General features: G+C 40.7%; 1 protein-coding gene and 1 long non-coding RNA gene across 2 annotated transcripts; one reads left to right on the top strand and one right to left on the bottom strand.

The window, feature by feature from the left end:
- The first annotated feature begins 12,435 nt into the window (after positions 1–12,435).
- TRPC7 (transient receptor potential cation channel subfamily C member 7) lies at positions 12,436–74,989 on the top strand. Its single transcript, XM_042881800.1, has 13 exons — positions 12,436–12,521; positions 18,702–19,479; positions 37,204–37,386; positions 48,345–48,509; positions 52,119–52,335; positions 57,683–57,916; positions 59,735–59,999; positions 65,123–65,318; positions 68,626–68,847; positions 70,273–70,353; positions 72,240–72,293; positions 73,842–73,917; positions 74,631–74,989. The coding sequence occupies exons 1-13, from the start codon at positions 12,436–12,438 to the stop codon at positions 74,771–74,773; spliced, it is 2,700 nt and encodes an 899-aa protein (XP_042737734.1). The 3' UTR covers positions 74,774–74,989.
- A 4,975-nt stretch (positions 74,990–79,964) lies between these two features.
- On the bottom strand, positions 79,965–81,618 carry LOC122185540. Its single transcript, XR_006180911.1, has 3 exons — positions 81,586–81,618; positions 80,314–80,385; positions 79,965–80,186 (listed from the first exon to the last, which is right to left on the bottom strand). It is a non-coding gene; the product is annotated as an uncharacterized LOC122185540 (long non-coding RNA).
- Between the last annotated feature and the right edge of the window lie 26,012 nt (positions 81,619–107,630).

Genomic DNA, 107,630 nt, shown 5'->3' with positions numbered 1-107,630 from the left:
AGCTGCCATTTCTGGAAATGGAATCCCTTTAATAATCCGCCTAAACATAGACAGCCCCAGGGACTCCTCTTTTTACCTACTGTAGTGGAGGAGCTGGTTCTATATCTGCCACAGCAGGTATGCTGATTTTGGCCTCAGGATGTAGCGAGTCTGTAGTAGTTTTGGACTTCCCTTGCTGGGTAACAAGATGAAGTAGGCAGAGAAGCTGCTAGAGAGGATGCAGGTTTTTTCAGAATTTCTGCTTAAAGGAAAGGAACTGTCTTTGCAGCTATTCTCATGCTGAAATTGACTGCAGCAAGGGTTTTGTCAGTACTGCCAAAAGCCCTCGAGCCAGTGAAATTCATTTGTTTTCAGATTTGGGGTACTAAAACAATCACGTAGTACTACTTTTTAAATGAAAAATTACTCTTCTGTTGTTTCTTTCTGCCGGTTAAACAGATTAGAATCATGGAATTGTTAGAGTTGGAAGGAACCATGTCCCAGGCCTTATTGAAGTTCAAACAGGTTTCATCACTGGCTCTTCTCTTCTGCATTGATGCAGTTATATCATCACAGAAGGCCACGAGGTTAATGAAGCAGGATTTGTCCTCGGTGAAGCCATGCTGGTGGTCTCGTATCACCTTCAGGTCTTCTATGGATGGTAGCACAGCTTCCAGGAGGATCTGTTCTATGATGTTCCCTGGCGTAGATCTTTCCCTGGGTCATTTCTATCCTTAAAAATGATGCAATACTGCCTTTTCTCCAGTCAGTACCGACTTCATTTGACTGCCATGATTTTTCCTATATTATTGAGAGTGGCAAGTTTACTGATGCTCAGGGACTTTGTTGCAAACCTATTTGTTCCAGTAAAAAATAAAAAATAAAAAACTTTGTCAAGATTGTGAAAATATGACCTGCCTGTTTGTTTAAGTGATCACTGGAAAGAGGATTTCCATTTAATACTCTTTATTCCAGTCACCGCTGTGAGAGTGTAATATTAGATAAAACAGCAGCCACCATGTATTATTTATTAAGCAATGTGAACAATCTACTGCTAACTAAAAGTGCAGAATCTACAGTAATTAGATTTAGATAATTTTTTCAGGAAATAATTTTGCACAGCAGAGATTTCACTGGGCAGCTGCTTCACAAAATACTGGCTTGTCACTGGTTGGGATGAAAAGAGTCAGAATAACAAGGTTTCCTGCTCATACAGCTAAATGGGTCTCACTTTCCTAGAACAGAAGCAGCAGGGTTTCTGACCTAGCTTCAAATAAGATCTTAAGAATGTACCCTAAAAATGAGGGGTCACTAACTTCTGATATTAACAAGAAAGACTGAATCAGCTTGAAGTTTACATTTCATTGTGAGACAGAGAAAGGGCGAGATTGGAAGAGTTTGCTGAAGTTCTTGAATAAAAGCAAAGGCAAAAAGTAATTGTCAGACTTAATTTGGATCAAGAAGGTAATACGAAGGGTGGAGTGTGAATTATTTTGTGCATGTGTTAAAAGAAATGTGGAAATAATGTCAATGTTCTCTTCTGGAGTTATGGAAGATGATGAGCCTGTCTTTATGCAGTGAATGAATTTGTTTCAGGCTGACATTAGGCAATAGCTAACTCTTCAGATTTAAGAACATCTTTTTGCAGGGAGGGAGGGAAGACAAACATCGTGTGGCAAGTGTTCACTCTGAGCAACACCTTTAGATAATTTATAAACAACGGCTTGTGTCTGTAGAAGTGGGATATATCCTTTCAATCTCAAGTGTCTGTAAATATACCTGAACTCACAGTCTGCTCAGGAGAATAGGTAGACTGAGAGCAAATTTAAGTAATCTAAGCAAAATAGTCTTTTTAACCTCTCTGTGTACTTCTGGCATGATGGAAATGATGTACCTGATCGCTAAGTCAAAGTCCAATGGCATAAAGGAGGAAAATGATGGACGCAGAACCTTCATTGCACCACAGGTTCACAATGATCACTTTTTTCCCCACTGCATATGCATATAGTTTAAAGAAAAGAAAAAAGAAAATGTTCTGATAGCCGTGTCCTTTGGCTGATGCTATCCCTCAGTCAAGGACAGGGAAGGCTCTATAAAATAGAGATATTAAAAAACCACACGTGTTCTGGAATGAATTACTGTTCTGAGCTCAGTGAGCAGTATTTTATTTTGACTTATACTCAGCACATGGAAGCATTTTTTCTACAACAAAATTGTTGTTTTTTTAAAAGCATGATAGTCTATCATTTGCCCACAATATTTGCATATTTTTCACCAATCAACCATTGAGACATAGTTTCTGAAAGCTCAATCATCTCATGCAGCATTCTTAAATGTCAGAGTTGATCACTACGTAGATTAAAAATGACAGTATAAACATGATGTGTTTATCATACCAGTTAAGTTCACAAGAGATACGGTATAAAATCTGGAACGTGGAAGAACAGAGGGACTTCCAAATCCTTTGGCACTATTTGAATTGCATTTGGATTCTGACATCTTCTTGTGATGACATATTATGAATGATCTATCTCTACTGTTTGTAAATCTAATTTTCTTGTATCCTTTTTTACAAAATAGGAGCATGCCAAGTATAACTATATCTGACTTACAAGTGTACCTGGCATGGTGAAATGAAAGACCTATTTTCCCTGACTCTCAAAGGTGACAGAATTGACAATTTGTTTTTATCATGAAACAAAATGTGCAGTTTCAAGGTTACTCATATTCTACTGCCTTCAGAACAAAGTGCACTGCTGGTTTCAGATGCTTTGAAGGGATCATTCACCAAGCTCATTTTCCAGAATAATAAGAAAACAAGAAATGTATTTTCTAGGCACACACACAAAAAAAAAGAAAATACTTTGGGGTAGTAAATGCAGTGAAATAGAAACTTTGTTTGAAGTCAGTTGGCATACACACTGATTTGTTGCAATGTGTGGCCCACCTAGCAATACTTTGATTATGTTGTTCCCACTGAACTGAGATGAAGGAATTTGCAGGGGATTTAACCCCTTTTTCCCCAGGTTGATAAATTGATGCAAAATAGCTGTCCTGTCTTTGATTTACTCAAGAACTAAATAAGAACCTTAGTGATACCAATGTGGCTTATTACTGATGATTATGACATTTCAGAGGTGCAAAATTTCATACCTAGCATGCCTGAGTAGTTGTGTGCAGGATAGCATCTGAACCACTGTATCAGCGTAACTAAATCCTCATGCTCAATCTGACAGTTGTCATCTCCAAGTGCATCTTGTGGCATATGTAATTCAGGTTTGTTCTGTGCGCTGCCCATAGTGAATCTGTGATAAAACTGTGGGTGATAAGAGAGAAATAGAGATGTTAATATCAGTACTGCAGTGCATGGCACTGTTGAGCGCAGCCCTGGTTTGCAGTAGGTAGGAGAAAGAAGATGCAACTTTAATCACATCATCTTAATTCAAATACAAAAACTCATTGTGAGCTTTAAACACCTATTTCTGAGCTCTCTTCATTTCAGTGGGGATGGAATTGACAGTGATAAGAAAGCTCATATAATTGAAGCACTGGATTAGAGTACAAAAGATGAGGCAAAGGAAGAGGACTAGCTCTATTCCTTTCTTGAGTTTCTCTTGTTCACAACTGTGCAGCAAAGGCAGGTGCCAAGTTAGAATTAGATGTTTAAGAGAGACAAGTAATTGATTGCTGGCCTTCAGAAAGAGATCTGATGTGAATTTATCTTTAATATTACTTCACTTGCAGCATGTAATAGAACACAGTGTTGGAAGCCAGGTATCATGTATCTAACACTGATAACCATTTAGTTTAGTCTTTAGATTAAGGTTTGTGTAATATCTTCCTTGTGAGGGTGTTTTCCAGATTGATATGAGAATATTCTACTGGTCAAATAAACTTATCCTTAGAATAGAGCATCTCAGGCTGCTTTTTTTGTTATTCATTTTCTTATTATCACTGAACATAAGGGCGTACTTTGGCAAAGGGAAGCTCACAATCTACCTATCAGGACATGGAAACTCTTCATCACAGTATTTCAGAATTCTCAGCCTTTGTCAATCTAAACGCATTTCAACCTTGATATTATCTTGAGTGAAGGTTTTAAGAAGGAAAACACTGTTTGTTTGCTCCTTAATGACACAGATTAATCCGGATCTTCTCAAGCTGTGGAAAATGCTGCATTTGCTCAGTTTGTCCTGAGGTTTGCTTCAGCTTCTGTCTTCACTTTCACATAGATTACTAATTCCTTTTAAGCATTAATCTATAAGCAGCTAGTAGTGCTGGTGACAAAGTGAGCTGCTCTCTTTGTAGTGAGGATGCCTGGAGAATCTTTGTGAACACGGCAAAGCCAACATGGAGGGACAGCGTCACTCTCACCTGCAGAGCTGTGTGGTTTCATATTTTCTTTCCTTATGTTTTCTTTGGCATTGAGAATGCAGAGTAAGACAAAAGGTCCAGAAATCCAAACTGTGTGCTAAACACAGTAGGATGTTATATGGAACAGCTTTTCTTTTATGGATATTATTAAGGTCAGGAAAACAATTTGAGATGAAAATGCTTGGGATGAAAGAACAAAACAGAAGGAATGAACTGGATAAATACAGTGCCTTGAGCATGTTGACTTCATTCAACGTAGTGTCGACAAGGAATTTGCTAGTGGTTTTATTAACTGAGTTGGCATCTTCGCTAGCTCTCTTCTGTTCTATCAGTGAGTAGATAAATCATATGAACACTTTGTAAAAGCATGGCATATCTCCAGGCTAAATTTGGTGCACTTACTAAACCTTTCTGATCAAATCAATCTGATCAAATCAGATTGTAGTGTTGGACCTGTCTACCCAAAACCTTAATCTTTTTGCCTCTAGAGAGAGCAAACAGGGACTCTTGTCTCCCATGTGAAATTATTAGGAATTCTGGGATTTATATTTTTCAGATAGAGAGAGACTGATCTGTGTGTGAGCTGATCCTTTATCACTGACATTGTCTTAAAGCCAAAAGAGGCCATTACATGATCTCTCTATCTCAAATACTGCTGATCACACCACACTATTTCCTTGTGTAACTAGTTACTGACAGTCCTGGAAAACACTTTCTGATGACTTTCTTTTTTCTGAGAGATTTATTTTATTAAGATTATAATTTTTGAAGTGCTACTGGAAAGCTCACTTTCAGATACCTTGCATTAGCTGATAACTCTGAGAGTACTGGCATCACACCAGTATCCATAAGCTGGTGTGCTTTAGGCAAGCTTGGTCTAGTGATAACACTGTTGACAGTAATGCTCCAGAGAAGAAAGGCCAAAACAAAGTTCGGCTCAGAAATGTATTTCCAAATGTCTTTTAGGCCCAGGACGTGGAGTAGGATGCTCTAGGACTGCAAACTACTGAAGCTGACAACATTTGTACTATCTCAAAGGGTTCAGACTGCATTGGTGACAGATGTGTTTGCAAGTATTAAAGGGAAAACATAATAGAAACCCTGATTTGAAAGGCTAAGCTTTTCCATTTGGTAGTTTGGGTTATTACTCAGGGCTCTTTCAAATTAGAGTAAAACTGAATTAAGTAGATCATCTGTCATATATTGTGTATCGTTTCCAGAACACAAAAGTTTAGATGGAAAAAATTATTCTAGAAAAACACAGTTAATCTTGGTTCTGTTTCTTGGTCTCTAATTGAAAGAATCAGAAAGCTATCCCAAAGTGTTATCTAATGTCCCATGAGAAGGAGAGAAATCGTGAAGAACAGCAGTCTTTAGGCTCTCAGGTGATTGTCTCTGCACATGAGTCTCATCAGAACCACACTGGCCATAGGGAGGACTTGTGTCCTCTTGCTTTTCAGCCTCAGTGACAGTCCCTGTGGGACTTTAGAGCTACTCTGAATTAGCCTACAGCACTGAGCTGCTCTAAATTACCCCTGATGAAAAGCAGGGGTACAAAAAAGCAGCTTTGATATCATGTCTCTACCTTCTGATTGTTTCATTGCTACAGGATAAGCACAGCACACCTGAGAGCTTGCACTTACATTGGTTGAACTTGTATTTACATCCTAAGAGACAAGAAGAATATAGTATTTTAGAAGGGCTAGAAATAGTGCATGTTTCTGGGGGCTGAAAAGTCAAAGAACATTTTGTGCTCAGAATCTGAAGCAGAGCTGAAAGCTTAGCAGAGAGAGTGGACATTTCTTCAAGACATGTTTAAACATTTATTTAAAAATACATTATAACATTGAGATTTACTTTTCCACTTTGAAAATGGCCACATATTTACAGATTACATTCTAGAATCAGACTGAAAATATGTATAAAGTCATTTACTATCATAGAAGTAGAAATATCTCCCTTGAAGTATAACTAATTATTTTTTTACCATCAGTATTTTTTCAATTATCTGTTTTTTTTAGAATTCCTAAAATTTCCCATTGTGTTTTGGTTCTTACACAGAACATTCAGTTTTATTTTGGGGGTTGGTCTCGATGATCTTTAGAGGTCCCTTCCAACCCCTACAATTCTGTGATTCTGTGATTTTGGGTTTTTTTCCCCTTTCAAATATTGAGTATTTAAGTGACAGCTTATTCTCCTTTTCCAAGGCTCCTATTTCTGCTGTTCATTCTGTCCATATATTCTCATGACAGTGAATTAAAAATCAGTCATATGTTGTTGGTGGTTTTTTATGTACAGTGTTTTAGGGCACAATCTTATCAATGCTCTCATCCATAGGGATGCTTATAAGGAAATAAATATGAGAAAATAGCTTGATTACTATGAATACTCTTAACAATAAACACACAACTGTATGCAATTTCATATACCATGAAGTTCTTTTCTCATAGGTAGTTATTTCATTTTCTAGAGTACAGGGAAATTTCTGCACTAACAGTTGTAAAAGTTTTTGACCGTGTAATTGGAATAAAATCCTGTTTCCTTGAAATTATACCAATTTACAATATGGCAAAGAGAGCAACAAGAGGATGAACAGAATGTTGTGAAAAACTGGAATGTCTGAATAGAAAATAGACTAATAGAAAAAATAACCCTATCTGGACACAGAATAAAGAAATTGTCATTTGGGGACAAATATTATCTTGTTGATTCTCAGTTTCTATATGTTCTATGCCGAAGAAAAAAAACTTCTCTTGACTAAACGCTTCAAGATTTGTCTCAAATCATATTTCTGGAGGGAAAAAAGTTTAACTGAAGTAGAAGTAATTCGGGAGACATCAGTGAAAATGTTGAGAAGGGACATCACTGTGAGTGTAAGGCATGTATTTTGGCTTTTAAATGCAATTAGAGTGGGATCCAGAATGAGAAGGTATTATGGGGAAAAAATGTCCATAGGGGTTGTCACCAAACACATTTTGGAATCACGCGGGAAGCATTGCATGAAATCTGATTAGAAAAGACAGTGGAGGGAAAGAATTCAGGAGGGAAATGGGAAGTGTTCAGGGCTAATTAATACATGCTCAAATGAAAGAGTGGCCATCTGGCAACTCGCCCTTAACCCATACCGTGAGGAGAAAGGAAACAATGGAAAGGAAGAAAACTTGATCAGAAAAAAATCAACCATTTAAAAATACAAATACTGCGAGTTCAGAAGGCTGTAGAAGCTTTGGTAAAGCTTGGGAAGAAACAGTGAAAGAGTAGATGATCTGAAAGGCAAGGTGTGGGTTGTGCAGGGTGAGGGTTAACGAGGTGTTTGTAAGCACATAGCTTTTCACAGACCTCCCTCCAGAAATCTGTAACACAGCTTCAGTTGCTGTTGTAAGAAAGGAAAATGAATGGAAAGCTGTTGTACTGCAGTGTTTCCAGACCCCTGACGTGATCCTGACCTACAGAATTGACAGGAATTCAGACTGAAAGGGATTGGTGCCAGTAGCAAGGACAGCTCTGCTGATATTTGTGAGAGCCACATGTGGCGTGTATCTGCATGGCTTTGAAAATGTGCTCAAAGTGGTACAGCAAACGTGGGTTTGAGCAGGTGCTTAACATTAAACACACATCTAGTATTGTGTTAAATGAGAGCAAACAGATTGAAATTTAATTTGTTTTTAACGTGTCTGAAGTTTGTGGAGTTTCAGCATCACTGTTTGGTATGAAACAGCAGCAGTAAACTCAATTATGTGCTCATGAACTTCTACAAGCAACAGTAAGTAAATAGCAGGTAACATCTCACATAGAGAGCAGTCACTGCTGTTAAAATAATCATCAGAAAATACAGGTACAGTGCTTTCTACAGCCATAACTACAAGATGCATGTAGAAGTATCAGTTTCTATGTTCTGACCTTGACAAAACCTGGTCATAACTTTTAAAACAAAATAAGTCTCTAATACAAAGAAGAGCACAGGTTATATTTATTGATAGCTTTTGAACTTGTGATTTTTTTTTCTGTATTTTTTACTTCATTATGAGAATGAAGTTCTCTAAGAAATTCAATAATTTATTTGTATTCCAGGGATTCTTCTGATTCAAATGCTAACTCTCCCATTTTTTAACACATAATTACTTTTTTTGACATGTAAGGCTCATATACTTTTAATGGGGAAAAAATGCACCAGATCTGATTATCATACAAACTGTTCTTGAAATAAAATGAGTTAAAAGAAAGGCATTGCCAGATCATCCTGTTGTTGGTAGTATCTTAACCCATCTTCCATTCCCTGGCTACACCTCTTAATACTGTTTATGATCATATTTATTTTAGGTAGTAGTAAAATGCTGCTAGTCTTAGTGAAGTTATCCTGGAGTAGTTAGATCAGCAATAGAAGTTTTTAGAAGATCACAATATGCCAGAGAGAGGAATATAACTATCTTGATCAGTTCACAGCTAGACAGAATGAGTAATCATAATGCATCCCAATTATGTTGTCTAATATGAGGGCCCATTTGGCACTTCTTTTTTTCTTCATATGCAAGGATATTATCATATTAGATGAGACCATATAGCCAATGGGGTTACTATTCATAGATATCCTTGTGAGCTGCCAGTGTCACAACCAACAGCTCTGGAAAATGGAAAATTTGTGATCTTATAAAAGCAACAATAAGGTGCAAAGCAGTGTTTGCCTTCTGTACCTAAGTCAAAGCTAGTTCAGCTGGGTACTGTTCCTGAAATAATTAGAAATACGTGATAAACATATATGCATTAACTTGAATTACACAAGACAGGCCTGTATGCTATTATCCAGTTAGTCTTGTACTTCTGCTTGCCCATGTCTCTCACAGGATATAAGTGCTGGCTGGATTCAGCCCTTTCCTCCTTTCCCACTTTTCGTGTTTTGGTTTCTCCAAAGCATAGTAGAATTCTACTTCATTTCTTCTGACTTTTTGGTTATTGCTTCAGTCCTGGGGAACAGCATCCATGGAATAAGAGGAACAACATTGGAACTCTACCAAAATCTGCTTATTCTGTTAACCCTTTTGCTGTGTTGCTTATATTTTAGTTGTTTCACTGAGCTGGTTAGTGTGAAATGTTGATGCTTAATGTATGCATGTCTTTGAAACAATGATCGAATCAAGATTTTTAGTAGTCTGTGGATAAAGGGACTTCATAATGAAAAGTGTTTATCAGTGGGAGCAGGAACACTTCTGACAAATCACTGCTGAACTTCATCTGCGTCCTTGTTTTTTTTACTGGTTGATAAAGCAGTGAAAGTATTGAAGAGTGGCAATGATTAACAGAAAGCAGAGACTATTGTGATGAATAATGGGAGAAAGAGCAACTCTGAAAATGAATCTGAAGTTTAACATCATCATTTTTAAATCATGAATTTTAACTCTCTTAGTTCCATTTCAATTAAGCTTTTTCCCCAAAATAATCTTTCTTCAGGTTTCTTTGCTGGTGTAGGGCAGCTGTCTAAAACATCAGGCTTAAACAAAGAAAAGCTTCACCTTCATTTTAGGGCTTTCTCATGCAATTCTCTCTCTGCAATGTATCTGTGAACAAATTAATATTTGAGAACAAAGAATACCGAGGATAAGATTCAACAAGTTTTCAAAATTGTACACCTTGAGAAGACATTGCAGTTGTCATAGTTCAGAAGCTGTTGAATTGTATCACAACTGATATAACTACATAATTCCACATCTCACAGAATTGCACAATTGTTTCCAGATTTTTGTTCCTGTAGAGAAGCGTGTGTTTAATTGGCTGTGCAAAGACGCAACCTTTACTGTGTATTTTCTTCAGTGTTAAAGACTGAGATGAAGAAAAGAGTTTCTCAATTCTTTCTAACAAGTCTCTCATTCTTAGCTCCAATGAGGTAAGTGCATTTTCTGATACAAGTATGACAATGCAAAGTATTGATGGCGTGTAGGATAAAACCTTGTTTCATGTAATTCTTCTGTCACTAAGTCACTTATCAGAAAGGTTCTCTGTGACGTTGTAAGCTGATTTCCCAGCACACTTCTCATGTGAAATTGTTTCAATAGCAAAATACAAAGCTAACCGTGCTTGTAGAAGTTTTGAACCATGCAATAGGTTTCTTTTAAGATTTCTTAGTTTTGGTGGCTGTTTTTACTAATTCTGATATGCATTACCTTACACCTGCAACCACAGTTAAAATGTTCATCTTCTACTGAAAACAACAAACCATAGACTTTCTCAATCCCTTTTGTCTTTCACAAATAATTTTCACTCCCACTTTTTCCTTTCTCATGTGGTGATTTGACATAATTAACTGCAATTGGGTGTATTGTCAGTAGTTCATCAGCTCCATTTTTTTTGGGAGTGGGTAAGTTCTTGATTACTACGATTACTAAAAGGTCTTCCTGATATCTTTGAGTGCTAGATGCCTTTGAGGCTTAAGTATTTTATTTAGAAAAATGATATGCATGAAAATATACGTAGTGAGCATTTTTTGTTGCTGTTGGAGCTAAAAAGATTCAGGAGACATAATTGCTGCTCTGCAGACACCTGAAGCAACATGCTGATTTCATACCTGATTTCTTGTTTGTTCCTGGATATGGACGGGAGAAAGTTTACCTGTGTTTAGTAAGATTAATCACATATTCAATCCTGAAACAAATGTTTTTAGATAACTTGATGGTATTGTCTATGAACAGTATGAATGAATAATACTTTTTTTTCTCTGATCACAGCTTCTTATTTACCCAATTAAAAAACAAAATAAAACAAAAAATAATAATGAATAACATGACCTTTTGCAAGTATTCCCAATCCTTGGAAAGACAATTTTAATAAAAGAACATGTCATTTCAGGTTGATTTCAACAGTGTAAGGGTATATCAGTGAATTCTCTCTCTTCCTTCCCCTCCCCCAACCCCAGATGTCTTTTCCAAAAGAATGCCATTCTCCTGTGAGCCCGGTAACATCCATGTTCTTCTCATATGTTTCCCCATATGGACTTTTCTGACTTTCTCAGTGCAGTCCAAGAAGACATGTGGTGGGGATATTTGTGTTTAAATAAATAGGATCAGATGGGCAAGGGGACTGCATTGTATGGGGAAGGACGGAGAAGGTCATGGCCTTGGAGAGATCTGTGTGGCTGGAGTTACATGGGAGGTGGTGAGAGTAACTTGGTGGGTTGTCATGCAGAACACGTGCTCTTAGCACTCAGAGTGCAGAAGGGTACACTGGGGATCTTGTGTGAAGTCTGAAGTGGTTGTTCTGCTGACTCCCCTCTGACAGCTAAGGGAGTCTATTGATTTTTATATATATACATATATGTATTTTTTTTTTCCCCTGTTAATTTCATTTCCCTCTCCTCCTTCCCTTTCCCACCATCATAAACACCCACACCCCTCTTCGGGCCACCCCCCGCGAGACGAGCCTTCCTAGGAAAAGCAGAAAACGATCTCAATCTGGACACGGCAGGCAGACAAGCAAAGGGGACAGCACAGTCGGATGAGGCAGACGTGAATCCTGTGAAAGCCCCCCGCCCCGCTGGGCGGCCCGCAGGCAGCTCTGCCCTCCCCAGGAGGGCTCTTTGGCCACGCCTCCTTTGGGGCAGCCCTTGGTAGAGCTCGAGGGCACTTGCACAGCCCCGGACGAGAAAGGGGCGTGCTGAAAAACATCAAATCCACACCTACAGGAGGAGGACGGCGTGGAAAGGGAGGGAAGGAAGACGTGGAGGACAACGTAACTTACATGCCAAGGCTTTTCCTTAGGAAGCAAACCTCCTGCGATCCCGGGGAGCTCAGCCCCACTTGGAGATAAGGATGAGGAGCCGCCTCGACCGCGCAGCGCTCAGCTCCCGCCCCGTCCGGCACGGCTGAGCGCCGCTTCAGCACCACGGACAGCGCCAGCAGCGCCGCCATGGGGGGCCGCGCCCGCGCAGCACCGCGCAGCGCCCCGCGCCTCTGAGTGGAGCCGAGTCGGGCCGACGCGCACATGTAAGCTGCTGCGGAGCGGCGAGCAGCGGGTTCTGCTTCTTCCGGAGCCGATTCTCTTTTAGTCTGGCTCCAATACCAGTCCGTAGTTGTGCCCTAGGAAGTTTTGTTGGGAATGGAGATGTCTCAGTGTAGCACAGTCTTCCACGAACCTGGGTCTGGGCTGGCATTGAGATGGGTGGGTGGCTATGAGTGCAAGCGGTTTGGCTTTCTACCCTTGGAATTTGTGAAAACTGCTGGGTTTTGGTGTACCTGTAAGGGTTTGCTGTTTGTTGCTGGATATATGGTTTGGAGCTATGTTGTTGTCTTCTCTTACAGTTGGGTGAATTTTTTTTCAAGGGTTTGCTTGTCTTGGAGACAGTTTGACCAAAACAGAAAGAGGGAAAATGACAGGGCTTAAAATTCAACATGGTATCATGTCTGTTTCAGCTTGCTGGGTCTGAGTGTCAGGAGTCTTTTCGTGTTTTTTCTTATCTTGTGACAAATACCGAGTGAGCAAGTTGAAAAGGGTGCAGCAACTGGGAAAAACAAAATACACTCAGAACTGAGATTTTCAGTTCTTTTCAGATGTTTTTCTTTTTTCTTTTTTCTTTTTTTTTTCTTTTTTTTTTTTTTTTTGAATAGAACTGTTTGATCAAATCCAGCATTACACTGCCCCCTGCTTGCACAATTAGAAAAAAAATTTCATTATTGTCATCAGTAGTAAAAATTTATGAATGAGAAGGTATTCCTCTGTTGTGTTCTGGGTGTGATCTCAGCTTCACTTTTGAAGTGCTTCAACAGAGAGGATGAACTAGTCCTAATTCAACAAGCTAGGTATATTTCTTTATTTACAGTAACAGATTCCTTTCATGGCAGTTCATCTGGTGGCCAAACGTGTTAATGAATGAACAGTTGGAGACAACGTCAGAGTAGAGCTGATTTTGATATATCTCACAAGCATTCTGTAACAGCTTTGCAATAATCAGACGTTTTCAATACTATCCATGAAGGAGCAATAAAGAATGGGGAAAATAACCCTGAAAATATGTTATAAAGCAAGAGTAAATTGAATATAAGAACAAGATGATTATTTCACAGCCTCTTCTAGCATTAAAGACTTGTGTTGATGAGTTTTCTATGGAATGGGAAAGAGCATGCTGATCCTTAAATTATGGGAAGGGGAAACAGCTAAGAAGCAGTGAATTTTTATCTATTTATTTTCTTTGTGTTGTGTGTGTGTGGGAAAGATATCTGGTAAAAGTCATATTCCATTTCCTTTTTCTCAAACCCCAGAGCAGAGCTACCTGCCTTAAACCAGGGAGGAGTTCAGGGAGGATATCAGAGTTTAGGTGCCAATAAAGATTCAGTGCTCTCTCAGTGTTTTTGGGATACTGGCCTGAGACCTTATGCTTTATGATAACAAGATTATGGAAGTTGGTGTGTATAATTCATCCTTAATGACATGTATGACATGTAAGACCTGGTTTGTATGACCGAATGTATCTTACCATGCCATTTCTTACAGAGATTTCAGAAAGTGTGGATTTGCTATTTGCACCTGTATTTCCTCAAGGCCTCTTTTCAGAGATTGACCTTGAAATATCATTTTCCTTTATCTACGAGCAGTGGGAATGGTGGAGGAGGGGACATTTACTTCTGCAACTGCTTTGAAGGACTATTCTGCAAATGAATGAATTGCTCCAATATTTATTGGGCATGTACCACCTTCCTCCCCCACCCCCCCACCACCACTGCATGAATAGAGTTAAAATATTCCATTAATTACTCCTGGATATTTCATATAGGACAGGAACCACATTGCTAACAGTATTGTCATAGTCTAGCTATCTCAAGACTAAATAAAAAAAAAGGGCTTTTTTTGCATTTCAAAGGGTAGAAAGCTTAAGCATTATCTGCTGTTAATCAAAACCAGCCATACCAAATGATATTCAATATGCACAGTAAATCAGCAGTATATGAAAAATGGCATCTAAAACTTTTGATCTAAAGGATAATGTTCCAATTTAAGGTTAGATTTAGAGAGTTATTTAAGATATTGGAAAAAAAAGAGGATCTGAGAGAGATCTGGTAATAAACACCTATGCAGCATTTGAAACTCCAATGTAGCCTGTTGCATATATTAAAACATTTGAAGTTTGAGTTCAGTCTGTGGTTGTCCTCTGAAGTTGGAGTCCGCTTCAAAACATGCTATCATTTTTTTATCATGAAGGTATAACACTTATTTTTGCTCAGAGCAATTTAATATACTCTTTAAAATTGATTAATTTCTGTTTAACTATTTGTTTCTTGTCATAATCCTTAATAACCTTAATTTTTGTTCATGTTCCTAGCACGTCTCTAAACAATTTGGTTTTGTATGTGTGTGTGGAAGGAGTGTTCAGTACACAAAAATGGTCCATTTGATGCCTAAAATCCGTGACCATTTCAAAGAGGCCTCAGGGATTCTGCAGCCTTTTTGTGCCCTGATTATTTTTTAAAAACATTGGTGTAAGTAGAAATTAAAATAAGAAGTAAATAAGAAATAAGAAGTAAACTGGCAGTTTCTGAGTCTCCTCAGGAACTAAAAAGTTATGTTTTTAAAATGGTTTTCAGAAACTTAAAGTTCCTTTTCACCCTGGTGACGTCAATGTCTTATCAATGCCTACCCTCCTGGTTGTTTTACTCAGTGTGGTTCATAGTAATGGTTACTTATCCTAGATTTCAGTTGAAGTTTCAGGACAAAGAGAGCAGCTGAAAAAGTACAAGGGAGACTCCTGCAGCTTCTCTCCACCAAAAGGAAATCCAAAGAATAGCCAGTCATTAAGTTCCTAAAGCTGCTTTTCTAAATGCCCTGCTCAACATTTAGGGTTTTAGTCAGGTAAAAGCTGACATCACCTGAGATTTCCAGTCTTACCTCAAACACAAATACCCATTGATTTCAACACCTATTCAAGCTTCAAGTGTATCTACTCAAGAAGATACCATTCAACCTGTCCCATGTGCTTTCAAAGTACCTTTGAAAATTTTCTCCAACCCTGAGCTCCAGGTGGTAGTCTGGCTGTTTCACAGTTGCTTTCACTATACAGGAACATGCTGTATGGGACCAAAGGGTTGGCAGAAGACCCTGCATGGTGTAAATGGTAGCATTGTGAAAGGGAGGGTCAAAGAGACAACCCCTTTGCTAGGATATGCTCAAAATGAAGCAGCCCAGTTTCTTCTCTCTTTCCCTTGTCCCACACATCTGGCACTTAACCAGGTATGGAAATTTGGTTGTGAAAGAAAGATCTTCATCTTCAACAGTGTTTTCAGTGACACCTCACTAAGAACAAGCTATGTTATACCATGTTCCCATGTGAGGCACTGAGTGTCTCAGCTCCTAGTAACTTCACTGCAAGCTGCAAGGACCTACACTAAGCCACTTCAATTAGGAGCTGGGATATTCCCAGAAGATGATTTGTTAAAAGCTACATCACTACAGAAATGTTTTTTCTTCTCCTCTCACCACAGGAGTCCAGATATCTTATGGCTCCCTCAGCTGTATAAAGCTGGATGTACATTGCTGCAAGCTGTACATGGGCCCATTTCTTTTTCCCAGAACACTTTATATCCAAAACACTGCATACACTGGCATTCTTTCCTAGAAAAAGACAATATTTAATTGCAGTGCTTGATGAGCTTGATCACTAACTGTCTCAGTAAAATTGACATACAGAGACATTTCAATACGAACCCCCTTTATACAAAAATGGGAAGATAAATGCAATCAATTTACAATTGCTTTTTGGTTGTTTTTTTTTTTTTTTATTAGGAAGACATTACACACACAGTAAATATGATTAATCCTGAAACTGCCTGCACATGACTGAAAAGCAGAATAGAAAAATGTGCTGAGTACAGTCATGACTTCATAGAAGGGTTGGGTTTCCAAGATTCTTTGATGATGCATAAATTACTCTTCACACTGTCACTTCTCTATCACGATTCAGTGATTGTGTCAAACATAATTACAACTTTCTTTTCAGAACAGGAGTTGATAGCTGAGCGATCCTCATGAAATCGTTCAAAGTTAAAAGTATAATTTTTTATTCATCTCCTGCTCTCCATAAAGTGCAGTGGCAGAGATATTGATCTTCCGTGCTCATGCCCTATGACTAGAGGTCATAATTCATCTGAGGTGAAGCCCTCTGAATTATGGTGCCTTTTCCCCTTCCTCTAGGCAGTGGAGATTAAATCTGTGCTGCAGGGACAACCCTGTTGAACATGTATTATAAGCACAAGGTTATATATTATTATTATTATTTTTGAGCTTGTATTCTTTTCTGTTTCCTCTTTTTCTATATAATTTCTGTTGCTAGACACTGTATGAAACCAGTATAGTCTCTGAATTGAAGGAAATGAAATGAAGGTCCTTTTTTTGGCATGTTATTACAACAGACTGGTGTGAATTAGCTCTAGGCTAAACTCTAACCTCCTTTTTCAGGCCAAACTTCCAGTTGTCCAGTGATAATATTATTGTGGTTTTGTGGGTTTTTTTCTGCCTCACCTGTCAGGAGAAAAAAAGCTATATAAACATTTATATGTGTGTGTAGGTATATGTATATATCAGGAATGTAGTTGGACACTGAGCAGAATATCTAATACGTTCCTCACTGCTGGAATTGCTCCAAATTTCTGGGATGCTTCCAGTACTAACCATTAAAAATAACAACAAATGTATGTTTGCCAGTAATTTATTTGCCATACAACATTTTTAGAACATAAACGCTTTTTGATGATCAGAAGAAGCCAGTGGAATTCCTCTTGCATGAAGCAGCTATTACAATTTTATTCTCCACTCTTCTATTTTTTGTCTTACTTCCCCTATTCTTTTCTCCTCCTGAAGAACATAATACTGAAGGCAACGTGTCTCCTGGCTCCTTTCCCTCTTGTCACTCATGACAGTACTTTCAAACTCCATTAGTAATTTTTCAGAGCAACACATGAACTTTTCATTGAGTGAAGGTCAAAACTGACTTGGAGAACAGATGGGGTGTGGAAAGATGAACCTTTGCCACCCACTGAGCATTAACACCTGCTTATTTCTTACATCTGCCTGCTTCAGCTTACATGCTCCTGAAAATTTTACCCAAGTGAATTAGGACTTGCAATTGGATGGAGTGCAAATGGCATTTGTGAAAGTGGTTTTGTTTTTACCTTCTTAGTCATGCTTTGCATTCTTTGAAGGTGGAAATTAACTTCATGTGCTTGGAACCTAACAGAGGGACCGTGATTTTGTTGAAATGCTATTGCAGCAAAACGTAAAAAGGGCTACAGTAAGATGGTACTGAATGCAAATTGTGAATGCTTCAAAAGCATGGGGAGATTTAGGATTTCTGCTGGTTTTATACAAGGATGTGCTACTTCCTCTCTGAGCCCAGTTATACACAGCATAATTTTCTTTGGAGTTTCCAGAGAAGATGGCATAGAATAGTTTGGCTTCATGCAACCATCTCCAAGCGAAGGCATTTCAGCCACGTAATCAGTGGGGAAACTAATGACCCCTTCTCATCTGTTCCTTCCTTCATCTTCTGTTGGTGGTCAAATATCTGAATCGTTGTTTTTCAACAGTAGCTCTCAGTAAGCTTCTTTCTCAGGAGTGATCCTGAAATGAGGGATTATACCTGTGTTTTACAATACTGGTCTCTGGATTTGAGTACTTGTATTTAGAGTAGCTGCCAACTGTATTTCAACATGAAAATTAGACAGTCATTCATTAAACTACTCTAGATCAGGAAAGAGAAAAATGGTATTATGTAGCATGGAAACAAGCAGTGAATGAAAAGGTGGTTTGTTTGTGCCAGCTGAAACTTAGCAGAATGCAATATATTTATTATATATATATATATAATATATATATATATTATATTAATATTTATTCCTGTTATTATATGTTATGATGTGTTCAAAACTAGATGCATATTTTTTAAGTTTATAGAGTATAGCTTATTGGTCTGGTACAAGAGCTATTGATGTGCTGATCTTCTTTAGTTTACCCCATTAAGAGTAATTAAGAGAAATACTTTGTTATGGATACAGTTCCTAAACAAACAAGAAAAAATAATGTACTTGCACTGTTTTTTAAATGAAGTTCTCAAACTAAGAATGTTCTTGGCATTATTGTTGAAATCCAGTGTGTTGTAGATCAGGAAAAAACTTGCCTGTTATCCAGAAGAAAATATTCTTTATTCCATAGGTATCCTAAATTATTTTAAATGCCTGGCTCAGAGCATACAGAGCCAGCAAGATCAGATCATAACAACGCATTTCCAACTTTACTTCAAGTTACGTGGAGTTATGAATCTTCAAAAGCATGACTTATGTTCCTTTGCGCTGTTTTGTTTTTCTTTTTTTTTTCCCCAGGTTGAGAAACAGCAATTATAAAAACATGCATCGAAGGCACACAACCCTTCGGGAGAAGGGCCGCAGGCAGGCCATCCGGGGCCCAGCCTACATGTTCAATGAGAAGGGCACCAGCCTGACTGCAGAGGAGGAACGCTTTCTTGATTCTGCAGAATATGGCAACATTCCAGTCGTGCGAAAAATGCTGGAGGAGTCCAAAACCTTGAACTTTAATTGCGTTGATTACATGGGACAGAATGCCCTACAGTTAGCTGTAGGGAATGAGCATTTGGAAGTGACGGAGCTCCTCCTCAAAAAGGAGAATCTAGCTCGAGTTGGGGATGCGCTGTTGTTAGCCATCAGCAAAGGATACGTGCGCATAGTGGAAGCAATATTGAACCATCCCGCCTTTGCACAAGGGCAGCGTCTCACACTCAGTCCCCTTGAGCAGGAACTGAGAGATGACGATTTTTACGCCTACGATGAAGATGGAACTAGGTTTTCCCATGACATTACCCCTATCATACTTGCAGCCCACTGCCAGGAATACGAAATTGTTCACATCTTACTTCTAAAAGGTGCACGGATTGAAAGGCCACATGACTATTTTTGCAAGTGCAATGAATGTATTGAGAAGCAGAGGAAAGACTCCTTCAGTCACTCTCGATCGAGAATGAATGCCTACAAAGGATTAGCCAGTGCTGCTTACTTGTCTCTTTCCAGCGAAGACCCCGTCCTTACTGCTTTAGAATTAAGCAATGAATTGGCCAGACTAGCCAACATTGAAACTGAATTTAAGGTAACTTACTTCCATGGCATTTTTTCGTGGGTCAGATGTGTTCAGTGTTCTTTCAGTGTGTATTTCACACATGTGATCAAGTAGTGGCTTTCACTCTTGGGGGGAGGAAACAGAAAGTATAGAATCTGTCTATATGTGTTCACAACACACAGATCCAGATCAGTACGCATTCTGCAGCTAATAAGCTTTTGGAACTGAGTACTGCATATTGCATCAGTGCTGTCCTTACTGGGAATTTTTATATTGTACTCTATGATTGCTTAGAATCTTTAGTTTGAAGCAGGAATAAAACTTAAATTATTTTATTCCAAAAATGAAGACTCAGCTCCTGTAAGAAAGGTAAGTCTTTTTAACTGCTCAGTGTATTTTTAGAAGCAGAGCTCTAGAATCTGGTGTAATTGATTGAGAATCCAGAACATCTAGTTCTGTTCCAATGATAAAAGGTATAAATTAAGCACTTTTGGTTTTCTGCAAAGTAATTAAAATTGCATTTCAACTTAATGGTTGAGTACTCCATCTCTGTATGATGAATTTCATTAAAAAGGAGGGGAGAAATAATAAAGAAATTGTTATGAAGTCAATTACCATGCCAAACAACGGTGGAACTTGCAGAACTCTCTGACAAGTTATTCAACATTTGCATTATCATAATGAGTTTGTAAATGTCCAATGTCATTTGCATTATTTCTCTAAGTCATTTACATCTCATAAATAGCATTGTCTCCCTTTATAAAATAAATTAGTCATGAGAAAACTCATTTTCAGTGGTTCAGTCATCAACTTTAAGCTGTTTTCTGACTTACAACTATTGTGCAGCTACAATCACGATCAATGACACTGGGGTAATAAAGCATACATTGTGAGTAAACTGGTGTAGAATGCCAGCCAGAAATCCATTATTTTTAATTTAGAAAACTATTCAAGTGTTAAAGCATCCATTTCATGACTTAAAGCTACATGATTGCTAATCTAAGTCTGACAAGAAGCATGATCTCAAGCTGTTACCTTTGAAACAGCGTAGTAAGTATAACAAGTGGAAAAATACCCAAACCATGGACCTTTGAGGCAATAAAATTAGGGCAAAATCTTACAGTGTCCTTTTTTTTCCCCTTATGAATCAGAATTGGAAGAACACAACAGTTGAAAAGAGAGTTGTTTTTTTTTTCTCTCTGTCCTAGAAGAAGTCTCACTGAGTTTTCTGAGACAGCTGCTGAAGTGAGGGTTACTTTGGTGTGAAACCACGTGGGTTCACCCAAATTGTTAACAACATTAATATCTCATTAACGTTCCTTCTTCTCAGTAGAGGACTGTCTCCTTGCGCGGAGCATGAGCAGTCTCAGTATTGCATGCCTGTCAGCTCTGATAAGAGTCTTGCTGAAGAAATGCAAATCTACCAGAATCCCTCCTTTTGTTCATAGAGCTGCCAGCGTAGTCTAGACTGGCATTGGCAGGTACATGAATCCTCCAGGAGCAAACGAGATGGAATGCTGAATAGTCTCGTGATGGTTGGCCTCCATCTCCCCAGGCTGACAAACGGATGTGAATAAATCAAGAAAGGAAAATCACTAGAAAACATTCGCCAGTTTATTGTATTTTCAGGAATGTTTTCCAATTTTGCTGCCCAGTGAGAAGCTTCTGTGCAAAACACACGTATGTATATTAATCAGGTACCTCTGATAAGCTGATCCAGTAGTTTACTTTCACATTCTTTTAATATATTGCCATTTCTAGAAATAACAAATATCTCAAGATTATGATGTACTTTGCTGTAGATGAAAATCAAATTATGTATGTATTCAAAAATATTTATTCTTATTAACATAATCAATGTGGCCCAGAATACAGCAGGAGCTTTTTTCACAGAACATGACATTTTGAGAATTTATTTCTAGAAAAGAATGCATTCATTGGAGATGTATTTAAGAAGTCCATAAATTAGGAAAAATGTATGAAATCAAACAAGCTCCAGAGGTCTTCTTTTGTGTGCATCTGAAAATAATATTTTCCACAACTTCATAGTTTGTATTGCTGAGGTTCTGTAGTTACCATCAGTGCTCCACAACTATATGGAATTATCCCTTGGAATTATTTTGAATCAGGTAATTACGCACAGTCTTAACAATGCAGTTTTCAAGAGGAACAAAAAGTCCTTGAAACTGAAGGACACAAGTAAGATTTTAATAATGTAGGTGAAGAAATAGTAATTAAGGGCTAGATCACCTACCTCTGAAGAAACTCTTAGCATGAGATAATTAAAATATAAATGCAGAGCCTCTCACCTGCTGCTTGCTGCCCACAATCACTAATGCACCACTCATAGCAGTATTATTGAGGTTAAAATGGAAGCCTGGACATGTGATAGAATCTCACTGCTGACCTTTGGCAGCACTTCTGCTGACTGATCAATAGGTCTTTAATATTGGGAGATGTTCTGGGTTACCAATCTGGGTGGATATGCTGCCCTATTGAACTCCTTTCTTGATGTTCCGAAGGAAGATCAAGGCAGTCATTTACAATGTAAATTCCCCCATGTAGAAAGGAGCAGTGGAGACTCAGAACTGGAAGAAAGGTGGAAACTGACAGAGCCGATGGATGCCAGTGGTTTTATTGGAGCAGATCGACTATTGGGTTAAATCAGTGCTTTTTCAGTCAAGCTGAGATGAAACTGCAGAAGATGAGGATCTGTTCCGCTACCTACAATAAATGCATACTCTCGAATAAGCCATTATTTCAAGCAAATCTGATTTTTGCAAGGCTTATTTATAAGGGGGGAAAAAAAAGAAAACGTGAAATATGGTTACATTTATACAGAAATTATTTAATTTCTTAACTTTCAATTCTCTAATGTCAAAGTCCTCCCAAAAAGAATCAAACGAAAAAACTAAAAAGCTTTTTAATAAGCACTAGAAAACGAATTGCTTTCAGAGACGTATTCTGTGAGTCTAGAAATATGTAATTCAATCAGAATATCGTCCTCTCCCAAAAATTATTGTACTGGTTGTTTCAGCTGAGAATTGTCGCAATTTGAGTGCATTAAATGACCTGGCAGTTAGCCTAAAAATGAAGCAGGCAGGAAAGTCATCCAATGTGTATTCTTGAAATTTCGGAATACCTCCCAGTATTTGTACATGTTGCATGCATCTCATATTGTGCTTCTAAGTAGAGCTGAGTGTTAAACACAGCTGGCTATAAAAGGAGGTGTTAAGCATCTGAAGCTCCAGGGGGAGGCTGTGCTTTTACTCAAACTGAAAGATCTATGTACACTCCCATTTCTTTCAAAGTTGGCAGACCTTGAGCATGAGTCATAAAGCAAATAATCCTTCTGTCTTCGATCAGTGAATCCTGTTTGTTTTGCTCGTGCAAGTAAGCTTCCAGTGTGAATAACATAGGCAGGATTTGTCCACACAAATAAGACATTGCCTGTGAATCCAACTGGTAAAGGCTGCTCTTCTCTCCAGTCCAGGGAGATCAATCTTCCTCATGTCACCTTGGCATGAAGCTGGATGCAGATTTCTTCACAGATATTGGCTCTTCACAGCCAGGTGACTCTTCTAAGGCTGAGATATTAATAGCAGAGTCAATAGAATCATTTCTGTGTGTCCACTGATCTCCTTTTGGAGATAATCTTTCTAGCAGTCTGCAGAAATGTTTGCACCTTGCAACTTAAAGGCAGCATCAGGCCTTATTACAACACTTCACATCCTGCAAACGGAGAACAAGAGCAGTAGCTCTGCTCTTTTTTTTTTAAGCTGTGATGGAGCACTCCTCTTTCTGGTGGGATCCCAACCCACACCCAGGTTTGTTTTGCAGCCTGGCATGCTCCAAAATACACGACATGCTTTGAGTGGTGAAGACAATCAGTCAATTCATTCTATTTAGCAATCCAGACAAATTCAATTACAGAATCACAAAGGAAGCTGTGAAAAATCTCATGAATTGTATGTGGTAAATAAGTTCTCAGCTCCTGTTGACTAAAATATATATGAAGGTGTGATCAAAACCACCACCTGGAAAACATATGGTGTGTGCTCTTTGTTTATCAATCCTACCAACACTTTCTGTTCATTTACTATAGCACATGTTTTGTTTCTAACTGCCATATCTCTTGCTGATGCTCTCTGATTGACTGTAGTGCTTTCTCTAAACGATTTCAAGATCCAAAAGTGACCTTATCCTGTCTGTGTGTGTATGTGGCACATCCAGGCTCAGCTGGTTGATGGGCTGTGCCTGGCTGCTGCCCTATTTACGGGGAGCATTGGCTTGTGTGGCAGCAAGTCAAGTGTGTAGCTGCCTACAGAGATATGCCTGCTAGGAACTGCTTGTCATTTCAGTGGGGCTGCAGTAATGTGAGACAGCTGAGACTCAAAGCCATGAACCCTCAGGGAACGAAAAAGAATGGCAAAACATCCCAGGAGACTTAATGGCATGTATCAGTTAGGGATGATCTGGCATTCCTGCAATGAAACTTTTGCTCCTGTAACTCAGTACTACTTTTTTCCACCTAGGTCATTAACAGAATGTGCTTGACCAAAACACTGTAAGAAAAATAACCTTGTAAAATTCCTATGCATTCCTTGCTTTATCTCTGCAAACGTGGAATTTGCACCAGACCGACCGCACGCTGAGTGATAGTAGTGACACTGATACATAGTACTGCTGCTGCAAGACAATATGCACTGCTGTATCTGATTGTATCTTGCTGAAAAGCTGCAGTTCTGTCCAAACAGAAGAATCTCTTTGGCATTTTTCCTCTCAGGACTGCCTGGAGGCATTCCCTAAGTTTATTTTCATTCCCATGAAAATAAAGACACTGCTGTGGGAATCTTTCTAATTAACTTCATGAACACTCTTGTAAATCAATAACTTTTTTTCTACTCTGACCAATTCTTCCACAAGTGATCCTTTTATCCCTCCATAATCCCTTGCTTCAATATTCTCTCTGGCATGCATCTTCCCTCTGACACCTTTTATTAGTGATATTTATTATTTCTGCAAGATGCTTACTGATGCCTCAGTGTTTTTATCTGGTCTTCCAGTTTTTTGTTTAATTTTCCAGCTATTTTGTTCTTCTTCTTTCATCCAGAGAGGATTTGTTCTTTTACAAAAGACAAATTTTCACACATGCAGCCTTGTTAGCTTTGCTGTTTCACTTTGCTGAGTTTTAGGAAGAGAAGACAGAGGGAACTTCTAAAGTCTCCATTGCAGGGAATATACTCACTCCTTTTTACTGCTGCTTTTACTTTCTCCTTCACAAATACCACTGGTCTTACCCAGCACCTATTTTGAAAATCAAGCACCGCCATCATAAAATCTTTTGAAAATATTAATTTCCAAAAATTATTTTCAACTATTTCCAACTGATGTCTTTTTTTGCACCACGTCTGCGCACAGCTGCAAAGGATCTGCTATTTCTCCTCCTGTGAGTTCTCTGATAACTGCTCCAAAAAGCGCTGCTCGGTAGTGAAAACCACCTCTCACTGCATCCCTTTCCTCTGCTGTCTCTTGTGTCTCATTGCTAAATTCCCAATTGAGAGAGCAGGCCAGCAGTTTATTCAGCTTTATCTCAAATTAATGCTTGATGACTCTGCCCTTTGATGTTGGGCCAGAACATCCCTTTCTGATGCTTCTTACTCTGTAATCTGGGTTCTAATTAGATCATTTTCTGTTTCTCCTATTGGCTTTATGCTACATCAATATCTTTGGCTCCTCAAAGGGAAATCCTTGCTGCCTTTCAGGCCATCTTGGTACTCAGTGTCAAAAGGATGAACTCAAGTTGTGAATCTTCTACCCAAATAAGTATAACCTCTGCAAACGAAGATAAAAACCATCCAATGCTAAATGTACCTTCAGTGCACAAGGCAAAAGAGTTATTTTTGTGATGAAAGCTGCTATTTCTAAAGGTACATGTATGGGAACTACTGAGTCACGGCCTGAACCTCTGATTGATCACCTGAGGCGAGCCATGAGCCAGCCAGAGGAGCACAGGTGAAGGCAATTCACCACCAGCCAGGCTCCACCCCTCCTAGACCTATTTAAGAGCTGGCTACCAGAGGGGAAGGATCTCTTCTGGAGATCACCTCTATTGGTGTTTTGTGGTGAGCCCGGCCGAAGGGTAAGCTATCCGTTTTATTCTCTTTTGTTATCGCTGTCTACTTTGCCTAACTCTCTTGATTGTATTGTGATTATAACATCTTGATCTCTATTGATTATACAGTACAATAGTAACTTGTAACGTTTTGTTTTGAGCTGGGGGATGGATATGAACATTTCCAGGTTAGTCTTTAATGAGAACATTATTTGTTCTTAGAGATGGGGTCAAGGATGCGATTTGGTATTTTTTAGCTTAAGAAAAGAATTGTCTTCCTTCTTCTTTTCGCTCTCACCTAAAAACCATTTATCCAGACTGCCTTGAAAATGTGCACTTAAAACATATGCTGCTGCTTCTTTAAAAATTCTCTCCAGTTCTCAAACACATAAGCAGGTACAACCAATTACCCAGCTCACAGTACACGAAGGAATCAAGCTGGAAAACAAGCTCCTATTATTAAAATTTTAATTTATCGGATGAGATTAAATATTAAAATAAGAGAGCAAATAAGGAGTGATGGTGGAAGTAGCCTGGGAGAAGGAAAATACATTTAAGCCTCACAGTGAAATGTCTGTTTTGCTCACAGAGTGGGGCTCTGCACGTGAGGAACTCATTTGCTGTGATGTTCTTTTTCAACCACAAATCCATAAATATTAAATTGTAAATTGGATTTTTCTTGAGAGCTAAACTGATCAGCCACATTTTGCATTGGTTTGTAGCAGGAACTATTGAAATATATTAATGTATAGAAAGAATCCTTCTGCTTTTTTTTTTAAAGAAAATTCTCTTCTGTGGTTCCATTCATATTTGTATAAATTAAGAAGTATGCTCTCTATCTGGGGAACTGTACCTGTGAGTGCTTTCTCTATGCCTGATCTGTGATTAAATCATTTTCTTCCTGCCACGTTGCCCAAGCAAAATGGTTTTACAACTCTGCATGAGAAAGAAATCTCCAAAGCTTTTCAGAATGGGTTTGGTCAATGCCAAAGCTATGGTGCCCGGAGCCGTCTTCAAAAATATGTCTGTATGTGTGAACATGAAGGTATGTTAGCATCTGTCTGTATCTATTCACTGTAAAGCAGAGTAGTGGATGCTATGATTCACAGTGAAGGGTATAACTCAGCCACCTACACCCCACATCTGCACCTGGAACAAGTAAGACCATTATTCATGAAAGCTGTAACTCTAGTGACAGCACAACTTGCTGTGCAACTGCAGAAAATTGGATCCTGGTCACTGCTTACAAGGCCATTTAGCCTACTTTTTGGGTGATTGAGTGACATTATTGCTAAATCTGCCGGCTGATGTTTGAGAAAAAGAAAGAGAAATCTTTTAAAAGTCAATGGAATGCTTTCTGCAGGGAAATGTTCTGATCTCCGTCCCAGAGGAACAAGCCCTTGAGAATACTGAAAGAATGGATGGGAAAAAAGATTCAACAGGTCTAACCAGAGATGTGTCAGTGTAAGAAACCTGAATATTTTTGTTTTGTCCCCTTCAAAAAAACCTGTTTGGAGGAAATATGTAGTCCTGTGCTAATTTTACTGAGCCATTATTGAAATATATTTGAATGCAAAATACCTTATATAGTGTAATTTTAATATATTAATGTATTAATATATTTAATATATAGTGTGTTTTAATATATTCAGGAGATGAATAATCTCCTTTTCATTCTTTATAAAACTAAAATTTTTGGTAATGAATACAAGAGTCTCAAATTCAGACCATGTCTGAATTTTTTGTAGTCAGCCTGAAGCGTAATATATCTTGTAATGGGTTGATGAGGAATGTGAGGTGTTTTGACAGCAGGCAACAAATAATTCAGAAATAATTTCAAAAATTAAATTATGTATAAAGATTTCCACAACATGATTAATTTTGTATTTTGTAATAGCTTTATTGTGGAAGCAAAACTCCAGTATTTGGTAAAATCATGGCTCCTTTGACCGTCATATCCTCTTGGGATTTGCTGAAACCATGATTTCATCCTCACTCCTAAAAGAACTATGTAAAGTGAAACCAGTGGGTCTGGTTACTGGGCACTGCTTATAGGTTCCTCACTTTGTATAAATGAGAAATAATCTGTTGCATCTCGGATGAAGAGATCCATCAGCTGTTGTTTTGGTCAGTAGGATTCGTGCTCTGCCACAAACTTTACCAATGGCCTGGACTGTCCCACAGCAGTGTATCTTTGTCTCTCCAGTCCTGGCTGCTGAGGGATTCTCATTTGTGCCTCAGCTGTGTCCCTGCTGTCTCTGTAGAGGAGCAGCTCGTGTTGTCTGCTGGCATTGCTGCCAGCTGCTAGTAGCACTGTGATAAATAGGGGGAATAATTTGGCCAGTTGCCTGAGTTTAGTTAACAAAGACAAAGTGTTTTCCTTTCTTACCCACTGAGCGTGCAAGGCAAAATGAGTCTTGGTGTTCCGACTCGGTGCATCTATCGGTGGAAACTCTGACAGGGCTCCTGCCACCTGTATCTGGCTGCTGCTACAGGAGAGGAGAGATGTGTTGGTCCTTCCCATGCCAGCCACCAGATCTTCCTGCAACAAGTGCAAAGTCTCTGTGACTTTGAGTGCGCCCTTACTCGCAATCGTTTTAGAGAGTGGTGTTTTTTTCTCTTCTTTTCAGAATGGTTATAGGTCTAAAATCACACAGTAATACAATTACCCTCCCTCCTCCCCTCAGCACTAAATGCTACCAAGAGGGAACACTCTAGAGCGCCAAAGATGAAGACATTTTTCAGAAAGATGAAATCAAATTATTAGTGAGGCAAACAGATGGAAAACGATGCTATCACGATTGCACTATCAGAGTAACACAATATTGGTAAGCTTTGTGTTTAATTAGAAACATCAAATGCCCAAGCTTTCAGCTAATACCAGCATCAGTTTTTAGGGAATAGTTAACAGCCAAGCAATTTGTTATGAGCAAGATAACTGGTTTCCAAAGACTGCTGCTTATTATTCACGTTGGGCAAGGATATCTACTGCAACTACAAATGAGCATAATTAGGACCATAGCTCTGAATGGAATAATAATATTAGATCAGCAGATGGGAGAATAAAGTCAGGTACATTTATCCAAGGCACTGTAGGGAATTCATATAATATTAATGAATGTAAACGAAGTAATGCATTCGGAGGTTTTCAAGTCCAATATCAAAGTGGATGCAGATGGGAAGTGATTTAGTTTAGCACTCATTGTGTTTGTAATTGTTGTTATTGTAGATAATTATAATGAACCCGGCCCCACTGCATCTAAGCAGACTATCCACGAGATTGTGGATAAACAGGAATGATATACAAATAATTTTACATTAGCACAAACTGGTGGTAGGTACTTTAGTGTCTATTGTTTTTGGCATTTACGTGATCAAAAATGCCAATTCCTGGAATGTAATTTGTTGCAGAGAATTTTACACCAGTGTAGTGTGAAAATTACTCATTGCCAAGCGTGTCATTTCATGAGAATTAGCAGAGCATTATCTTGAAATGTGTACTTTGTCCTTTATGAAGAGAAGCTGTTGATGACAGGACACAGGGAAACAGACTCTCTTCTTTGCTAAGCAAGTATTACCTGCACTTTGAATGCCAGAACATTTGCTTAATACCTCTGAACAGCCTGTCCTGTTTATGTGACATCCAGGGACTCTACAGTTTATCTTCTGGAAACAGGTGTTTCAGCATAGGCATTCAAATGAGCCTGAGAAAATCTGCAGGAAGGTAAAAAAAAAAAAAACACCTTTTAATTTGTTGAACAATTAAAAGCGTGTGGCTTACTTGTGATGTGTGTTCGAAAACCAGCTGAGGTTATGTGAAAGAGAAAGATGCCAAGCATTAAAATGCCATATTATGCTGAAAAGCTTCTATGCCAGCCTTGAGATTTTAAATACTCTGATTTTTAAAAAAATGTTGTCAACGAACATCATTTCTGCTCTAAGTGCGTTTGAATGTCTTCAGAGAGATGGAAGAAGACTTTTGTTCTCCACTGAATAACACTGATTTTTTTTCTGTGCTCACATGCACTGTAGAGGTGCCCAGTGACAGTGCTTGTGAGGAAGAGGTGACACTGGGAAAGGAGTGCAGGAGCTGGAGGTGTCCTTCAAGCAACTTCTTTGACACTCATCCAAAATGGTAATGCCCCTTTTGGGGTGAAAACTTCCAGTAAGTCAAGAGAGACATTAATTTCAGTGTTCATACGCACATGAAACTTATTTTAAATTGGAACTAGAAAAAAATTCTGTCAAAGTGCTTTAAAAAACTGTGGAGGGGACTGATTTTAAAATCTTTTAATCTAGGAAACCTGAAGTTTTGGCTAATGACTTGGGAATGGCCTTCAGTCTCAAAACACAGCTTCTTCCTAAGATTATGTGGTCAGATTCTTGTAGTTACTTCCCTGTATAAGACATTTTACCATGATAAATGGTAAAAAAAACAAAGTTTTAAAAACTGCATAGGAAGAGGCTTTAAAGAAAATATAAAAATGTTTTGCACGTTCCAATGTTTTATTGGCAGAAAGAACATGTAGAACTGACCTGTTGGCTTTTATCCTACAGAAGCTGTGTTTATCACTTAATCAGTTTCCCAAAATTAATTGCTGGTGGAGACATAACAGAGAGGAAAACAGTAGAAATAAGATGGGGACATTTCTTATGCTTTTTATTTTACCCACTCAAAAATTCTTGGAATTTTCAGTAATAAACCAATTTATTGGATCTTTTTCTTGTGTTTATCACTTTAAATAAGCTTTACTCTGCATTCAGTATTATGAACCAATAATGGATATAAATTATAGTGCACAATGAGGTTTTTACTGAGGAAAATAAAAGAAAAAAGAAACAGCCTTCTGCTCGACATAATAAATGTTAGATTACATCTGCTCCACCATTAATGATAAATGTCTGCAGAAGGTTACTCCAACCACCACCAGACCTGTGAAAATACAAGAAATTTTAAAGAGATTTCCTGATTCCATGGTGGAAAATCCTTAACAGCACCTCAGTAAGTTGTTGAACACGTTGGTGTATCTGCTGGGGAACAACCCCAAGGTGAACTGCGGAGTCGGTGGGTTGGTTTCATACAGCTCCACCCCCTCGTTGAAGAGATGTTGTCTCAGAGATCAGCCTCTGCAGTGCATATGAAGAGATGAATTGCAGCCAGAAAGCCTGACCTAGAGAGGAGAAAAGAGGTACAAAAAAAGCCACTCCAACAATAAATCATTCAGTGCAGCTGCCATTGAAATTCCTGCAGCAATGCATGGGATGATATTTTCATGGCTTCTTGGAAGCCACACAATTTTTGGTCCTCACTCAAAGCATACTGTTTTTTTTCTGGAGTTCTTTGGCCAAAACTAAAGTGAGCACAGCTCTGTCTGATTTGCCCTTGGCCTCTTTTGTAGCACACATCTCTTGCTGTCTCCTAACACTGCCTTACAGGATATAACAGCACCCTTAGCATGGTGCAGAGGAGGCATGGCTCCTCTGCAGCCCAGCGCTGCAGGAAGCAGGCAGGTGCCCTCCTTATCTCTGCTGCATTTAGAAAGGACCAAACTGTTTGGAAAACAACACAGAAACATTTTGAAATGTCAAACTTACATTTGAACAGCTTGTTTATTAAATTATGCTCTTTGGGGGTGAAGAAGTCAAGGTCTAGTTCATTGCAAAATGAACAAGTGGCATCTGTTGCTACCTCCAGACATGCTTAACAAGAAGTACCTGAGGAGTAAAATGCTTTAAATGAGCACTTAGCTTCATTTTCAGAGATATGCGCACTGGATATGACAGAAAGCTCCTAAAAAATTGCTAATGTGCTCCCATTTAGAAAGCACGAGAGCACAAACCAACTAGATGTTGCGCTGTCTGGAAAACTAACTGTAGAGGCTTGGCATCATCTATGCATACAGGCATTTAGCCTGGGAAGAATAGAAACGCACTCAGCTGCAATCAAAGATACCAGCACTTAAATGCACAGTCGGTGGAGCCCTGGGGAATGGACTCAGTGCCCCTGAGATGTGACCGTGGTGACAGAAACAGTGTTAGAGCCCTTCTTAGCATCTCCTCCTGTTTCCTTCCCTCCTACAGACCTTGTGCTTTTTCCTTTGGAAGCATATGGCTGGTCACAGGCTGTGTAAATACCCAAAAGGAAATTGGTCCAACAGCTTCTTAGCTGGCTTTTGCATTTTTCATGTGAAATCTAATTAGTAAATATTTCTAAGCACTTTGACTACTTGTCATGATTGTTATTTAAAAAGCATGATTCAAATGTAGCATGTAATATTATTGGCTTGCCTCCTCCTTTCTCTTGCCTTTGTTTTCTTTCTACATGCATTGTTATCTGGGGGCATTTTCTGCTGGTTTTCACAGATTTCCTCTGCATTTTATTCTCTTTCTGCTGCTCCTCAAAATGATAATCCAATGCATTGCAATATTTCTCTCCACGATATATGTGTACGTGTGACATAAACTAAACAGAGAGCCAAGATCTTCAAGGAGACACTGAGAACACAGCACATTTTAAGCTAGGCAGAAGTGCCAGATTTACTGCCAAATACACAGCTCCTGCATTGCTCACAAAAGAGAGATTGGATATAGAAAGTATGCACCATGCAGTCAATCTGCAGTTGCACTGGAAACACACAGATGTTTTCTGGTGCTATGATAGATCCAGTCATGGGTGGGGAATGTGCGTGGCCACGTAATCTAGAAGTCTTGGACTTGTGTGGAAACCCTTGCAATGGAGTGTGACAGATTCACAGGACAGGCAATATTTAAAAGACAGATTTTTAATATAATAATATAATAATATGATACCATAGCAGCAAGTCATGGCTTGAAGCAGTGATGGAGCACCTGGTGGGAAGGTGGGACCAACCCAGGGGAGCTCAGGTGCATGCAATGCAGTTGAGTGCCCAGAAGGGGTGGAGCCAGGATTCACCCCTTCCCAGACCTCATTTAAGGGTTGGCAGTAGAGGTGAGGGCTCCTCCTAGGAGATCCCTGTATACCTCAGCCTTTTGGAGGTAAGCAGCTTCTTTATTTCTGTGCATGCTGCTGTTGTATTTGAGCAGATCCTCACTTGCTGCATCCTAGGGCCTTGCTATTATTGCTGTGGTTTCCATTGTATTACAGATAGAAGTCCTAGCTATCCAGTTTACTCCCCCTTTTCCTATTAGATTTTTATTTAGCAGGGAAATGCATATATTGGTAAACAACATTAGGCTGTGTTTTCTTTAATAGAAAAAGGTGGTAGGAAAAATCATTCTGATCAAGATATGTAGTTGTGTATTCAAGGAGTGACACATCTGTGATATTCACTTTTCTGGACGTCTAGACTAGGTTCAGTAGGTGCTAAAAGAACAAGATAGTAGTAAAAACTAGGAATCTGGGAGTTATCGCTGCCTGGAAAATCTAGTGATGGCTTGTGCTCCCTGCTTTGCTCTTTGTGCATGTTATTTGGAAGCAATTATCAGAGTGAATTTAATTAAATGTCCTAAATGGTGACAGAGTGGTTTTCGTGACTGGTGCACTTATACAGGTTGTTTCGTATTCCTGTGTTGTTTGCCACTGTGTGGGTCTGTGGCCCACTGTGCTGTGAGTTATCTACAACAACTAGGAGAAAAAAGAAAAGTGAAATGTGAGCTTCAGCACATTGCTTGGAAGTATTCCATCAGCATTAGTAGGACTAAAACCTACAACATTCTCTTAAGCCTGGGACTGAAAAGGCAGAGGGCTCAGCAGTGATTTTGAGGGTGGTTGAGGATGTATGCAAAATGGCTTCATCCTCTTTCTCCTGAGCCATTGATGCTACTTCCTACTTCAGTTAGGAGGGACCCATAAGGATCACTGATTCTAGCTTCTGGAAATGCATCTGCAGAGCTGACATTTAGAGGTCAGCACCTCTGGATGAGGTAGTTCCTCTCTGATCCTTGACATGACTGACATTTGGAACAGATTGTCTGGAGATGGGGTGGATGGCCCATCTTTGGAGACATCCACAGCCAAGCTGGATGAAGTTGTGAGCAACCTGATCTGGCTGTGGGTGTCTCCGTTCAGGAGGATTGGACTATGTGGCCTTTAAATGTCCCTTGCAACTCTAAGGACTCTATGGAAGAGCAGTTGGATTGTTTTGTTCATTTTGGTTTGTGTTTGTTAGCTAATCGAGAGAGATGGCTGCTTTTACTTTGTTTCACATCGTTTCTCAACTTTTACTCAGGCCGTATCGCTCTGACCTGAAAAAGCCCTCTTCTGGAGAAATCTGGGTTGTTTGGAACAGATGCAGAGATATGACAGAGTTCACTTAGAACATAATCAACAGATAATAATAGGGTACTCAGAGAAATTGCAGTGAATGACAAGTATCATCAGCCTTTTCAAAACAGCAGAATCAGACATTTTTAACTCCACATGCACAACGGTGTCAGGAGAAGCAGGAAATAGCTAATCTTTAATTCTTATGTTCTAGCTTTAAAAAAATGATATTGTAAAATTGCAAAGGGAGATGCATTATCGTAGGAGAATCACTGAGCACTGTGTGTTCTCATTAGCAAACAGCAGGATTTTCTGTGCTGACCATGAACATCATGGAAACCAGCACAAAATGATGAATGATTTTGTAAGAGGAATCTAGGTTGAAGGCACTGCACTATGAGTGATCCCTGAGGTTTGCCTTAACATGTGAGAAATGCCTCCTGAGAGCAGCGAGCTGCTTTCCAGCCCAGTTACATATCGATTGGGAAGTATTTTATTATTTCATTTTTACACATCCTGTATCTTGGTTAGACCCTTCTGTTTCTCATGTGCATTTATAATTGGAGTAAATAATTTTGAACAGAAAAATCATCCATTATGTCTGCAAGTGTACAAAATCAGAAGCAGCACTGGGCTTGCAGGGGATGTGAATAAAGCTGGGTTGTGATGGAGTGTTCCAGCTGGGAGCCTGCCATTTACAGTTGCCTCAGAAGCACTTTTCTAGTTGCTAAGTAAACTGCTTTCCTTAAAGGAAGCAGAAGAAGAAAAATAATGAGAGCTAATACATACTGGTTGTTCAGATGGTGTGGAAATGGTGGTGAGAATTACCTGAAACATGCTGGCTAGGAGATAAGCTTGTGAACTTTGTAAACAGTGTACAAATAGGGAATGTTATTACAGTTTAGCAAAGTTCTCACTCTCGTTTCTTTCAAACCTGCTGGGCTAATTAAGTGTCTCCATTACCTGGGGCACTTATGGACTTCTCTCCCAGCCTATACCCCTTTTGAGATCTGCATTTGCAGTCCTTCACAGCTCCTGTTACAGGAGCTTTCAGGTTACAGTTACTTTCAGGCTGAGGTTTGATTCTGGGTGTCTGTTCTCCCAATCTGTTTCAGTACAGAGAACATCTTGGCATGGTGGAGATTAAAGCACAGGATTGATTAGAGAGGAGAGCTTTGAATCCTTACAGTACAATCTTTCTCTTACATCTGACACTAGTGCACACTGTTTGGTAACATTCATTCCACAACCCCTATCTCCACAAAATAACATGAGTGGTCAATTTAAATGCAAATGTACAGTCATTTTCTGCCTGACCTCCAAGACATTTTATGTTTGTGTCCTAATTTGGCCTTTTTAAACAAGACTTGGTGTCCCTGTTTCTTCTATGAGCATGCTCCTGCTCTACCAGAGATAAATACCTGCTTGTGGTTATGTTATGTCCCTTTTAATGAAGGTTGGAAGTTCTTGCTGACTTCCATTTTTGAGCACCATAACTGAAACATGATAAATGACTGCAGTGCTCAAGAAGGAAATGGGAAACCCAGTCTTCAACATTTGGCACAAATAGCAGGATGTAACCCTACCAGTTCCTCCTCACAGAAGGTCTTATCTGTAGAATATATCCCTGGCTCTGCTCTCACAAACACCCATCAGAAATGGTATCTTTCACTTTCTGCAAGAATCTCCCATCCTGGCCCTGAAGCACTTTTGGGCTACATGCAACTGATAATTTTGAGAGCAGTCCTGGGGTAGATATCTTGCTTTCCTAAAGACCTCAGGCTGGGAAACCCAAAGCACAGACAGGAATCACACTTTCTACATCACTTCCTTAAGGGGCTAAATATGAATTCCAGTTGTCATGGAAAATCTTCATGCATGAAACTCCAAGCCTTAGGAGGTAAACTGGAGGCTGGTGATTTCCCAGTTTTGTACACCCATAAAGTGGATGCTTTGTCAACAAACAGTTGTGTGTTTTAAAAGGCAGTGCATTAATGTTGTGTTACCTGGACCTGACCTGGGAAACAGCAGACTTCAACCCATGCGACAGTATAATAACCAAGGTGTGTCTGTGAGAGGGCATCAGATGAGCCTCAAAAGCCATAGCAAAATTATTAAACCACCTTATTAAAGAAAATACTCGTTGTCAGGAGCAACTTGGCTCTGAAGGGCAAAACACCCCTACCACTTCCAAAGGAATCTGGCAAGCTCTAAGTGTAACACCATCTTTCAATCAGTGCTGTGCTGTCTAATTAACTAATGTTTGCACTTTTGTTTGAGATCATACCTTTACAAGGAAGGCTAATATGTTGCTATGTTTAAATGGTAGAATTAATAATTTAGAAAATATGAGAGTACAAAGTCAGGTTACTCTTATCATATCATCAAAGTCAGGTTTAACTACCTTCTTTTTTAGCTTCTTGCTTAATTAGTTAAGCTGCTGAATTTAATTAACTCATCAAACTTAATTTGAAAAGATCTCTCAAATCAGTAGGAGCTTATCTTATGCTTATTATTTCTATTTGGTTAATGAAATCTTTAATATCACCATTTTGTTAGGATATTAATGGTAGTATTAATCGTGTTCTAATTTACTTCATTTACTCAGATGGTGGCATTTTCTTCATTTAAAGTGCCAGCATGTGAAAATCAATCACAGTTTAAGGCAGTGAAATTGCTCTTCTAGCCAGCTCTCAAGTCAGCTATGTATTATCTCTTTTTCCATAAATGTAAGTTGGGTTTGCAAGGTGAAGTTATTTCATGGAAGATCATGTTGGGTTTCTGAAGTCCTACATCTTAGAGAAATGTTATGAGGAAATTATCCTCTGGATGCTCTTTTGGAACAGCTTAACCATGTTGCTAGGTAATATATTTGAAACTAAAACTGGTATTACAACTATCTAATTCATTTGAGCACATCTGGGTGTGATGCTGCAGCTTCATGATAGTCTGCCACTCCTTTATATTTATTATAGAGTTTATTGCAAAAGGCACAAATGGTAAAATTTGATGTAAATTCAAACCCATTTGTTTGGGTATCTTTTCATTCCTCTAGAAGATATGCACAGAGGAGAGGCCATGCGATTGCTTAAATCAGGATTTCTATACAAATTATTCACCCATTCCGCAGAGAGCGTTTTATTGTGACTTAGGATATGCTGCTGGTAGAAACTTTGCTAATTAGTTGGGAAAGGATTTCATATAGATTTGTACAAACCTAGTTCTATGCTGGCTGAAACCAAATGCTTCACTGCTGCTATTCCAGCCAGTATGATTTGCAGATGTATCCTTGCTCGCAGTTGCTCCCTCAGGCTGTTTTATTGTTGTAGCTTCAGTCTGAGGCCAGCTCTCAAATACACAGTTAAATAGCTTGTGTCTCTCTGTTTTCCCTTAGAACGACTACAGGAAGCTATCTATGCAATGCAAGGACTTTGTAGTGGGGGTTCTGGACCTGTGCAGAGACACTGAAGAAGTAGAAGCAATTCTGAATGGAGATGTGAACATACATCTGTGCCCTGAGCACCACCGGCCAAGCCTGAGCAGAATTAAACTGGCGATTAAGTATGAGGTCAAAAAGGTAAGCTGCTTGTTTGGGTGGATACATCTTTGCATGTCGACTAGACAATCACCTGGAAACTCAGTGAGAGATTTTGGTGAGACCAAGGCTGTTCTTTGAGTCCTAGCACTTCGTGGAAATGTTCATTGAATGGAACACTTGATTCTGGCAAATTCTGGTCTGGGTGGTCCTGATTAATTTCTCCTACAATATGCATTGATAGAAACTGGGCTCCTGCAATGGGTTTGGAAGAGCATTCCAAATTTTCAAGCTAACATCTGCTCTCTTTCCTCTTGCACACCCATCAGATGCTTCAGTTGTCCTCTTGACTGTGTCACTCTGCTGCCAGAGACGGTCTTTTCCTGTTATGAAAGCCATTAATTGAAGAGAATCTTAGAGCTCTTATTTGAAATGAATTGCTTTTGTGTAGGAGCACATGGTTTGGAGCTGAGTACGGTTTCCTAGTATGTGGTATATAGCATCTGAGCCCAAGGTTAGTAAGGTGCCTTTCCACAAGCTGGGTCAAGTTCAGCTAGCGAAGCTGTTGCTTTGGTAACAAGGGACCAAATTTGTTCTGATGATCTTTTAGAAAATGAACCCAACTGCAAGGTACTCAGCTCATCACCAAGGAGAAGCCCCACTCACCTGCAGACTGAGAGCTATTGCAGAGCTGGTCAGAACCTCGAGTTCTTTCAATGTGTGAAGTTTTCTGTGCTATTTTCCTCCTTTATTCTTCTGAGCACTTGTCATCTTCTAGATACCAAAGCCATTACACAGAGCTGAATTGCTGCTGGTAATTGTGCTGCTTTGAGCGTGTTTATCCTGACTTAGACTGCCTCAAGGGAGTATTTCCTCAGTTTCTTATATTTTTATAACAGTTGGTTATTTTATGATGTCTGACCACTAATTTAAGGCATCTGTGGTCTGCCATATACAGTTAGTTGTTTTGTTTTATAAATAACTTCATATGCTTGAGAAAGCTAAGCATCCTTTGTGGATCACAACCACTCCTTGCCTACAGATAATAGCTGTTAATTGCAGAATATGAACATGAACATTACTCATTGTTGACTCAGTTTAGCACATCTCAGAGCATCCTTTTCATCAGTGTTTGTGTGTAAGGTGAGCATTTAACTGCTAGCTGGAAAGTGAGATAGCTTCATTTGTGGGAGGCAGAGATGTGTTCAGATAAATGGCTTTGGTTATTGGCAGTGGCTTGTGATAATAAGCTGGTATTTATTGCACATGCTGAACAGAGATTGTGTTAGAGCAGTGTAGTAATGATTTCCTTAAGAGAAAATAGGTTTCAGGTACAAATTTTCTATTCAGCTGAGAGACATTTAGGCTCATGTATATGAAACCTGTGCTCCAAAACCTATTCTCATTGTAAAAAAAATTATATAATAGAAAGGGATATGATGAAGAGCGAGTTGCCATAAGTATCTGATAAATTCTTGAACTGATTCTGTAAATTCCAGGTCACATTTGCAAAGTTAATGCAATGAAGAGACTACATCTGTGCCTGCTGCCCCTATTACTAAAATCCACCTACCTCTATCATTAGCATCAGCACTCCAATGGTCAGTTCTGCTTCCAGCTCCACAAGCTCCAAATGAGCCAGAGAAATTAAGATATTTAAACTGGGGGGGACAACTGGAATATTTTATTTGTTCCTTCTTGTGAACAGCAAGAAGAACCTTGGACAAGGCACCCTCTAGAACTTCACAACAGACTGGAGAAGAGCAAACGTTCAATACTGTAGGCTTATTCATTAAGCTAATATCCAAACTAAATATTTGTATCCAAAGTTTCAAGAAATAACTTATTTTTCTTTAAATTTATCTCTACCATTAGCTTCTATATCCACACTTTCTTATTAGGACTCTAAATGTCTGTGGCAAGCTTCAGTTGATGAAGGTTTGCAGGGAACAACTTATACTGAAAATTATTTAATATCAATGGTTTTATTGCACAGCTGCTGATGCAATTCCCATTTAATCCCAATTTGTACCCATATGAGACATTTAGGGATGCAATTAAGGTGAAGTTTGCTGTTTAAGTTATTAGTGCTAATTTTTGTCCTGTCCCAGTATCTTAATTAAACAATGTCCTTAATTTGGTAGTCGTGCCCCTGAATGAGTGACAGTTGCTGGAGGTACGGGCTGCACTTCCTGCACACAGAGCAACAGAGCAGTGAATTCAGTCATCAAACTCACACTTACTTTTAGCCAGATATACACTATTTCTCACACTTCTTTTAAGTTCAAATCTCTGCTTGGAAAATCCCTCATTCCAAGGGCAGCTTGGTCTTGAACTGGATAGGAGGCCAGAGCTGTTCACTCATCACACTGAAGGTACCCTGAAAGAGGGACTGAAGCCTTCTTGCATCATCTACCCAGGAACCTGCAGCTGGTAACTTCAGCAGGTTTTGTTCTGAATGATCTTCCTCTGCACTGATGTATTGATCAGAATCCTTTTCTCTTTCCTTTTCTTCCTCCCCTCTTCTTATTTACAAAACCTCAGATGAAATAGAAACTCATTCAAGGAAACACCAGAGGTTTCAGACTTCAGAGCCTTATCTGTATCTTTGTACTCTTATTTCTATTTTTTTCCTGAAAAAGCTCTTAATATATGTAAGACACTGCCAAGAAAGCAAGCTTAGGTCTCAGTAATACAATTGAGGTATTTTATATACAGGGGTAGTGAAGAATTAAGACATTTTGCTTGCAGGCATTTCACAGCAAGGAAAAAGCTAAAATTGCAGTCATTTATAAAGCATCCTCTAAGAACTGTACTACAACTATACCTGAAAGAACTAAACTATCACTTTGTACCCAGAAATTCTTGGAAAACTACACTCAAATACCCTCTGTTCAAGTTCACTGGGGATATTGCTCCCTTCAAATTAAGTATCTTAATGATTCGTGATTCCTTGAAAAATTATTACAGCAACTGTTACAATAGGAACAGTTTGTCAAGAGCGAAGTAAACGGTTTTCAAGTGTTTAAGCATTTATAAAGCCCTGGGTGCTTGTCAAGAGAAGGACTTCTAGCATATGGCCTGGAATTGCTGCAAGCTTATTTTTGTTGCCTCCTGGTATAACCTAGCTGGGCTCTGCATGTGAACCCCAGTAAAGGTCTGGGTTCTTACTGCTCCATCAAAGGGAGGAGGAAGGCAGGGAGCAGTGGAGCCCTGTTGTGGCACAGCAGAGGGCTGGCAGTCTAAATCAAAGTGCTCTTCCCAGTGAAATAAAATAGCTGATCCCAATGACTGTACCAGTTTCTCTTCTGTGCTCTCTCACACGGGCTCCGTCAGAACCAGGTTACTTATCCCCAGGCTTGGTGTACTCCAGAAGAGCTTTGATATTTTAAAAGTTCATCTGCCCTGAAGCAGTGAGCCATTCTGTATCTCTGTAGCTGATTAGTAGCATGCTTACAAGGTATAAGGGTTAACTTCACTTTCTTGGGTGGGAAACTGCACGAGAGTGTATTTTCTTTAAAAAGTTGAACAATCTCTATCAGAAATATAAATATGGTACAGTTTTTCCCTATGTTTGACTTTATTTCTAGTTCATCCATGGTGTCATTTTCACTTGTGAGGTATAGGAACAGAAGCTGGGGCAGCTCTCCTTTGAATTCTTCCCTCAGACCTCCAGCCCTGAGGAAATGCAGCTTTTCTTGGTGTTCCACAACAAGAGCATTTAGTAGTGTGTATCACCTTTAGAGAACTCTTCCTATTTTCTGTTCTCATTTTTCTCCATGCTGCTCTGCCCTTTTTCATAACCCTTTAATATTGTCAGGAGAGTTGCATTTTGACACTTACCTGTAGATGTAAAGCTGTTGCTTCTCTGTAAGAAGTGACATTCGTTCCCTTCTTTCTCAATGTCAAAAATCATTGCTGCTGTATTCTTTTAATTGCAAACCTTGAATGCCCCTCTCTGTTTTCTCAGTTAGCAGCTCATTTCATAACTTACAAAGCCAGAGCACCCCTCTCTTTCACGAGTTTTAATTAGATTAGCAGTAAGACACACAAACTGAGTTTTAAAAAAAAAATTAATAAGAGTTAAACAGAACACCAGATGGCTGTGTAAATCCTATTTAATGGAGAACTGGAACAGGAACTTTTCTCATAAATGTATTATTAATAATTAACATATGGAGGATGCTCCAAGCAGAATACTCGTGGCTATATTAGATTATAACTTTTTTCCTGCATTGCTCACAGCTCTTGTCAACTGCTGCAGCAACCTCAGTTTCCCATTCATTTGCTATGAGGATGCAGTTTTGCCCTGTGCCGTGTCTTGTATGCCAGCTGCAGTCCAGGGAGCTCCTTGCTATTGCATGGGACCCCAGTGGCTGCATCCATGAAGCAGGCAAAAGAATCAGCCCTTGCTGTCAAAGTCATGGGAAATCTTCCTAATGGCTCTTTCACCCTCTTTGAAACAGAGTGAAGGTTTGGAATTTCCCATGGGATAAATCCTAAACTTCTTTATCCCTGTGCTCATAGTGTGCACAGATAATGGTTTAAGCAGGGCGAGGCTGTGTTTTACCATCCAAACGTGAGGTCCAGGCAGGAGAACTTCTCATGGAAAAGGTTTTCAGGAAGTTGGCTTTTTGCTTTGCTTTTGTTTAACTCCGGTCATTTTTTTTCAACTACTGAATTTCAGGAATAGCTAATTGAAGTCGTTCACTGATGGTTGGGACCATAGCGGGGGGGTGAGAAGTGTCTCTTGTCTCCATCACCAGAGCCAGCTGAAACTGTAAGAAGGAGATTTTGGTTTTATGTGACAGTAGAAATACCCTGGTCATTCTGGACTCTTACTTTTATCCATGTAATTTTCCCTGTACTTTTACTTGCGTTTTACAGATTTTTAAGTGATAGGGAAGGAGTTACTTTCCTTCCTTACGGAAACAATTTTATGTCTCTATTTCATTAGCAAGGTTCCTTCCTCCCACTAAATCTGTGGCTCTGATGATATCCATTTGCCCAGATGTTTTAATTTCTTTTCCAGGATGAATCTCATTTTGTTATTTCCTGCCCATAAATTCATCCTCTCAAGGCTCAAATGAATCATATCTCCATCCTGAGTGGTGTTTGCAATATTCCCAATTTACAGTAATATGCAGACTTAATTATTTTCATTTGCAAAGTGCCGCAGGGTCTTAGATGTCCATGAAGGCATTGATGAGAGAGCAGAGGAACGCATCAAATCTTTTGCATGTGTTTCCATCATAGATAAAAGAATTTTAAAAATTACCTTTATTAATATTAAAATTCTGTTAGAAAAGAACAATTAATATTGTGTGCTATAAACCTGACCTTGTGTGCTCCCAATTCTGGCTTCATTTATCTCCCCACAGGCAGTTCACCTGCTAATGTCTTTGGGACAGAAAGTCAGTTGGGGATCAGTACAAACTCTCAAAATAAGAAGAGGATTCAGTATTTCAAATTGAAGGCAGTTTCTAAATCTTGTTCCAATTTGAGCATTTCCATGAGTAGTGACCCAAGCTGCACCTCTTCTATGCAGTATTCTTGTCACATATGCCTGTGGATATCCAGATTTAATAACTTTTTTGAACTGTCTACTTCATGGTGAGGGGACTTACCCTACAAGAGAGTCTCTCCATCAACTCTGGGAGTGAAACTCGCTGTATTGGAGGTATTAGAATTTGAGCACTGTATCGGCAGTGTATCAATCTTTCCTTGTCATTTGGAAAAGAGTTGACTGGTTCTCTTGAGAGAAGAGGCTATAGAATTTTAAAACTATGCCCACTGTGGTCGTTTTCTATATAGGCACCCAAGGGAATTTGTTTCTTCGATAGCTTTTTGTTCTGGTGTGCTTTCGGATGAATAGGTAAATATGGATTTCCATGTGGTTCTGATTCTGTAGAGATATGAGAAACCTGGAATGCTGGAGGCTAGGACTTTCACTTCATTTGCTTGTCCGATAAATAGACTTATTTATGCATGTGAAACAAGAAACTTAGCATTAGCAACGAGTCTCTTCATAAAACATCCAGCATATTGGAATATGGAACTGGAGATTCCTCAGAAACACCTCTGAACTCGTTACCCTGTAGGGAAAAAAAATGTTTAGCACAAAAAAGAGTCCCTGCTCTTGAATAAAGGAAGCGAAATTGAAAATAAAGTATGGAGAGGTTTAAATTAAAGAATGTCTTTAAACACCACATTTTCTAGTTTTATACCTCAAATATAGCACTTAATTTTAAAAAGCATGGACTGAAAATATAAGTGAGAACAATAACAATGAAATCTTTCTCCATTGCTAAAAGGATTATTAACTTTGTGTTTTTCACTCGGCACTGAAGATTATTTCTGTCAGCAGGAGAATTGCAATTGAAATGGTCCTGGCAGCTTTATTTACACCATTATTTTTGTTTTCTATTAGACTAATTTGTTTTTATTTGGCTTTATTTTGTGTCTGTTTAATGTTTTGTGCCTAGTCAAACCCAGTTTCCATTTGCATTGCTCATTCTAATGGGACTACACTGTCTCCTCTATAGCTGTTCACTGCATAGGTGCTTTGGGCCGTTATGCCAGCACTGGGCTGTCCTTCACTACCTTAGCTCTACTGCTTGTCGATTCTGCAGAGTGCCATCCCAATCCCATTGATGTGCTCACTGATTTAGCAGAGAGCAGAAAATCTATCCTAAATGTCATGCTTGTTTTTGTAGGGCAGACTGAGTTGCATGAAAGATGTGTGGTTGCAAACAGTAGCTGTGTTAAGGCTTAAAGTGCTAAAAATCAGGATTTGGGATTAGGTAACTTGAGTTAATCAGCAAATGGATCCAGATACTGGGTTTCCATAACATTTACAATATGTGAATGTCTTGGGATTTGATGCAAGCGTGTATTTCCCCGCTCTCAAATTGCTCTAATAAGTTTTCTTAGTTAAGAAGGTCCATGTAAGAGGTTTTCCAAAAGGCATATTTTATTACTAACACCATATTGACTACTTTTATTGTATCTCTTTAAAGTAACTATGACTGAAGCAGCACAATTAATTTTTATTTTGTTCTGATAGTTCTAGGTCATTTGGGCTCTGACTGCAAATAAAAACCTTCTCTCTTTAAGGTTTATACCTGTTTGACTTGATACCAGATCTGAATATACACTGAGGCAGTCATTAAAAAAAAAAAAAAAAAAATCATCTGCAAGAAGAGTGAGATCCTCATGAATATTTGTGATACCATTAGGCAGTCAAATCAACCCCAAGGAGAGAGGAAAAGCTGCAGCAATCCTCAGGGCTGAGATGTTGCCTTGCTTCGTGTTCTATCTGCAGCAACTGCAGCGGCCCATGTAGAGTTAGTTGATTTCCTATGGTCAGATCCCTTTGGTGTTATCTGCTGAGTTTTCTTTCACCCGAGTTGAACAGGGACTCATTAAATTATTTTTTGCTCTTAGGTGGAGGAATTGGGACTGGCTGATGTGCTTATCCCTGTAAGGCTATTCTGGTGCAAATGGTTTTAAAAATGTGGCCTGTGGCCATGGGTAGCAGTTACAGGTAACTGAAGTGTGTCTCTCTGGCAAAGAGGATACCATCCCTTAGCATGGATATTTACATTGGAACTTCACTTATTATTTGTAATGAATAAATAAGATGGCAGTGATGAGTCCAAGTAATTTCCAATCTTTCTTAGACTTTCTACAGCTTTACTTACTTCATTAGGCCCAATTAGGCCAGTGAAGATCCCACCACATTTACCCTCTGACAACTTCATTTGTTGTAATTTAACAGCGCAAGTGTTGCAAAAAGCAAATTCTTTTTCCCACTCTGGATCATGAAATTAAGTTGTCCTCTCCTGCTTTAAGGTCTCTCATAACAATTTCTTCAAAACTAAGCTCTGTTTGCTCACTTCAAGGTTCAGAGAACACAGTGTAACATGAAGAGAAGGTTTATGTGTGTCTATATTGGCATTTTCTTCAACTGTGTGTTTCCTAGCAAGCTTCAGTAATTTTGTCTGAGTTACTTCATGCCCTGTCCTGCATTGGTGAAACAGCTCTGTAAGCGGAGGGGTCTTTTTTTGCCAGATCAAAAACCTTTCACATATTTCTCAAAAAGATTTTCCAGGATTTCCAGGGGCAATGTGGAAAATTGTTGTCCAGTGCACTATCTAGAGTGATCTCTGAAGCATCCCCTTCTTTTGGACTCTTTCAGTTCTCACCAGAGGCTTTGAGGATGTTGTTTTCCATATTTTAAGTCAACTTTCACTGAGAGTTTACTCCTCTGCAGCACAGATAGCTTTTGGAGCTGTCAGTACTGTCGTGTCTTTCAGAAGCTCTCAAAAATGCCACTTTATTATTTAAATAGTTTCTTCATGCTGGCAAGTAATTTTTTTTTTAAAGCCTTTTTAACTTAAAAATATACATGTACCCCATAGGTTGGAGAGGAGTGTTGTTTGTATGACTTAATAAGAAAAATATGCATAGTGTAAGATAAAACCATGAACATCTTTTGGTCTGTGTGTGGTATGGGATCAGAAAAGCTGTTGCAGCCATTTCTGAATGTGAAAACATTGCAAAGCATTTTCTGTGTTTATAATGCTAAGGAAAATATTAGTGTAATATCTAATTTGATGTCTGTGGCCATTCTCTGAGAAGAGAGAAAGTTAAATAGCTCTTTCATGTCTTTGAAAATCTAAGATCAGTTACTGATGTTTTGGGTTGAGAGAAGGCTGATGTTGTCCAATGGTTGCTGTGTATTTCATTAACATATGACAAAGTATATGTAATGAAAAACTGTACTGCTTTTTGTAAGCAAATAACAGATCAAAATCTGTTCACACTCTTGTCTTATTCTGATTTTTTTCTTTATTTTTGTAAGAATCAGACTGAGATGATTACCATCAAAGCTTTATGCCACACCGACATTCTTTATTGTCTTGTACAATACACGTTATTCCCATGAATTTGGCTTTATGGCAATCCCTTCTCCATTTCCCTGTATCTGTATTTTCATTCTAGCTGTTCCCAGACAGAGTGAAACAATGAGCATCTTAAAATGTCTCGTGAATTCTCTGAAATGCCAACCAGCAGAAGTCTTTGACTGCCTGATTGCCAAGGGCAACTGGATCTCTTTGAATCAATTCTCCTAATATGTGAATGATGGCGGGTGGGAGGAAGCCAGGAAGCCTGGCTGGTGCTTGGTCCTGTTGTTGCAGAAGTCTGCATGTCTACCACTGCATCTTTCCTTTCTCTGAGCTGTTAAAGCTGATGTTGATTTCATCCCATCTAAAAAAGGAAAAAGGGGAAAAAAAAAAAAAAAAACTTATGAGGGGAATCAGTTCCTTCCATGGTTTTCGGCTGTTTGCCAGAAGGGTAATTAGCCTGAGCAATCTTTCACTGTAGTGCTGTTGTTATTAGTTTAACCTTAAACTCTAAGTGCTTGTATGATTAGGACTGATGATTTATATTATATCTTTTGAAAGAACTTTTTCTGGGAGGGAGAAACAACTTGAAAGCGTAGCAAGTTGTTCATATTTCTAGGAAATATTCCTCAAGATGGAAGAGGCTAAAAGTACCTATCAGATTCCTTCACCCCGAAAGGTTTAGTCACAAAAGATAGTTTTTCTTTCCTTTTCTTTTTCTTTTCGAGAAATGTAGCCTCCCCGCTGCCCCAAAGCCTAATTCATCTGAAGAAGTGTGTTTTCAATGGTTGCTAATGTGCTGTTAAAGATGGAATTGCACTATTCCACAGCCATCCCAATTACCACGCTACCATATTTCACTCTGTGCTAGCAATGAAGTGGGCATTAAAAATCACAGTAACCATTTTGTTATTGTACCATCGTCTAGAGAAAGGTCCATTATATGTTTGATGTGATCATTTTGTCAAAGACAATGAAGATCAAAGCACAGTAGGAACTTGTAGCGTCTGCTTTTCTCCTCTCTCTCTCTCTAGCCTTTCCCCTTCTGTCTACATCCAGAAAATTCTGCTTTTTGAAATAGTGGAGGATTTTGTCTTTCCCTTCTCAGCATATTTAGTCACCCACCAAACCCATAAATGAAACGTTCAGTTATCTGAATGCAATTAGCCACATATCTATTTTTCATCTTTTCTTTCAGTTATTTTGCCTTTTAATTATCTCTCTTTGTTATTAAAAACAGTCACATGCTAAATTCAATCACTTTGATGAACAATATGAAATAAAGAAGTTCAATCTTTTATAATAATGCTCTTCTGTGGGATCCAGTGATGCTGTGATTTTTTTTTTTTTACCATTAAGAAATTGCCCTTTTCAGTTGTCTGTTGTTCACCTTTTCTTTTTCTCCTGAACAATAAACTGAAGAACCTCAGTTGTAAGATACAAAATTTTGTACTTTCTGTTCCAGAGCACTTCCTTCTGCTTCTAAATTTGTTGTTTCTCTGATCGCTAAAGAATGAGCCATCATTTTTGAAAGATAATCTGAGATAAAGCATTTAAAGTTGCTCACTGCAAAATACCAGCCAGACTTCTTACAGTTTACAGGAGGAGAACCATGCAGAATGGTTCACTTTGGGTCAATATGCAACAAATATAAACAATATTACATTGGTGTTGTGTTGAGCTACTCCTTCAATGGCCTCCTATGGCTTTAGCCATTTATCAGAGATTTTTTTCAGCTTCTAGCATCAAAGTACCTCTCTGCTTCTTTTCTGTATCTCAGCTTGGACTGTCTGAGCTACAGACCCTGGCCCCAAAGAAGTGCTTTGTCCTTACTGTTTACTGTAATGCATTGGGTTTTGGCCTGATAAAACCTTTATCTAGAGAGAAGACCAAAACTGAAACTCATTATGCGAGTAGGTGGGGACTTGGGGAGGTTAGTCTGCAGTTCTGTTTTTTGACACCAAAAGCTATGTTGGATGACAAAGACATGTCCTGTGTTTTTCTGTTGGATGCATTCAGCAGATTGCTTGCCAAAAAGCTCATTCTCTTCAGACGATGCTGCTAATATTCCTTTTCCTGTTTCTTTTACAGTTTGTTGCTCACCCTAACTGCCAGCAGCAGCTGCTCACCATGTGGTATGAAAACCTCTCAGGCTTACGACAGCAATCCATAGCTGTGAAGTTCCTGGCTGTCTTTGGGGTTTCCATAGGCCTGCCCTTCCTTGCCATAGCCTACTGGATTGCTCCCTGCAGCAAGGTAAGGACTTCCAATGGTTCACGTTGTTTACTTTGATACTTAGACTCCTATTTTTTTTCTGTAGTTCCTCACTTCTTCTGGACTCCTTTCTTCCCTTTTCTCCTTCTTTTTAATCTTGTATTTTCAGTTATAGTGAAGCATTTACTGTGGCATGTGTACCTGAAACTGTCAAGACACAGAGGACAGCTTAGGGTTGCAGAGAAGGCTATAATTGATCAAACGATCTTTATGGTTTTGAGGGAAAAGATGATGAAATTTGGAAAATTTCCGTATTCCTAAATATGGCTGTGCTCTGTCTCAAAGCATCCAGTGGAGCAGGAGTGTTTTGCCAAGGCTTAGAGATCACAGGACTAGGGCCAACCGCTGGCCTGTGTACAAGCTTGAGCTCTGTAAGCAGACTTCCATCCTGATGGAGACAGCTCAAATGAGTGGAGATAAATAGATGTGTGGCTGACTGATAAATAGCTTTTTTTTCTCACTACTCTTACTGAAGGAAAAAGAGGTGGCAAGGGAGAAATTTATTTCCCGTTCAGCAACATCATCCTTACAAGGTAGACTGTTTAGACTGTTCTCAGCAAGAGGATTATCAAAGGTACTTAAGTCTGATAGAGATGACCCCTGGCACTGGTAATTTACTCTGTCTTGAAAGCAGTTTCTCATGTTTCATTTAAAAATCCAGCAAGGAAATGTCTAAATTTGCCAAACCCAAGAAATTATAGATCTGTGGGTGGATGTTAAGGAAACACTGTAACTTAAAAGATTTATCTGTAAGTAAAACTAGACAAACCTTTTGAAAACAGCCTTCCAGGGCATCCAAGATGATAAAACATTTTTAAGGCTTACAGTCCTGCAAAACAAGTTCTTTCTCTTTGAGTGCTTGAGAATGCAACTTCATTTTGTTTAGATAGCTATCAACATGTGAGCCCATAGATCTTATAAATACTGGCCAGGACTGCAGAGCTCCCCATGGAGAAGTGCGTGTGAAACCAGGGCTGTGCTGTGGTTGGTTTGGGTTAGGTGACAGTGGGAATTCATGTGGAAGTAATGTTGACTCCTTTGTGTCAGAACTCAGTCTAGCAGGGATTTATGAAGCTGTTTAATTTTCTTCACCTCTGTTGAATGTGCTGGGAGCTGGCACACCGGTCAACAGCAATGTTTTTGGTGTATTCCCAGAACTGCAGGCTTTGTGTTTGAACACATAAGTAGGTGGGGGAGAAGGTTAGACTAGAAATAAGCAGAGAATTTAAATGAAAAACATAAAACCAACTGAGCAAAAACTCACTCAAAACCTTGAAATAAATTGCAGGAAAAAGAAGAAATAACTGAGAAAGGTCTTTAATTCCATGAGGTAGGCGTATTAAAATTTAAAGTAATAAAAAAATTGAAATATGGAACAGCACAATTTTCCCTTAAATTTTCTTTTTTGTGTGTGTGATTGTTACACAAAATCTTTTGTGCATTCCCATTTCTCAATGTCCTGTTTTTGTAGTGTTTTTTTTTTTTTTTTTTTTTCTGAAAGAGAGAATCTAGCCTTCTATCCTAAAGTCAAATTGGAAGTTATTTCAAGAATTGTCTTTCAACAAATGGTTTTCCATCAGTCAGAACAATGCAGTCTTGATTTTTGGTTTTTCTGGATGTTTTCCTCTGCAGTTAAGCTATATTTTCTACAATATGTGTCATGCTTCTGCTATGAGCATAGTACTGAGAATAGAGAAGACCTATTCTTTTTTGCAGTTTCTGTCTTTATTAGTTCCTATCTCATGGAATTAAGATTAATTTGCATTTGGAAAACTGTTAACTCTCACCCTTTATATACTTTCTTTTTCACCTGTCTGTAGGCTTTATTATTTCCCTATGATGCAGATAAGATTTCAAGTCATGAAATGAGATATTCTCTTAAGAATGAAGCTTTGTATTGGCACACTGTCAGCATTTCTGTCATCCTAACAGCAGCAGTCAGGCATTTCCCTGCAGTCTGCATGTGATGTAAGAGGGAATTTTGATTTAATAAAGAAGTTGATACATTCAAGAATGACACACCTGGAGTTCAACAGTATCGCGGTGCATGGAAAAGATATCTTAATGTCATAATGCATTATGCTGAGTGGAGGAATTGCTTTATTCTCAAGTCTCTATTTTTCTGAGTTCCTACAGACAAGAGAAAACGTCTAATTTTTCAAAAACAATTCAGGCTTCAGAACAAAGTGCTTCTTTTAGTGAATTGAGAGTGGGAATGGGCCATGCATAGGCTGCAAATGCACTTAAAATCTATATTCACAGCTGTTAAAATTTGCTCTTTAAAAGCTCTTCCAGGCTGATCACATAAAGAAATACTTGAGGTTGTTACTGTATGGGACATCTACACTGGAAACATAAGGTGGTCTGCTACAAGTGTGAAGCTAGTCAACACCTGCCATAAATACCTGCTGAGAGCTAACATGCACCACACAAGGTTTTGAAGCAGATGAGTGAACCGCTGTCATCAGTGTTGGGGTTGTTTTTAATTAATTTCATTTAATCAGAAGACCTCCTACATCTGCCATAGCATTCCTAGCAAAGAGTAAGGAAACTTGGACTTTGAGTCAGGGCAATATTCACTTTCCTAAACACATACTTATGTATCTTGGTAAGAAGTAAACTTGCTAATAAGAGCTCTTGAATAGAATAGGTTGTGTTAGAAAGACTTTCTGATACTTAGAAACATACAAATTTTCCAGTAATTTATGGCATAGACAGAACGGAATATCCTGGTTTTGACACTTTAAAATTTCAAGAAGAGGTCATAAACAGGCTCTATTTATGTTTATGTTAGACCTGAATAGCCCTGCTTTTAAAGAGTCCTTTTGCTGCAATAGCAAGAGACTTGCATTCCATTGAAAAGCTCTTTAACCAAGGCTGTTGATGGAGCTAAATAAGGAAACAAAGAATTTCTCACTTTAGTCCTTTTTCACGTTTCTTAAGAGATGTTATGAGCAAGAAGGTAGATATTAAGAAAATTTTGAGCATGTCCTGTTATCGAGAGAAATTAATCAGTGTGTAATACACTGCAAAAAAAAATCCCATGTGCTTTGAGGTTGTTCTGGAAAGTGCAAGTAGCACTTGCACTGCTGTGTATTGACATCTACCTGGAATAATGGTTACTTAGGCCACAAAAAATGAAAAAAGTGTTATTTAAACTGATTAGGAATAAAGTTTTTTTTAAAGAATAGAAGAAATACTGGTTGTAATGGAGAGGTCTTGGCTCAGATCATGGCTGCGCTTACTCTTGGCTTATTTTATTGGGATAAATCCATATGTTCTAGGGGGTGAATCTACAGATTTTGTGCTAATTTTAAGAGAAGACTTTCATATAAAGGTACATGAAGACTATTACAAAGGAATCTTTAAATGAAATGGCATTTCCTACACATTGCTAATGAACCAAAAATTCAGAATTAATATTACTGCTTAGGATCTTGTAAAGAAGAGAAGTGGGTACGTTGTTAGGTTTAATTTCATTTTCTGCTTACTACACAGGAGGGTTAGATAACATATGTGGGTGAATGGGAGAAACGATACTGACATGCACAGAAGAAGGCAAAAAATCTTATCTTGTGTGTTTCATTTCAGTTGGGACGGACCCTCCGAAGTCCTTTCATGAAGTTTGTGGCACACGCTGTTTCTTTCACAATCTTCCTTGGACTGTTAGTAGTGAACGCTTCGGATCGGTTTGAAGGAGTAAAAAATCTTCCCAACGAAACCATCACAGATCATCCCAAACAAATATTTAGAGTCAAAACAACTCAGTTCTCGTGGACAGAATTGCTGATCATGAAGTGGGTATTGGGTAAGCAAAAACAAACCATTTAAAGTCCTTGAGGGAAATTAAATTTAACTAACATAGCATGGTAGGCAGGGATATCACAAAGGGGGGGAGGGGAAGGAGAAATAATTTTAAAAAAAGATGAAGTTAAATTTCAGGCTGATTAAGGTATTCTGATTGATTAAAACATAATCAGAAAAGACTTTTATTTTGGTTTTGAAAACATTGAGTAGCTCTCAGCAAATTCCAACTTTGCTGTTTTTTCCATTTTTCTGGAGTAATTTCCAGAAGCTGTGTGTTTGCTGGGGTTTCTTTAAGCACTGAATCTTAAAGAATGTAGTATTCTATGCAGTCACAGTAACTTACAGCTTCTCTGAGTAGGGAAAAAAGTGTCCCCTTTAGGACATGAACAACCAGCCTCTTGCTATGGCATCTTATTATAACTCACAGGACCTTGGTTACCTCATCTGTGAATTGGGTGTGTGTTGCTGTTTGCTTCTTGGAAAAGAACTCTGAGATCAGGTGATGAAAGTTGTTGGATAAATAAGAGCTGGATTTCGTCAAGTTCGTAGTATGAAACTGCTACTGGTGGGATAACTTTTTAAAAAAGAAATGAAGTTGCCTAAAATTTATAAAGCACAGATTCATTTGGATGAACCCTTTGAGTGCAAAACTGTGTCACATGCACAAGTTAAACTGCGTGGGGATTTTTTAGCAGATTCAGATGTATTACTTTTGCTGGCACAATTTATTCCTGGCAGGTCAGCTTCTTTGAACCACTAATCTCAACAAACTCAGAAAGATTTATTGGGAAATTGATCTTATCGACTCTGCAGAATCTTTATCTACCCCTCCTGTATTTATTTTTACTTTTCAACAGGATTTTTATTATTTTCTTGCAGTAGGACAAACAACGTCACGCTTCTATAAGTACTGATGGCATTAAATCCCTCTGAAAAATAGAATAGGGCTGCTCTATCTGATGACTTCCGCCATTTCTTTGTTCCCTGTTCCCACAGTAAGTGAAGTCCCATACAGGATATTAGACCAGGAAAAAAGCCTGAATAGATGCCAGACTGGATAGAGTAAGAGATATTTATAAAATGATATTAAAGCAGTTGGACAAGATGATTAGATTTTAGCCTAGGTATTCTTTTCTCATAGGCAGAAGGTATCTGCCTGCCTGGAGAGTTCCTGAGAGATGAAGAAGAAAACGTTTCATTTAAAAGCAAAGGTTTTCACTTTCCTGGGAGAAGGAAAGTGATTCATTGTACAGATTTCTGAATATAATGAGATTTTCTAATGACTGCCTACATCAGCACTGACAGTCTTCTCCAGCCATTTTGTCTGTCTGCCTACAGTAGAGCTTCAAATAACGTTTCAGCCGTACTAATGTGAAATTTCAGTGCATGTAGAATGTGGGCAGCTGGTCTGGGACTTTGTAATTTATTGGGCCACGTATGGACTGCCAACTTTATCAACTGTCAATGTGTAGAGATCATGTTGGATGCTCAGTTGTTGAGTGCAAGAATTTTGTAGAGATTGCAAGTATACATCTAGAGATGTAAATATAATTAAATGTAATGCTATAGCCAAATATCACAGGCAAAGACAGCAAGAAATGCTTTCTAAAGACAGAAATGTAAATAGATAGTAAGTATATGCTGAAGTGTAGTAAATTTCTTATGTACTAAAAATACATGGCTCTATTTAATCTTGCTTGGTAATGTCTGTAGCTGCTCTCTCCAGTCTCAAAAGCATTGATGATTACCTACATTTCAATTCGTAACACAATCAAAAACTGAAATCTTATTTATTCTCGGTTTTAAAGCACATTCATCCTGTTTTTGTACCTTCTATTTTCTTATTCATACTATGGCAGCAGTGATCAATGCTGATGACACCTTACTTGTTTCAACTATAGCAGGCTGTTTTTGAGTAATTAGTTTACAGGTCCCTGATCTTGATTCTCTTGGAGGGGGAGGAAATTGGCTAAGTTACCTGGTTGTCAACAAAAATATTGCAACAGATGTTCAGAATAGCATTATTTGAGAATAATGTGACACTTTAACATGGCATATTGTGGCCAAGAGTGAGTAAAACCTGTGATAACACCGCCTGCAAATAATGTCTCTGGAGGTATGAAAATTGATAAATATATATATATATATAATTTGTTTTTTTACGGAAAAACTACTGGTGCAAGAACGACAGGCTGCTGTTAGACAAAAAGATCCCATTGCCATATCTAGCTCCCAGCTGTTTATAAGGGAGGCAAGTAATGGAGTAAACTAAGTGGAGACAACAACTTTCAGCCAGGCAAGCACTTTATTCCCCTCCAAAATCCATACCAGAGAGGCTCTATTGTCCATTAGCCTGCAGCTCTGAAATGGCTGTAAAGGATTACCAGATCAGTCAGGTAGTGTTAGTAGCCCATTCAACGTCCCTGTGAAGAGCCAGATAAGCAATAACATTTTTAGATGGGAAAATACTGTTTTGTTCTCACTCCTCTTGGCTACAAATGAGCATTCAAGAGCTGCTGATGGCAAACTCAGTGCAGAGAAATACAGTGATGCTCTCATACAAGAACTTGCCACTTGTCCTTAGAGTGCTGGGCACTGCACATTAGATTCATACACCTCAGGTGTTTGCGCCCCTTGCCTACTTTTACCCTGCATCCGGATCTTCCCACCTCTTGCATGAGGAAGGCTGGGATTTTCTATGTGAGAAATGTGCCCCAAGTGCTCACTAAAAGTAGGGAGGTTCTATTTAGAGAGACAATTTCCCCCTTGTGAAAGCAGCAGAGCAAGCAGTGGAACTCTGGGTGGGCACAATCTGAGCACAACCTTCTCTGCTAATCCTGCAGCCTTGAGAAGGCTCAAAGTAGGTTCTCCAACATTAGCTGTTCATGATTTATGTATCAGGACGGTGGATATAAAAATCTGACAAACTGTTCCTTTTCGTGTCCAGCTGGTGAACAGCACGCCTTGTGTATTTCCATTTTTCTCCTAACCAGGCTGTGCATGTAGCTTGGTTCTCCTTCCCCTCCTGGAACCAGGAGTGCCCATCAAGGTGACATTTCCAATTATCCTCACTGTGGGACAGCAGGCACCTCCAGGAACTGGGAAGCAGAAGCTGCTCATAACCACCTCTCCATCATCAAATTCATGAAACTGACCTCTCCCAGCGCCATCAAGGGCCTCAGAAATACTGCAGTGAAATGCTGTTAGACTCAGGGAAATCTACCTTGGCCTCACTGCATGACACATCTCTGTTCTACATCCCATCTTAAGTTCCGTCCCCTCAATTTTATCTACATTTTCTCTCCTCTGTATTTTTATGTTAGAAGATTTGAATACTCTCCCACAATGTACATATAATTAGCCAGCAGTACTGACCACGTAATTACTGTAACTTTTCTACTTGTCCTGAATAGACATTTTTCTGTATGTATGGATAAAAAATGACTGCCACGTAGTTGGCAAAAAAGAACAATGTAAATTATAGGCCAACAGTGTGATACTTTCACAGAGCGATTCTAATTTTAGTCAGTCTACTCAGTTTTAGACGTGTCTTACTACATTAATCTGTGACTTAGGTATATTAAGTGACCGAGATTAGAAATAAATTTGAGTAGGAGAGTTAATATTTAAACCAGGAAAGACATTTTATGGGCATCAGTGAAGAAGTGCTGTGTTTGGCGATGACGTGCACGCAATATTTCCTGAAGTACTTTTTATACGATGTGCGCACATACTGTGTAGCCTAATGTCTCATGTCTATCAGTTTGAGAATTTATTTTTTTGAGCCAGAAATGTGTTCTTTTAATATTTCATCCTTACTCCAGAACAGTTCCCGAGAAACCAATTCTTTCACTTTCTGCCCCAGGCTATTTATTATTAAATCTCACCACGGTAAATGATGGCTTGCAATGAAGTTCCTGCTTTCACTCAGCCAAGAACCTGTGGACACTGTTGCCTCCCCCTGGCTTTGCTGTGCACTCAGCAGACCACAGTCTTTCTTCCGAGATAGATCTATGTGAAACATAACCTGTGTCGTGGTACAGCTCCTGGGTTCTGCCTGGAGGTCCCAGTGCTACAGATGTTGCAAGCTGGTGGTGCCTGAAATAGAGATAGCTTAGCTTTCCTTTGTCTTCCAAACCCTTACGACTGCTCAAAGACAGATGGCATCTGTTCTTCATCTTGTCAGCCTCGCACTGACTAATTTCCTTCCCTATAACTGACTCCTGACTGCTCCTCTTGGGACCATGTGTGCTTCCAGGAGTCTCTGAAGTAGCTGAGCAAATGCATTTAGATGCCACACCACAAGAACTTCCAGCAAAGAAGATGGAGAAGAGTTCATATAAAGGACATGGTTGCAGGAGGCTGCATGGAAATTGGTCGGCCCTGCTTGTGCTTGATTAAATGTGAATTTTGCTGCTGCTATGGAAACAGGATTGCAGGAAATATTTATAATTACCAGTGGGTAAAATATTCCAACATTTTATCTGTTCTGAAACGTTTTGGCCTTGGAGTCCTGCTACAACTGAATATTGAGCAAGCTGGTGAATCTGACCTGAGCTGTCGGCTCCAGTTCACCCAGTGAAATCATCCCCTTTCCCCAGCACCCCCCAGTACAACATGGATGTCAAAATCCTTGAATTCTCTGGCTTTTAGATTTAGGTGTTTCTCTGGTGTTTAGATTTACTGTAAGTCTACTTTTAGAAAGATCCTAAATTCAGCTTCAAGTCAGGATTTGCAAAGTGGTAAAGCAGGCTTTAATGTCTGGAAATACATTATTTGGTATGTAAAACTTAATGAAAAGGGCGATGCAAGGACAAAACTTTTGTTTTTCTTTTTCTCTGATCAGGCTACATTTACTGCTAGGTCAGATTTCCTTTCACAAAGCTATTTCCATTCTTAAAATGCTCCCAAGCTCTGCATTAAAGGAGGAGAAAAACCCCAGCAGAGTAAGTAGTCGGCCAAGCTTAGCAAGAAGATTTTGAAGAAAGGAAATGTGGCCTTTTTTTTTTTTTCCTTTTTTTTTTTTCCACAAGTAGATCAGCTGTAGGATTTTATAACATCCTCAGTATTTGTGAACTGTGCTTTCACAGATGTCAGCAGAAATGTGTTTTATCAGTGATTAATCTGGTGAAATTTTGAGATGTTAGTGTTGTTTGTGCAAAGGAGTATACTAATGCATGTAATCATTTTAAAGGAAAGCTGACAGTAAGTGTTCTCTTGAGAAAGTCAGTTTAACTGAAGAGTTACTTGCTTCAACCTTAGAAGCCACTGGTAGCTGGGGAGTGGGTCTGTCTGAATGCAAAAAGTGCCTTTGTCTGCTGGTTAAATGTGCTGTGGCATCTCTGTAGGCATGATATGGTCAGAGTGTAAGGAGATCTGGGAAGAGGGCCCACGAGAGTACGTGGTACATCTCTGGAACCTTCTGGACTTTGGGATGCTGTCCATCTTTGTGGCGTCGTTCACTGCCAGGTTCATGGCTTTCCTCAAAGCGACCGAAGCACAACAGTACGTCGATCAGTACGTTCAAGATGATGACCTCAATAATGTCACCCTTCCCCCTGAAGTTGCTTACTTTACTTACGGTAAGATGCTTTTTGCTGTCTAATGCTTCTTGTTCTCTCAAGCTGTTGTGTGCTAGTGCTGAAAGTACCTTTTTTTTGGTGATATTTATGAAAGTTATTTTCAAATTAAAATCATTCTTCTGAGATTTACCCATTCCAGCCATTTTCATAAGCAGCCAAAAAGAACTGAGATCTGACCCTCATCGAGTCTCTGATTTTGCTCTGAGGCTTAGCTCAATCACTTCCTGAAAAATAGCTTGAGCAACAAATTATTGGGACCTGGGAGGATATAATTTAAATTATAGATGATGAACCCACTTCATTTTTCAAATGCAAGAGGAGGGACATGTGAACCAGTGTGAGATCTGGAGCTGCATTTTTAACTGGTGGTGTGCTGTGCATCTGTTACATCCACTGCCTATGTAATAGACGTACAGATAGAAATCACACCCATACAATTCTCCATTTCCAAGAGAACACCTTTATTTCTGAGATCCTATGTGACTTATAAATGCTAATGTTTGGAAATGCAAGCAATAGCATAGCTTTGGTTAACATTATTTTTGATGTTTTTGGTATTCACAAACAAACAGAGCTTTACACTCCCATATAGTGGCTGGACTTGTTGTGTGCCTCTGTAAGCTTGAGATATAACCTTAGATAAAATCTATGGGGACTTTGCTTATGGAAGGCTGCAAGGTCTGTGGGTGTGAGCAGAGTGGAGCACCCTTTGCTCACTAGGCTTGCAAGTCAATGTTCTAGCAATGAGCTTGGACCAGAGGGGCAGATCTGGGCTGGCAGTCTTCATTCACAGTAGACTTACACCATGTGGCACCAGGGAAACGTGCCCTGAGACCACAGCCATGGACATGCTCAGCCTCCTGCTTGCCTCTCTGAAGATAAGCTTCCCTCCTGCTGCTCCAACAAGAAAGAGGAGCTCATGCTGTGGTTTTGCTCTCTCTGGTTTGCTGGTGACCCATATAAAGTGAATTCATGATATAGAAGCGTAAAGGGTCCAGAACAGAATGTCACAAGCAGATCCTGTGAATTCTTTCATCTGCTGCTTTCCCTTGGTACAAATTGCTGGAAATAATGCTGAAGTTTACTGCTGTGTCCTTAGAGATGTCACTTGTTTTGGCTCTGAGTCAATACTTGCATCAAGAAGCTCACTGATGCAGTGACACTTACAAGCTACATTAATATAAATGATCAATTTTTAGTAAACAAACAATGCATAACTGATATCAAAAAGACATTTTTTAAAGTAGAAATGTTAGAGTGGCTATGTTGCCAAAGTTGGTTTCAATTTAAAGATAACACAACAATGATACGTTTAGTGACTGTACCTGCTTTATCTGAACAAATTCAAGCTTCCTTGTCTAAAGTTACGAAGAGAGAGATCTCAGCCTCCCTGTTGTTTCTCTTCCATGTATTGACATAGCGCCATGTATCCAGCTGGAGTTATAGCCAGTTATGTCTGCTCTGTTGTGATTTTGGTTTTCAGTCTCAGGGGCATCAGCTGGAAAAAGGACAGCACAGTTGATGCTGCAATAGGAAATCAAAACTCCCAAACTTTTTTTAAGTCTTTTATTTGTTGTGTGACTGGTAAATCTCAGTGACTCGCTCATTTCTCATCATTTCCATGACAAAAATGAAACTATTTCTTGCCCATCCTTGTAAAGAATGCTGAAGACTTCAGTGACCAGTTGTTCCAAGCCCTTTTTTTCCCTTAACTCCTGGTCAGAATCAAGATGAAGCCCTAAAAAGGAATCATTTATCATCATAACATCCACCTGCCACTTTTCATTAATAATGTCTAATGTCCATGTATTGTTTTAGCCAGGAACAAGTGGCTTCCCTCGGATCCTCAGATCATTTCAGAAGGACTGTATGCAATAGCTGTGGTACTCAGCTTCTCCCGCATTGCTTACATTCTTCCAGCCAACGAAAGCTTCGGGCCCCTGCAGATCTCTTTGGGAAGGACTGTGAAGGATATCTTCAAGTTCATGGTCATCTTCATCATGGTGTTCCTGGCCTTCATGATTGGAATGTTCAACCTTTACTCTTACTACCTTGGTGCAAAATACAACCCTGCATTTACAACGTGAGTACTTAAGGAAAAAAGGGCTGCTCTTGTAGGGCTCTGTTCATTCTGGTTTATTGCTGCTGCTAACTCTGTCCAGGTAGCTGGGATGCTGCTGAAAATTCTTCAGCTGTTAGTCGGGTGCTTGGCTAAAAGCAGAGAGGTGTCTGCACAGTGGGTGATTCCATATGCAAACAAAAGTCCATCTCTGCAGCGTACCTTTGTGTTCTCTATTCTTCCTGTGATTCCACCAAACCTAAACCTCCCTTCCTCTTAGCTGCTCCCTCCCTACTTCTTGCTGGGCTTCCCACACTGGGGGCTTTCCATCCCACACACCCACCTGTGAGGGAAGAAGAAAGCTCGGTGTGATGCTTTCCCCCTGCTGTGATCTGACATCAAGGCAGTCTCACCACACTTGTAAAGCCTGAGATGAGGAGCAGACAGCAGCTGGCATTGGATGTGTCATTTCTCTAATGTGTCATACAGCTAGCCTCAGCTCGTAGCTCCCCTAAGAAAAACGACCTTATTGGCATCATTTCTGCTCTGTGAGTGGCTGTGTCCTTCCAAAGACAGGAGCCAGTCTTACTACACTGCTCTCTTGTGCAACACATACTTTGTCCCACAACGTTTAAATTTTCTGATTGAACCAAACGTGCCTTCTGAACCTTTCTGTAACTCAGGACACACATTAATGGAAGGATTTATGAGGGCAGATGCAATTACATTTATCTGTGCTTGGTAGTAAGAGAGAAGAAAATTGAGTGTGGGATGTGACTTGGTTCCTGTTGGAAGAGAAGATGTCCTTGAAGCACAAGAGTTAATGTGAAGTTGAGTCGATGCTGTCCCTGACTGCAGCAGTTGTGGTGTCCTCCAGGCAGTCATCAGAGCACCCGTTACAGATTCCAGTCTCTGATGCAAAAGTGATAACTGTCTAATTAACACACACAGCACAAGTGGATCTCTGGGTCTTTTGATGGAAATAACGAGCAAACATTGCCTGGAATGGTGACTGCTCACCGGAGGAAAGATTGCTTGAGTGCCTGAGGGCTGTCTGAGCTGAGGAGAGTCCTGTCAAAAGGCACTGCTTGTCCTCCTTAATGTCAGCCTTGTGATCACTGATCCTGGTGGGACTTCATGGAGTTACAAAGCAAATTTTCCATGAAAATGAATTTTCCTTCTAATAGTTTGGAAAAGACTTAAAATAAGCCTGATTTCCTCTGATTATATAAACATGCAGAAGCGTTAAAGGATGATGAGTGAAAATGAGCCCTTCATCGCACGAAACAAAGAGTGTAAATTAACATTCATCCTCAAAATCCTTCTCAGATGTCTTATTCAACAAACCAGAAACCTGCAGTCCTACACAGTTTTGGCAAGCTAGGAATGGTACACTGGCAAAGGGGCTAACCCTCACGACATTTCCCTGTTTGCATTTCTTGAGCAGCCTGTGAACCGTCCTGAGCATGGTGCTTTCCTGCTGCCATTCACTTATTTGTGACAAGGGGGGAAGTCTCAATGTGTTGTCAGAATTTGCCGAGGCAAAGAGAAATGCTCACTTTGCTGAACTCGTAAGCATTTTGTGATTTCACTGACTTCTCTGAATGCACCTCATAGCAGACGTCGCAAATTCCAATGCGTGAAATTTTACAGAAATTAAATTTCCTACTCAAAACGATGGCTGTTTTACTATGGAACCTGAGTTGGATATCACTTGGCTAATTGTGACAGAAGAAAAAACCTGCTGGATTTGCACGTTAATCAGACTGGCCGGTTCCAAAGGGCACTGAATTGACAGCTCCCTCTGAACATTGCAGTGGATATCTCTAGTGATACCCTCACAGACAAGGAGCTGCTCACGGAAATAACATTGGATTTCAAACAACCACAGCTCCCCAGGACAGTGCGTAGGAAGAGAAAAAAAATGAATATTTGTCCAGGTATCATTGAGAGGGAATTGAATGCTTACATCTAATAATAATCCATGAATGCTGGTGTAGCTTGCACTTTTGGAATCCCCTTCATTTTGCTTTCTGCAGAGCAGGCACACAGCACCCCAGTGGCCTCTGAACCATGTTATCATGCAGTTTCTGTCAGTTCTTCAATTTTAATGCTCTTGATGCAAAGGAAATGAAAATGCAGCGTGCTTTTCCTCACGCTGTTAAACACTGAGATTATTTAGCTAACTGTGGTATACTTCCAAATTTTTCTTTTTCAGTTCTTCAGTGCTGAAAAGTTGACAGCTTTCAGGACTCTTGCGGCCGACCCCAGCACTGTTTATGTGTTTATTGTATGCTGTGTACAGAACACAGCTCTCCAAACAGCCCGTAATTATGAACATGCTATGCAAACAGAATTGAAATGGAGGCAAGACTGATTGTGTTCGTCTTGCTTTTTGCATCGCAAATCAGGCTGAAGGCTGCAGCATGAGGGTTTCTGTCTGCTTCTCCCCAAGGGGAACTGTGACTCACTGCTCAGTGCCAATGTTACTTAAAGGCTTGGAGGCTTTTTTCTTCTTATTTTGCTCTGTCAAAATATGATATTTTTGTGGATTATATTGACTGCATTGCTTTTCTGGCAATGTTAAAGCTCTACCAATCAATTTAAGGAAATAACTCAGTCTGAAAGGATGCCTTAAGCTTTCTTAAAGGGGAGGATGCAAGACTGACATGAAATCATGTCCTCGCTGTGATCTTTCTTGATGAACAGCACACAGCTGCTTAGAGAAGCAAGGAAAATCTGAAACTAGATGATTGCCTGTGGTCTGTTTTCTTCCTTAATGCAAAATCTTTGTTTAACTTCATCAAGACTGCCTATTGAAGCAAAATTCTTTCTGTTCCTGCTACAATTGCTGGCCCTTCTGCAGTGAGGAGAGCACAGCATACCCATGCCAGCAAGCAGCACCACTCAATTTGTCCCTGCCAGCTCCCCCTGCTCTCCAGAGTGGTTAAGATGGACAGGACTCTTGATCTCTTCCCTCATTTGTTTACCTTTGGGAAGGATAAAGCACTCTGTGTCCTTGCAGGAGGGGGGCAAACAGCATAGTTGATGCTGACGAGACGTATCAACGTCTTGGAAATTTCAAAAAGTTTGCTCCAACTGTCCTCATCTCGTGTTTTAGTGAGACACTTTCAAAAAGAAAAGTATATGTTTCCTGTGACCTGTGCCAAATCTTTTGCGAATTGGTAGTAGTGAGAGGGGAGGAACCATCCAAGTTTGGTACAGGCTGCCCAGAAAAGCTGTGGATTCCCCATTCCCCAGGCTGGAGAGCTGTTGGTTGGCAACCCTGCCCATGGCTGGAGGCTTGGATCTTTAAGGTCTCCGCCAACGTAAGCCATTCTGTGTTTCTCTGATGCATCCTCGTCAGAAGGTGGGGATGATCTAGTACCAGGTCCCTTCAGAATCATTTCCTCCACAAGTGAGAGTGCTGTGTCTGTCTGCAGGCATTGCTGAGCGTTGTGTTGGGATGCCAGTTCTCCTGCCACCCTCCTGCTCCCATACCCATTCTTCTTCCACTTGATGCTAGGATTAAGGACTTTGGACATTTGCAGAGGAGCATGATGGCTGTGCTGGAGCCCTCAGCTTCTCGGGGTGCCCAGGGCCAGCCAGTAATTTACTTTTCAAGGAGAACCTGACACCTCTCCAGAACAAAGGTTAATGCTTAAACTGCAGAAAAGGAGCGGAATTGACATGTTGTGTTAAAAACCACCGGCAGGGTGGAAAACTAAGGGAACCTTTCCAAATTAAAAAAGGGAGGTTAATAGCAGGGTGCAGCTGGGATCCAGGCTGGTGGTTATGGTTTTTATTAGTTTGATAAGTGACTGATGACAGGTTTCAAAGCCAGTGGTTTTTGGTGTTGTACAAGTTCTTTAACTAGAAATACAATGTCTAATAGAATAGGAGCTAAGCAGGTTTCTAACATAAAAGTGAAGGATATCTGACACATTAATGTCAGCTGTCCTTTGCTGCGTGTGATGGGAGGAGACGAGAGCAGAGTGAGGAGAGGAAATACCCACCAAGTAGAAAAGAGGTGGTGCTTTTTTGCAGCAGTCATAGCTCGTCCCACAGGTAAATCTCTGCGTAATATCCCAGCCTCATTGCAAAACAGCGAGGAGGTGCAAGCAATAATTTATCTGAGTAAAATGAAGACTGAATAGAAAGCCACGTTTCAACTGATGTTGTGTGACACCTATTTGGAACACCACTCAGGATCATCTCCTACAAGTCAGTGCGGTTATGCTGGATGAGAATGATCCTGAATATTTACTGCAGTCTTACTATGATGTGCAAATGGAGGAGGGGATGCCAGGAGTTGTGATGGGAGATAAGAGCCAGTTTGCTGTGGCTTCCCTAGGTCATGTTCATAGTTTGTGTCTATAATCTGTTTTCACAAACAGATCTGGCTGGATTAGTCACCCTAATAAAAATAATTAAAAGATCCTGAAAATAATTAATGGCTTTGTTTTCTTAGAGGGCATTTACCTCCTGGGATGCAAGTAAAGGCATTATTTGCTTTCAACTTGAAAACTAAGCAAAGTTCTTACAAAACATACCAACATTCTTCCTCGTCCTCCTCCTTCCTTCATTTCTGTCTGGAAGAAAATCAGACCATGGGATGACTTCATTTGCATGGTGCACTGGTTACACTCATGCCACAAGTCACAACTTCTCACAGATTCCTTTTGTGCAGAAAATGATGCTTTTCTTCTGCCCTGGAAATCCCTTACAAGGCAGTCAAGATAAGTTCCCTCTTCCTTCTCCCAGGTAATCTCTGTTTGTCTTCTCCAGATGAGGAATAGGTGGTGAAGTAAGAACTTCTGAGTCCCTTACGAAAGGTTCCAAACTGCAAGTGGCCCATGGAGGAGTCCTTAATAGGGACAGAAAAGCCAAATGACAAATAACACACCTGAGAAGAGCAGATGGAGCTAATACGGGGTCGCTGCCACTTTATAGTATTCATAGAAGTATTATTTCTTTATTAGATCAGGACATTTAATCTGGCATCTCCCAGGGTGATGGATAACTGCTTGTAATTACTGTGCCAAGGCATCATATTTATATTGGTGGGTTGCCACTTTTATTATTAAGCATTTGTTCTGGCTGATTTGCTAACAACTCTATAAAGTGACCATTTTCTTTCTTTTTAGGGTAGAAGAAAGTTTTAAAACCTTATTCTGGTCAATATTTGGCTTATCTGAAGTGATATCCGTGGTGCTGAAGTACGATCATAAATTCATTGAGAATATTGGATATGTACTCTATGGAGTATACAACGTGACCATGGTGGTGGTGCTGCTTAATATGCTAATAGCCATGATAAACAACTCTTATCAGGAAATTGAGGTAAGATAAGAAACTGGGTTATGAACACAGTATGCGTAATTGTTATCGATAATGAAAATGTTAAAAGAACAAGGAAGTTGTTGTTTATTCCATATGCAAAATTGGAGCACTACTGAAAAACAATTCTTACAGAGAGTCAAGGCCATATCAGTCCCAAATTAGGGCTGAATTAATAATTAACAATGAATCATTTCTATAAAAACTTCAACTTCCTTGTCTTTAATGACCATCTGTGAGCAATCTCGATTTCCTTTGCGTGTATTTAATGAAAGCAGCTTGTAGTAGTTTTTACTGCCTACATTGGTTGCAATAATTTATCCACCTTAGCTATGTTGTTTCCTTACGAGAAATCAAGCAATATTTCACCTGTTTCTTTCCCTATTTTCTATTGGCTAAACATGCAGGCCCATTTAGGGCTGAAGCTCATAGATACACATATAAAAATTCCTTATTTTCCAATTACCGGGTATGAAATCTTGGTATATATTTTTTGTTTTATTTTGAGGCACCCCTGGGCCCACAGATCATAATGGCATGAGAAAAAAAAAAAAAAAAATCAAACAAACAAACAAAAACCCCCACCACCAGCATATAAAGGATATGAATACAACCATCACAGAACATGAACCAGTATCTGCAGAAAGGCATTTACAGGGTTTACCCAACTTTGTTCAGTAGCACTGGTTGAAGCAGGCTGGGTTTGCTGAGTGCTTTGGGCAAAAACAACTCCCTGCTAACAGAAAAGAAGAAAAAGAAAGGATTAATATTTGGACAGTGTTAATGCTGATTCACCTCTTTCTTCCGATTTGCTAAATGTCAAGTTTCTGTGGCTGGATTTGTATTAATTATTCGCTCTAATCTTCCCTCAGAACCTGACACTGCAAAAGGCCACAGCTGAAATTATTTTCTGACTGTAATGTCTGATTCCTCCATGTACTGTAGTGCAAACAGAGCTCTATCTCATGTGTGCTGCAACTGAGTCTAAATGTCAGAGGGACCTTACATGTGCTCTCTGCCCTGGAAGCTTTCTTGTGTGCAGAAGGTATTTTCCCAAAGTTTTCTAATCACTTTGAATCATAGAATGGCTTGGTTTGGAAAGGATCTTAAAGGTCCCTGAGTTCCAACCCCCAAACCTTAAGATGAAGCAGTTTCTACTGAAACGAGATCTGTTTCTGAAGGAGTATCAGATTCTTAATGCATTTCTAGTTTATTGTAGTAAGTAGAGATTTTCTTGTGAGTTTGCAGAAGAAAAATATCAATAAATGTCTCAATAGGTGGCCTATGTTAGTTTTCTGCTCTATATTCAATATTCCATGATGAACAGTTACCTGGAAAAGCCTTGAACATCCTTCTTGGCTGCCTGGAACTTTTCAGAACTTTGTTAAAGAATATTTATAACTACCAGCAAGAGAAACAAATGTGAGCTGTTCCATCCAGAGAACTGGGAGAAATCTAGTAAATCTCACACTAATTCCTCTAAATCCTCAGCGACAGAGAGATTAAGGAAAGACAAAGTCATCCTACTGACTAAATAGAAAGTCCTTTCTGTTTATCTGACAACAGCAATGTCCATAATGACAGAGGATGGTAATTACTTAGGAATTAAATTCCATTGCAGTCAATGGGAAAATGCTTTTCCGTTAGCCAGTTTACAAAATAGTATTCTCGTGCTTTCCATTGAACATCTCTTTTCAGCTACTTCTGGTTTTCTTCTGTTTATCCCTCAAGTATTAATGCTTCCTGACCACTTTCTATTTATGGAAGGAAAAAAAAAATCCTTCTGCCAGCCAGAAACACTTCCATCATTAGCTATTTAGCAGAAAAGCCTTAAAAATGTTAACAAATTATTTCTACCATAATTCAGATTTAGGCTTTTGTGAGGTTCAACCCCAAACAATGAGAAGGCTGAGCAACAGCAGTGAATGTTGCTCTGTTGGCAGAAGTATCACTGCAGCTGCAACAGAATTAAGCTCAGTTGTGGTGTGCTAGTTTTTGACATGGTTTTCGAGGTAGGAATTAATCAGAGGTTACTGATTTCAGCAGAACATGGATGTACGTGAGTATAAGGAACCAGCAGACCATGTTTCTATCTGTGCTGCTGCCCACCATATAAACTGCAAGACAACAGCTGTATAGCAGCTGTATCGCTCTGTTTCTTTGCCTGATGGATGGATCTGACCATCATCCTCTGTAAATGCCAAGCAGATCCTTAAAGGGTGTGCTAGCCTTAACCTTGTCCTTGAGTTTGGAAGTGATCCTGGCCCATCCTGATGCTTCATAAAGGAGATTCACAGGCAGTGAGTTGTTTGTTTTTTTTTTTCCTACAGCTGCTTAAGTGGCAGGTGGTGAATGGTAGGAGAAATAAGGTGCATTGATCTGGGAATATTATCGTGGTGAACGCAATCAGGGTTGACCAGGAAGTAATCTGATGATAGAAGAAATCGGTGATCTAGCCTCCTCTATGGGTGATTCCTGGCCAGTGCAGTGATAACAGTTACCTGGCAATTAGCACTGCAGTTAATCAGAGGGAATCACTGTTGTATTTGTAACTTCTCCTTTCCGTGACTATATGCATGTTTTAATACAGATAACTTACCAGCAAAGCACCAGCACTGGGTTGTTACTGAAAGACAAGCCCTTTGCTGTCTAATGAAAAAAGTAATGTTTGACTTAAAGGAACCACACTAGTGTGCAAAACACCTTCAACAAACCTAGTTACTGGCCACTGCTATAAAGCTGGCTGCAGCTGTGGTCCCGTGTTCAAATGAGACAAAGAAACGGGGTAAAAAATGCCACTCTGAAACGATTTGCTCTTCATTATCTCCCTCGTTGCAGCACAGCTCTGCTCCAGCCTTCTGTGCTCCCACCTCTCCTCCAAAATGCCTCTTTGTGACACTGTGCTGCGTTTCTGCAGCCTTTGCTGGAGAGAAATGTGAACTTATTTGTATCCCATCTTACGCTGACCTTTCTGGCTCATGGCATTTGCCTGGCTTAGAAGGCAAAAAAGGTTCCCCTGTTCCCAACTTCTTCTTAATAAGCAGTTTGTAAAATTTTTCTGTCAAGCAGAAATAGGTGACATTCAGTCTGGTATTTGGAGGATTTGCACTCTCTGTTTATTCATTTCTTTGTTTGTTTTTTCCTTTTTTTTTTGAGATGACAGAGAAACCTAAGAAGATAACATTACTTTCAGGTGTTTTTTTAGCTGATTCTTGTTAACTCCTGCCTTTATGTTTGTTCTCATGATAGCTAAATTCCTTTCTTTGTGCTAATTATGCATTTGGGTGTTATTTTCTCTTCCCTTTCCAAGGAGGATGCAGATGTGGAGTGGAAGTTTGCACGTGCCAAGCTCTGGCTATCCTACTTTGATGAAGGAAGGACTTTACCTGCTCCCTTTAATCTAGTGCCAAGCCCTAAATCATTTTATTATCTCATACTGAGAATAAAAATGTGCCTCATAAAACTCTGCAAATCTAAGGCCAAAAACTGTGAAAATGATCTTGAGATGGGAATGCTGAACTCCAAACAACGGGTATGTTGCATCTTTGCTTTTTGCCTTCTGTGTAGAGTGATAGATCCGTGGCTGCAAGGACCTTCTGCTGGGGGTTGCATCGTTTGCAGGTTGATCAGGGACAGTGCAGTCTTTTGCTCAGCATTGTTACTTGTCTTATATCAGCACCTAGAGGGTCCTCCCAGACTTGCAGCCTCATTGTACTGAGCACTGTCAGTACACCTGTGACAGAGCAACTCTTATAAAAGGAGGCACTCTGGGTTTCCCAGAGCCTAATAGACAAAGTCAAAGGGCAAGGGCAGAAGCACAAATAATATCCCATCTTATCTGGCTCCTAATCTGCCCAGCAGGCTTTCATGCCACTTCAAAACATGCTCTTGCCTTTAAGTGATTTCCCAATTAATTTTAGTGCCATTACGTTAACCACCATGTTTACTGCCATTCCAGGTTTGGGAACAAGTTTCCAAGCAGTTACTAATAACACTTCCTAAATGCCTACAGCTGCAATTAGCAACCCCTCTCTTACTTCTGCCTAGTAATGAGTAGCACTGATGGGCAGATCCTGCCTCTTCCATCTCTTCTTTGGCCACCTGAAGTAGAAATGTGCTTTGGTAGCAGTGGGGTTGTGTTCCCTGTCAAAAGAAAGCATCTGTCTTCTAGCCATTACCAGCATCCTGATTAATAATATAATTATTTCTCAAGATCAGTGAGGCAGTTGGGAATAAAAAGCCCTTAAATAGGGACTTCCCTGTACACTTGCATGCAGTTGTAAGGGTCTGTGTGTGTATTAGCTCCTTTGAGTCTATAATATGTAATTAATTCCTTTGAGTACTTCTTTATTTCTTTAGCGTTTGGACCAAAAAGTTCATAGGTGGATATGAATGTCACATAAATCTGTAATGAATGTTGGTCTTCTGAAAAGACTTTTGGAAGATTCTAGTTGGGAAAAGCAATAGCTTTGTTGTCATCTGATAAAAAAATAAATAAATACTGTTGTATTTTTAAAAAGGGTTCAGATAAAAAAGTAGCAAATTGTACTACTGTTTTCAAAGAACTGCTGAAAATCAATTCCATCTCAATTTTTTACAGCTGCATTGACTTGTTCTCTACAAACCTATTTATTTTTTAAAAACTGTGCCCTCCATTGGTAATCACCAATCTAAGATGAATACATTTCACTTTTCTTAGCACCTCCTTAACCAGAACTGGTCTGAGAGTACTGTTTGTGCCTTGACAACTTAAAATCCTTTCTTTTTCCCAGGAGTTTTTGTTCTTCAATTCTTTTCCTTCTTTTGGAACCTTTTTAGAACAGAATGCACTGACTTTTATTACACCCACACATTTAATCATTTCCTACCGGATTTATAAAGCTCCCTTAAGTTTGGGGTCATTCGCATGAGAGAAGCTATCACTGGCTTAATACATCTCAACGTTTTATCGTTACAGAAAGTTCGTTTTCAGTCTGGCAGTCTGCATTCAGAAAACTTTTCAGTGAAGAATGCTTATAACAAGCCCACAAGATACCAGGTAATCACAGAGCGGGGCAGAGGTGTGCTGGTGTACTGCTCTGCTGGGCTGTATTGCTTGGGTCCAGTTGGTGCCATCCTGTGATGTGCTGAGCTGTGGCTTAGTGCGGTCACAGCGCTCAGAGGCAAATGCGGCGTATCATCCATGGTAATAGACGTGGTGTTAATTAACGCTGATTAATTGCTCTCATGGGTATTAAGCTTCATAGTAGGACCGTCATTCAAGCTTTAATCTCCTAGTCTCGCACTGGCGGCGTTTCATTGTCACGACACCATGCCACCCCTCCAGCCTTTCCATTGCCATTTGCACGTGCTTTCTCTGTCAGTAACTTGTCCTACGCTGCAATGTGGTATGGTCCAAAAACACAGTTAGCTGATGTGACACCATCAAGATTGAAGGGAAGAGAGATGATTGCCCTTCTCAAAGCAGCACTTTGGCATTTCTGACATTTTCCTGTACGTTCAGACCCACAGGTAGCAGAAAGATGCTGCTATAACTTCTAAATGAGATCTCCTAATGTTTGTGGTAAATTAAGCCCTTATTTCTAGGGTTGAGAAAGCCAAATACAGCTGTGAAAATAAGTTGAGTTTTCAAAGAAAGGCAGGCATGAATGCTTGTTGTTTTCACTTGATTTTGCTCCTACTGGACTTGCCTTCAAATGATCTTAGAAAGTGCCAGTTGCTGTAGGAAGAAATTGTCAAATAACGCAAGAAAGGTGCAATAATCTTCATTATCTAAATAGAAAAAAAAGAACAAACGCTTTGATAGTCTGTACAGCAAATTTTCTTCTGCAGCTGGGAAGATGTTTGAAGTAGTGGCTTCTCTGCATGTTTCCTTTAGTGAGGCTTATCAGGTGAAGTAGACCTGCACTTTGTGTAGCTGTAGTATGGTGCTCTCGAGGGATAACAAGAGATGAGCAGAACTAAACCTGCAGTAGCTTGAGAAATAGGATAAACAGCTGCCATGATGTGGGGGGTAAACTAGTCTGAGTAACAGAATGTCCTCATCAAACCCTCTTCAGATGAGGCTTTGAATGGAGCACTGCTAAAATGCTGTGTTAAGTTCATGTGTTTGTCTCCACTCCCAGCACTGGCAGTCTGTCATGCTGTCAGCAGCACCTTCCTCTATAAAAGTCAGGAAAGGATTTGTCAGGGAAATTAGAAGGACTGGTTGGTAATTTTAGAAGCTCAGGAATGTATTTATTTGATGTTTGGTGTGATAAAATAGCTGCAAGAGATGAGCACACGTGATGGCTCACTCTGGAGCTCTTGTACAGCCCAATGGGTAACGTCTGGGATTGAGACCAATTGTATTTAAACTGTTTCAAGTTTGGCCTCCATTATCACAATGCTGTCTGGAAGCTTTATTTGTCACTTCCCTGTAATAAACAGGATTGTTTTGCTGAGAAGCTATTCCATCTATTGAAGCTGTAAGGAACAGTGCTGGAGAGAAGGAGAAAAGCAATATGGAGCAAAAACGAATAACTTTCCTAAACCTACTGGCTGAAACATCTACTAGGTGACTAAGTAGCCTCATGTTAGGGATGGCCATGTTTTTAATTTAGTTTCTGTAGACAAATCTGACTGTATTCTGTTCTCGATGGATCAGGTGGGCACCTTCAGGCTTTTGGCTTTTGTGTGCAGCAGTTAATATAGGACTGTATTTGAGTAGTGGCCTTCAAAAATACCAGCTGCATGGGAAGTGGAGTAGATAGATGTTACCATATTTTTCCAGATAGTAATGATATTCATTGTTTACGTCAATTCCTTGTTTTATTCTAAATTTCCTGTCATCTGTTCTGAAACAAACAAACAACAAAAATCATATATCTTGGATCTAGGATTTCCCTACTTTCCCCAAACATTACTTCATTTATGTTTTCCCAGGTGCCAACCCTACCTCCCTCTGGATTCTACTACCTTGGCCATCTTCAACACACCGTACGTGCGCTGTGCCTCACCTCTGTTGCCTTAACTGACCCACCCGGTTAGCCAGATGCCTCTTTGAGACAAGGACAGAGTCTTTAAATCCCACATTCCATGGCTACATGACCTTTATATAAATGAGTGGATCCTTCTTTGATTGCACGTGCATTTCGTACCGTTATAACTCATAGTTGGCTTCTGGGGAGAAAAAAGAAAAAAAGAGCAAGTGTATCGATTCCTTAATTCGAGTTTCACAGTCTTTGCAGTGATTTTAAGTGATGTTCAAAGCAGACGTGATTGCTTTGCGAATAGGTGAGCTCACGCTGAGAGGTTTTCCCTTAATAGGGGCCATCTGCTCAAGAAAAGGCATTTGCATATCCTCTCTTGGATGTTCATCGAGCTCTCCTCTGTTTGCAGAGGATGCAGAAAGCCCTGAGGGCACAAAACTATTCACTGAATGTGTCACTCTTTTGTCTCAAAGAGAGCCCTTTGACCTCATTCTAGAAGTAGTCCAAACAGCATAAGGCTTTTCTATTTTCCTGTTTTAAGAAGCTGCTCCCAAGCGAGACAGCGTGTCCTGCCTTAGCTCCTCCCCTGAAACTGAGCTACGGCCATCAAGCATTGCATGCCCAAGAACTGATATAAACATCCAATAAGCAAATTTAGGCATATTAGTTTGGACTCCTGATCGTTATCTCTGATAGAGCAGCACTTTTTACATTTCTCACAGTTCAAATGCTTTTTTCCCCACTGATGAGCATCTTTTCTGTAGCAAAGAGCTGGCAATGATGTAGGCCTTCTGCTGTAAGCCACTGGGCCTGAAAAAAGCACTGCAGCCTGAAAATGACAGTTACTTTCCTGCTACATAAATAATGTGTTTTTGAAAAAATATCACATTGCAAGCTCGCATCCATCATCACCTCTTACTGTTCCCATATATGCTGTTCCTTACTAAGTCATCCCCCCATTTTATAAATCTACATGATGCTGTTTTTACCCTATGTATGTCCCATAACATCCACCATTTCTCTCCAAATTGTCTCATTCTCCATTTTTGTTTTCTCTTTCTCTGTTCTAAGTCTGTTCTCTCTCCTCAACCCCAAGTTCCAAAGCAAGTATTTCTGTTTAACTTTGGGTTAGATATTCAATTCATCATCATGAGTGAGTTTGTTACCATCATTAACAACTTATTTCTTCCAGTAAAGTTTGTTTTATAGATATGTTAAACAGCAGATTGTTCAAGGAATGGTTGGAGTCCCACTTCTTAAATTGCTGTTGGATCATCTATGTTTTCATTATGTCTGTGGGACATACTCTGCACTCAGATGCATGCCACAAACAAAATGTGGGCTTATTATGGAATGGCAATCAATCAACTACTTCAATACGAAGCTCACAAGATAGATTAGAAAATAAATGAGAAGTCAATGATAAAAATCCCTTTGCCTCCTCTGAAGCCAGGCTTCATCCACAGAGAAATGAGGTGCTTGAATTTTTCAGAATAAGTCGAGAATTGAGGAGGTGTGGATAAACTCACGTTGAGTGTCTCTGTTCTCTTTTCAGAAAATAATGAAACGCCTGATTAAGCGCTACGTGCTGAAGGCTCAGGTGGACCGAGAAAATGATGAAGTCAATGAAGGCAAGTGGATTTTTATTATTGCCACAAATTAGAGCATGTTACTGCTATTGATATCTCAAGTAAAAGGATTGAGCTTAGAGAACACCCTTGGTGGAGAGGAAGCATGCCTCAGGCTCACATGTAGGAAAACGATGCTGACTCAGAGCCACCTTGCTGCTCTGAAATGTTCCTTAGCAGAAAACGTGGATCATAGAGTCTGTCTGTACAGCGTCCTGCTTTGCCTCATAGCTCTATATGTCCTTCCTTTGCAAAACCCAGGGCATTACCCATACTTAGCCTTGTCTTGGGGCCTAAGTAAAGTAGTTATTGACTGTACTGCCCATGCCCACCACAAGGACATTGCTGGAACTGAATAAGGATATACGCTGCCGTGGTATCTTGTAGTATTTGTAAGCAGATGGAAAAGACATTCCTTGTAATGTCTTTTCCCTGCTATCCTGCCAACGTCCCATGTAAGCGAAGGTCTATACATGGAGAGCAAACAAGAAGAAAGATGAATTTTCCATACACAGTTGTTATTGTTGTTGGTCCCTCTACTGCAAGTACAGGTAATTTCCTATAAGCCAAATATTAAATGCATAAAAGCATTAACATCATAGAAAGTGCCACAAATGCCCATGACCTAGCTCAAGTAAATAGATAATTTCTTCTGTCATAAAATTATAGGTGTGATTCCTTTAATATTGCTAACAACAGTGTATTGCTCCCTTTAGGAGAACTTAAAGAGATTAAGCAAGATATTTCTAGTCTCCGATATGAACTCCTGGAGGAGAAGTCCCAGGCTACTGGTGAGCTGGCAAGACTTATACAGCAACTGAGTGACAAATTCGGGAAGAACTTAAATAAGGACATTTGAGGGTGAGCACAGAGGAAAGCAACTGGTTTTCTAAACATTATTCAGTCTCAACCAGCATCTTAAGAGGACAAAAACAGCGCAAAAAATGGGGACCAGGCACTCATCTTCTACGAATTGGCAGTGTCAGTTGGAGCACTTTGCATTACTCCTGTGTTTGGTGAATTTCCAGTTAAATCTTTTATGACACAAAATAACTTACTGGTAAAAGCATACCCCCTTCAATATCAGAAACAAATGAACTGTAGGGAACGCACCTTTTAAAGGCAAAAAAGCCAGATCTTCATCCACCTGTCTGCAGTGAACTGTGCTCATTTACCTTAACTCTGTTGACCAGGAGTTGGTGAAGGCTGAAGGAAAAACATGCCAAGCATATTCCTTGAGAATTTAAAAGAATCCTGTCCTTGAGTGTGTACTCCCCTTTTATGTTTACATGGGCATCCACAGAGGTAACTTTGAACAGCATGGTGGTTAATGAAAAGCATATGAGAAATTGTCTGCTGAAAGGCCAGTTGTCAGATACTTTTCAGACTGGATGAGAGAGTTGGAACCATGAACCAAACTTGTTGGGTAAAAGGTCCTTCATCCCTTTGCTGGAACCTAATAAAGGGATTCCAAGCCAAAAACTCCTTTCTGCCTTTTCCAGCTGTTTTAGCCAACCCACTAACAGCTGTGGTCCCTTCAAACATATACCAAGCCTCTCTTTTGTCCATAGATGATCCCAGCTACAACAACAGCGTACAGAAATATTCAGTGAAAATCCACAGCAGAAGTAACATATTTTGTGCTTATGTGTTCAGGACAAGGAACAGCACTAATGGATGACAGCAACTCAACTCAGCTGCTCTGCTTTTGGGTTCCAGAATTCAAACAGCAAGCCATAGCATGAGGTAAACTATGAAAAACATACCCCAGGAGCTTCAAATCTTTGAAACCATAGGAAAAGGCTTCATTTCCAATGAGGACATGGTGACAAATAAGAAATAAAAAGAAGAATGAATTGTTGAAGAGATGATTGTTCTGAGTTATGTGTTTGGCTCTTCTGGAGGACCTGGAAGGAATTAAAACCAGTTCCAAGGTTGTAATACAAACACTCAGAGTGCATTTTTACAAAGGGTAAGCAACGAGTCTGTGGAAAGCAACTGAAGACTTGGATTGCTTGGGTTTCTACATTTAGCTACGTGATTTCAATATTTAAAGCACACCTTACAAGTTGGGAACCGCTGAACTGTACTGTTTGTTCACAAGGTACACCTATGAGATGACCATCGCCTTTAGGTATCAGCTGAGAAAAACAAGCAGAAGCAGAAGGTGACCCGTGATCAGTTCTTAAGTGCCAGATGAGAACACAGATAGCCTAATAGAATCATAGTTATATTTGTACAAAAACGTTGAGGAAAAAAAAAAAGACAAAATAAAAAAGTGTACTGTACGTAGATCTGTTTAGAGAAAAAGCAAAATACTGTATTTTTACCTTTAATAAGATTATCTTGTATACTGTCATATTTTTACCTAAGACCAGGAAAAAATAATAAAATTACCTCATACTATTTTGTTGTACACTCAGTGAAATACTTGCCTGATCTTTTGGATATCCTGAATATTTTGTTGCTTTTCTGCTGTGTTAACAGTGAAACCATCCAAAGAAGGAATTTTGCCATAAAACTTCTGAAATTTGACAGAGTCAAAAGGCAAAACTTCAAGTATATCTCAAGGGAATGAACTTAGAGAATGGGGATTTCTGACAACAACCTGTAAATGTGTCTCCTTATCAGTGGTGCTTCATTTGAAATACTATCAGTATTAACACGTTTCTAAAACTAATGTGGGAAATTGCTACTTTTGCATGATGGTTCTTGCAGAGTAGTGTTATGATGAACCACTTAGCAGACAACATCTATCACAGAGCACCAAATGCTGGCACAAGATGGTCACTACATGTCATGTTTGTGGGAATGGTAGCCCACTTGTCTCTTTGGCCTGTTTTCCTCTGCTTAAATTGGAAAATGGTTAAACTATTCTGCTTTCTCCATGAGAAGATGGAATATCTTTCATGGCAATACTGCTATATTTCCCTACCAACCACTGTATAAAACTCATTTCAACTTCGATAAAAAGCCCTGTCTGAAAGATTTGTCTCATTACAACTCTACGGCTGGCTCTTGATCCAGGAATTGCTTCACCCTTCCCATTCAGTGTTTTAACATCTCCTAGGAATGCAAGTAGAATTCATTAATGCTAAGGAAGTCATATTAACCATAATTTCCATTTCTCATTGTACTACTTATTGAGTTAGATAAGAAAGGTAAGTGGAAATGCAATGATACACTTACATTTTGCATATTTAGATGCAATGCAATGCTCCTAAGGTCCTGTGATGCAGAAGGAAGTGTTCTCCTGGTGCTGAGTATCGCATCTGTGCATGCTGTGGTCAGCACGAATGGCAACACAGAGTGAGGAGCTCTGTAGAGTGATGTGGGGCACAGCTACATCCCATCAGCTGCCCTGAGAATGGTGGGGTGAGCAAAGCAGCACAGCCCTGCTCTGCATGCAGGAATTTGCTGTGAAAGAGCATCACGTTTTCTAGAACTTCAAAAAGAGACTGAAAGAAGTACAGAGAAAAATGCAGTTTGAAAACTGTGCTTCTTCCCCTTTTAAGCATTTACATTCCAGGCACTGAGGTTCTTTGTATTAATATTCATGACAAGCAAAATCCCACTTCCCCAAAGCACTTCTCTCATTTGGTCCCAGGAATACCAGCAAGAAAGCTGCATGCTATGTATTCAAGTGTTAGGAGCAGAAATGATGTTAAATTCATTGCATGGTTTATTCTCCAAACTCTGTTTACAAGAAATTAAAGTTAAGAACCTCACTAAACGATCCCTGAGAGAAGTCAGGGATTTTAGAGAGGAAATATCAGAGCAGCTGGGACCCAGAAAGGACAAGGTCTGGGGTGTGCAGCCCCCTATGCCATCCCCCATTATCAGTGGCAGGCTGGCTTGAAATATGGGGGTTCTATTTATTGAACAAATTCACAGTGCAAAGGGATATAACTTTGGCCAAACTGTATAAATGGTTAAGATATTTTATGGGAAATATGTTAGGGCTCACCAGTGAGCATCCTCCAAATCTGCTTAATGCTGCAAACCCAGCAGACCAATCAAAGTTGAAGTTGGACAAACTGGGAACAAAGCCATCAACCTGCCAGCACTGATGTGCTGACTGCCCTGGTGTTCAGATGGTGGTTTCCTTCCTTGCATCAGTGCATGCTAACAGAAAGGAGACAGCAGCAGAAAGCATTAGCGTGCATTTACGTAGGTGAACTGCAGAGCTTTCAGCCAGCAATCCCTGTAGACCAGAGATGCAAATACTGAACCAAAGGAGCTGCCAGGGGGTTTCTGGCACTTCCAGAGGGCCAAAGAAGCTGGCCTAACTACATAAAGGAGACACTGAGGACACAGCAGAGGACAGCCCATCACTGCACCACAGGCAGGCTTCGTATTGATACTGAGATGTCTTCACTACAGTTAAATCAGTGCAAACAGAAAGGGAGATAATAGCCAAAGCAGCCAAACAGCTGAACTGGATGGAGAGCTTGCAGTGTATTTAACAGCAAGTAAAAGCATACTCACTTATGGTCACTTGAGAGAGATTTAACACAAACATGCAGTGTGATAAATAGGATTTGGAAGGGCTTAAAAGGTTAGTGAATAGCTAGCAAGCTTGTTAATATTTAAGCAGTATTGATTATAATGCAGACTAATATGTAATTCTCATATTAACGATTAATTATATTGATGCAAGGATTTAATTAGGACTTACCCAGCAGGAGGGATGAGGGATCTGGTGCTGAGATGAATTTCCCTGCTGTAGCCACTGGTCCTCACTCTGGGCAATTGGTCCACACATACTGAGGAAGCAAAAGGCTGAAGGTTGAGATCTTCCAGAGGATGAATGTCACCCTTTAGTACATCAAAGAGGATGGCACACAGACTTCATAGCATATTACATCTGAAAACAGAGAAACAAATCCCCAAAGGAAACCTCCACCTGTGTGTGACAGCTGCTGTGCTCTCCCTCTCAGTTCCTTTTTACTGGATGGTAAGCATTACTTTATTTCCACCAAGTTTAAAAACTGATTTTGTGAAAAGATACATTTTTTTCTAACATAAAAACAGACTAGGGATTAAACCCACATGCTGCTTCCCAGACAAAAGAAACAAAAGTGCATTCATCCTCCAACAAAGCTTGCTGTGCGCCTCCATTTAGAAACAGCACTGACTGATTTATCAGTCATACCTGCAGCCTTCCAGGCCAGAAGTACAATCCTTCAGAGAGCTGCCACACTTATCTGCCCAACCTCACAGCCACGTGAGCTCACATCTCAGAGACTTCCATTGTGGTCGCTTTTCTCCCCAGGTCCCTGAGCATCACCATCTCCTTGTCACACCTCACAGCATCATCGAACCTGAAGCTTTTGGAGTTGATAAGCAGGCCAGCCCTCAGCCAAAAAGGGGCTGCCAATTTCGTTCAAGGAGCAGATGCTGAAGGCATTTATGAGAAGCAATCCAGCTCGTGGCTTTCAGCAGTATCTGGCTGCTGAAAAGCAGTGTTATTGAGATTAAAGAATGACAGTAAGTGAAAAGCAAATAATAGCTCCTCAGAAGCAATATTCACTGCAGAGTAAAAAGACGCAACTTGAGGGAGAGTTTTGTATGTATTAAAGATGCTTACCCATGTCTTGTGTGCTTATTAACACCCTTGCTGTTATCCAGGCATGGCACCAAAGCTGCATTTTCCATCATGTTTCACCAACCTCTTGCATTAGGACATTCATGTTCTGCAGCTCTTCCTAAGGGGGAAAACAGCAGACATAGAAAGGTGCGACTTGGAATGAGAGGAAGAAGTCTTGCACTACAAGTTAAAACAACAGCCACAACCCGCAATCACCCCACAAGCCCCATAACCCCAGGCGGTCTGAGAGGCGAGCAACCACGGATTAGAGTTTCAGGAGCTTTTTTTCCTCCCCTTCTCGGAGCACTACGAAGTAGGGCCGGGGCTGCACGTCGCGTCGGGGCCGGCAGGCAGCGCTCAGCACCAAGCGATGCGCAGCGCCCGCGCTCCTAAGGGAAGCAGCAGCTAGAGGAGCAAAGAAATCTCTTTCTGCAGGTTGGTTTTTCTCTCTCTCTCTCAGTCTTTTTTTTTTTTTTTTCCTCTTCTTTTTGTAGACTGTGCCGTTAAACTGAGGGAATGTGGAACTGATGCTTTCTTGTTAAGGGGAAAGTCAGCATTTCCCTGCTTGAATTTGATTCACGCTCGGATGGGTTTCTCTTCCTTGTCTTGCTTATTTTCATGGAAAACATCTTGCTTGCTCCTACGGGACCGCATCTTTCAGGGTCTGGTGGCTTATTTCTACCTGCGTGGAGATAAAAATCTCCATCAGCAAAACCTGCACTTTGCCTACATGTTGTCTTTAGGACCAGCTGTGGTTGAACCACCGCCTGCTGCTGACTCAAAGGGAAGGTTCAGATATTCGTACTTACTTTAAAAACAGTATGATTTGGTTTTACACTTAATATAAGAACAGCACGATCAGGTGATGCTCCAATCCATATCTACATAAGCAAAAAAGAAATCATTATGAATTGAAAACAAAATCACATTCCAGTGTCCATAGCAGGGTTTGGGACTGGGTGCTTTGAGGTCCCTTCCAACCCAACCATTCTGTGATTCCAAGTACTAAAGTACTTTGGATAGCAGTGTAAGTGGCAGCAGCCCCTGCTCCTTACAATACACTCCTTTGCACCCTTCCCAAATTCTAATAGGAACTCCTGCAGTCATGCATACATCTTGGAGAAGGATTTTAGCCATTAGCCTTCACTCTTCCTAGGCACATAGCCTGTCCTTAGCAAAAGACACCACTTCAATAATAAACTATACTTCCAGAAATTTATTTCTTACTGTTCTTCTTGCAGTGATGAGTCAGAAATCTTTGCATTATGACAGCTTATACCAGTGAATTTTATGCTCCCAGATGCAATTAAGAGTCAGATAAAAGCTCCAGATTCAAGTGCACCCCTCCTGTTCCAAACCTAGTTAAAACTCATTCCTGACATTTAGGTCTCCAAGATGCACCATGAGAGACTCCTCTGAGAGCTGGCTGAGAGGCTGGAGTGACACAGAATTAGTGGGATGGCATCCACAAAGCTTTCTTTGATTATAATTGGAATTTCACAGCAGAAAAGCTGATTTTTCCCGGATAAGGAAGTCTTAATAATAAGGAGAACAATAATTATGATAATAAAACATATAGGAATCACACAATAACTCTATGAGCAAATATCCAGTAAATCAAAGCCAGCCCATCAGCAGTTCTACATTGGTCCCACTTCAAGCACTCCCTGAAGCCTCAATGCTCTCCAGCAAACCCAAGTTCTGGGCACATTCCCAGGATAAACCCCAGCCTGTATCTTCCTTGGGCAGAGGACTGTGGTTCAGAACCATGTCGGTATCCTCTAAGTCAGCCCTTGAAAACAACCAATTCCATTGCTTTGAAAATACCGCCCACATTCCATAAAATTCAGATAGGAGATGCAGCCCACAGGGATTAATGAGGGCTTGAATTTATTCCTCAAGAGCTTCTGATAGTTTTATTTTTCCACTGTGCCACTATAGTCTTCCTACACACAAAAGTTGCTCGCTTGCTTCCAGCTAGGGAAGGAACTTGATTTCACAGCAAATAAAAATTGCATTCGGGTAAAGAAAAATAAAGAAAGCAATTACTCATGCTGTACTTCAGCACAAAGTTTGCTTACGAAAATTGCCGTGCAGTGGACAAACAGTTCCAGGTGATGTTTTTCTCAGCAGGAGTTCTGCAGTTTGCAGGCTGTGCCCTCACAGCAGCCCCCACAATACGGGGTGATGAGAGCTTGGATTCCTGTGGGAGTTGGGAAATTCAAGGAGTGAAGTCAGGAAACAGAAAGCTTTGGGGGAAGCCAGCAAGACCCTTCGAACAACCCTCAGATTACAGTCCTTGTGACCATTAGTTGCCATCCAAGCAGTAAAAGCTGTTAAAAGACATCTAACATCCTACTGAGTGTGCCCTGCAGCCATCAGGCACTCATTTCTGCTCTCCCTTTGCTGCAAGTTTTATGAGTTTGGGCAGAGGGGGCTGGAAAATCTCTCAATGATGTTCCTCACATTTGCAGCCCCAGCAGAACGTCTGGGTTTTGCCTTCCTCTGTCAATGAGTCTTTTTGATTCTCAGGTTTTTTTCCAAGTTTGAATTGGACATCAAGGGGGCAAGCATCAGAGAAGAAACCCAATGTCGGCTCAGCCAAATAATTGTATTCTTACTGACTGTAAGAAAATCTGTCTGCCCTCTTCAGCTCCCCTCAGAAAGGAAAAAATAACATTAATCTTCACTTAGCACTCTATCATACAATCATTTGAGTTGGAAGAGACTCTTAAAGGTCATCTGGTCCAATTCACCTGCAGTGTACAGGGACACCCATGGCTCCATCAGGTGCTCGGGTTATGCAGGCTGACCCTAAACATCTCCAGGGATGGGGCAACTACCACTTCTCTGGGCAACCCATGCCAGTGCCTCACCACCCTTATTGTAAAACACATTTTCCTTCTGGTTAGGCCCAGAGTGACATCATGAACCACAGCTGTCTGATGCTTGTGATATTCCTGCTTCTGCGTATGCACCTTTTTGAGTGGCATCCTGCATAATCCAGCACAATTCTACACGTTCCATTGTTAATGTGCTCAAGATACACATTACTCAGCTTGACGACTAGGTTTTGTCTTACAGCCATCTGGATGGTTTATTTTAGAAAGTGAACTGGAAGAACAGTGCTTTATTCACAGTTATTAAAAGGGCTCCATGCAAACACGAGGGCTGCAGGAATGGAACTCCTCAATGTGCCTTTGCCTTTCTTCTATTAGCCTCCAGCCTCAGCTTAATCTTAGCACTTCTCCCATTCTTTCAAAAGAGGTAGGTAAAATTTATCATTAACCACAGTGCTTTTATCATGGATACTCTTATTGCCCAACTTCAAACAGAAGCACCATAAATCTCACCATAAATCCATCCATCGACAGCCACTGTTTGCACACCATGAGCACACGTTGACCTGCACTAGACTGCAGCTGGGTAACAGAATTACACTTCATGTTGATGCCAATTAATATTCATACGAGACTTACCTGGCAGTGGCAGGAGGGAAAGGAGGACAAGGTCCAAAAGCCCTCAAGAGCAACTTCTTAAACTGTGCACCAACAGCTCAGTGCCTGAAGGGGCTGGAAAACGTCCCTTGACTTTCATCTTCCAAGTAAATATGTCTTCCTTTGGATGAACATGTCCCAGTCAGCCTTTAGGGAGGCAGGAATATGCCCACCAGTCACAGCAGAATGAACTGAAATGGTCACAAAAGGTCACTGAAATGGTTTTACTATAAATATGGACCTGGTCATTGTGAATATGTGGCATTCACAATATTACCCTCTTGGTAACTACAGGGTATTTTCATGGCCCATAAGGTACTGCAGATCATATGCAGCAGCTTTTACCCAGGTTTTCTCCTCAGAAGAAGCTGTGGAAGATTTGCCATCCCTGAAACACTCACTACAGGCTTTGGGGACTGGGTTTTCCTTTCTTTGTGTGTCATAGCTAATGCTGCTTGTTTAGAATGTTTCCATTTGTAATTATTACACAATTGAATGAAGCAAGGTGCTTTGATCACATAATCATTACATCTCCCCTGCTTTGAGGCTAACTGTGCAGCATGACAGCATCTGTTTTAATCCCCAGGTGGTGCCAATAAAAACAAGAACTTGTAGTTTAATACCAAGCTATCTGTGGTCTTCTATTCCTTTAACAGCTAATGATAGAACAAAACTACAAAATATAGCAATGATCCCACAGCTGAAACTACCCGTTAAAGCAACACAAGATGTGCAAAGGATCCTGTTAGCACACTGGAAGCCAATGAATCATCTAATGCCCTCCCATATGCACAGAGGATTGCAGATTTCATTTATTTTGTTGGTACCTGTCAGAGCCAAAATAGAAGTGCATTTAACAGGGGATCAAAACCCATCACTACTAGGACTGGGATGAAACCTCTTCAGTTGTCAGATTTCACAGCAGAGACTGCATGACACTTTGGCAGGACTTTCATAACCCTGCCATGTCAGGAAGTCATAGGACTGCTTGCAGCCTGATCTGCAAAGCAATTGCCAGTTGGGAAAAATAAGTGAGAACACCACCCATTGCATTTCACAAAGCATAGAAATGGAAAATGATAACAAAGCAGAGAATAGATTTGGATGGCTGAAACAGATGGATATTCCCTCAGCATAAATGGCGAGTGTCAGTTAGACACAGCAATTTCTTCCCTGCTGTGGATTTTTAACAAGAGAAACAAGAAGATTAGTAGGGTGGATACCACGAGTCTGCAGAGGTCTCTGTGATCTCAAGTAAGGTGAATTTACCTACAGTGCCCTCAGTGGTCTCCAGGGAAACATTCTTACATGGCATTCACTGGCACAGAAAGATCAACGAAGCCATGTGCACAAGCTGCAGTTTTTGCCTAGCTCTTTCTCTTCCAATCTATTTGTTTGCACAGAGGTACCATTTATGGACAGATTCCTCCCCAGGATGATTTGTGCTAACTCCACAGTGCCTCCAGTAAACTCATTTTTCTTTAATCCCCTCTGGTACAGGGGCTGACGAAGGCAGTTGTGATTCCTGGATCTATGCCCTTGGCAAACTTGTGATTAATACCACCTCTTGATCTTAGAGACTTGGGATTTTAAGAACATTGTGGTTGAAAACTTGAATCTGCCAGACCACAGGAGTCTGAAGGATTTTCAGTGCCACTTGTTTCCTCTGTGGCATTGGATTAGTCTCATTACTACATTATTTTGTCCAGACTTCATATTCCCAAAAAGAGTCCCCTAGGGGTCCCTTGCAACCTCTTTATGTCATATACAGAGAAACACACTCATGCTTTTCTGCTGCTCTCTCCTCTGACACTCCAATTTTACTGCACTCTGCTGATTCCTCTCTGATATAAACCTGAATAATTCACATTTTTTTAATTTTCTTTTTTTTTTCCTACTAACTTTTTCACTTGTTTCTTACTGGCATTTGCGTCAGTTGTGTGATCAACCCAGAGAGGGCAGGATGGAAGTCTAGCAGGCTCAGCAGAGTAGTCCTCTCCTGGAAGACATGTAGGGTTGTGTACCAAGCATACTGTAGCCTTTATTTGAACATTTAATAAGGGTTAGATTTACAAATATGGCCATAAACCCTGATGATGTGTATAGAATCATTCTGTGTATATAGAATCGTTAAGGTTGGAGAAGACCACTAAATCACCAAATCCAACACCAACCCACCCCCACCATACTCACTGACCATGTCTCCATGTGCCACATCTCCACAGTTCTCAAACACCTCCAGGCATGAGGACTCCACCATTTCCCTGGGCAGCCTGTGCCAGTGACTGACCACGCAGTTAAGAAGGAGCTAAGCTCACCTTTGTATTGTGTCTCAGGGGCTTCTTCTCTGGTCCAGCGTCAGAAGGATTTGCTTAACAGTAGCAGAAGTAGATAGAGTGCTACAGTAAAAATAAGCCACATCAATGGGGAAACAGCAAAATCATTACATAGATCATACCTACATGGGAATGAGAGAAGTAGTGGTGTAGCTAGGCTGGTGCAATGCTACAAGCAAGAGTTTCTGTGTGTCCCAAGGAAAGAACTTCCATCTGGGCTAGCAAAACTATTGCCTCTCTCCATGGATTTTGGTCAGTTGTGGACAACACTGTGAGCAGCATGCATAAGAAAGATACTCCTGCCTTTCTTTCATGAGGTCTCCCATGGGCCAAAGAGCAGCCAGCAGCCAGCCCAGGCTCCATGGTCCCTGCTGGGACAGGCTCAAAGAACGAAGGGCTCACAATACGTCAGCAGGCTGGTTTGGAATCAAGTCCTCATTCACCTCTGCAAAGGCAAGGAGCGACAGACAGCAGTGCCGAATGGCTGCTCTGGTCCTGCCCCAGGAGGAACTCTCCATGGGAGATTTACTGTCATCACAGACCCGGGGCAGGTGACAGCACTGCTCTGGCACTCCCACTGTCTCCTTCAGGGCAGTGTCAGGAGGAACACATCCAGCCTTGGCTCTCTGACACTGCAAGAGAAAGGACAAACCGAGTCTGACTTAATGACACTACCTAAAGAGAAAGTGCTCGTAGTGCTGAGGATTTAAATTATTCTGTCATACATTGCTTCTGGCATGAACTGTTGGCATGGAGACTATTGCGAAATGTCATACAACATAAATAAAATATTAATGGCACACGAGAAACTGGAAGTGATTTAAAGAGATACTGAGCTGCCAACTGAGTTACAGTTTGGAGTTTATCATGCAAACAACAGGGAAATTTATGATTAAAGCTACAAAGGGCAACAGAGAACACTCTTGCTCTGACAAAGTACCAAGGGCCCTCAGAACAACTCAGAAAAGACTAATCTGGGAGAGGGATGAAGTACTTCCTAAAACTTTTTTCCCCTCCAAGAAATGAAAGGAGGAAAAATGCTTAGAAGAGCACAGGTGACATCACAGCATTTACCAGGATGAGAACAATGCTGCCATAGCTTCTGCCTCGTCATCTTGGGTTGCCTTGGCAGGAAAATCAATTCCCAGAGTGAAGAGAAGGCAACAGGAGTCAGCAAGGCTGAGCTAAGTGCCCAGAGCTGGCAGTGGGGCTGGTGTTCCTTAGCATGGATGTAGACCACGAGGTTGAGAATCAGGTCATGTATGTTGAGATATGAGGTTTCCACAGGCTCAGGTGATTGCAAAGCTGTTAACAAAACATAATCATAGAATCATTAAGGTTGAAAAAGGCCATTAAGATCATCTAGTCCAAGTATCAATCCATCAAATGACAGTAAGACAGTTGGCAGGACTGAAGTGACTGAGCAGTTCCTGAGCCAGCACAATCAATGCCTCAGAGCCAGGCCCACTATACTGTAGTAGTTGGCCTCAGTGGCTTCACATAATAGACTCATAGAATCACCAACATTGGAAAAGACCTCCAAGACCATCCAAGTCCAGCCACTCACCACTATTTTCCCTCTAAACTATGTCCCTTAATATGTCCACACATTTCTTGAACACAGTTACTTATTTGACCCCAAAGCAACGCATTTGTAATTTATGAATGTATGAAGGAATGAGAAATAAATCCTCTCTACTCACACCCCTTTTCTCTCTGTAGGGTTTTGATATCTACATCCCTTCCTTCAGGACCTGTTGCTGGCTCCTCAATGTATGTAAATATCATTAAAAATAAATAAATTTTCTGAAGCCTGATAATTTGCAATTTACATAAATCATAAGAACTGTTCCCAAGGAGAGTGAATCGGAAGAGAAAGCCTGAGTGGTCTGGGAATAACTAAGCCTTTCTGATCTAAATATCTGGGAGATAGCTGGAGATGAAAAATTTCCATATACAATGCAAAACATCAGCCATAATTTAAAAGCCCTGTCTCCAGGCAATAGAATTCTCCCAAGTAACAATTCTAACTGCTGAATTTCTTACATAGAACTTGCAGAACTTCTTACTGAATGCTCCATGCATCACAGAGCAGCAGTGCAAACATGGAGAACAATGGAAATTGCAGTATAATCACCAGCAATTTACATACATTCGTTAATTTGCTATTCAAAATGAACCAGAGAGACAAGGGCTCTGTCTGCAGGTGCAGATAAATCAAGTCTCTGCTTGGGCACACCAATGCATACTTGTGATAAATTTGTCACAGCACCTTTTGCACAAATGCGTATAATTTCACTTAAAATATTTTAAGTATAATTGCATGGTAGAAAGTTTACAGAGGCAAAGAAATTGCTAGGAATGTTATATGGAGTTAACATATAGGGAAAAAAACAAGCTCACATCTCCATTCTTTTATTCAGTGAATGAGGGCAAATGCTCGGACTAGTCCACAGCCATATCAGTTTATTGTGCACTATCTAGAAAGCTGCATGAGGTGCTTATTGACTCATGGGATGTGGGGAAACACGGGAGAATGGTGTGGAAGTGCTCATTAAAGTGTTTAGCACATGCGCCCATTGTGCTTGTCTTCCTTCTATTGTCTCTGCAGCAAGGCAAAGGCTGGGCTGTTCCCAGAGAGAGGATGTCTGAAGTCAACATCAAAACCATTTTCCTGGGAAGTGGATGCTGATTTATAAACAGAAGCGCTCTCAGCGGGGCCATGGAGGGTCCCCAATGTCTGGCTAACATCACCTCCACCCTTCCCACCCCAGAGGAGAGTTTTCCTGCCCCACCTGCTGAGCCTGGGCTACTGCAAGGCGCTCTGCTCTCTGTCAGCAATGCTGAGTCCTACTGCTCCATGGCTTCTCCGTGTCACTTCCGAGGACCACATGTCCAAACTGATAGTTTTATGGTTTTGCTGCCTTCTTTTTTTTTTTTTTTAATGTTTTAATAAAAGATATTAGAAAATAAAAAAGGTTTTGCTACTTACATGCATTAACCAATTATAGATGTTATAGGTGGCCAAGGACAATTCCTCTTCACTCAATGCACTTCAGGCAAGCCGAAATGTTGGAGTGAAACGTCTTCATTCAGATACGACTGTTCTGCAATCCCCACTTCATAGTAGAAGAAAAAAAGACAAAGAAAACAGAGGCCTTGTTCAGAGCACCTGGCAGCAAAGAACAACAAAAAACAGTTACAGAAAAAATAGCAAGCCGATGGAAGAATGCAGCCACCTGTGTATTTTCTCTGGTGGTGCCATGCTTCTGTGCAGAGCCAGGAGTTGGGCTCAGTGATCCTTATGGATTCCTTCCAAAATGGGGTGATCTATGATACTATAAAAAGGCTCCCAGAGCTTCGTGCCCTGCATTGTTTCTCTCCTCTGCATTGTTCCCATGTTCTGCCTCTTCCCCTCTTCGCACCCTATACTGCTGCACAGTCAGACTATGTGTCCTGCCTGCCCACCCATGGATGGGATCTTGAGACACCAATATCACACCAGTCAGCTTTGGATTTGTTAATGCCATGCTATCGTGTTGCTCTATATTTCCATTACTATAGCTTCAGATGTTTCACTTTACTTCCATTAAGTGCTAGCAAAATCATTTGTGAAGGCACTTATAATTAGGCAAGTAATTATAAGCGCATTTATAGTAATTCATCAACATTAGGTGGCTCAGGAGAAGCAGATTTGCAGGCAGGTGGGTCTCAGCAGCACCAGCACCTTCTCACTGCAGAGAATGAAGGCGATTAGAGGTGGGTAGAGCAGCATGATTACACTCCTCCTGGCTTTGCCCTGGAGATGTTTCTGTCATCCACAAGCAGAAGGGCTCAGATGCATTCCTCGCCCCTTGCTTAATTATGGCTGACCCAGTAATACACAAAGGGAACTGATTTGCTGTTTGAAAGTCGTATGTTGCAACCATGACAGTACACAAATGGGTTTAGCCTCTCCCCCTCTCAGGGAAACAAAATGACATATAAAACCACAAGAAATACAAAATAAAATGCAAAACCACAAGCCTGAGCTGTGGGCATCTCTGCTCATTGCAGGGGCGTTGGATGAGATGGCCTTCAAGGGTCACTTCCAACCCATTTCCATGATTCTGTGAAGAACAAAACACAGTTTGGCACGCTGGGTCAGCCCGGTAGCGAGCGAGCCATGCCAGCTGGGAAGCATGCACCAGAAGTGTCCAGAAATGCCCAACATAAATACAATGTGGGGGAATGACAGCTTCAGATATCAATGTTAATCTCCCTACCTGAGCTGCCCTAAGCTTGGCTCTGCTTTTATGACTTGCTGAGAGCTACCAAACAGCACCTAATGAGCTGTCAGCACTCGCCACTACTTTTGGAGTCAGTTTCTCTACTGTGGAAAATAACAGTTCAGCTTAGTGGGAGCGACGTCTGCATGCGAGGAGAAGTCAGAACCTGAGATGAACCGCAATTTAATTTCACCACCTGCACCCTCTGAGCTACATGGGCTTGTTTCCTTTAATGAGAGCACACCTGCTTGTAGATGCAACCTTTCTGGCAGTGGAACTCAACGTTCACATTAAACATGTTCCTATAGTCTGTATCTCACTTTGGATGTTCGTTACATGGGCGATTACTGCCCCAGTCTTTCACACACCATTTCCCTGTGTGATTGCAGCCTATTTTCCAAAGGAAATTTAAAAGTCTTCTTGGGACACGGAGTAAATAGGAAAAAACCTTCCCAAACTGCTTTCTCAGGTGAGAGCCATGCCTCTCATCTTTGCTCACAGTGGATGAAAGCTGCTCCTCACTGCCACGCACTCACTTCACAGTACTGCACCTCATGCACCCAATCCCTCCTTATGGGGTCAGTGTTTCCCCATTTGGGGTGCTATGTAGTGCCCAAGACAGGGCAGCAGTGCCCTGCCTTTCTAAGATTGGTCCTGCTCTGCTGGTGTGTGCAGCTCCCCAGTTCCCTCCCAGGTGCATGTGGTCCCCTCCTGCTCCATCACCTGCCCACTTTCTCACCTCACACTGTACAGCATGCAGACGTGTAAAAGCCCACAAACAAATGCAGTTCAATAATGAGGTGTTTAAATGCTCTAACACACATGCTGGAGCTGCTGTTGCTAATAGAAACGTGTTTCACTTCTATAGAGGCAGTTTCCTCGGTAACTGATGCCACCACAGGCCCCATCCTGCATGGTGCTGACTCCTCCATAGGAGCAGAAAGCCACACAGGTGCTGTGCATCATCCCATACGCAGCTCCATTACAACAGGCAGTGTCCAGAGCGATTTCAAAAGTGGATTTTGATTTCTGTACGGTGCAAACCAGTTACAAGAGGGAGGAAAACATTACACCCATCAACATGGCATTCAATCACATGCTCTAATACAAGAATAGCCAGTACTCTGCAGCATGCAAGCAATGATGTCTGGTGTTTGAGTATATTGTGGTCGCTCTCTGCCACTCTTGGCCATTCGCTTCAATGTCCAAGACAAGAAACTCCTCAGGAATTGAATGATAATAAGGAATTTACCTAAGCTTCTATTGAACAGCACATGGGCCACACGACTCACCAGGGAATCCTGGAGGGATCCCTGAGAGTTTTTCTGCAGTGGAAAACTACAGAAACTCATCCTGACTGCTCAAGAATACATCTGTCTATCTGTCCACCCAAAACAGTGTAAGGGAGGCACATCTAATCGAGCACTTAACAGCTCCTCTCAACTCCTATTTAGCTTTGAAGCCTGCTGTTCCTACTCACAAGCATTAGGATGCTGAAAAGCTCTCCTAATTTTCCACTAATGTCAGATCATCTGAGGATGTCTGCCTACAGACCTTGTGCTGCCTGAACATGGTCTTATCTTGGTGGCACCAGGAAATGCACTCGACAAAATCATGTCCAAACTGATGATATCAGCACCTGAAGTGGTCTGTAGGATAGATCTTCCTCTAGTTTCTATGGGTGTCCTGAATTGAATTTTTTTTCTCTCTCTACAGATACAGTGCAGCGAACTGCTTTGCTGGCCTGGCCTGGCCCTCAACTGGGTAACTCCCAGCACTGACCAGCAAGGAACGAGGGAGGAGATACTGCCCACTTGTGACCCTATTGCACTGAATGCTGCTGTGGGATACAGGCTGACAACAAGGCTATGGGATGCTTGGCTGCCAGCAGAGCTAGAGGAGATCTCCAGGGACCATCTCCCCCATCTCCATTGCAAACAGCAACAGCAATGTCACCATCACTGGGTGCTTCTCTAGCCTCCCATAGAGACCCCCAAGATGGTGTCTTCATGTCTGTATTAGCACCCTACCTGTCACTCAGCTGTCTTTTGCCATGCTCCCTCCCGATCTGTCATGTCTTGTCTGTCTTCTTTTTTGTTCTGCTCCTCTTTCTGTTCTCTCCTTGTCTGTTCTTTCTCTAATTCTTGGCACTGATTTGTTTCTCTTCTACTGAAGAGACTAATCTGAGCTTTTCAACGCTTTCTGCTCCTCCTCATCCTTCATTCTGCTCTCTCCCCCTCCTCATATCAGTCTCAAGCACAGACCAGGTCACAGAAGGCAATCAGCTCTGAAAGCCTTTCTGAACTCTGTTTTCCTTCTTGGAAACAATCCCAAAAACAAATAATAAGTGCTTCTTTTAATTAGAGAGACCACTGGGCTAGCATTAAAATTACCTTCTGCTGACAGGATGCACTTAACTGACTGCTGATTTGCTCAGTCAACGATGCTGCAGGATTTGTTCATTAATTCTAGCAGAGAAAAAGAGTCAGTTACAACAGACCTGGCTCCACACTTAAACGACACCTGCAATTATGGCAGCACATCTGTGGTTAAGGTTAAGGCAGTTTGCTTCTGCAGTCTGTGATTTCCAAACTTCTGAACTGGCAAGAAATGACCTGCTGAACAAGAACTGCTGCACTTTGCTCCTTGGCAAATCTCTCTCATCTGCAGCACCACTCTAGAGAGGCAGGAATGCATTTTTAAGCCAAAAAGACTTTGCAATTAAGGTAGTTTCCCACCTGTCATGTTAGTCTACCCGTTAGACAAGTGGATGCCAGGAGTTCAGCCCACAGTTCCAAGAGCAGGCACATCTCTGTGCTTGTGGTATTCACAGAACCAGCACAGAGTCATAGAGCGGCTTGAAGTCCTTCACCTGTTGCTGGTCTGTAGCAGGGCCTCAGATTTCCTTAAAGAACCAAAATCAATTAGGACCCAACCTAAAGCTTCTCTGACTCTCCTGAGCGGGGCCAGCCCACTCATTTCGTCTTTGCATCGTTTCTTAATGCCAGTAGTTCCTTGGTTTCTCTATAATGGTTTTCAATGGTCCAGGAGGGGAATTTTTTTTTGGCTCAAGCTAGATGTCAGTTCTTACACTGAGAATCCAGTTAATTTCCATAAATATCGACACACAACATTTCCTTCCTGGCTGGACAAACATACTGATATGATCTAATAACTGATGGGCAGTTGGAATGCCTATTTGCTTCCCCTTGTAGAATGCATCACGTTATGTTACCTGCACCTTTATGTCCTTCTAGCTTTCAGGACTGCAGCTGGGCAGTTGTTAATGCACGTTGCTGCTGTTATCAGGAGACATCCATACAGATCTTCAGCCTCTGAGTGTATACAGGAAAGCAATATTCAGTGGCTGTGTCTGCTCCCAGAGGAGACACAACCCCAAACTCTTGGGGCAGACTGACTTGCTGTGCTGTGAGGCTCCCTGTGCTGCAGTTGCCAACATCCCACAGGGTGTCTGACCCAGCAGACAGCAGATTCACCCATCTTTCATGCTGTGAGGGTGCTGAGGTAAGCGCTGGTAACGGGGCCAACCTGCTCGGAGCACTGGGACTCATCTTGCTCTGGGATGCACTCAGCAAAACCGGCCAGGCTGCCGAGATCTGCTGCTAAACCTTCACTGCATTGCCCTGTGCAAAACACCTCTGGGTGATGCCCTCTGAGCAGCTCTTCCAGACGGTGTTTGCAGCGCACCCACACGTGGAGCAGATGATGCTGCTTTCTTGGGACCCCAGAAACCTCACTACAGCAAACCTGCTGCAAGGTGGGAAATTGGTCCCCAGCCTATGGAGCTATGGAAAGCAGACTTAAACAAAAGGCGCTTTCCTCCTGCCTAAGTCTCTTTTAAATGACAAACACCCTAATTCCTTGATTGAAGGTTGACATTTCTCCTTGTTTAAGAGGTGAAGCCTGGATCAGAGACGTCACTCATGCTGTTGGCTGAGAGCCCGACGGGCTGGGATGGGCTCACTGCTAAACTCACGCTGCCACACAATAGCAGAGATTATTCTGTTGGGTACTGAGAAGTTACATCTGAGCAGCGTGGCTACAGAAGGAGCACCAAGGCCTGTGGTGGAATAAGTACTCTGAAACATCCAGAGGTTTGTCACAACGCGTTGTTTGCACAATCAATATGATGGCATTGTCAAATATCTGTTCCAAATTCAAACACCATTCAAACCCCAAATCATCCAGGTCTGCGTTGGCCCCACTGCACATCACCTGGTGACATTTGGGAGCTGGCAACCATCGGTCTGAAAGCTGTGCTTCTGATAGGATTATCAGCTCTGTGAGGATCGAAGCTGGATCAGGCATCACTCATGAGTTTTCTTCCTCCTGGTAAACACACACAAACAGAATTCAGATACACAGACGCATTATATAAAATAAATGACAGTGTTGGACCTGAGGATGTGTTACTGCCTCCCTGGCATAATGAAAGAAGAGAGCACATTATTTATTCCTGCAGGAGAAGGATATTTAACAAAATTACACTCTAAACATTATTTATAGGGTAACCTTGTCTCCACAACCTTTTCCAGCGGAAACAAATTAGAGATCATCCATCACGAGCAAATTCTGCTGTTCCAGTCTCTCCTCCAGCAAGGTTTTGTGCCAGACCATGCAATGCCCCGAGATTTCATCACCACATGGAGCTGATCCCATCTCAGCCACCCGCAGCTGTGCTGGGTGATCACACCATGCCTGCAAGCAGTGCAACCCCAGACAGCCCAAAAATCTGGAGCTGCCTGCTTCAGTTAATCACAGTCAGATTCCCCAGGGCATTTACCCACTAAAGGATCAGTGCAAACCACACAGGGTGCTAATTCTCAGTGCTGTGAGTATTAAAGCCCTCTTGGTGCCCACTAGAAATTGACTGCTACCACTTCAGCCTAACCCAGTTCCCAAACTGGCCTCAGCCCAGCGACATCCAGGTGATGCTGGAGAGGAGCCAAGGTGCAGCTCAGCAGTGTTGGCTCTGCCCACTCCTACAGCCATGCCAGATGGGTCTTTGGACATGTTTCCAATTAAATGTATGAGAGTCACCCTCCCTCACTTCCTACCCACTGTCTTATTTTAAGTAATGAATCACACATTTTATGGTTGGTTTTTGTTTTTTTTTTTTTTCCTCTTATGAAGCTGAAAATGCAGTTCAAGCTTTTCCAGTCCTTCAACATTCCGGACTTCTGCAACACCAGCAGCAAGTAAACTCCGCCACCAATGAACATTCTTGTAGCTCTTGGCATTGCTAAGTGTCATTTGTCATAGAGGATGTCCCTTTTTTGATCTTTTCAAACATTCCCCATGGCAATAGGCTTGTTTTTCCCCAGTTAGCAAACTCATTTGTGATATTCAGAAATAACGGATACTCTGAAATTTCTGGAGGCCACATCCAGGATCTCCTGAGCCATGGCCAAGGCGAGATGATGCAATGTGTTGGGGTGTTCTGTATCACAGCAAGATGATGTTATATACTTATCAGAACATGAGACCTTGTCACCCCAAGGCTGCAGGCACTTGGAGAGAGGAGCCAGAGCAATGATGAATGAAGACAGCGTGGGCAAGCTGTGCAAGAAGTCACTCTATTGTGCAGATGGAGCCATTGCATTTGGGCTGTCCCATGGAGCAGGATGGATTTGCTCGGCCCTCACCCAGCCACCCAGGGCTGTGTTAACCTCAAACGTGGAATTTTCTAAAGTTCTATGGGGTGAAAAAGCCTTCTGAGCCAGGAGGACAGGGACTTGTCGGCCAAGTGCCTTTTACAGGCAGTGAAACAAAATAAAAGTGGCAAAAAATGAAGACTAATGAAGAGGAAGCAGAAACCTGGGGAAATAATGGCCAACCTGAAAGCTGCAGATTGCTTCGTGAGCTTATTCAAAGAGTGTGCAGGTACCCGAGACTTTTCTCTTTTAACTGGTAAAAATAATCAACACCTACCCACCTTTGAAGTTCAGTGACAATAACGAACTGGTGAATATTTATAGGAAAAGCCATGGCACATAAAGTACTCCAAAGGACTTATGTAAGTGCCACTTTCTTTAAAACAGTTCTAGAGGGAATGCTTTAAGAAGCTTTATCAGCATAAAACATATTTTGGAATTCATGAAAATTCATAATTGGCAGGGAAAAGTCAAGTCCCTCTTTAGTGGAATGACTTAACCCTGTAGGACAATATCTTTATTTTTTACTAACTCTAATGGTTAATCTGCAAGTTGAGAGAGGAAAATTCACTTCTGCTGTTAAATGTAATGGAACAAAGGGGAAAACTTCTCCAGCTAGAAGGGACTTTATGGAAACCAAATAAGGTGACAGGTTCTATTGAATAAGGCCCATTCTCCAAAATAAAACCAATTAACCCAGAGTAAATTGAGGAAATTGATGATCTAACATATTTTTGCATATGAATGGCAGAGTTTAGGGTCTGAATGCTTCTCCAAGCAGCTCTGGACAGCCACAGTACCTTTGCAGAGTCCTTCACTTTCCTGAGATTTCTCACATGCTGAATTTTTGGGTTACACACTAGAAGAATCTTTTGAGACAAAAGCAAAACTGGTTGCCAGATCTCACTGGGTTTCAAATGAAAGCCATGCAAACAACCAGGCCATGTAGTGTTTGCTTCTTTGGGTTAGAATGTGTAAGATTTGGTGCTTAGTAAAATCTAAGGCCGATGTAACCCCCTCCAGCATTTCTGTACCACTAAAATTAACATTTTGCCCTTGAAAAATTAAAGCCACTCCATTTATCTCATTTCCTCGGGTTTCACTTGCAGCCTACTCATCCAACAGTCGTTTCTACTTTATACGTTTAATTTAATTTGTCAGGTTACAAAACTGTGAACCTGGAGAAACGCGCCGTCTGCCTGTCACTACCTTCCAACACAGAGCTGACAATGCAGTTTTTCACAGGAACACTCTTTCCATCACTAACTCCTTGGGAACGAGTGGTGGTTTGGTATTTCTATTGGGTTTGGGGTCTTTTTTGTCCTTGCGCTGCACCTGACACAGCAGGTCAGATTTGCAGTTAAGAAGCATATAATAAGATGAACAGCATAGCATGGTACAATGAATGATAACAAGTGGAGAGGTAAATGATGTCATTTGGACAGCACTGCCTCTGCGGTTCCCTGCTGTAAGCTCTTTATTGAATAATCTTGTGCTCAAGGTTTCTTACTGTTCTGCCATTACGCCTGTCTGGGTGCCTAGCAAACATTTCTCTGTAGCTCCACTTCCACGGGGCACATTTACAGCCTATGCTCCTATTTATCCCTTTTTAATTATTATTTCCCTTTCTGCTTCACTCCCCAGTGATGCAGTGTCAGTAAGTGCTTCTAAATGCTAACAGTGGCCCTTAACCAGAGTCAACCCTCACAACACCCCTTCTGCTTCCTCCACTAATTAAGAAATGAGGGGAAAAAAAAACTAAATCACTTTCTATATCCCATCACTGCCAACTCCTCCTGGGTTGTCATTAGAAACTACTCAGGCTCCACTCCAAATACTCCTTCCAGACCAAACCATGAAAAAGATAGCTTTGCTCTGACCTGCACCCTGCCATCGAAGCCTTTGCCTCTGACCCACCCAATGAGGTTTGATCACCTTCATATCCCCTGTGCCTCGTCTCAGTTTGGAGCTCACAAGGTTCTCAGCCCTCTTCCCATCTGTGCCACCTCCTTCTACTTCCATCTTCAGTCTGCACTTTGCAAAACAAGCAGCAGAGGCTAATACAAGGCTGTTTGCTTATATTTCTATTAATCACCCTCCCTTCGTCCCATCTGCCACCTCTCTTTTTCAGCCTGGCCCACCCAGTTCCCAAATTTACAGTGCTCACAATGCAAAAGAGTTAATCAAATCCAATCTCTCAGCACCATCTCTAGCATCTGCTGTTCCATATTTGGTTTCCAGCAAGGGATGCTCACTCCCAGCCTCATCTCCACTGTTTGCACTACGGCGCCCATCAGATAAAATGAAAAGCACAATTAATTAATTGGTACCCAAACTTGAGAGCTCCACATGCATCACCAGAGACAATCAAAATAGTTCTGTTGTAAGTGAGAGCATCTTTCAACCACATTTTCCTTCACTGGATCTACTGTTTGAGCGGTAGCAGTAGCAAGAACCCCAGGCAAGCAAGGGACCTCAGCACTTCAGACTCATTCATTACAGTGGACAAACAAACAGAGCAAAAGGACACCAGAACAGGCAAAGACAGGCAGAGCTCCTCACATGGCCTATCCCATGTGTTCACTCGAATAATTCTTGCATCCTCCTGCACAGCTAACCCTGGTGCGTCCTGCTGATAGTAACTCATGAGCCTACTGTTCTCAGCAGCAAGGTTGTAAAGGAAGAGGGTTGGGGAATGTTTAATAAAAATATATCTTGTAATGCTTACTGACCAAAGAGGCATTCAACAGATGCTCCATCTTTAGCTACGCTTAAATTGTTCCCTAAGGAATCAATACAAACTCCACTCTCTCTCTTACGAAGTACAAAAATAAACACAAAATGTAAAATATATGGTCCTGGTATAGGATCAGGATCCCATACAGAGATCTCTATTTCTCCTTAGCTTAAATATTTTCTGCATGATGTTTGCTCGGTAATTTATTTTTTCACTGGCCACTAAAAATAAAATGTCAAGAACTGTCTATCTTAGGAATTTTCAAGACTAATAGTGACTCTCCTATTTCAGCTTCAATGATGCTGTTGGTGAGATACATCTTGATGGATTGTTCAAATAAACCCTGCTACAGAGACAAAGGAAAACCAAGAGCTGCTTTCCTTCTCCCTTTTTCTTAGTTTACCAAAGGGACATGTGAACACTGTGATCAGCACTATTTTCCTCAAAGCTTCTGAGGTGGTTTTGTCCTTTACAGACGAATGAAAAATCACCACCCAGAATGGATTAAACAAGGACAGCTTTGTTGCTTTCAGGTCCTTTCTATAAGAACTGCTCTGCACCTCGCATGGGAAGCAGGAGGGGCTGCATGGGGTTGGATGACCCCCCCACCCCATCAGCACCAGCCAGTCACCTCATGACCATGAGGATGGAGCATCCACAAACAAGACCACAGATGCCATCTGGCTTTCAGTTTACTCCTGCAGATGTTGCCATGAAGACTCGCATATAAACACTTTCCACCTTGACTTCTGGATGCAAAGTTTTGGCCAATAAATCGGACCCCAGGCTGGGGAGCAGAAGGGAATGTGTCTAAAGCTGGGTCTGAGCAACAGCTCAACATGGCCCAGCAGAGACTCAAAGAATCACTGAGGTTAGAAAAGACCACTAAGATCATCTAGTTCAACCATCCAGCATCCCACACCAGACCCGGATGAGCTCCCCAGGGTTGACACAAAGCCTGAAATAAGACTCCAGAAAGACTTAGTATAAGTGCTTCTCACTAATTATATCATTTGCTCACAGGTTTAAACGGACAAAGACTGGCAAAGAACTTTAATGCACATATAGCCACCATATGTTAATTCAGAAAACGTTATAGCTATTTACTTCTCATGAAACTTAAAAAGCAGAGTAAGAGGAACTTAGAAGCATTCTGGCACCACTGCCAGAAGCTTCCCCTTATCTTTGCTGCAAAAGCACAAGCAGGGTTTTCTCTCGCTTTCTTGAATCTCAAACACAAAGCATCACTTAATACATCTCTCCAAAGTCCAAGAGGTGCCATCCAGCTATGCTAGCAGGTCATAGAGTCATAAAGATTGGAAAAGACCACTCACATCATCATTAAATCCAATCATCAACCCATCATCACCATGCCCACTAAACCAAGTCACTGAGTACCACTCTACCCTTTTTTTCTTGAGCAGTCAGGTCCTGCTGATTTCCCCAGTGCTTTGTGCCACCCAGGATGAAAACATGCATGTAGCTGGGGAAGTTCTGATATTTTACTTTTGGAGCTATCTTACCATGTCACTTCTGACCATATATTCAAGAAAAAACTGAACAAAAGAATAAAGCATCCGGGAGTCAATGGATCTGATTCACAGTAATGTTTTTCCAAATTTAGGTAATTCCTCTCAAAACTCTATTTCACAAATGCATAAAAATTGAATACAGAGACCAGCAATGAAAGCACAGCAATTACTGTGAATAGTGATGCACAGCTAGAGATGGTGCTGTCTTTGAGAAAAAGGAAAGATACAGGTAGAGAGGGAAGCAAGGAGTTGGCCTCAGTTGATCACTTACCAGCTCAATGAACAGATTAGCAAGATGACAATGTGCTTACCTGGCTACATTGCTGGCAGCCACCACTGCAGATCTCTTGCTTATGGGGAAGGAAATTAGAAGATAGAGATTTAACAGCCTGGAGAAGGTTCTGTGGGCCTGGAGGCAGCAGCCACCTTCACATATTTCTGGGGTGTAAGAGCTGAGGATAGTAAGGAAGGTTGATCTGTAGCTCTTCTATTCATAACAACCACTGAAACAGAAGAAGGAGTGTTTGCATACTCCAGTGCCAAAGCTCAAAAAAACCCAAACAAACCCCAAAACAGATTATCTCCATGCAAATGGATAGAGGAACTGAATTCTACTGAGTTCTGAAGGGAAATGCCTACAGAAGTGTAACCCTTCACAGGTTCTGACATTTGCACATTAGGAAACTGCTCAGCCCATCACCTTTATGGAGTCAGCACAGCAGAGGCTGAAACGCGAACACTGAGCTGGGCAGGAGGAAAGCAGCACTGGGATGCAGCTGGGAGCTGCTGGGGTCCAACATCCTCCCTGCCATTCTGCACAGCTGTCAGTCAAAGAAAATAGCAGGTGCTCATGGAAATGGGCCTTCTGCAGCTCTCAGCTGCTGCAGTGGGAATGCAATACAAACCATGTCACTTTCCTGTTCCTGTGACTTGGGCATGTCGTGAGGAACTGCTCCATCTCTGCTTTACGCTGTTCCACAGCAGCTGTGCAATTCCAGCTGGCAAACATTGCTAGGGAGTTAGAGGAGTTTATTATTGAGGAAACACGAGCAGACACAGGGCTGGTTCATTAGGACTCCTAAGCTGGAAAACACTTTCAAAATGCCCTGAATAGAAATATAGATTAGGAGAGCAAATATGTCACAAAATACCTCCTTGAACAATGTCGTCAGTGAACTCGGTAGTACAAATGCTCTTATGATACATTTGAGACAGTGGGAGTCATTATTCTGCAAAATGCTTCTGTAAGATGGCATTGCACAGAGATAAGAGTTCAGGCCCTGAGATAGGAGCAACCCAGATTATCTGGGATATCAAAACGTACAGTTGTGCACTGCCTGCAAGGGAAACGAGGGTAGCTTGTTGTTGCATAACGATAGCCTCATTATCATTGTGACTCACTTATTATTTTTACAGCATATCTTCTTCTAGTGTCAGACCCACAGTTATCTCCAAATAAGAGGCTGATGTTCAAGTTCTTGGAAATCAAACTTGGAACAAAGGAAATTTTGCAAAATGCATTTTTGCTGACCTTTTGCTGGTGCCTCTGTGTTAGTCTATCCCAGCCAAATCCCTGCGTGCCTTCTTGGACAAACAACTGAGCTCCTTCCCCCAAAATTGCGCACTCCTTCTGCAGGCTCCTTGTTTTTCATTTTTCCATCAGAAAGCAGAAACAATAACACAAGACTTATCTGAACAGTGACCCCAAAACATGAGAAACTTGCAACCTCTGCACAGTTGCCTGTGAACTGAAGAAAAGGTTCCGCTATTTGGCGCACAGAGGTATTTACTCAGCTCTGGGGAGAATGCTCAGCTGAGGACCCACAGATTTCTATCTAATAACCCCTCTGGTGATGGCTGAATATGGAATCTGAACTTGGAAAGCACAGCTGAATTTCAGTAAGCGTTTCCTACGCACGCGTACACACACAAAAACCAACACTGGAAACTGTACTTCCTTCTGGCCTAGAGGTATTTCCATGACAGTGCACACAAGCTGGCTCACGTTTTATGCACTGATGGACACAGGTCCCAACACACACATCGCTATCGTGTGCACCACTGGGGTGTTGAAAAGCAAAAAAGCAGAGATTTTGTCATCCTAGGAGAGGCTTTAGCCCGCTTCCAAGTGTCACGTGGCAGTTAACACGGAGCTATACTCATGTTTTTATTCAGAGAGCTACTCTAAAATTACAAAAGATAACTACTACCTTTCAGCATGAATAAACTTGAATACATACTAAAAATAATCCCGCGTTCACTCCTGAAGTTACTGCCTTCTGAAAGGTGTAAATGGGTACAGTTTGCAATTACGTAACTGTATGTAAAAAAAAATATATATCAATAAAATGAAAATTGCACATCAGAAAAGTGGCTGTGCGGTGTTTTGAGAGGCACTTCAGACACACGCACACACATTATTTCCAGCTTTCAGCTAAGCCCAAGCTTTATGACACCATTCACTTCACTCTGACTAGATGGCATCAGAATTTGGGGGAGAGACAAGGAGGTCTGAAACACAGATTTAGGAATGAGGGTTTCATTTGTTCCCTCATACTTACAGCAGCCTCTGTGACACCAATGAACCAATGACCCCACTGTCACTCAGCAGTGACAATGCAACTCCAGTGGCACTTCTAGGGTCAGGGCTGCAGCCCAGTGCCAGAATCCTTGCTGAGCCCTGTGAGCCCCAGAGCAGCAGAGGGCATCACCTCCTGGCCTTGCTGCCATGGAAGGCTCTAAAGCTCATGCAAGTGCAGAGAGGATTTCTAATTTATGTACCTCTTCTTTCCTTAATGCAAAGCTCTCACAATACCAAAGCGTGGTAATAGGAAGAAGTAGGCAGCAGTATGGGGTTACCTGGGCTGCAGTTCTTACCCAAAATGTGGAAGCAAACCCCTACTCTTGAATCAGACATCATTTTCACAAAGAGCAGCTGCTGAGGTTCACCGGGAGAATATTCCAAACAATGAGTGATAAAATATTTATTAAACCCAGTGCAGCAGATTAGAGCTTTTATTCCTAGAAGACAGCGTGCAGGCAGCTTCTTTCTACATGCAAGGATGAGTTCTGCAAATGCAAGCAAAGTGATATCACAAGCAAAGCATAAAGCAAAATGAAATCATAAGTGCTAGGTAAAGAGCTTGAGAATTATTACAAAGGGGGACTTCAGATCGTTTAAAGCGTGGAAAGCTGTACCTTATTGTAACAGGGTACTTCCGGATTTACTTGGGGGGCTATATTGTTTATAAAACATCTAAAAATAACCTGACCTTAACTCTGCCACTCCTGTATGTGCTTTCTTTCATTACAAAGTCATACACGTGTAAAGATGATTCTATGAAACTGGTATCCAAATATCAAGCAGAAAAACGTGCAATAAGGCCATTCAATGCATCTTGAAGTTCCAAATTTAGGGAGGAAATTACACATGGGATCAGCTCCCAGAGGCAGCTTGGCAATTACACTGGGGTCCTTCAATCACCATGCATGCAAGCTGGCTTGTTAACGTATTAGGTTTGACACCACTAGCGTTTCCCTCGTGGCAAGGCAGGCACTGGAAATCCCCATGCAGAGGGAATGGGGCTCCACACAGCTCTGCTCAGCTCCCCTCTGGGAATAAGAGAGTCAGTGCTGATAAAGAATTAAGTCAGAAATGCAGAGTGGATACAGTATGTACCCCATTACATGATATCAGCAAATGCCAGGCATAAGATGAGATGGTTCAAAGACTTCCCCTGGCAGAGGGAAGGAGCTGTGATCCAACCTCCTGAGTTCACAGGTGATGACATCCAGCCTTTTGCATGACATGAGGAGTTGTTCAATGCAAGTGTGTCATCCTGAAAGGTACCCAGTTGTAGCTAAAAGAAAGCAAGACCTAAGGAATCAGCCATTTTCCTTCTGGCTTGTTGCTAATTCCCCAGCATTTAAAGGTTTGTTTTGGGACAGCAACAGGTTGGGGCAACCAGCTCTTGCAGGCGACTCTCCAGGGTGCAGCACATCTCCCGTAAGGGCATACATATATTATATAGCATCATCTCCCAGACTGCTTTTTTCGCTAAACAATCAGGATTTTTCCATCTAACAAAAGCTTTTTTTTAACCTTCTGACTGTAACGATGCTTTGTGGCATTAGAATCTATTAATCTGCCCCAAATAACGAACCTGAGCATTGCTCAGTGGGTGGTAATGTCTACGTGCTGTGATCAGTTGTGAGCCATAAATGCAAAACCTGATGGACAAACTCAGCTTCTATGTTTAAGTGCTGTGCTACTTAACTAAAACAAGTACCAAGCCAAGAGATGCTGCCTTTGCAATGCAACGAGCTTGAATTTAACAAGTAGATCATATACATTAGTTATAAAGCAAAAAAAAAAACTATGGTAGTACATCTAAGGACCTTTATCCTCAGGAGCAGCCATTTGTCGTCACATTCTAGTTCTCTTTCCTTCCATGCTTCAGCAAAGCAACACGATTTTATTCCTTATGTAACGCAGACTGGGTAACTGTCGCATGTCCCATATGGTGTAGGTCATTCCCACAGCTGATGATGCTCGATCTCAACTCCTGTTTCTCCGTGAACAGGCACATTACCAAGTTCTGATGCACACAATATATTAGCTAGAGGAAAAGGATTCCTTTTCAGCCGTAAAAAATATGAAGAAATAAAAAAAATAAAAATAGAAAAAAAAAAAAAAAAGGATTACAGCAGAGCAAAACATTTGAAATGGAGCTAACCCAAAAATAAACCCAATCAAAAAAAAAAAAAAGTACCCAAACCTCTCACAAGATGGCAAAATTCACCCAGCTCCAAACTCACGGGGCGTATGCTGGAGCAGAGATAGAAACTGATCCCAACAGCAACGTGATGAGAAGAGATGCATTCACAGGGGATGCGATAAGCAGCGCTGTGCCGCCAGACAGGGAAACCATTGAGGATCCTTCGGTGCTGAGTGACACTTCACGGTTTCGCACCCGAGGTGAAGAATTCCTGGGGCTTCAACAGCCTGGTATTTGGGGGAAGGTAGCGAGAGCATTTTGTGAGCAAAGTAGGTCACAGCTCAGCAGGAGAGGCGCATTGCCACATTTATCTGGGAAGATGCAAGGCTACTAAGAAGGTTTCTTTCTTTTCCCTGCCGTTATTTCATTTAGCAAAGTAGAATCCGTATTCTAAGCAAAAACAAACGGTTGTTATTTATAGGTCGGCCCATTGTTCTTGGAATGGCTTGGTGAAAGAGGAAAGTGATTGTACTGTCTCGTTACAAAAGATGGTGATTTTGGTAAGTAAGCTCAATTGTCTCAACAGTATTCTGCAAATGAGCGTAAAAATTGTATCAGAGAACAAAGTGTGAGTCATGCAGAATTACTCAATACGAAGCAGTAAGTCAACTTTCATAGGATTTGGGTAATGTGGTTATCTCTTGAAATTATGCAGCAAGAGTCATGATGGAAACAAGACCCAGAAAGCAACAGAAATTCCGACTTGCTTCAGGAGCAGAAAGTGGAAAACTTCAACTGACAAAATAAAACAAAACAAAACACTATTTTAGGTCATATTTCTGATAGTTTACCTCAACTCTGCAAATCGAGCATAGAAATTACCCATGAAGATCTGAGGAACGGTGACGTTTCACCCGCTATCCCATCAAGAACGAGAGACTGATGACAGCAATGATTGAGGCTGGATTTTGACACTTGGAAGTACATAGAGTAGGTGGAGAGAAGATTTCAGTTATGCACACAGATGGAAGAAGTAGATCACTGGAGGACTGAAGAGTGACAGTATTAAGACAGATAAAGTAATTTATTTTATAGAAAGATGAGTATATAGTTGAGAGGCTTTTTTTTTTTCCCCAGCACAGAGATAAAGGAGAACAAACCTGTTTCTCTCTCCCATGATCCATGGATGTGTCTTATGCTTCTGACAGAGTCAGAGAGAAAGAAAACAGTGGAGAAGTGGGCAAGCATTTGGATCGCCACCTGACTGACTACGTGTAACTCAGGGAATTGGCCCAGCATCAAGGAGTGACTGATTAATTTTGGCAGGAAATACCGCTAACAGAAAGGAAAATGATCACAGAGCAGGCACAGAATCAATGAGTTGCCCAAAATTAAAGAGCCACCATTGAAATGAGTAATAATTCTATTAATTTCCCATCCCATCTTGAAGCATCTGCAACTTCTTCTAGGCTTAGGACTGTTTTTTTGTTTGTTTGTTTGTTTTCCCCCAGTGTTTCTCAGGGTCCATTCAATCCAGTGACCAAAATAAAAGCTGAAATGCTGGCAGTTGCCCACTGGGAGTTGCTCAGATCTCAGTATGAATACCCTCCAAGATGTGGGATGAGGTGCTCTTTAGCTCCAAATTTCAGGATTTCCAGCCATCACACCATGCACTCAGCAGAAAACATGCTGTGTTACAGTACTAATGCTTCTGTCTTCTGCACCAAGTAAAAGCACAGCTAATGGCTGTTGGTTTTCTAACATGAAAATGATTTGTACCCTGGCACAGCAAAGCGAATCCTCTCTTGTAGCCAATGTGGGAAATAAAAGATCAAATCTGAAATTTTACTACAGAAAATGGCTCCAAATGCCTCAAAATTATTCCAAGAACCGATTGCCTTTGAATAGGCAATACTATTTAGCCACCAGGTCACCAGTTCCTTCTTTCACAAAGTAAGAGCTCAAACGTATTTTAAAATTGGAGGGCAGAATACTTTTTCAAAGGCTATCCTTTCTTCCTGCTGACCTTCCCTAATATCATCTGCAGAACACGTGCAGACAGCACACAGCCCTCCCCACTCTTTTGTGCATCCTTCCTCCACGCATCTCTGGGAGAGACACAAAGAGTTGAACAAATCATCAAAAGAAATGCCCGAATTCCCTTCGTTTCAATATTCCATGTATTTTCTGAGGATCTGAGTCTGGAGACACCAGATGGTGATTTTTCTCAGATCTTCACACAACTACACGTGGCAAATAGGTGCCCAGGGCTATTTTCCAGCACACCCGAACACTTTGCTTTCTAAATAGCCATTAAGAATATGGATGCAGTGTTTGCACCATGCAATATTTTTCTTAAAAAAAAATGAAGGCAAAACTGCTTCTAGTGGAACTTTGTCAGAAAAGGTGCTTACCTGCAGGAGTGGTGCCACATAGACTGGTGACATTGCAGCCACCCGGCACTGTGAGACAAAGCAAAGCAATGAGAGTTGCTCTAGGAAGAACCTGGCACCAAAGAGATTTAAAAAATCCAGGTAAAATTGCCCTCAAGAAATTCAGAAAACTCAGCTGAAATTCTGCCTGTAAACACACAACTGTAAGTCCTGAACCATAAGACAAGGCCAAGGTTTACCAAAAATAAGACCAAAGGCATGTTTGCTGGGAACAAGGAATAGGGCATCACTGTGGTTCTTCAGAATTTGTGCTTTTCAGCTGCTCTTGCAAAAGGCAGTTTTTAACTAAGAGATTTTTCTCAGGTTCCTGATGGCTCAGCAAATTAGTTTACAGTGGAATACAATGGGAGATGCATTTGGGGAACAATTAGGGAGTTTTAACATGAAAGAAAAAGTCGCGGGGTGAAGTCTCTTAACTGTAATTCCTATTTCTGTCTCAAAGGGAATTAACAGAGTTTTATGACTTTGATCTTCTGAAGAAAGAGTTTCTGAACTTTATTGGTCATTTTCCCCTATTTCAGATAGGGATTTGATGAGAGATAAAACACCAGCAATTTAAAAGGGACAGCTCTGCCTGTGTTTGTCACCATTTCCCTACTGATCTTCGCAAAACTTCAATTAGAGAGATTTTATAGCAGCCAATCTGCTGCAATTAATGAGTTTTGGTAATTAATGGCTGGCCTGATGTAGCCTGTGAGAACAATCACAACTTTTCTGCAGCAAAGGGTTAAACGATAGCATGGGTGAGACATTTCCACCATTAACCAAAGTTAATAGTCCTTTTGCTGGCAGTTCTCAGGAACTGAACAAACTGTGCTAATTATTATAAAGCATGAATTTTAATAACAGCACTGCGCTGCATTTCTCACATACATAGGTTCAAAACTAATTAAATGCAACGGGAATACAT

The sequence above is a fragment of the Lagopus leucura genome, unplaced genomic scaffold (assembly GCF_019238085.1).
Source record: "Lagopus leucura isolate 7727_CA_CO unplaced genomic scaffold, USGS_WTPT01 Super-Scaffold_100030, whole genome shotgun sequence".
NCBI lineage: Eukaryota > Metazoa > Chordata > Aves > Galliformes > Phasianidae > Lagopus > Lagopus leucura.
Note: the sequence above shows the minus strand (reverse complement) of the source record. Positions and strands in the feature narration are given on the sequence as shown.

What these genes read in the sequence shown, in the direction of transcription:
- TRPC7 (XM_042881800.1), top strand. Translation starts at nt 12,436, where the DNA reads ATGGAGATGTCTCAGTGTAGCACAGTCTTCCACGAACCTGGGTCTGGG. An exon ending in GATCATGAAGTGGGTATTGG is followed by an intron (nt 52,336 to 57,682) that starts GTAAGCAAAAAC and finishes GCATCTCTGTAG; the next exon opens with GCATGATATGGTCAGAGTGT. An exon ending in ACTCTTATCAGGAAATTGAG is followed by an intron (nt 65,319 to 68,625) that starts GTAAGATAAGAA and finishes TCCCTTTCCAAG; the next exon opens with GAGGATGCAGATGTGGAGTG.